At 40.9% G+C, this 144,179-nt stretch overlaps 3 protein-coding genes across 5 annotated transcripts; all 3 read right to left on the bottom strand.

Annotated features, from left to right (window-relative positions):
• Positions 1-50,402: 50,402 nt before the first annotated feature.
• Positions 50,403-55,658, bottom strand: RPS15A (ribosomal protein S15a). Its single transcript, XM_064461803.1, has 5 exons — positions 55,517-55,658; positions 54,271-54,408; positions 54,005-54,084; positions 51,738-51,823; positions 50,403-50,538 (listed from the first exon to the last, which is right to left on the bottom strand). Exons 2-5 carry the CDS (start codon positions 54,401-54,403, stop codon positions 50,445-50,447), a joined length of 393 nt encoding a protein of 130 aa, XP_064317873.1. The 5' UTR covers positions 54,404-54,408; positions 55,517-55,658; the 3' UTR covers positions 50,403-50,444.
• A 994-nt stretch (positions 55,659-56,652) lies between these two features.
• ARL6IP1 (ADP ribosylation factor like GTPase 6 interacting protein 1) lies at positions 56,653-64,011 on the bottom strand. The gene is made up of 6 exons (XM_064461802.1): positions 63,865-64,011; positions 61,535-61,668; positions 59,682-59,801; positions 58,655-58,772; positions 57,914-57,998; positions 56,653-57,715 (listed from the first exon to the last, which is right to left on the bottom strand). The coding sequence occupies exons 1-6, from the start codon at positions 63,898-63,900 to the stop codon at positions 57,597-57,599; spliced, it is 612 nt and encodes a 203-aa protein (XP_064317872.1). The 5' UTR covers positions 63,901-64,011; the 3' UTR covers positions 56,653-57,596.
• Positions 64,012-69,959: 5,948 nt separating this feature from the next.
• SMG1 (SMG1 nonsense mediated mRNA decay associated PI3K related kinase) lies at positions 69,960-136,213 on the bottom strand. Of its 3 annotated transcripts, none has more exons than XM_064461798.1 (63): positions 135,917-136,213; positions 126,361-126,524; positions 122,239-122,394; positions 117,099-117,235; positions 115,202-115,260; positions 114,240-114,453; positions 113,325-113,450; positions 113,158-113,230; positions 112,385-112,482; positions 110,610-110,783; positions 109,317-109,541; positions 108,576-108,677; positions 107,861-108,130; positions 107,186-107,316; positions 106,336-106,497; positions 105,740-105,858; positions 104,911-104,998; positions 104,726-104,827; positions 104,117-104,257; positions 103,603-103,802; positions 103,138-103,334; positions 102,282-102,449; positions 101,300-101,454; positions 100,075-100,220; positions 99,226-99,427; positions 98,298-98,407; positions 97,791-97,938; positions 97,270-97,429; positions 96,478-96,598; positions 95,561-95,809; positions 94,970-95,254; positions 93,822-93,966; positions 93,399-93,537; positions 92,869-93,099; positions 92,593-92,770; positions 91,610-91,771; positions 91,069-91,286; positions 90,712-90,866; positions 89,559-89,781; positions 88,358-88,604; positions 87,546-87,775; positions 86,745-86,993; positions 86,197-86,335; positions 86,000-86,109; positions 85,167-85,385; positions 84,568-84,758; positions 83,220-83,392; positions 82,558-82,837; positions 81,563-81,835; positions 81,193-81,427; positions 79,470-79,696; positions 78,104-78,254; positions 77,822-78,011; positions 77,118-77,587; positions 76,102-76,239; positions 75,043-75,195; positions 74,526-74,705; positions 74,079-74,306; positions 73,412-73,623; positions 73,107-73,213; positions 72,131-72,310; positions 71,891-71,997; positions 69,960-71,212 (listed from the first exon to the last, which is right to left on the bottom strand). In XM_064461798.1, the coding sequence occupies exons 1-63, from the start codon at positions 136,003-136,005 to the stop codon at positions 71,135-71,137; spliced, it is 10,989 nt and encodes a 3,662-aa protein (XP_064317868.1). In that variant the 5' UTR covers positions 136,006-136,213; the 3' UTR covers positions 69,960-71,134. The 3 variants fall into 3 exon arrangements, with proteins under 3 accessions (XP_064317868.1, XP_064317869.1, XP_064317870.1); XM_064461799.1 differs by lacking the exon at positions 135,917-136,213 and adding an exon at positions 131,051-131,079; XM_064461800.1 differs by lacking the exon at positions 126,361-126,524.
• Between the last annotated feature and the right edge of the window lie 7,966 nt (positions 136,214-144,179).

Genomic DNA, 144,179 nt, shown 5'->3' with positions numbered 1-144,179 from the left:
GAATTAGCAATATTTTGCATCATCTCTTCTCTCTGAGTATCACTAAAGAATGGTTATTACTGCCTTTGCAGACCAATTTTAAATGGTTCAATTCTACCGGTTTTGTACACAGAACATTGCATTTTGAATTATAAATTACACCAAGATCAATAAAGAACTATTTCTTGAAGTTTAGGTTTCATTTTTTCACTTGCATACCTGAAGACACTTTAAGGCAGGGAATATCTTCATATCATATGTGAGGACCTCAGTCACTGCTTCAAGGCAGTGAAAAAGACTCCAGTATGCGTCTATGGCTTGAAGACAGCATCTCTGCCAGTGATGCAGGGCCTTAAGATGGGTCTTTTTATGCACAAGAAGTGGTGGCTGTGGCTGAATGAGAATCAGGCCTATTAATTTTTGTCATTGAAACAAAGCTGCAAAGTTGTTGATGTATTTAAGCCTGAAAATCTTGTATTATTACCTTCCCAGTACACATCTACAGGGTATTTCCTCTGTTGAAGCTCCTTTCCTGGTCTGGTTGCCATAGTACCTGAGCACCTCTGAAAGCAGTTATCCTCCTGGCCCTTGGTGAGCAAGAAGTGCTATTACCTGCACTTTATACCTGGGAAACAGGGTACAGGGAGGCTCAATGACTTGTTCAAAGTCATGCAGGACATGTTTGAGTTCCAGATCACTAACATCAGCCTGGACAATCCCTCCTTCATGTTAGCTGCTCTTTATATAGTATCATCCAGCCATTCTCAGCTAAGTGAGTCTTATAAAGACACAGAGCAAGGCATGCATGAAAAGAAAACGACTGTGCAATAGAGGTAGGGGGTTGACACTAACGGATATTTGAACTACAAAACCAAAAGCAAATTAAAATTAAAGCTCCCTTATTAAATTTCTAATTGTCGTGTGACATTGTGCAGTCATTTTTAAACCACTGGCATCTTCCCTTTATGTGAGACAAGTGGAGGAAAAAATGGGTCGAATCCAAGTCTTTGTTTGGCTTTATTATGTGCAATTCCTTTTTAGCATTCTGAGCATTTAACCTTGAAAAATAGTGTTGTTTTGCTGCTGTGTTTTCTGATTGTTAGTCTCAAGGCATCTCAGTGGCATCTTTATAAATCTGCTGTAGCTGGTAAATATTTCTTGTGGTCCAGTGCTGAAGACGGAAAAACTCAGATCACTTTTAGCTGTCAGGCAATTAATGTAATCCAAAGGAAATGAAAGGTCTGTGCAACTGGGACTGCTTTTAATAACAGAGGGTTCCTGACTCATGCTTCTAAGGGGAACGCAGGGAAAAAGAAATCAATGAAATAAAGCACAGAGAGGGTGCTGGAAAAATCTTGCGTCTCTGAATGCCATTTCATTGCAGATTATGTGACAACTAATATTTGGAGAGAAAACATGATAAATGTGTTTATTGATCACCTGTTTCAAATGACAGCCATAGTGTAGTTCCACAGGGCTGCATCATCTCACATCATCAGTCTCTAATTTTCCTCTTTCAGGTCGCTCCTGTGTTTTAGGTAAAGTCAAATACAGGAAAGAGGTATTTGTGTTTAGGGATGCAATGTCAGTATTGATGGCTGTGTTCTTAGCCAAAATACAAGGGGACAGAATGATCTAAGCCAGTGAGATACCAAGGTAGTAAGGCACAGGATCAGTAAACTGTGTTTAAGAGCCAAGATCTGAAACAAGTTCCATCTCTTCATGGGCATGGGGATGCTTCTGCAAACAGAGGGCAGGAGCAGGGATTTTAGCTTTTACCCAAGTGGTGCTGCTATCAGTGGCAGCAACCACGTGCCGGGTACCACTAAAGGCCACGGGAGCAGCCAAGTGTTCAGCACTTCAAAAATCAGACCTAAGTGTGCCATAGGGATTTGGGAATGTACTGCAGGTCCCACCTGTTTAGTAGCCTTTTTATTTGGTCAACAGCCATTTCCAGTGCCACAAAAGACAAGCAAAAGGAGTGAGCTCAAAAGCCTGTTTGGCATGGGATGGTCCAACATGCCAGCAGTTTGTAGGTGAGTAAAGTGAGGGGACAAGTTTTGTCCACTTCACCAAGGTCCCCCAGCCCAGCTGGGGATATTACTGCTCTGGCAAAAGAAGGACAAAACCTGGGAGGACACAAAAGTGAATCTTCCAACCTCAACAGTCCCTCCGAACAGAACTGGGAGAGCATCAGTGCCTGTGTTAACAGGACACAGAACCTCATCTATGGATTTTCCACACACCTTCACACCCCCAAGCCTGGTGAGTGTTTCTCTGCCCAGTTCTGCCATGACCCCTATTTAAATGGTCCTCTGTGCCATCAGCAGAGTTTCTATGTGCACCTCTACAAGCCCAGAGCCACAGCATTCCCATTTGCGTCTCCTGACCAGTTCAGCTTGTATCTAATCTTTCTTCCTCTGGAGTCAAAAAGAGCTCTGTCTGTATTAAGATGGCAGGATCAGGCCCTTTTATGATACAGCCAATATAGAATAATTAAAGCAAACTAAATGAATAATTCCAGCAGATGAAAATTAACTCAGCCACATCGGCAGATAAAAGCGTCTCCTGTTATTTGAAGTGTCTGTGGAGCTGCACCTTTAAACACCATGGCAACCAATGCCATTACTGAGTTCTTTTTTAGATCTCATTTAAAATGTAGGAAAATTGATGTTTTATTCACTCAGGGTTAGGTTTTCTATTTCTTTTATATGAAAAAAATTCTGAATCGGGTTCAGCCCTGCTTTTAACAACTAAATGCCTTTTTCTGTAACAGCTTTTCTCATCCTTCCTCATACAGCTTTTCCTTCTCCAGCTCCCTGCAGGTTGACCATTTAACCAGCACCAAACATTCCTCCCTAAGAACCACTTATTGATCTGTTTTCTACTCTTTAACATACCCTTTTCCAGTTCCAAGGGCCATGTCTCCACTCAGGGCTAAAAGCAGTGGCTTAGTACGTTTTCTTCTCGGCACCTGATTCCCTCAACAGTCCACAAATGCTATATGTTTTTCACCAACAAAACAATCATTCATTAATCCTGTTTACTGACTTGGAGCCAAGTATTCCCATGGCTATAAAATAGCTGTGCTATATCCCCTTTCATATGCTGCAGGTGCCGGGAAGTGGCTTCCTTGGCATGATATCACACAGCTTATTTGTTGATTTGCTCTCCCTGGTTTGTATGTGCAAGTAATGCTTAGCCTTTTCAAACACCAGTGCAGGCATTAGCAAATATACAGAAAACTAAATTCTTCTCCCAGAATGATCAAGCTTTAAGCAGGGTAAGGCTGAAAACTGTATAGGAATTCCTGTATGGGATCAGCCAGCCGAGTCAAGCATCTAGTGGCCAGTCCCAGGTGCCTTGGGAAAAACTAATAATTAACAACTTGCCATGGGAATAGGCAAGTAGCTTCTCCATCATACTCTATTATACATGTCTTCACTATGACTGTGCTGGAAGTGTCTATAAGATGTAAAAGATGCATGAGAGCTGCCAAAATGGATTGCATAGGCCCTGCTACAGGACATCAGACAACCTAAGATCCATCAGAGAGTCTGCAGCAGGGACACAGGAGATCATTTTCTCGTTCCAGAAAAGTCTCATCCCCACCACTACTAAAGTTTACTTTACAATCTGAAGGATGACATACTAATTCCCTTCCAAAATTTGCTAACGTCACCCTTCAGGATGTTTTTGCTAGTTCAGTTACAAGTCCAATCCCCTTTTTAATCTTGCTGTATCTTAGCCACGGTGATGTTCCTCCAAGACTTCACTCCACAGTTTCCATTCTGCTTGCTGTCACTATCTAACTGTTCACATCCTGTTGGAAAGGCCAGAAACCTGCCATAGCACTAAAATACACAGGAGGCTGTTTATATCCAAGTAAAACATACAGGCCCCTTAGGTCCAGCTACGAGCTGCAAGAGGTGCTGTACTCTTGAGTCAAACTGTTCATTAAATAAATGACTTGTTCAATAAATTTAGCCCTTCTTCAGCTCATTAACTGTCTCTCCAAAAAACATTAATTTTTACAAGTTTGTTCATTACTCACAGCTGCTTAACATATTCAAGAGTGCAAACTGCTCACAAGCTGGCCATAAAGAGAACTTAAGCTGTTGGTGGCTATTTTGTACACTGCGTTTAGTTCTGTGTCTCAGTGGCTATTGGGTTTTGATTCTCTCAGCTGAATTAAACATTTCTGATTATTCCTAAAATAAATTTTGGATGTTCCTTATACATATTCTGTTTCATCAGACACACAGAAAGAATTTGCCTTTTCTTGAAAAATTACCTAATTTAAACTTCAGCCATATAACTGTCCATGAACAGAAAATAGAGAAGGAACAAGCCCCTAGATGCATCTGGTGACTACTGGACCAACCTTAACACTGCCACTGACTTTCTGGGTGACATGAGGCGTATCATTTTACTGTTCTGCTTCAAGGTTAGAATGTATAAAAGATCTTGACTGTGGCATAAATCAGCTAGGATGACAATTTGACCCTGTAAAACACTAAGTAAATAGCAGGTACAATTAATGGTGTTGAACATATTAAATCCATAATTCTATCCACCAACAAGTTTTACTCTAAGCCACCCTTCCACTGAACTGCTTATTGCAAATGTGCCAGCACAGGAACCTCAGTTAGATCCCTTAGAGGAGTTTAAATGAACAAATAATTTCTGCAAGCTGTTTTTTTTTTTTATGAAATGTGACATCACCAGCAAATACATTACAGCAAAGCTTACATAGATCTATTTTGTCCTCAAGAGAGTTAAAAAACTGCTGCATATTCTGTGATTTTCATGTTTTCTCTCACTTAACATAAAAGTAATGACATTTTTTACTCCATTCTACACACTTTGAGTTAAAGCAGCAATGGCCAGCTCTGAGCTTTCAGCTCAAAAGACTGATGTCACTCTTTGCCACCCTGGAGACAGCAACAGGAATTTTCAGGGATGCAGTTTATACTTGCTGGGTTGCCTATATTACTGCCTACTAGCAGAGACTATATGGTTCTTATACAAGTGGGAGTGTCGACACAGGTGTCCAATCTAAGATGAGGTATAGATAGACAATTTTCCCACCATTGCGAATGATGTTTGTTTTTCAGTAAACACAACACTTGTGTCATGCATACTGTATCAGCCAGGATCTACATATTTGACAGAAAATTAAATCAACAACATTTAAGAATTTCTCTTGTCTCCAGCTTCCAGGAAATCTGGTTATAAGACATAGCTGGATTAAGAGCCCAGTACATAATGCAGCCCCACGAATGGTACAGCAAACTATAAGATCAAGAGAGAGTGCTGAATGAGAGCTAGGGATTTCCTTTGAATGGTTGATTTCTGGAGATTTATTACCAGTTATCCAACAGGATATTGGATTCGTATGGGCTATGTTAAATATAGGGACAGGAAAAACAACTTTAACTTTGCTGTTGTAACAGATATGTACAGGCTGACTGGGGTTATCTCAAAGTCATCTGCCTGCTGATGGCACTGGTGACATGGAGCCGAACTAACATTTTCAGATGCCATAATTGTCATACACAGTAGCACTAACTTTTTTTTCAGTAACAGCTTGTTTACCAGATGAGCTATTGCACCCACCTACAAGCAGCATTTTAAATTCGTTGTTAGCACTTTTTTTTAAATGTCACTTGACTGAGTGACCTAAAATATGTTTATGAAATGTACACACAGATGTATTATTAGAAACGATTCTAAAGAACTAAGAAAAATGAAATATTGTACAATAAGCCAAAATGTAATCTTCACAGACACCATCTTATTAAAATCCGAGAAGCAGCCTTTTTAGTACTATTCCTTCTATTGATATATGGAGGAGTGCCTAGGATATCATATTAGCTCTCAGGTTCATCCACTTTGTTGTTTTTATGCCAGGAGCAGCACTCCTTCTCCCACGGCCAAACAATATATACTGCATTTACATCTGCTATATTGCGTGCACTTATAAACAGTTGGCCAGGTTTAGCCCTGGAATAAATATGTCATTACAATTGTGAATCATCAAACCTGCCTCCTCCAGGAAAGAATCTGTCCTTTTGTCCTTAAAACTGGGTATTTTGTGTTAGAAAGTGACATGTTTTCATAGAGCTGCCTTGGACCCCTTGACAGGGGAAACAGAAAAAAACAAAACTCTTGCTGACCTCTGTATACAGCTGGTCAAAAATTAAGATGTCTGATAAATTGATATTTGTTATCATCCCAAAGTGAATGAAAGAAAGGGATATGCCTTAAAAGAAAAATTCAGAAGACTCCACTTTAATAAAATACTGACATATCTGATTGTAAACCACCCGTGGCTGTGCCCATACAGCTGCATACCTCCTGCTCTCAGTCTCCTCTTCAGCCTGGCCTCTGCTACTGACCTGCATCACTGGCACAGAAATCCCCCAGCTCCATGAGAAGAGAAATGTCCCACTACCAGGGGAGCTATAAACGAGCTGGAAACCTGGTCAATGGAAGAGAAGGGACACACTCATCACTAAAAATACACCACCTCTGGCAGCTCACGTTAATATAGAAACAAACCATGATATCGCCTGGGTTTTTTGTGAAAAGAAAATAATTTTTACAAAAAATCAGAATTTTTTTCTGAAAGTATTTTGATTTTGCGGAAATGGAAGAAAGGAGTTGCTTGGGGATTTTGCATTTTAAATTTACAAGTCCCATTACAAAGGCAGCACAAGTGGATAAACAAAAGCCACAAAATACAGCTTGACATCCTTCAGTAAGATGGTTCAATATAACTTACTATAAAACCCACACACTATCTTATCTAGGTAAAAAAACCTCAGTTTAAATGGTAAGTCAGCTTTATTACAACTTGCTGACAGCTCTGATATGATGTCCATATGTTTCTGTAGCACAGAAACTCAAAGGCATTACTGATGTGTCCGCCCTTTTCCATGTAGTACATTAACATGCAAGTCAATAATTCAGAATTACTTTTGCTATCATGAACACAAATCAGATGAAGTTTCATTACAAAGAGATTTCTATAATAAATAATTGACACACGCAAAATGGAAAATATTTCATCCTTTAAATGTAGACCTAAGCTACATAGCTGCTCTTAATGAACTCCACAACTACACTTAAACTAAATAGAAAAGTTTCCGTAATCAATTAAGACTCATATGGCCATAACAACAAAACCTATATCAAGCAAGGTAAGACAGTGCTGAGATTTTACAGGGACACAGTGGGATACATAAAAGGTTCTCCACTCTTCCCCAGTCCATGCTAATATCTACCTCCATAGTAACTCCTAACTGTCTTCCAATACTTTGCAAAATAAATGTGGTCTATGGAATTTCCAAGATATAAATTGCAATAGGAAGTCTTGGACACACTAATAAAGCAGTATTTGGCCCTGCTGGTTCCATTATTTCTCCAGAAGGCAGCATATCTATCAATAAAACACCTTATTGCCAAGGTGCCTTACCCAGGATGTTCTTTCTAGGATGCTGGTGATACAATGGCATGGGAATGTGACCTGATGACATCAGCAATGACAGAAAAAAATTATTCACCAACCATCTTTTGGGCTCCAAAATAAACAGGTTTGGTTGTCAGAAATATTGCATTAGACAGCTACCAGTCTTTGCATTCACATGCTGAAAGTGTGTAAGAAGGCAGAGACAGGCTTGTGGATGTAATCAGGATACAAGTCACCAGCATCTCCCAGGCTCAGTGGAGAAGGAAGGGACCAGCTCATTTGGGAAAGGGAAGCCTCTGAAGGCAAAATGGCTACTGTGCAGAGCAGGATGAGGGGCTGAGACAAGCTCCTCACCTCCAGAAAGGAGTCACCACCTCAATTCCAGAAAGAAGTCTGATTCTGCCCAGTTCTGCAGCCATTTGCACCAGGTAGTCCAACACGTTGGTGCCTAACAGCATGTCGGATAATTTACCTGCCTATTGCCCTGTCTGCCTTTTTTTCTTTTAAATCATTCACTTAGCTTTCTGCTGCACCATCCTCACAAACAGCCCTGAGGAAAAAGTCCCTTCGCAATGGGATGTTTTGCCCTCACATCTCACTCTGAAGTTCCTCATCAGCCTGGCTCCATCGCATCTGTGCCACTTCACATCAAGGTTTAAACAATAGAAATAAATCAAGTAAATGAAAATATGCGTCCTGAAGGCCTAATGCAAGCGATTTAATCCATTTTAAGAGCCACCAGCTCTGATTTACCTTAGAACCTTGCTTCTGCCTTGCGGGTGCCTCTGAAGTACCCTGTGACTAATGTCCCTATTTTTAGTTTTGTAGCAGAAGCCAAGGAGAAATTAAAGAAATAAAATGGAAAAAAATAATGAGAGCTCATTTTAGCTTATAATGGTATTTTCTCAGGTGACTAAACATTCATTTGACTTTTGGTAGTGTTGAATTTGTTCTCCATTAGGGCAAATATGATTTGGAGGCTAGCTTGACCTCTGAAGTGTAGAACTTTCCTTTATCTTTATTGCCGGCTTCAGTTATTTATCAGGTCAGTGTGTGTGTGTGTGTTCAGATTCCAGGAAAACTGAGCAAAGAAATGAAATTAGCACTGAAGACAAACACAATTGGAGAAATTGGCTGTTGACTCAGATGAGCAATTTCTTTCAGACTGTCACCAGCCTCAGTACAAGATGAGATGCCTGTCACAGTCCAGTATCTGTCATCTAAAGATTCATTTCACTGTATGACAGGAATAAGAAAAAGCATTTAAAAAAAAAAAGAAAAAGAAAAAAAAAGTCAGTCTAGTCTGGAAGAATTTGCAATACTAATAAATTTCATGTAGAAGAAACAAACGTTCTTCCTGATAGGCAAAGTCAACTCATTCTCTGCAGGTGGAGAATTTATTCTGTCTGTTTGTCTATGAGAGAAAAAGAGGGACCAGTTTCAGATTCTCTGTGAGAAAATGACAGATTCTTCTGATTCAGGTCAAAATATTTCTTTATCTCCCTGGCACATCTGAGTACGCATGTTTGGTATTGACTCCATTAAGGTTTAAAGGTGACACAACTCGTCTCTTGGCATTTCTCATGTTATCTTTGCCACAGCCCTGCTGTAGTGTACCAGTAAGTTGAACGCATCCACAGGGAATAAGAGATTTTGCTAAGTAGAGCATTGCTAACTTATTTAGCAAAAAGTCATCCAGGACAAAGACCTTGCTCAAGTCTGTTTTGCTGAGAGTTGCGTTATGAAGAGAGAGACTAAAGTGGGTTGGAAAGCTATTAGCAACCCTTCCTCCATCCCTTGAGAAACACTAGGCTAGATTCAACAGGGCTGAGAAGCTCTATGATACAAGTAAAAATGGCTTCCAGCTGGAAAAAAAAAAAATTAAAAAAAGCACAGCACAACTCCAGCTCTGTCAGCGGGAAGTGCTCCATTTAGCAAATTCAATTCTTAGAAACGCAAAGTGCAAACTGTAATGCTCCCTGTTGAATAAATGGTACAGTTGGCTACGTTCAGCTGGCCTATGTGAGAGGTAATATTTTGCCTATGAATATTTCTTAGAAAATGAAGGATTTTTGGTGGTTATTTTTTCACTGATCACAATGGGAATTTCTGCACTAGTGAAAGGGGCCAAAAGCAGCTGCAGATAGTCAAATCCCATTTATTCCTTAGCATGAACAGTGAGCAGCAATGCAAGCCTCTGCAAATATGCCTTGAAAATACCCTTGAAAGGGCCATTTCTAGAGGTGAGCAGGGAGTTGCACATCCCAGCTCCATGAACGTCTGCCTTTCAGAGGGGTTTGCCAACAAGGGTGCCAAATACAGCCTCTGTAGGACACAGACATACTCACATGGGAACAGGGTGACATAACAGCAGATTTCACCTAAAGGGAAACAAAGAAAAGGTGTTTTTCATGCACTCTCCAAATCCACATGAGAAGGTCTCATGCAAGTCAGGTGCCACTGGTGGACCAAGGTCCTGAGCTGCTACCAGGGCAGCAGGTTGACAGATTGCTTCTTGCTCCCTGCCACACTCACTCACCCCAGGGAGAATAAAAAAGGAGGCTTTGAGTGTGAAAGGAAGAAAAACAGTCTTCTTCATTAATTGAAAATTAACTGTGTAAGGAATGATTTCTGGATAGCTGTGCTTCTCTCAGTACACATTACTTACCTCCTGGCCCTGCTGTTAGAGCTCAGTGGCTCATTTAGACATAGTGTTTTCCTCATCTTTTTGAGAAGATACCTTCCTATCAAACTACTAACTCCATTCTACCAAGAAATTTCTGAATCCCAGACCCTTCTTTTGTTCTAGTACCACTAGGAGTAAAGAAACAATGACAATTTTTACACCATGGTGTGTTCCTATGCATCAAATATACCCAGCTGTGCTGCTGATTAATAGGTGACATACAGCCGCCTTCAGCAAAGTGCTGCTCATAGGAGCAGAGGTGTTTTGTAATTAATGCTGCAAGGATAAGGTGGATCATCTTGACTGCTGCAACAAGGGCCAGTACATGACAGAGCTTTTCTGAGTTTCCCAATTAGATAGAAGAGAAATTAATTTGCTTGACATCCTCTTTAGGATGACAGGAATGACCGTAATGGCTATTCCAGCACCTTGTCCCCACAAAGCACAGTAGTCTGCAGAGCAGTAGGTGAGAGGTAGAGGGTAAGATTCCCTACTCCAAGGGTAGACTCAAAAAGATCAGAAGGGGAACAGAAATGCAGCAAATCCTGCAACTGGAACATCTGTGTTTTTAATCCCTTTCACGGAACTGAAGATCCCTCACATCAGGAATTCCTTTCTATGAAAACACTAATTTCTCATGTCTTTTTAAAAATTAATCTGTGAAAGCAGCTATTCTGCTTTGGGTAGGATTTCCAGCTTTTGATAGCTGCTCCTTCCAGTTGTTTAACAATGTAAATTATAGTCACAGTGCCACGTCTTCATTCCACCAGTCAAAGGATTTTGCCTCCCACAATGAGTTAGAAAATGCACATTAGGAAAAAGCTGGCAGACAGATTATTGTGATTATCTTAGCAGCAGGTATTTAAAGCTCATTGTCACTAAAGCTTCTTGCCAATGCCCAAATTCTTTGTCACAGTCGTAAGGTCTGTGCTGCTGGGATGTTGCCTTGACAGACATCATCTCCACTGGTGATGCTTCATGTTTGGACTTTGTGAGTGCAGCTCAGCATGCGCTGAAGCAGTGCCACAGTGACATAGGCTATTCATGGGAAGGAGACGTGACCTGCCATCTGCTCATCCTGTATTTTATGGTCTTTAAATTACACTGCAATAATTTCCTGGCTGTCATCCTGGAAGGAGATGCAAGCAGTGTGAGTTCAGTCAGCCAGCAAGGCAGAGGTGAGCAGAGCTTTCAGGCATTAAAGAGGAGAATTATTCAAGCATTAGGTGCTGGAAAGATGATTCCATAGTATACATGGCTAAGATGAGAGGAAAGGAATTTTCTTCCAGTCTCCAGCTCTCTCTTCAATATTTGTTCATTTTGTAACATGTTATAAATCAAGGTGTTTCTGAAGGGGAAGACTCAGTGGACAGAGGTTGGTCTGGACCTCACTCAGGAGAAGTACAGTGACAGAGTGAAATTACTTGAAAAGGATTGAAGAACCAAATTCCCATCACTCAAATATCCGGAGTTTAGAAGTATATTCACTCTGAAATTGCAAGGAATACAAGAAAGTACAGGGTAGTTTAGGGCCAGCTTTGATCACAGGACCATCGTCTTGCATTGACTGAGTCTGAGGTTTTGAGTAATAAAGCTACACCCCAGGCACAGCTCCAGGGAACGCATGACACCGAGAGGCCTCTTGGGCACTGAAGGTTGAGCTGGAGGATGACTGCGGCTACTGAATACAAATAGTGGGTCAAAAAGGCAGTGGGAAGGGCAGGACACCAAGGCCTAATTAGAAATAAGAGGAAGCTTGTTTGTCTCTACACAAGGCTGCGGTGGATGCATGCAGGAGGAGCCATGTGCTCTCAGCAGCCGTCCTCCAGGCAGGGGTCAGCATTCCCAAGGGTGGAGGGAGACATTTCTAAATGAAAAAATACTAAGGTCAAAGACTGAAGTCAGACAGACCAGATTATAATTTTTGCCCTTTCTATAATTTTTCCTTATTGAACAGATTAATAGCAATTATGAGAGCTCAAAAGCTAAAGGTCACATTTTCTAAGAGGCAAGAATATAAAAGTAGCTAACTTCCAGGGGAGAACACAGCGTTATTAGCAGTACAGACAACGAAAGCACTGGAGCAAAGCCTAAGGAAACATAGGATGCTGGCAAGAGAGTCAAATTGTTTGGGTTTTCTTTAATTTTTTCATTTCCTCTCCTCTCCGTGAAGGCAAATTGTCAGCTGTTAAGGATGAGAAAGTATTTTGCTTATCAAGCCAGAGAGAAAGAAGGCTTCACAAGGCATTTGTCCAGCAGTGGTTTAAGCTCAACTCTCTGCATGGTCCATCATTGACTTGCTTACATGTAGATCTGTCCCTCATTAACTCTTGCATTGGTGTAGCCCAGCACACAAGCGCGTGTGCACAGACTTAGTCAGTACCTGCCCCCAGTAGCTTTCAAGTGCTGACAAGATCATAGGGACTACAGAATTGGTGACCCTCATCTTCTGGCCTCTCAGTTATTCAAAGTTGCTGCCTTACTAAGGATTTTTGCCAAATTATCTACCAGTAGCAATGACACTTTCCTTGGCCTTTGGTTTTGCACAAGGCAGAAATCAATTATTCAGAGTGCCTTCATGAGTGGAGTTGACAGCACAGCTGGGGTGATGACAGAAGAAAAGATCTGCCCTTTTTTTAAAGTAATATTTTGGGGATGAAGCAGCAGGAGCAGCAAATGTCCTGCACTCAGCAGAAACCTTGACATGACAGTCATTCCCCTGGAGAGCAATCAGTACGGTAAGAGCAAGTAATAACACCAACTCATCTGCACACAGGGGAGTGCCAGCAGACACTGACAGAAATTAGCTTTTTAAGAGACCGTGGGGCGACAGGGAACATTTAAGCCATTGTACAACCCAAAGAACCACCACACACAGGGTAGTGACCAGAACTGACCCACTCAAATGAAAATCAGCTGCAATACAACTTACAGAGAGCCTCACTCAAGGGAGTAGGACCACATAGGTCCATCCACAGAAAGCGAAAGTCTCACTGGTGTCTCCCACTTGCACTGTTTGAAGGAAGACATTGCTTCAGAGGTCTCAATCACCGTGGTGTCCCCTGTGGACTTTCTCACCAGAGCCGGTTAGCCACAGGCTGGTTGGGTCAGGAGTCAAGAGCCAAGAATGGAAAAGTGCTCCCAGGTAAAGTCTTCAGACCATGCTCCCTGCCAGCCCAGCTCCACTATCTGAGATAACATTAGGCAAACACAGAATCTGCCCCCTCCTCTGTTACTTATCACGGTCCCATGCCACAGCCAACCGGCATAATCAAAAATACTCCCTCATTACAGCAGGCTTTGGATCATATCCAGTGCCTGTCCTAAACATCAGTTGACACCTGAAAAGAGCTGGAGATGCATATTCTCATTATTTACACTCACCTCTGTGTTCTGGCATGTCCGAGGCCTGCTTACAACTGCAATGAGAACAGCATTGGTTTTTTCTCAGTGTAGACGTTTTTCTGCCTCTCAGAAATTTGGGTTGCAAGTCCATCACTTCAGCATCACAGCTTCCCACACAGTCAGCATTAAGAGATGTTTCTTCTCCTTTACAACTAAAATGCTAACGCCAAATCAGAAAATGTTTTTGACAAAGGCGCCAAGCAGCACCACATGAAGATGTGAAGGCTTTCTAACATGTTTTAGAAGCCATACAACCTGATTCACTAGATTTCACAGCAGAACTACTAATACTTAAACCAAGTCTGACAATTTACTGCTTTGGAGGGACTCAGAGATACAAATAACAAAATACTTTAAACAAAGACATCTAAACCCACTTATCAATAACTCACATACCTCCAGGGACCCTGCCACTGAACACTAAATATTGATTCAAATTGAAGTTTACCTCTTATACAATGAGAAAAGACCCTCTCCAGACCTTAACAGTGCTCTGGAGAACTTCTTTTCAGACAAGTAGTGCCTTAATATTTAATAACTTTTGCAATTAACTCCTGTGTTGAATCTAATCCCAAAAAAACTTGGCTAATTGGAGGAAAATCAACAAGAACTGTTTTGGTAGGGGAGATGGAGAAAGGCACAGGGAAAGTGACTTTTAAACTATATGCATTTATTTAGCTGGTCCTGTCAATAAATTTTCAGGAAGACTTGCCATCCCCACACATCTGCCTGTACAGAAGGCTAAAAAGGCCAAAGAGTTAAGAGGGACCTTTCGTCCCCAGAGCCTTGGTCCTTTTGTTGCAGTGGTTCAAGTATCAGCTCTGACTCAGTCATAGTTTTATCACCACTTTTTAAGCACTACTTTTTTCTTCTTGCTGACTTTTAACTGTGGACTCTTTAACTAGCGCTATCATGGACTTACTAGAGCACATGTGTGAGAGCAAGTTTACTGTCCAACAACCTCTACGTGTTCAAGACTGTAGGAAGAAAAGGTATCCTTTCCTTTCTTGGGGTGGGGAAAATGGAAGAGGAGAATTAAAGGTCAAATATGCTCCTGTCACCTCTCAGTAAGAGTTGCCAGGGGTTTTCAGAACCTGGGCAGAGACTGAGAAGTATTTTAAAAAGGAAGTTGAAGACATCAGACATCCCTGCTAGGGCTCTCAGTATTCCCTTTGGAGTAAAAAGGAGGATAATTAGGATATGGAAGTTTACAAGAAAAACTTAACTGGGAGACAGAATCTAGTTCACGTAATGGCTGATGAACTGAACCAAGCAGCAGTGTAACAGCAAGAGACAACCTGGAGCCTGCCTGTGATTGCCAATGCTCAGTCATGCCCTTGCTCTCTCTGGCTTCCCTTCTGGTCCCCGGATGGCCTGGTTTTTTTGGTTGAAATGAGGCTTATATGTAAATATACTTTCTCATCTAAGGAAGTCTGGGCTTGGGAGTAGAGAAAAGATTCTTCTGGACACACAATATATCATGTCTTCTTAGCCGTCATCTACAGCACTGTATTTGTCTCCTTTCCAAAGGTACAACCGGTGTTCACCAAATTGTATCATAACTGAAAAAAGAGGAAAATACCATAAGAAAACCATCCCTTGTATTTATTTTTCTGTCTACATACATCACAGAGATCCCTAGCAAGAGGAGAATGTGAACTGGCAGAGCATGCCACCACTGCCTTTTCTCAGGGTGTGTATATCATCTTATCAGAAAGAAAAAGGATTTCTTACTGCTATTTGGCCCATAGATTTGATCCATAAATAAGATTCCAGTTAAGTCTATTAAAGAACATCAGATAATGACAGAACTACTTGACATATTCCACCTAAACTACAGCAGCAATTAAAAGGGCAAAGTATTTAATCAGAAATACGTTCAGCAAAATTTAGATTACTAAAATAGCAGGGTTTTTTCTGTCATCTATTTCAATTGAAATAAAATGTTCTTCAGACATCAGCACTGGGTTTTTTTTATGATTATTTAAACCACCAGTCCAGTATCCCACATACGCTCTAGTTTTAATAAGTCTTCTTGTGCTAAGACAAAATCCCATGCCATTATATCCTATGACCAAAGACCATGGCAATGAAAGTAAAGATGCCCAACAACTCCAACCAATTTTGTATCAAGCATGACTTATATTTCCACTGTATTTCAGAAGGCCTGTCACAGAATCACAGAATGGTAGAGGTTGGAAGGGACCTTTGGAGATCATCTTGTCCATCCCCCCTGCTTGAGCAGGGACACCCAGAGCAGGGGCACAGGAACGCGTACAGGCGGGGTTTGAATGTCTCCAGGGAAGGGACTCCACAGCCTCTCTGGGCAGCCTGTGCCACTGCTCTGGCACCCGCACAGGAAAGAACATTTTTTCTCATATTGAGGTGGAACTTCCTGCGTTCCAGCTTGTGTCAATTGCCCCATGTCCTGCCATTGGGCACTAATGAAAAGAGCCCAGTCCCATCCTCATGACACCCACCCTTTAGATATTTATAGGTATTGATGAAATCCCCCCTCAGTCTTCTCTTCTCCAGGCTGAACAAACCCAAGTCTCTCAACTTTTCCTCATAAGGGAGATGCTCCAGTCCCCTGATCATCTCGGTAGCTCTCCGCTGGACTTGCTCAAGCAGTTCCATGTCCTTCTTAAACTGGGGGGCCCAAAGCTGGACACGGTACTCCAAATGTGGTCTCACTAGGGCAGAGTAGACGGGCAGATAACCTCTCTCGACCTGCTGGCCATGCTCCTTTTAATGGAGCCCAGCATACCATTGGCCTTCTTGGCCACAAGGGCATATTGCTGGCTCAGGGTCAGCTTGTTGTCCACCAGCACTCCCAGGTCCTTCTCAACAGAGCCGCTTTCCAGTAGTTCAGCCCCAGCCTGTACTGGTGCGTGGGGTTGTTCCTCCCCAGGGGCAGGACCTTGCACTTGCTCTTGTTGAATTTCATGAGGTTCCCCCTCAGCCCAGCTCCCCAGCCTGTCCAGGTCTCGCTGGATGGCAGCACAGCCTTCTGGTGTATCAGCCACTCCTCCCAGCTTGGTATCATCAGCGAGCTTGCTGAGGTTACACTCTATCCCATCGTCCAGGTCATTGATGAATATGCTGAACAGGACTGACCCCAGCACAGACCCCTGGGGAACACCACTAGTGACAGGCCTCCATCCAGACTCTGCTCCATTGATCACAACCCTCTGAGTTCTGTTGTTGAGCCAGTTCTCTATCCACCTCACTGTCTACTCATCCAACCCAAGCTTTCTTAGCTTGCCTGTGAGGAGGCTAAGGGAGACAATGTCGAATGCCTGACTGAAGTCAAGACAGACAACATCCACTGCTCTCCCTTCATCGATTCAGCCAGTCACGCCATCATAGAAAGCTATCAGGTTGGTCAAGCATGACCTTCCCTTGGTGAATCCATGCTGACTGTTTCTGATAACGTTCTTGTCCTCTGCATGCCTGGAGATGACCTCCAGGATGAACTGCTCCATCACCTTTCCAGGGACAGAGGTGAGGCTGACTGGCCTATAGTTTTCCAGGTCCTCCTTCTTGCCCTTTTTGAAGATTGGAGTGACATTTGCTCTCCTCCAGTCCTCAGGACCTCTCCTGTCCTCCATGACCTTTCAAAGATGATGGAGAGTGACTCAGCAAGCACATCCGCCAGTTCCCTCAGCACTCGTGGGTGCATCCCTTTGGGGTCCATGGATTTGCGAGGATCCAGTTTGCATAAGTGACCTCTGACCCAGTCCTTCTCAACTGATGGTAAGTCTTCCTGTCTCCAGAATTGTCTTCTCTCTCTGGGGGCTGGGATGCCTGAGGGCCAGCCTTAGCAGTAAAGACTGAGGCAAAGAAGGCATTCGGTAACTCCACCTTCTCTGCATCCTGCGTTACCAGGGGCCCTTCCTTGTTCAGCTGTGGTCCCACTGTATCCCCAGTCTTCCTTTTACTGCTGATGTACTTAAAGAAGCCCTGCTTGTTATCTTGTCAGCGCCAGCTGCTTCTTAAGGGTGTTTTTACACAGCCTTTGCCCATCAGCAACATCTCAAATGCTTGGGCAGGAATTCAGGTAAAGCTTCTCTCTGTTATCTAGCAGTTAACACCAAACAAGTGAAAAACAATCCCAACAGACTCCAAATTGCAAACAGCATAAATATAGCATGGTGTGAGCAGTATGGGGAGGGTGACCTAGCCAAGGGAGCACAGAGCCCCACTGCTAAAACAGCAAGTCCCCGTACAAGGACATGGTCAAGATACTCTCTTCAGGAGCTCCTGGATCTGCCTCTCCAGCAACACAGCAGGGCTCTGCCTGCTGCTCATCTGAGGGCTGCAGCACCTCGTGCCAGCTCTGTGCTACGTTTGGAGGGAGCCAAGTTAAAACAAAGTCAGGTTTTAAGAGGGAGGAAAGGAAGGTGTAAGCTGTGAGGCTACTGGTGCACAACTATGGAGCTGGGTCTGGATCGCTACAGGTGCCATCTCCCACAGCATCCTCCCACTGCAGGTCCCCCAGCCAGTAGTAAAAATTGGAAATGCTGGCATGTGAATTGCTCCTGCTGAGCAAGACTTTAATTTCAGGCAAATTAAGAGAAATGCAAAGCGAGACCTCACAAGTTATTGCAGCTGGGATAACTCTTTACCTTTCCTTGCAAGAAATGTCAACACAAATAGCGTAAGCTACGAACTCAGGAGAGTCGCTGGTATTTGCCAGCTGGCTACATCAAACTTTGTACAAGATGTGATTACAGACACACCACACTGCCTCCCACCAGCCAGCTTCTCTCTTCTATCAGCCTCATCACAAGTGAAAATTAATACTGTTTTCTAAAAAGTATGTATTTACTTAATTGTTTCTTCCTTTTTGGAAATCTGTCCAAAGAAACTGAAATTCTCCCCATTCCCACCCTCCAGATACAAAGAAAGAAAAAGTGAAGAATCCTATATGAGAGGGATTTAGACACTACAATGTAGGAATCACCTGTCTTGTGCCTGACACGCATTAAAAACCTGAGGTCAAGGGGTGGTAGCCAGTGATAGAGTCAGGTTAGTCTTTCCTTTAAGGTGCAGAAGTGATTCAGAGAGGGTAGTCTACAGCACAGAAACTGAGGCAGCCCCTTTCTTCAGTCTCTCCAGGACCAACCACCTCCAGCAGACTCAAGGGGGTCAGGCCGTACCCTAAGTGACATGTTGCTTTGTCCCATGTCACCATCATCTGATGTCCTATATCCTTGTCAGGGCAGCCAAATGTACCCCCATCTTAATGACCAAGTAGCTTGTCGTAGAATCTATTGTTTTAATTAATCCATTATTGCTGCATTTATTAATTTAGACACTTTAGCAGTAAAAGAAATTTACAGCAAGATGTAGCATGATTTGTGTGTGCTTATATTTACAGAACATTCTACGGCGCATTGTTGTCTTCCCTATAAATCACGCAAACTACTGCTGTGTCTCATGTACTCCAATATATTAAATGCAACAGTCCCTTTTATATTCTTCAGCACAGAAGAGTATCTCACATTGGCCATGGAGGTTGCTCCAAATGTCATTGAAAGTCAGCAGTCAAAAATCCCCAAAGTACTGAATGTCGCTGACAATGTTACGGTGCATGGACAGATGAACACGATGTCAAGCCTGGTGTCTGCTCCAGAAGCTGGAAGAAAGGCACTGCTCAGAGAACAGAAGCCTGTGCAGGATGGTGACTGCAGCAGAGGGATTCCTGGAGCGGCTCCCATGATAACTATTAAATCACAAATCCTCATTTTACAGCAATGCTAGTTAATTTTCTAGGAACCATCCCTTAGGAAATGAGGCTATCTCATCAGCAGTGCAAAATTGGCTAGTCTTTGTAAGGTCATATTGCAATTTTGAAGTATTAGGGAGCTACTGCCATACAGAAAGAGCCCGGCTTGCACAGAAAACCACGGTGCTGACCTCCACAGCATGCTGCCCCTGTGCCAGTTCCCCCAGCAGCCATGGCTCTCCCTGCCCCTTAGAAATGCCCTGGTGACTTTCACAGAAATCAGAACTGAAACATCACCCCCTATCCTCACAAAGCTCAGCTGGGCACTTTCACTGGTTATCTTGCATGGAGGAAGATGTCTGTGGTGCTAACGCCAACTGCCTTGTCTGTCGGTGCCTGAGCAGAGGTGGCAAAACACCTTCAGAGGCTGGACCTTGCTAGCAGGAACGCCTGTCAAACCACTAGTGATGCATTCCCCCAACCTGACAACCGGACCCTGGCAGAAGATATTAAGGGGACAAAAGGTCCACCTGCCACTTACAACAAATTTGCACAGGAAAGAGGCCAAGTCCAAACACTAGAACACCTTTCAGAGCTGTACCCGCACTGTTCACCTGCCCCATAACCTCCCCAGCAGGGTCTAACAGTGCCATCTACTGACTCCTGCTTCAACAGTTTTCACTCCGCCACCCAAGCAGCAAAGGACAATTCTTTAATTTTAATGCTCCACAAGAGAGATGGTAGAGATATAAGCTGCCACTGAGCCAAAGACAGCTGAGGAGCAAGAAAGCTTTTGGGTTCCACTAATTGTTGTTCCTGTTTCACTGCAGATTTAGCAACCATTACACAGACAAAACATGAATCAGTCAACAAAGATCAGCCATGGGAACAGGCTCATAGGCACAAGCATGCTCGTATGCTTTTAAAAGCCACAATAACATGTGATACCCTTAGCTTATTTTAATTAACAAAGGCAGAATGAAGTAACTGATGATGCCAGTGCAGTTGGTCTGGGAGCTGCACTAATCTAGAAGGATAGCCAACATTTTGACAAAGTGAACATTGTGGCATATGCTACCGAGTTGGTTTAATGGGGGGGGGGGGGCAAAGATACTGAGACCAGAGACTAGCAAATCAGCAGTAGTCTGAATGCCAACACTTCCATCTTCATTAACCAGTGCTTGCTTTTGTGTTAACGGACAATCGTGAGCCAGCACAGGCAGACTTTAGCAGAGCCACATGCAACTCTTTGTAACGAGAGGAAGAATGGTATAAAAACAAGATTTAGAGTACAGCAGAGAAAATGCTCCAACCAGCTTTTATACCAAGTCAGGCAACAAAACCATCAAAGGCAGAAAGCAAAAGAATGCAATATAGCAAAAATTGGCATCTCTTTTTTTGCATCCTGTGCTGTTTCCAAATACCAAGAGCAGAGGAATGCAGATTGAGATATCTGACAGCTGTCTGCAAGGAGCACTGAGGAGCTGTGGCTGCAGCAGTGACAGAAAGGGGCTGCCAGTGTCACACCACTGAGTCCAGCCCTTTTCAGTTGCTGGCACAGTTGGTGACATGCTATGCTCTTATTCATTTTTTCAGCTCCTGTAATATTTACTAGCTGGACAGGCTGTGTGATGATTTGGCAGTCAAGTGCTCTGCCACACAACCCTCCACCAGTGCTACCAGACACAAGCTACGTGCCTAGTCTGTCCCGGCTTCCCGTCCTCATATCTAGCTCCTCATCTTTAGGCTGCCTCATACCTCAGATCCCAGCCACACAGCACTTTTTGTTTGCTCTTCTCTCCCTCCTCCACCAAGGAATTGTCCACATTTTTTATCCTCCCACTTATAATATTTGGGAGTTTTAAAATAATCTAATTACAGTGGCTAAGTGCACCCTCCCAAAATCCCAGTACCCGGCACCTCCTCGCAGACAGCCACCTCCCCTTTCAAATATCCACCTGCAAGCAAGGTTTAATCCACCCACCCCCTATTCTTTGGGCTCAGTCCCTCATGATAATGAAAACTCAGGTCACAACCCAACATCTTAGTATTAAAGCGCAGATCAAAAGCAGGTTTTGAGTCATGTCTTGTGCTACCTGCAGTTCACAGTGAATGGGGAACTTCTCTCCATGTATTAGCCACTCACAAAACTAAGAAATTATTAATTCCACTCACACATTGTGAACTGTTTGTTCTGATCAGACCAGAAATTATTTAGGGAAGAAACTCACAATTTGTTGTAATGAATTGTTTGAGAATTTAGCAATCTGCTCACAGGCCATTTTCAGACAGAACAAAGAAGGAATTAATCCAATAACTTAATTGCAAATTTTTTTCTCATGTGTAACAGAAGGACTTTCCACTGAACTCTACCTCCTATACAAAGCTTTCAGAACACTTTGCACACAGTAATGCAGCAGCACAACTATGCTGTCAGAAAGGAGAAGCTTGCTCTTTTATAGAAACTGAGAACAATGAATCAAAATAGGCACTAAAAAAGTGACTAAAACAGCCAAAGTGATGAGTGACTGGAAATTGTGACTTTCGGATAATGAGGGCTCAAAAGATTTGTACGGAAAACCTTTTTTGCCTTGGGAGAAAAATAAAATGAAAAAGAAAAAAAGATATTTGCTCTTCCCCAGTTAAACCCAAGTAGTCAGGTCAAGGGTTCAACATTTCCACAAACAAACAGCAACAATAACAAGAAGCTTTGGGGAGTTTCATCTGTTATCCTGAATGTTCTACTGCAGAATCATGCAGATTTGCCAAACACATTTTAAAATGGAAACTCAGAATCCTGTTTCTGCAGTTTCAGATGGTCCCCAACAAAATCCAGTTTGGGACACTTGCAGAAACCACCACTTCCCTGTGACCCTCCCTTTCTGCAAAACATTGAGCTCTCAATCTCTGATCCCAGAGAAACTGTAAAGCAATCAGACACCATCCAGCTGGTAGAACCGATACAAGGATATGCAAGCCTGAGCACAGCCACAGCTACGTCTCCCTCTAAGGGCAGCAGTGACAGTGAGAGAGGCACAGGTGAGCTTTGAGGAGCAGGAGGAACCCCAGGTGTGTTCAGAGCACAGCCTGCCTAGCTTTCTTCCTGCCTCCTTGCAGAAGATGTAGAGACTGCAGTTAGCTGTGCAGGCCATCTACAGCCCCCAGCTGTGCTGAGCAAGTGCTTGCCATAGTCAGGAGAGTCCTACACATGCAGCATCCAGCCAAAGATATTTCAGCTGAGCAATTAACCCTGGGAAGGGCTTTGCTCTTTTCAGTGGAGTCAAGGTTAAATGTCAGCAGATGTGCATCTTGTTTTCTGGGGTAGCCAGAGCTGACAGTTGCACTTTACTGTGATCCAGGCAGCACTGTGTGAAAGTGCAGGTTACAGCTGTCAGTTATAACAACCAAAAATAGCCATTTACAACTTCAGCAAAGTCTCAGACATAGTGAGGCCTTAAAAATAAAGTTACAGCTGAATCCCCTTTCCAGGAGAGGCCTGTACAAGGCAGGTACATAACAGCTGTGCTCACTCCTACATGAAAGGGATGTCCCAGGTCTCTGCTACATGCTAAGCTCTCTGCGGAGCAAGTTGCCAGTCACTGGTAGCAATGCAAACCCAATACAGTTTGGTTTCTAGCTTCAGGTTTGGATGTGCTTATTTTGCTTCCTTGGGGAAAGAAGTTTGTCTTTGTGTTACCAAGGTCTACTCACTTTCTACTGTGAGAATGCCAGTTTGGTGCCGAGTAGCTTTACATGCAGCGGTGACACGTAACACATAATGAACGCAGCTGGTAGGTTTTTTTTCACCCCTCTGAAGTAAGATTACCAGACAGTTCAACTTTATTTGGGAAACTTTGAGCAATAAGGCCCAAAACATATATTAGTATCTCCTGCCTAGTCCAATCAAAACTCTTTCAAGATCTCCAGTGACAGGCACAAAATAGAGCTTGTAAGGTAAAGTATTATCCAAAATTCATCCTTACATTTAACTTACTTTCAAAAATGCTCAACTAGAATATCATGTCAAAGGATCATTATGCTTTTAGCAAAGTTAAAATTTCAGAAGAGTCTGTTCAGTTGTTTTAATCACCTACTCTAGTTGTAAGTTCCTATTGTATAAATAAAATGTTTTTTAATTGTGTCACATAAATTAACTCCACATACAAAAGTGAAATCAAATACTTCAATTCAGGTTTGTGTAGTATAAATATCTTCACCTAGATGAACTCAAAAGAAAGCACTCTCAAGGCTTGGAAAATCATTTTCATTCTTTATCTCAGCACAGAAAGAACAGCTCTGAGATGAGTAAGGGTGGAAACGTGCTGGTCTAGCAGTTCAGGATGTGCCCTGAACTTTGCAGAAGCGGTGAGCCTTCTGGTCTCGGTTCCCCTTGGCTCCTCTGCACCTGGATGCCTGCCCTGCTCAGCCTCCAGCCCTCCTCCTCCACAGCCGCTTAGATGCCAAGGCCAGCCCTCCGCACTTGCCCCACATCCTGCTGCGCTGAAATGCTGTTATGTCAGGCTCTCCCTCCTACCACTGCTTCATGCCCAAAGCACTGTTCACGAACACCACAGAGAAAGCCCAATTTCTTTAATCTCCTCGCTGGGTCCAGGCATGACCCTGGCATGGCTCACTGAGATTTGAACCATCTCCCATGGGGCATGCTGCACATTTTCCTACAGATGCTGCAGCTGCCTTCATTCATACCCAGCTCTTCTCTCTGCCCTGCACACGTGCCAGAATATATCATCTGTAAAGACCACAAAGGAGCTTGTTTATCACTTTGTGATTAATCCTACAGAATTAGGCCTTGTCTCAGCAAAACTCCCACACCATCTTAAGCCTTGGCCTAAGCATATATTGAAGATCCTATACCAATATCACCTCAATATTCCCAGCTCAGAGAGAAACCCAATGATTTTCCAAAGAGCTACCACAGGATTTTCTTGGAAGCAAAGCATAGTTGACATCAGTAGTCCAAGAAATTCCACAGATTGACAAAAAAAGAAAAAAAAAAAAGAACAACAAAACAAAACCCCAACCCTCACAATTCAGCCTAGTTCTGGCTCTCAGAACATATGCTTTAGAAAGGTGATTTTAGTGGCTACTTAAAAGCAGAGCAAACTTCAGTTGTCACACAATCAGCACAGCTGATTGAATTAGAGAAGCATATTTATGTGCCTAACAAGTTTGAATCTGCAGAAAAACCTGCTGGGAGCGATTTGAAAACACTAATGAGACTTTTCCCATCACCAGCCGGGTATATTCTCCTTTAAAGGTTTATGAGCATGTCGTTTAGTTTCACTACAGCTTTTGCAAAGTCATTAATGAACTTGTGAAAACAATTAGAGAGATAAAAGGGCAAGAAATGTATGTGTTAGCCTGAAACCTGTGATAATACAGAGTAGGCAAAGCAGAGGAGAATGCACTGCTTTGAAGGCATCAGACACAAGATCCTGATGTTTTATGCCTGTTAAAATTATCATTCCTAGCTTTGCTCCTGCTAATCCTAAACTGGAAAAATATCTTTGTAGAATATGATCCTGGAGACTCTGTTGCTTATTAAAACAAGAGGGACAGCAGAACAATCTCGTTAGGGTAAACAGAAGACATGAATGTCAGGCCATATAAAACTCACCTCATTAATAGCTGCATAAACTGAATGGCAGAGGCATGAGTGCTATAAAGACTGGATCTGACTTTGATCTTTTGAAGCTACCTTTGAATAACTCCCAGTCAACGACATATTGCAGAAGAAAAGCAAATGTTCAAAGGGAGAAAGGACCTAGAATCACAGAGTCAGTGCCACAAAAGTCTTTTCTTACTTTGAGTGCACATAGGTTATTTTGGCAAATAAACCCACTGAACACCGTGGCCAGTGAATACACTGACTTCTTTCCCTTGAAAAGGCATTTTCTCCTTTTGTGCCAAGCTTGCAGGAACAGGAATGGACATGGAGAAAGCCCTGTTCTTCTTTAGAATAGCATGTTCCCACCCGACGAGTGACCCCAGCAGCACAAACACCCTTTGCCTTCAGGGACCATAGTCTGTGTGTTTCACAGCTCTGAGCACCAGCATATCAGAGGCTTCCTGATGTGGACCAAGGCTTGGGACGGAACAGCATACTAGTCCTGTCACTAGTGCAGCACAGGACTGAGCTGCAGATGGGCAGCCAACCTCACTCCAGCTATCAAATGGCTTCTCTACTTCCCCAGCGACTTCCAGCTGTTTGGCAGATGTCAGACTGTCTGCTGCAGCAGAGACAGTACCTGCTCTTCAGTTCAGTGCCTGTGCTCCTTCTGAAAGCATAAACCTCTTTATATCTATTTGCATTACAAAGGAGTAACCAATTAATTTCAGAGAGACTGCTCTGAGAGCAAAAGAGAAAGTTATGACCAGCTTCCTAAAATTACTACCTTGCTCATCTCATACCATTTTTCTCCTCTGCATATGAACACTACTGTATCCTCAGCCCCGTGCAACTGAGCCTGTGCCTCGGTGTTCACTATGCATTCATGCAAGTGGTTTCTCTTCTTCATTAGCTTCTCTGATCAGTATTCTGAAGCTCTCAGACATACAATCGCTAATTCAGAAAATAGAGACTGCAAGCTTTGCTTCTTCCTTTTTCCCTTGGAAACATGGAAAGTTTGGACAGCTATGAGGCAACAATACAGCTAAATATAGGTCAAAAAACAATATCAATTCTGGATGATTTGCAGGTTAAGTTTGAACATAAACTGCAACAGAAACTTGCTGTCTCTGGGAGAGTCTGAAAACTGAGTCCCCTTTTCCTCTGCAATGACCTGAAACCAGCAAATGGCATCACAGTAGTCTGTCCCATCATATCCTGATGGCTTAGGTAATGTCTGAAAAGCATTAGGACCTCAGGAAGGGAAACATTTTCAGTGTGGTTTCATTTCTTAGGTGACTAAGTCAGTTTCAGAAACAGAGCTTGGCTGCCTCAGCCATGCCATCATTTATAAGTGGCTTAACCTATGTGCTGGGCTCTCTTTTCCAGTAGCTATGGAGAGTTCCAGTTTGGGCCCACAGTCCCAAAGCCTGAGACAAGTACAGTGAACTCCTGGCTGTGAGTCAAGTCATCCTGAAGAAAAAGAAATGAGTACAAATGGCTCAGAATCAACACACACTGATAGAAAAAAAAATGTAGGACATCATACCATCCCCTACACCCACGCTAACTGGACTGGACTAAGCAGGATTGGTCCACAGCCCAGAAAAAGTACTGGAAATCTTGGCGATGACTTCTGCAAATTGAATCATACTCAAAGATTCACAGGCTTTGGTGGTGAGTGAGAAAGCTAGCTAGAGCCTTCTGCCTCTAGAATCCACTTCTAGGAAAAGCTGCATTGTGTCTTTTGCTGCAATGATGAGCATCTTGCATAGGCCACCCTTGTGCACACCAGCTGACACTGCAATCACTGGTGTCACTCCATAAATCTGCTCGCTCCAATATTTGCTCCACTGTATCATAATTTGGACCAGCCCCTGTGTCTGGCAGGGAAAATTGCATTGAAAGGTTCTACACACCAGCCGTTCCTCCTTTCCCCAACATGCTCCAGTCTTCTAATTGCCTTGTTTGGATTCTCCTCTCATCCCTCAAACCTTGCTGATGGGAATAAAATACACAGTAGATTACAACTTTCAAGTCATTTTCATGTCACACCTGATAGCTGTTGTAGGAAGGTTATTGATACTGTTATTAATTCTTTCATTTCAATTTTCCCTATACATTTCTGCCCCCAGCAAACCCTCAATATGAAATTATTTTCTGAACTGTTTCCAGCCTTCTCCTGATGTTGCTCTCAGAATGATCTGAAGACAGTTGATACAGCTGTTGTTTCTCAAGGCTCCCCTGCCACGCTTTCATCAAACCCAAATCGTGGTTTTGATGGTGCCAGATTTTACGAGCCTATTAAGCTGTCTCTGCCAAGTGATGGTTTTCCCTTTACAAGCTCTGGGCTGACACAGGGTTTCCATGCTCTGCGCAACGTTTAACATCCCATCTCCGCCCAACTGTCTGCCTTTTTTTTTTTAATCTGACTGCCATTATAGCAGCAGACTCAAATGAGGAAACCAGCATAGCCACAAGAAGCAATCACCTTATTTGTCTTTAAGCGGGGTGTCAAGGAGAAATATTTGCATTTAAACAGGAAAATATAAACTCTGTTAAAAAAAAAAGATACCCTGCCTTCTGGTTTGGATTTCTGTACTGGGTTTTTTTCTCACAAATGATGTCCATTCACCAAAGCATTTAACACACATACTTTAGTCCCTCCTAAATTTGAGAAATTAGAAACTAAGCACAAGCTCAAGCACCACATTGTAATCCCAGCAGCTTTAGTAAGACTCAGTCACTCCAGACAGTAGAGGCGCAGAAGAGGTAGGAAGAACAAGACCTGTTATTCATTTCAGCACTGTCAGACATTCACTATTCTGATGTGCAAACAGGGTCTTGCAGGTGATATCTGGCCTCCTCCGGTCCTTCTGGAATTTGCTCATGTGGATTATACTGACAAGGGGGAAGACACATTAATTTAACCTTTAATTAAACATCAACTCCCAGCAACGTTACCCACTTTCTGAGAGTTTTAAAGGGGTTAACAAATTCTTATGGTAAGTGGCCAAATAAGAGAGACTTTACAGTAAAGGAAAATATTCGTCATAAACAGAGATGGCTCTTCTGGACAGCAGCACAGCCTGCCCACAACAGATGGTTGCTTTGAACCACATTCCATAGCTCCTGTCTGCAACTGTCTATAAAAGCTCATGCACCTAAAACAAGCCCTCTCAACAGTACCCTAATACCTTCATGGTGAGTAGCAGACCCAGCTTCCCCTCCACATTCCCATCCCCACCCTTCCCTTGAGAGACAGCAAAACCCCAACAGAAGGTGTGAGAGCAGTTCCTGTTTCCCCACTTGCTGAAACGTAGCCAAGCCTGAACAAATTTTCTAGGTGGGAGTTTTCTAATGTTGACAAACACCAATTAAGTTGCAAAGCAAATTGTTGTGAAACGGAGGTCATAGGGAGAACTTTCCCATTTCCATGAGTACTAGTAACACACAGACAATGGACCTAGTAGAAAACAGCAATCTGGCAGGCTGTGCCAATACCAACCAGTCTCATGTACCCCCAGCTCCCAACCAGACCTGCTGTGCTGTCTGCAGAGGCAAGCACAGGCTCTGTTGGATTACTGCTGCAGAATACAATGCAAGGCTGTAGATTTGGGAACCAAAAAGGCAATGCTGTGTTTACAAGACAGAAAACAAGGCTTCAGAGAAGAAAGTAATGATCTCTGCAGTGCTGATGCCATTCTTGCATGACTGAAGAGCCAGGCAGCTTGAGAGAAACCTTAACTTTATACACAGACCCGAGGTGCCTAGAACTGAGTCCTGACCAAAGAGTCAGCTTTCAGAGAATAGGAAGACAGGGAAATTAGTTTAAATGAGAGCTGAAAGGAAACCAAGGCCTGGAGGATAATTCCTGCAGAGACAGATGTAAAGAATTTAATGTGTCTGAAAAAGACAAAGGGACAACTCAATTGATACTCATAGGTACTTGCACACGGAAGAGCTAGCCAAGAGTAAGCCTCATCAAAATAGCACCCAATGGGCAGAAATTGAAGTCAAACAAATTCAGCTTTGAAATAAAAGCTTGTTTCCCAGCACTGAGAGTAATTAAACCATTGGAATAGCTTTCCTGGGGAAGTGGCAGATTTCCCCATTGGGAAGTATATCACCGCTGGGTGATATAGTTTAATCTGCTTCATCTATCCCTACACATCCAAGCATGCCAAATAGACATATTGCAGTGGTCCCATCTCACAAGGCCTGCCTCAAGGCTAAGTGCCTTTGGCTTACACGTGCCCTGCTGTGAAACAAGAGCCTGAAGCCAAGGAGCTACTTCCCTAGCTAGGGCTTGGCTCTCACTCCCCTGGCAAGGCCTACAGGAAACTGGGGACCTCCAGATCACACCAGAATCAGAGTTTCTGAGTTCTTACATTCAGAAACAGACCCTGTTTATTTTTTTAGAGCAATGGAACTTGCTGAAGGGTATATTCAACCACTCACAAGTGAAGCACATGACAGTTAGTCATCCAGATTGCAGGTCCCTCCAGCCACTGCCACCATTCTCTCCTTTTCTTACGAACTTCTCCCTCGTTAGGTGCACTCCCTGGAAATGGCTGCAGTACCAGAGATGCTGGGCCTAACTATCTTTTGCTCGTAAAAGAGTCATCTCCCAAAGACCATATTCTAGTCAAAAAACCTCTAACATGGCAGCCCACCACAGAGAGGTTATCTCCCCCTCCAGTAGCACACAGCCAGTGAGCAGACATCAACTCCAAGTCTGCCTCACAGGGTTCTCCCAGCACTGCAATCACAGCAAAAGCCCAGTACTCTGAACTGGCATAAGGAGAGGACAGATTGATATAACCATCTGTGCCATCTATAGCTAGCCCACTTAGATCATCCCTAGACAGCACACTGTGCCTGTGTTGCGTAACCAGCGCGTTTTCCTAAACACTGTGGCAGTGTCTATCACTGGGACCACACTTCCCAAATGAACTGGTGGAGCACCAGACCTGAAGTCTATACTGTGAATAGCAAGACCATAGTTGCCTTCAATACAAGGGTCAGGCAACACAGTTCACTTTAAATTCTTCCCTCCCAAGCCTTTCAGACACCCAGAAGAGGCCATTTAAAAAGCCAGACAATATTGCTTGTTCTTTTGCTTTTCCATCCATTATACATACTGCCAACCAAGAGAATTTGCTCCAACTTGATAAGCAACTGAACCACATTTACACTTGCTCCCAAATCATTGACTCCCCAGTAACCACTTGAAGATGGCAAGAACACCAAGTTAAAAGTGGCAGTAATTTTCCAGCATGAAGAGATGAGGTCATATCTGCCTATTCTACTTTAGATTTTCCAGTGCAAGAGTGAGCCATTTCTTTTTATGCATTACAGGCGCCTTTCAAGCATACAGTAAGTTGTTTTCTAACGAGCTGGAACATCTTCCTTGATGAGATCTCTGCTCAGATTGTTATTTTCCTCCAGCTGGGTCAGGGCTTTCTGGCTTTGACACAATGAGAAAAGCACACACATTTGCCATGATTTATGTGTTGCAAAGACTCAAGTGTCCGTGCTGGCAGATGCAGAGCTCAGGCATCTATCCCTCTCCAGCAGGTTGCTTTCCCTTCCTACCAAACTCTGTCCATAAGGGGACATTCCTCTTTCTCCCCACAACTTCAAAAGGGCAGAATCAGTCATGGTCCTGGCACATGACTACATGTGTAATTTTCCTATGTTACCCACAAGACAACATGACAGAAACAGCCTGCATCTCACACCGACGAGGAGCAACACATGCACCAGGCATGCTGCACAAATGCGTCTCTCAAGAGCAACCACCAGCGTGTGACACTGCAATGCAGCCAGGGCTGCTGCCAGATGAGTTCACCTGTCACAACTCACGGATCCTCATTAAGCACTTGGCCAACTTGCAGTTATTCGCTTTTATAACACCTCCTGCTTCACAACAAACCTATCCATGCTGCTGCTTCAAAAGAAACGTTTCACAAATAGACGTGCAGGGGCTTTGTCTTCAAAGTAAATTCCCAGTGAGGCCACTGTTTCCACTCCACTACTCTCCCTCCACTGACACCAGGTGTCCACCCTCCCCAGCACACATGGAGCAGCAGATGTGTGGCAGACCACATTGCACAATTTGTTAGATCAAGGTTAGAGAAAAACAATAATAAGCCTGCCTGAACTCATGAATAAACAGAACGGTTTAATTACGGGTGTGCTTTGACAGAAAGAATTTCCATTCAAGCCTTTCACAGCACTCTCCCAAAAATAGATGAGGGCCCCAAGAATATCAACAAATATATCCTCACATCACCTCTGCTGGGGAATAACCTGAAACAGAAGGTTTGCCTACAGAAATCTATGGCACATGGTATCTACCAGCCCCAATGATGTGACAGCAATGGAGTCCCTCACTGGAAAGTGAGGCTTTCATTAATGGGTTGGCAGCACATTTCTCCCATGTGCCATGTTCTACCTAAAACGTCTCAGCGCTTTATTAAGTTTTGTGCTGCCGTGCTTGATTTATCAGCCTTCTTTCCATCCTCCTGGCCTGCCCTCAGATTATTCAGTAACTCGATTGCAGAAAGCAAAAGCCATCCTGTCTTTCCTAGCCGTTCTCCTTAGAGCCACCCATGACTGGTTGTTGTCATTCATCAGACATTTCACATCTACCATGCATACATGGTTCTTTCTTTACACTGTTTACACCAAAGACAGCAAAAACCCATCAGCTGCATGATAAAGACATGTCTACCTGACTCTGGTTTGGTTCTTGAACTGGCCAAGCCTACAGAGGCCACCAGGGTGTAAATGGCCTTTCCTTTACAGCAGGTATGTTTGGGCATGAGCCAGCTCCTCCAGGCCAGGAAGGCAGATTTCCTAGGATCACTGAGGCAATTCAGGCATACTGCCAAGGCCTACCAGGACTTCTAGACTTCTAGATGTTTTGTGATGTTGCAAATTCCTGTAGACATGCAGCACCAAGATTACTTGGTTTACTACAAAGCCTCAAGGTCAGCCATCTCTAAAACAAACTGCAGGAAAACTTCTCTGCCCCTTCAGACACAGAGACCTCCTCAGAAGGCAGTGGAGTCATCATCACTCAAGTGATTTAGCTTTTATCCATGCTGCAGTTCCCACTGTCCATCCCAGGTAGCCCAGGCATAGAAGAGCAAAATGCCAAAAACTGAATGTTTAGGAAAAGAAACAGAACCATCATTACACAAAACTCCCAAAATAATCCTGCAGGGAAGGTGCAGCCTAGGAGTGAGCCTTCCAGAGGCAGTAAGTGTCTGGAAGTGAGCACACTTTTTAAAGTAAAGTAAAGCAATGCAGAGTTCATCAAGAATTCGCTCATCTTTCACCCTGGCTTTACTGAGGTGCTCAAACAACATGAAATTGGAATGGAGAAATGGGAATTTGGGTCTACTTGAAAGTCAAAGGGCAAGTATCAGCTAGAGCAGTGCTTTGGCTGGCATTTAGGGGCTGGATTGTGCTCCTACCCTTACATCAGAGAGCAAATAACTGGACAAATGCACTACCTGGACTTTGTGCTTCTGGCCAGACATTACTTGGTGGCCACTGCCACCTCATAGCACTGTCACCCATGGAGAGGCCCAGAGACAAAGTAAGGACTCCTTCACCCCTGTTACTCTGCTATGAACACAACTTAAAACAAAGGAGCTCTCTGGACTGTGCAGCAGTGTAGAAGCAAAAAGAGACCAGACCATGTGGTTCTCCCTGGCTGGAACACTCTTGCAAAACATCCTCTGTCTAATTCCAAGCCAGTTAATTCAGCCTGGGGCTTTGACGCCTGTCCCTCTCAAGATGTTTTGGCTAGCACAACAGAACAAAGCAGGTTCTGCTGCATTCAGAGCACACTTGGAACTATAATCTTTTACATGTGGTACAACTGCCCTTTAAAAAAGGCAAATCTAACATTTAAGAGAAGAATAAGGCCTGGAGAGTCTTGGAAGTTTTCTGTTCCGATGGGTGGCTAAGAAAAAGCAACACTCCTACCACCAGAGAAGTTGTTCGGGGTTTATTGGAGAGTACTTTCCTGCAGGTAAGGTGTGGTCTACACTATCCCAGCAGCCCCTTTTTGTCTCAGAAGCTGGTCCAACAGAAATTTCCATCCATTACTACTACTCACTAAAAGATCAAACAGTAACAGCTCAGGCTTAATGATTTGGACGCTCCAGGTTCAATCTGCATCCACGGGCCCAGCTGAAGGCTCCAAACTGTTGTTATGCCCTGACAGTTTTCACATAAAGTCAAGGACAGGGTCTGCCCATGCCACCATACCGGGACACTACTGTGACTTTCATTGAGGCAAGCCCTGGTTCTCCTTGCAGATTGACACCACTCATCTCTCCTCAAGGCGGTACAACCTCTTGTCTGTTGAGGGTGACCTCCTACCACCACCACTGAATCTTCCAGGGCAACTTGATCACCAACCACCGTTACAATATGAACTTCTCCTGAGGACTGCCTTTAATGGCAGGTCTTAAATCTCAGGGTTTGCTTTTTTTCTTTTGTTTAAGATCTCTGTGCATATAAACAGAGTGAAGCCTAAATCAATGCACACAATTGAACTACAGATGAAATTATAAAAAATGTCTCTTTGAAAGACCAGTTCCTCCCTCTAGGGGAAAGAGAACAGCTGGGGTTACATTCTCAACTACCCTGAGCTTCCCTTTGCCATTGCTGGAAGATCACTTGACATGTATTTGGTAGGGCCTGATGGAGAGCCATTGTTTTCATTGTCTGCACACAGTGCTTTGGGCAAGGGTCACCACAGGTTAATCCAGGCAGCACAACAGCGGAAATCATTTCTTCTTGGGACAAGTAAAGCCTTCTCCAAACTTCCCCTTTGTAACTCCAAGACATAGCAAAATTGTTGTAAAACTGTGGGTGAAACACACAAGTTATACCCCTGAAGGTGTAACACCCACTTTCAGATGCCTGTCAGAAGACAGATTTTTTTTTTCTTTTTCCCCACCAGCTTATGCCAAAGCAGGTCTGGGAGCACACACAGAGAACAGGCACCCCTGCATGAGTTCACCTATAATTATAACTTCAAACTGCCTTACCCCGACTCTCTGGTGGAAGTGTTAGCAGGAACCCTCCCTTTCACTGCTGTGTGACCTCTGCCTATTGTCTGTAGAGATATTTACTGTCATCGTAGTCTCCCTCACTCTGTAGGCTGACTCCCAAAGTCTTTTTGTATTTGGAATGTGTCAAATAAATGGAAACACTGACAGGGAGAGTAATTTAAGCAGCCAGGAACCAAACTACCATTAAAAGACTAGCACACACAGGAACACATACTAATATCCTAAGGAACAATAGCCAATCTGAAAAACAATAGGTAATTTTCTTCTGTCTCCTGCTCTTTTTACGGCTCATACTACCTGTCATAAGTAGCTATTAAAAAGCCCATACCACAGCATGGAAAACGAAGGGGGGGAACCCAAAATACACTATAAAACATTCTCCCTCAAATTCTGCCCATCAAAGGGAATTTAATCTCCAGCTGTCTACCATTTAAGAAATATCAAGTAAAATGGTGAGAATAGACTGCAAAATGCCTTCTTTTGCCATTATACTCACTACTGAGGGAAAACATTTTTTGATGGGGTGACCTTTGCATCGAGCTGTGTTCATACTGAAATGCATTTTGCAGACCATGAAAAAAAGTGGCTCCTTTTGACAGCTGAACTCAATACATAAGAACTATTTAAGAGAAGCTGCTTTACAAACAGTGGGTGGCAGATGACAATTAGTTTTATTCCTCTATTATGGTACTGATGGGGGGGGGGGGGGAATTATGGCCATTAGTCACAGTATGCTTGATATGACAACAAAGAGGGACCAGACTCTCTCTGCCTTCTTTCCTATATTTTATTTTCCCTGTGTATCTGCAGGCATCGCCTTTATTCCTTCATACACACACACTTATTCTTCTGTCTGTTCCAAATTTTGTCTCCCTTTGCTTTAATTCAGCTCTAAATATGTTAAATATTTGAATATGTTAAATGCAAATCTGGGCAGCTTATCAAGCTGTGGAAGCATTTTGCCTTCGTCCTTGAAAATCAGGATAAAAAGCTGAACCCAAGAAAGATGGGGATTAAAGAGGAGGAGGGGAAGAAAAGCAGCACAGGGAAGAGAGGGGACACAGAACAAATCCTCCACAAGAGCAAGTTGTTCCCTCTGGTGCTTGAATTACACAAGATTATTTTCTTTCAAACATCATCTGTGCCCCACCTCGATGCCTGGACTTTGCTGGAGCCCAGGCAAGAGCCGTTCACTGCCCTCCTGGGATGCTGGCAGCACTGTTCCCACTCAGGGCCAGTGATTTTGGGCCGGACCAGCCCTCATAGCTGGGCAGAAAGGACACACAAGGGGGTGAGAGACCACTGGTCTGGAGGGGGCAGCTAAATAGCAAGGGGAGACTTAATGCCTGCAAAGCAACAGGAGCTTGGGACAGCTAAAAACCCCGGCAGCCACCCTCCACATCAGCTTTCCCCGGCCCATCGGGACAGGCTGGCCCAAGCAGGCACAGCTGCGGGCCCGCACCAGCTGGGGCAGGGCCAGCAACCATGTGGGGAGCAGGGCCACTGCCACCCTGCCTGGCCAGGCCCTGGCAAAAGGGGGGATGCCCAGCACCATCCCCCACAGTGCTGCCCTCCCCAGAGCAGCTCCATCTCTGGAGAGGCCCTACACACCAGGAGCTGGCACAGGTGGTGGCCATGTGGCTTTTAAAGGGCTCAGCAGGCCAGGAGCTGAGCTGCACCAGCAGCCCAACCTCTTTCAGGAGACCCAAGATCCTGAAACTTGGAGTCCAATGGCAATTGCTGAGCTGAAAAAGGAAGGAAAGGGGCAACAAAAGCATACACATCAACGTGACACTTACTTGTGCCTGTGCCACATGTACCACAGGAGGCCGCTCCCTGCCCATGCCATTACATCGCAGAAAACTACAGCTGACTGCTTTTGAAAGGGAACTGAGGGATGGGCAGAGAGTCTGTCCACATCCAAGTGACACCCAGGAAAGCACACACACACCTGGCCCATCTCTGAGACCACAGGCTAGTACAGGGCACCAGGAGAGCAGCTTGACAAGGGGAGAGATCCCAAAATGCCTGTGAGAGTGGCCCAGTGCCCCCCCAGCCTGGTTCCCCTGCACCAGGCCAAGATGGCCCAGGAGGGCACCAGCCTTTGCCTTTGGGAACAGCAAACACAGGCATTGATTTGCCACCAAAAGGCCTGGCCTTGGAAGCACCTACATGGGGATCCCCAAAACCCCACCCACCTCTGCAGAGAGATAACCCCGGCCTGCCCCAGCTGACAGCCCTCATCAGCTGCATGCGCAGCACCCTGGGTCTAGAAACACCAGCAAAGCCCAGCTGGGTCTTCCCATCTTCTCCCCTTCATTCCCAATGAACCCCACCAGCAAGGAACCTGTTCCAAGCCAGGGTCCTCACCAGCACTCAGTAAACCAGGAAAAGCTGTGGCAATCACTTGTTGTATTCCTTGTTCCTATAAGCACCTGGTGAGTTTATTCTATGATGGACTGAATTTGGGAATGCTTCTTCAGCATCAGATGATGGGCTGGGCTGAGTATGCAGCATCTCTTTACTAAGAAAAGGACTAATTGCACCATGCCATCTGCAGAAAAGTTACTGTTTTCCTCAGCTTAGCAGACACCACGTAAAACCAACAGGGCAGAGGCCACCAGGGCTGCAGACCCACATTCAGCATAGGCCCAAGGGTGCTGTGTGAGACACCAGACAGTGACCTGTGAAGAGACACATTTACTGAGCACATTCCTATCCAGGCAAGTAAGTAAACAAAAGGGCAAGCAAAACTAATAAAAAAATCATATAGAGAAGTTATTTGGCCATAACTGAACATCAGGATGGCAGCATTAGATATGATGGTTCCCAGATTTTTTTTATTTTCCCTGAAGGTCAGGCAGCTCTTTGACTAATAACATTTGAGAACCACAGCTGTAAAGCCTATTCCTGCTTCTGTTCTTTGCCTGCAGAGAGAATATATGTGCACAAGTCTGTATTTCAGATAGCTGGGGCCGAGGACCCAAAAAAATCTTCAAAAAGGATAAACACATCTTTTTTTGTACAGAAGCTCTCAAACCAAGATTTTGGTAGAAAACAGGCACAGTTACATGAAAAGCTACACACAGCATACAAAAGGCAATAAATAAAAGTATGTGAATTCAGGCATCAGTTGCATCATTTTAGTATCAGCTGAAGCTTTGAAAATGTGATTAGCATATAGTTAAGAGACACTTCTTTGCATCAAAAATACCATGCCAGCTCTGGAAGAGAGCAGCCACCAGCAGAACAGGAGAGTTGCATAAGCCTCTGTGCCCCATTGTCTACAAGGAGCAAAAGGGCCCCAGGTGTTTTCTTGGTGTTGTGGGAAATAGCATATAGTTCACCGAGCAGTTTGATTTTTATGACAGCATAACAAATCCGTCAAGGTCAGCCTGAAATAGTCACAAGACATAAGTATTCACACCATACATTGGCATCCTTTGATAAAAGGCTGTGCATCTTTTGTAGCACTTAAAGAGTGATACCTATTTTTAAATTAAGGTCTCCAAATGACTGTTCAAAACCTGAAGTGGGAAACAACATTTAGAGCCTAGTTTTGTGGCTCTGATTTGCATGAGACCATGCTCCTACATAGCAGGGACAATAAGGAACTCTATGAGCTGCTCTCAAGTCGGTTCAGCTGGCAGCACTGCCTCTCTGAGCCTTCACAGCCTGATGGGGTTTGGATCTGTGCCAGTGGAAATCTTCCCTTCTGTTGTTCAAGCTTTGGATGAGGTTTGACTTGCACAGACCTTTAAATGTGAACTTCAGCGAGATTCGCTGAGGAAGGCCAGTTCAGCACATACTGTCCATTAAAGGTCAGCAGTTTGGGGATGAGCTTCACTAGACAGGATCGGGTGCTGGCCAGGATCAGCCATTATCCTCCAGACAGACAATAAATTACTTTATTCTTCAGACTGGGTGCTAAAAGCAAGGACCTGAATGTCTCCTAGACAGCAAGGGACACCTGAAAGCTGGATCTTTCTCAAGTCTAGGCAGGGGCTTTTTCCCCCCATTCCCTCATGGCTGAGCATTGGCACAGCACCAGCCCTGCTGCAGCCCCAGGCTCAGCCCGGTTCCCCACACCCCCATGTGCTTCCCATATAATCTCAGTAGTTGTTCTAGGCAAACGGCTCTGTTTTCACTTAAGACACTTCTATGCCTTTCATTGTGTTTTTAATTTTCATTTCACCAATATTCACTCCCACGGACATGCTTTCTGGCTTCTTCCAGCTTTTGTCCTTTATTTTTACTGCTGGAGTCAGAGATGATTATCTCTATGAAAGAGGTTTCAGCTGCATTATGATGATGGTAAGTGCTGTTTTTCCTGCCCTGTCTGATTTTCCATGCAAGATGCTTTTCGTATAGCTTTAAGTGTTTTATTATTTGCAAATTGGTTGCCATGTCTCCAAGTTTCCCTTTCCCTGCTGAGGAAAGTGCCAGCATTGCTGTAAGGAGAGGATTGCAGTCTCTGGCAGGCCCAAAGAAGCATTCAGTTGAACCTTGGAGAGGGCCACAGAAACCTCTCACAATTACAGGCGGCTCTGGGGCACGATGACGTCCCCCAGGTGGTACCCATGGTGTCTTCAAGCACCTCTGTCTGCATGCCCGAGGCAGCAGGGACCTCCCTGTGCCAGGGCACAGCTCACTGAGAGACAGCAATGGGATCACAGGCTTCCCAGCAGCCAGCACATTCGGGTGCTGGTACACAAGCTGTGACACTTCCATCCTTGACAGTACATTCTCCAGCATGACGTGGAGATCCTTAAACTATCACTTTTGCTGCTGGCACTGGGAGATGCCAAGGCAGCAGGGAAGCACTGCTGAAGTCTGGGACTAAAGACAGATCCTGATGCCACCCAAAGTCGGCATGAGCTAGACCTGGCCAAGACTGTCCTCCTAGCGCATCATCTTCTCCATGACAAGAGGCTTCTGAAGATGCCACAAGAATCTCCAACCATGACTAAGGTCTCCAGAGAAGCACCTTCCTCCTCCTTTCTGGCAGAGGAGATATGCCTTCCCCAGCCTCTCCAGCAGCGCTCTGTGTTAGCCTTCCCCACATTTCCTTCCCAGCACCATTGCTGCCTGCTCATGCTTTGGATCACCAGTTCTCAGCTGCTTCTTCAGCCACCTTTCACAGGTCCACTGTGGTCTCCCACAGGCATACTACACAGGGCCTGGCAATGCCAGAAGCTCCCTCACATCACTTATTGCACTAGCACCCAAAGCTAGAGCAGCTGACAACCCTGTAAGAGAAGGCAAGAGCATTAAAACAGTTTCCCCACATTGTCACAGGTGACCAGCAGCCACAAAAGCTCCAACAAGGTCCTTGTTCCCTCAGCTGGCCATGCTGCCCATGCCCTACAGGGGACACTTGTCTGACTTCAGCCAAGTCAGTGCTGTAACCTCAGCATCCGAGTTTTTTCCCCACTGCCTACTCGTCAGGTCCCTCTACTGACAAACTACCTTCTCATCTCTCAGCTCTGCAATTCCTCCTAGCATGCTGCAAACCAGCAGGACCCTGCCCATACAAGACCCTCACACCATACAACATCCCATAGGCTTGTGAAATAACATATAGTCAAAGACCATGCAATAAAGCAAGCATGACTGAAAGCCACTGCTGGCTCAGCATTTTTATTTTCAATCAAAGCAGCATTTATTTTTTGTAATAGTTTTTCCCCCTTTGGCATTTTCATTAGAAGACCAAAAGGAAAAAAACCCCAACAATCCCTGAGTGAAAGTATATAAGCAGCCTGACACCTGGTAATGAGATACTTCAAGCTATAGCCTGGCACTTTTATGGTATTTCTAAACCGAGCATTCAGTCAAGCAAACTTAGAAAGAATGGAAAGTTTGTTACTCCCAGGCATACATCTTAACGTTTTTCATCCTGCAATGGAAGAACACCGTACAAATAAGGCACGCAAATACCTGGCAAGTAAATACTTTTGCCACAGTATAATTATTCCCCTCAACAAAAAGGCTTCCAAGATGGGTCCTGAGACAGTACTCAGCATTCACAGCCAACCTGAGAAGCTCTTGGCTCCTCATTTGAAATGCTTCATGATTTTTCTTATGGAAACAGAGCTCAGACAGTCCCTTTGTCTGTCAACCCCATTGTCTTCCCTCCCCTTCACCAAGCAGCTCTGCAATTCACCAGCCAGTGTCACTCAGAGTTTAAACAGGACAGTAAAGGTCCAAGACTGTCCATTTTCACATGTTCTTACATTAAAATGTATGCAGAAGAGATGAGAAATCTTACTGCTGTTGCAAAGCAACAACTCATAGATGACACCTGCTCAATACAGAGCTTTCTCAATACTCAAATACTCAATACTCAAATACTCAAATACAGAGATTTCTCTGGAAGCTGTTGCAAGGGGGCCCTTCGCCCCACACTGGCTGGCAGCCAGCATCTACTGAACACACAGACCTTCTACAAGGCTTTCCCTCGCTCCAGAAACTTGGGGAAGAAATGGCAACCATAGTGGTAAGTCCTCATTGAACTGGTCAATGCTTTTAAAATTACTGCAGGCTCTTGCTCTCGAAGGGCAAGAAACCCCGAACCCCATGAAATAAGAAGGGGCAGGGCAGCAGCAGGGCTGCTAGACCCTGACACAGATAGCAGGATCGAGCAGGCTCTCAGCAAGCGAGCAACAAGCACCTCCCTGCAGAGCCTCCAATACCACTCCCAGCTAAGAGCACCTGGTATGGGGGCACCTGAAAGCACCCAGCACACAAGCACAGAAAAGCAAGACAAGAATAAGATGAGCAGGTTCCCATCAGCAGAAAGGCAGGTAGCCTGCACATTCAAGCAACCAACCTTATCTCCATCACCTGTCTCCGCTTGGAGCACTCAACTTCTCAGAAGAAAATAAAGCTTTCACCTAGCCACCCACATGTCTCCTATTAAATTCCTGTGAGATAATTGGGGTATTTCCGCTTCCCTCCCCCTCCAGCCACAGCCCAGGTTAAGGCTGTTGGCTGCAGCCAGGCTGCCAGGAGTCCCAGCAGGGCTGGCAAGGGGTGTCTCTGCCTCATAGGACCCTGCAGCAACCAAAAGCAGAGCAGAGCCACTGTCAGGCATGGAGACAGGGGAGAAAAGCTGGCCTCTTGCACTGTTGTCTCACTTGTTTCCTGTTTGACGCATGGAAAGGAAGGCTTTCTCAAAGCACAGCCATGCTTAGGCCACTCGCTCATCTCCCACAAATGATGCCATCCAAACATGGGCGGTAATTGCAGAGACAGGAAAATCATCTGCATTCTGCCCATAACAATCCATTGTTATTTTTATGCACGCACACACAGACATGAGTAAAGAACCCTTCTCATATCAAGCTGTGCTATTATGCTAACTACAGAGGAATAAATATGCCACACTGTAGCTAATAAGTGCCATTCACATCAGTATTTATTCCAAACATGTTTTCCCCATCACGTCTGCTCTGCCTGGAACTGCTCATCACTAAAGAGCAGACCCTTATTTCTAGTGATTTAAGCAGACAGGAGAGAGTTAGCAATTAAAGCACACTTTTGTACTGTTTAATTCTTTTTATTTCAGCTATCAGGCAGTGTTATCTGCTATCACTGTATCTTTCTATTTCTGGAGCTGCCATCTACCAGCACTGGGTTCGTATTTTGCCAATTTGCAAGACGAGTTCTCCCACCTGGGCTTGGGAACAGGGCTGACTCCTGATGTGCAATAGGCTTGTGGTTCTCAGCCCCATGCCCTACATTGTAGGGCTGGGTGTCTATCAGGAAAATGGGCTCAGAGTCATTTTTACTCAAGCTCTGACACACTTCTGTATTGCCAACTCCAGCTCCCTGCCGCCCTCGAGCATTTTGCTCTCGCCCGGTGCCTGCTGTTAGGTGATGCCTGCTGCTCCTGGAGCTGCTCCAGTGCTCCCATGGCCACGTTAGGGGATGCCTGCTGCTCCTGGAGCTGCTCCAGTGCTCCTATGGCCACGTTAGGGGATGCCTGCTGCTCCTGGAGCTGCTCCAGTGCTCCCATGGCCACAATGGGAGCTGCCAACAGCTGAGCACAGATTCAGGCACCTCTGGTTTTTCCCTTGCGGGATTATTTTTCTGCTCATCAAAGGCTGGCGAGGACTGAATGCCATTCAAGAAAAGTATTTCAGAGCTAAAAATAGTCTGATTTTTGATTCCCTCCCAGAGCAAATATCTGCCCAGCAGGTAGTAGATGAATTTTGTGGTCCTACCATGCACATCTCATCTTTCACCTGACAATACTTCACAAAGACAGTAAACAAGGCATCACACCAAACTCAAACTCCCACTACCTGGGCTGAACTATAACTATTTTTCACATTAAACTAAAAATAGAAACAAGTCAGAAATCCTCCACTGGTCATGGAAAACAAGCAAGGCTTTGACTTCTGCCCAAGAGGGACAGATGCACCTGCCCATCCACACCAGAGCAAACACAGGTCTCCGCACAAATACAAGCGATGTGTGCAGTCAGCTCCAGGACACACAGCCTGCCTGAGTGAGGTAAAAATTATTTCAAATCTGAGAAGCGCAGATGCTTAACTGAGTGGCTAATGTTGCTGCCCTAAGGAATGAACCTCGAGGACTGAATAAGGGCCAGCGCTAATTACCAGCCCACACAGACTTGTGGATTATATGTCGAGGATCCAGTTATGCAAGAATACAGCTGGACATGTTATTACAAGTGAGGAGACAAGCATCCATGTGAAAAAAAAATCCTTTCATTTTCCCCCTTCTTTCATTCTTACGGTTAAAGGCCTGTTTTGTAAAGATACTTAAAAGCTAAAGCTCTCATGCTGACGTTCCTGGACTTTTTTTTTTTTTAAACTGCACAAAACAGTGGACCAAACACCAATTAGGCATCCTTCAATGAGCTGGGAAAGTAACTCAGAGGTGGGTTTCAGCAGCAGCTTTTTTTTTTTTTAACCTGACTCATCACCTGCTTTTCTCTCCTGCTCCCAGATATAATCCTGGCTTCTTCCTGCTAACAGCCTGATCCAGCTGAAAGCACAATTTACTTGCATCCGTGGAACACAACAATGGTTATGCCAGGTTTCTTCCCCACAACAGAAGGGGCAAATCCCACTCTAATCTAGCTGGGAAGTGAAGGCAGAAGGGTGTTGCACATACACATTTCTATCCAAGATCACATACCAAGTGTTTTGCTACTCCCGACTTTTTCGTATTTTCTTGTATTAGGGCAAGGGAGACATCTAGAGATCACAGGCAGGGGATTGCAAGCTTCTGTAAAAACAGTTTTCTGTAGAATGGGTGGCAGGATGTGTTTACAGAGTGGGAACAATAAATAAAATCAATGAAATATGAAACAAATCAACTCCTGCTTATAAATGATGAAGACCCAAGACAGGATGGCAATGGATTATAGAGTAGCAGGAATGCTCTCCATTTCCATGGCTTGCCCTCACACAACACTACCCCCAAACTGTGAAGAAAAGCACTTCCTTGGCAGACAGAAAGTTTGGGGGCATCACCTTGAATACTGAGTTCAGTTTTGGGCCCCTCAGAACAAGAAGGACATTGAGTTGGTGGAGCGTGTCCAGAGAAGGGCAACAGAGCTGGTGAAGGGTCTAGAGAACAAGTCCCATGGGGAGAGGTTGAGGGAGCTGGGGGTGTTTAGCCTGGAGAAGAGGAGGCTGAGGGGAGACCTTATCGCTCTCTGGAACTACCTGAAAGGAGGTTGTGGCGAGGTGGGGGTTGGTCTCTTCTCCCAGGTCACTAGTGATAGAACAAGAGGAAACAGCTTCAAGCTGTATCAGGGGAGGTTTAGGTTGGATAACAGGAAAACTTTCTTTACTGAAAGAGCAGTCAGGCATTGGAACAGTCTGCCCAGAGAGGTGGTGGAGTTGCCATCCCTGGTGTAGATGTGGCACTTCAGGGCATGGTTTAGGAGACATGGTAGTGTTGGGTTGACAGTTGGACTTGATGAGCCTAGAGGTCTTTTCCAACCTTAATGATTCTATGATTCTACATACATTGCTAGGGCACCCTGTCTAAAAGCAGAGAATACTACAGGAATGCATACGCAATGGCCAAGTGTAGCACTAGCAGATAAAAACCTCAGTAAAATGTAACTAAGCTACACTTAGAACTTGAATCCTGCCCTTTTAATCCCAAAGCAAAGTCCACGTCCATCCCACCAGCACAACTGCACCAACAGCATCTCTATTCTCAACTCAGTCACAGGACTGATGAGATGGGGTGTCCTGAGGATCAGCAAAATTACATCCCAGGACAGGCAGAGCAAGCTACCCGATTCATTACAATATGCACCTGACCCATTTACCTTTATAGACCATTCGGTGTCCACTTTAACAGTGTTTTATGTCACTATAAAAAGCATAAGTGGCAGCTGCTGGGTGTTTTCAGCTGGCTGATCTCAAGAACCCTGCTGCATTATGCTGTTGCGTAGCACTAAAATTTGATCAACTACAACTGCGGAATGACTATTGCCCTGATGCCAACCCAAGAACAAAATACATGTCCCCAGAGATTTTGCTTAAACAGTTGAGCATCACAAACGGTGTGTGAAGGAGCGGGGGACAGGGTTGTGGGACGCGTCAGGCAGTTGGTGCAGTCAGCTACATTTAGTCTATGGAAGAAAGCAGACATGAATTTGATTACCTTGTTAGACTGAGGCTTGTCACCGGCACATCAGAGATTTTGCAAAAGGGGGTTTAACTTGCTTGCTGCTTGCTTGGGGTAATCGTTGTAGCTTTGCTCCGCTTGTAAAGGCAGCTTCACCAGTAGCATACTCTCCTGTTCTTGTTTGCTCCCTCGCACCCAGAAAGAACTAAATGGAGAGAAATTCAACAGAAATGAGATCTGGGGCCTTTGTTATACAAAGGTCAGGGAAGATAACCGAGTGTCTCTTCTGGATTTACTTCCCAACTCAGATTTTAGAAAGTAGAACAATTGTCTTAGTGACACAAGTATTATTTTCCCCACTTCTACTTTGAGTATATTTTTTGGTCTGCAGTTTTTCTTCCCCCACCTTCACTCGGTGAAACTCCTGCTAGAACACACATCAGCTGACTAGGATATCCATTCCTCTGTTTAAGGAAAACCAGCTCACAAAGGAGACTCAGCACACTGAAGCATCAGCACCCAGCTGAAACCTGTGCTACACAGACCAAGCATGATTAAAATACTGTCAGATCACAAGTATCACATTTGACCAGGTTGTAATTTAGTAGTTAATCAATGTCTGCCCATCTTTTCATTCTGGGTACTGCGTGAGAAAAGACCAGTCGGTACAGCCTGTCCTGGTAGAGTTGTAACCCTTTTGGAGATGGTGAAATTCCTAGCAGCAGCCACCTCTGCTTGGCTGAGCACACGCTCCCCCCACAATGCAATGCACTTGCCCTGCACATCACAGCACCCCAATAGGCTTCCCACAGATTTTAATTTGTGCTCCCTATATAAATAAATATAGATTCAAATTAGCAGCCATACCCTGAGTAGGAATCACTTGGTGGCTGATAAACCTAGCGCAGTCGGATCAAGAATGCCAGGACAGCTTTCAAACCCATGGGTAACCGTCAGGTAAAGGTGGATCCAGGACTACCTGATTACATTAAGAGTGGTCCTAGCAAAGGTCAAAACTCTCATTACCTTCACCAAAACCACGATATTTCTTTGTACATGTTCCTCTCTGTTTCTAGTGCTTTTCTGAGACTATTCTTATGTATCTCATATAATAAACCAGACTGGATCAACTTAAAACTAAGTGGAAAGTTTTATGCCTTCAGACATCCTCATTTGCTTCATCTAAGAGCAGGAGAAGGTCAATGGAATTTAATTTTTTTTCCCCAGCAGAAGATGCACCTTTGCATATCAAGCAATAAAGTTTACCCAGTTATTCTTGTCACTTGCTATGTCAGCACTTCTCTCTTTGTAAAAATATTTGTAAACAAAACCAAATTAATCAAGGTCATGAGCTGGTAGCCAAAATACAATGTACCAGAGCAAGAAGATGGCGAACAGCAGGAGAATTAAAATAGATAATTCTCTTTTAAAAGAGAACTGCATGTGTAAAATGGCAACACTTGAGCAGAGAAAGCATCAGAGGCATGAGCAAGATCACAGGCCGCCAGCTTCTGAAACTCCTTGGCTCTACTAGAATAGTCCTCTGGACTAAACTGTGGTTAAATCCATCCAGATACTTACTGAGAGCCTGATATTTGCATTAATTGGCAGTAAGACACTGGACAGTGGATAGGCTTGTCTTAAATCTAAACTTAGCTAAACATCATCACACAAAACAAAAAAAAAATCTTGTCATTTGAAAGCATGTAATTATAATTAAAAATCCTAAAATAATAGCTTTGGCAGTCCCAGCTCCTTTAAAAATATATGATATCTCCTATCCTCTACCACCAGCCTCATCTGCACATCTTGACACACTCATCACAGTGCTCTCCGATCCCGCGCCTTGCAGTCAGGGCTCCCACACCAGCCACGAGCGACTTCACATTCTTTCACTGCTGTGAAATAACTACTGAGCACCAAATCTGCTGGGGCCAGTTCTAAAGCCTCTCTCACCAATTTGACCCATTTTCTTTCCCTGCTTTCTGCTGCACCGCCACACACATCCTTTTTTGTTGTTGCTTGCTTTGACCTACACTCCAGTAAGCGTGAGAGTCACTAAGGTAACTGTTCAGACATTGGAGATCGAGGTTTAATTACTGCTTACATTTCTGGTGCAAGTAATTGGCACATGAGTTTGAGAAACAAAACACACATGCCATTCAGGGGAACGAGGGTAATTTAATTACCTGTGGGAGACAACAAACAAAAGGACAAGGAAGAGAAAATGCATTTCCAGTGAAGCCACTGCCACGTACCAGGCTTTTTACCCTTTGTCATATCTTGAAGATCCATACTTACTCTCACCTCCCATATTATCTTAAATCAGGCTGTAGTGCATCAAAAAAAGAAAAAATTATCTTTGTGGACCAGAGTACAGGAGAAGTCAGGATATTTAGCTCTTCAGAAGGAGCAAGGAGGCCAGCAGCAATGCCAAAGCCCTCTTGGGACTCTTCTCACACAGCTTGCCCTCTCTCCAGCAGTTCAAAGTCGGATGCTGCCATCTGTTGACAACTTCCCACTGCAACAACAGGTATTTCAATGCATGGCAGGCAGTTTGAACCTGTTTTTAAAGAATGTTCTTAAAGAATGGCATGAGAAGCAATAAGCAGTCGGCATCTGGAAATACTGACCATGTATCTGACAGCAGAAGCGAGACCAGGCTGTACCCCGCAGATGGGTCACCAATGCTCTCCCAACTACTTCCAACTTAGTAATTTTCACAACTCTAAGTTCTGACCCCATTTTACTACCTTGACTAGGACTACTGATGCTTACCTTCTTGTCATCAGCCGAGCAGGTAAGAAGGGATTATAGGCAGTGCAGCTTCACCACACGCTATCCATACCACAACATGACTAGACCCTCCCCAGCACAACAGCCTGGCAAGCAGCCACGCACACACAGACCTCAGCGTTCAGATTTGGCTTCGCAAGTAGAAGCAGACCTCCAGCCAAAAGGCCAAGACTTCTCTCTGCATCTAGAAGGGCATAGAGGCGACACAATCACTTCCAGACTCGTTCAGTGTCAGACTGCACAGTATCCAGGAGAGCACGAGGGTAAAGCTTGGTGATTCAGTGGTTTGCAGCACAGACGCTTTTCCACAGGTGTCACCCGCCCTCCCAGTTTTCCCCACATGAACATCAGCCACCTGTCCCTTAGGAGACTCCTCCACCATTAACCTCCCTCTGCTCTACAGGTACCAAACACCTCTGAACTAACACTTTGCCTTGATTGCCAGTTGCATCCTGTACAGCTCTGTATCATTTTCCCTCTCACCTTTCCCTATTAATCTTTATTACCCAAAATGATAGTTAACTTTTACCTACAAACTGCTTTCCCAAAGCACATGCCTTCAGCTCACAAAACATCAATTAAGCTTAAAATAATACCACTTTCAGATTTTAAGCATGTCTGAGGATAAGAATTTCTGCAAACCCATTTAAAGCAGTTGTGTTGCAGGGCATGTCATAATCCTGTGCATCAGCTCCTGAGACCCACTTCAGAAGTTCCTTGGATCTCAGCTGACAGCGATTGCCCAGGAGTAAAGCTCTCATCAGTGAGGTACAAGCTCAGAGATCATCTTATGAACTCAGAACAGCCGCATCAGCTTCCACGTGTGGTAAGCCAGCGTGTAGTTAATTTGTTAGATATACTGTGGAGAAGGCACACCTGCTCCTGCATGCTTCCCTCGAAGTCATTCTTTTTACATTGGAGCTCTAATTTCCATTTAATAATTCTACAAAAGTCACTGGGCTGGCTTGTGAAATAAATTAACGCAGTCTACTCCCAACTTGTCCATCAGAGAATATCAGAAATTCTCTTACTTCAGGAGCCTCTGTGGTAGTGAAGGACATACACAGGCAAACTGGTTCAGAAAAAACTGATGAGCATCCTGTGTAAAGCTCGTTTAAAACATCAATGTCAAACCAGCAGGTAACCTGTAGTCACAGCAAATTAACCTAAAGAAAGCCCTGAGGTGTCACTGACCTTCTTCCATCAGGTATCAGAAATGTGTGTTCTATTCCAGACTGATAATAAGATTTTATAAAGGAACAGTTGAATCTTGATATGGTCTTCAGGGTTACTCTGAGCAAGAAATACAGAAGCTTGTGTTTGCATCAGTGCTTAGCACTGCAGAATTCTCTGTTAAGGATAGAGTAAAAAAACCCTGTAACAAAATAGCTTCATTTGACAATAAAAAAGGGGTCAAGACAGACTTCTTTTCACTTTGTAACTACTCTTTGTGATTCAGTGTACAGATCTTTATCTTCGGCTAAGCAAATCAAACTGAGAACCATTAAACGGAGAACTGCTCACATCTGAATGTTTGATGCCATCTGAACTCCATGCTTTGTGACCTTAACCGGCCGGTGACCGAGCCAAAACAGGTAAACTAGCCTTTTTTATTATTCCCCTGCTCTTGTCAGTCAAGCTGCAAGTTTGTTACAGGATGCTGCCGTACACCACCAGAACGCTCACTGTAAGCACCCTTTCACAGCCCCGTCTCTAGCTGCTTCTTCCTCAGAGAAGAGCCACCACATTAGGCAAGACTCTGCTGCCCATCTAAAAAGAGTTAAGACCAGTTTGCTTAGCAGTATGACCTTTTCCTTTCCTCCATAAAAAGTAACAGACTGAACAGCTTACATAAACTATAGAATTTCAAGACTTTGTGCCTGAGGACAGCCAATTCCATCCCGAGGCTCTCCGAAAAGCTTTGTGATGAATTATCACCTTCAAGGCGCAAAACAACTCACTCAAGCACTGTACGTATCAAGCATCAGGACATACACCAAGAAGGAAAATTGTTTCCAACTCTTTGTATCAGGAGAACCACATATTCAACAGCTGTTTTAAAGCATGTTGAAACAGGCTTGCTACATTTCAACAGGCTCCTTCCTAATAAAGATTCCAAACAAAGTGAAATAAGCCAACAAAGTGAAATAAGCAAACTGCTCTTGAAGGACAACACAGCCCAGCAGCTCACTTCCCATTCTCTACCATCTGCAAGTAGCTCTTCAGCTGTAGTCACCTGCTCTGTGCACTGCTTTGGAAGGAATTTTTCTTATCAAGTACATCATGCTGTCATGCACCAGATGTCTGAAACAAAGGCCAACAACTCGTTCAATACTAAATAGTCACTACCTGTAAGTTCAGATATCCTTATTTCCTCGCTCCAAAATCTTAAAAGAAATCCCAGTTACATCTTCGTGGCAATGTGCAAAGCAGCTGCACAGCAACCACCCTACCCAAAACTCTGCTGTTTCAAAGGGCTTTCAAAGTGGAAATTTGAAGAAAAAAACAATTATTCATCTCTATCTCGGTTACTCTTTACACTGTAAGATGTAGAATGAGTTTGTGATCTGAAATTTAACTTCAACCATCTTAATTATTCCACAATCCCACATCTCATAACTTTTTAAACCACAAACAGGAAATACCTTGTGGCGAGGCATCATCTATTATTTAGCCAGAAGGTGAAACTATAGTCACAGATACATGTGTCTCCATAGTTACATATAACACCTAAGAGGCAATCCACTGCAAGAGATCAGAGTTCTCCTCCTGAGGCTATTCTGTATAGCAACCTGTAACTGCCGTTCAAGTGGTAACTATTAAAAGTATATCATTAACAGAAATAAAAGCTGTGACCAGGGATGGTGCGGAACCCGAACATCATCTGAAGTCAGAACTTAAGCACTACTGAAGCGCTCTGTTACAACCACTGTCACAGGTGGCATTCAAAGCCATTAAAATACCGACTGGAAACACCAGAGTCCATTTGAACAATTTATTAGTATCCTCTTTTTTTACAAGTTTTAGAAAAAGAATCCCAGGATTTTGCCTCCTGTGTGTTTTCGCCTAGCCTCCTCATGGTCCATGATGCCAGCTGAGGTTGTCAGTACAATGTACCTGTTAAGAAAGAACAAATGTTCAGTTTATCGCTTTGGTCTATGCTCGTGCAGAATTGTCAGCACTAACTTCATTTCTGTATTACAATTTTAAGACCTGTTTCTGTATGACTGGGCCTAACGGAAGCGAGATCAGGCTGTCAGACAATGAAAAAGAAACTCCTTTCACAAGTACAACTCTGCAGCACACAAAGGACATTTCTTGCACATTCCTGCTGTCAAGTCAGTTCAGCTGTTGTAGCAGGAGCAACTCTATAGTTTCTAGACGAAGCCTACTTCTGTTTTAAGCAGACATTTTTCTTCAAAGCAGGTAGAGTTGCCATGGTGCCAGACAGCTCCTCAACTCTGAGCGCTTTGTCTCGCTGTGTTTTGAACACTGTGCACTGAGGCAGCTGAATATCTGGATCTGGACTGACAACTGAAGCAGCCTTAGTCATTGCTAATACCAACATTTGGATTATCACCCTACTTCATCCACACAGCTTCTCGGCTGAGAACCTCTTGTCCAACCACTCTATAAATACTCTTAAAATCCCAATACGAAAACACACACTCGCAAGCTATACAGGTGCAGCCAAAGCAAGCAGCTTGTCACTGGAGCTTTAAGAACAGGAATGACAAGGAACTGTTAATCCTGCCTTTGACAGGACAGACTGGCTGAGCCACTGAAGACTCTTCGAGCTCTGTCATCCTGGTACACTGATATTTATTACTCTGACTCAGTGAATTCTGGGAAGGAAAAAGGTACTGCATAATAGTAACATTTTCTGTGTTGTGGAGGTTTGTTTAACAGAGGCTCCGAGCCTCTTATTACTTGATATCTAATAAATTCACACACAATCAGGAAGTTTAAAGCAGTAAGACCTACTTCTGTTGACCTGGTAACTTATGTGACTCCTCCCCCATCTATACAGCCTTTAATAAAATTAAAACAAGAGTCCTATTTTCCCAGTAAACTTTAGAAATGGAGAAAACAAGATTTACCAAAGCCAAGCAAAAATAGGTCCTTGCTTAGCAGTGCCCCTTTAAACCAGTTAAAAAGAGCCTTTGTATGGAAGATGGATTTTTAGACTGGTATCTACCTCCAGACTGATCAGAGAGGAAATGTGTTAGGCAAGTCTAACTCAGGCAGGATGAAAGCATAATAGAAAACCCCACATTTTCACATATGACACTGATTTACCTCTTCTCCATACTCACCCAAACTGACGTGAAGGCAGTAGGTTGTTTTGCCACTTTTCCAAATCCTTCAGCTGAACATCAAATCTGGGACTGATTACACCACACTGTAAAACAGAATTCCATTGCAAACTGAGAACAACTTTATGAACTAGATTTGCACATTTGTCATTCCAATTCAATGGATGAAGAAAATTAACAACTGCAATTAAAATATTTTTGGCAGAAAAAGATTAGAGTACTAAGAAGCACACTCCACTTCCCATAATATGAAACGGCACTTCCTCTCAGGTAAGTGGAGACTCTCACACAGCTCTTCCGCTGCTATATCCTCCGCTCTGCCTCCTCCTCCTCGATTTAGGGTGACTTACACTGCTGCTGAAGCTGAACTAACAAATTAATGGCTAGACCTGGGAGTGCACAAAACTGACTATAAATCACTGAAGATTATTAAGCATCCTGTATCATAAGAAATCCTGCGATTACTCAGGGGTATTCTACTTCTAATCATAACGCTTAGTTAGCGACACTACCTATAGATTTTAAACAGGGAGAAGTTAGCACACATAAAATATATCAAAGTTTAAATTAATCATATTACTTGCTGACCATGATTCACTACTACCACCTCACTGGCTCCAATCATCTTAATAAATATGCAAACAGAAGCACACCTTCTCCTTTGAGAAGGACCTGGGAGTGCTGGTGGACAAGCAGCTGACCATGAGCCAGCAATATGCCCTTGTGGCCAAGAAGGCCAATGGTATGCTGGGCTCCATTAAAAAGAGTGTGTCCAGCAGGTCGAGGGAGGTTATCCTCCCCCTCTACTATCCCCTAGTGAGACCACATTTGGAGTACTGTGTCCAGTTTTGGGCCCCCCAGTTTAAGAAGGACGTGGAACTGCTTGAGCAAGTCCAGCGGAGAGCTACCGAGATGATCAGGGGGCTGGAGCATCTCCCTCATGAGGAAAAGTTGAGAGACTTGGGTTTGTTCAGCCTGGAGAAGACTGAGGGGGGATTTCATCAATACCTATAAATATCTAAAGGGTGGGTGTCAGGATGATGGGACTGGGCTCTTTTCATTAGTGCCCAATGACAGGACATGGGGCAATTGACACAAGCTGGAACACAGGATGTTCCACCTCAATATGAGAAAAAAAAATCTTCTTTCCAGTGAGGGTGCCAGAGCAGGGGCACAGGCTGCCCAGAGAGGCTGTGGAGTCCCTCCCCTGGAGACATTCAAACCTGCCTGGATGTGTTCCTGTGCCCCTGCTCTGGGTGTGCCTGCTCAAGCAGAGGGGATGGACACAATGATCTCCAAAGGTCCCTTCCAACCTCTACCATTCTGTGATTCTTGCTGCAGTGATGGACATTTTTCTCAACCGAACAGCTGTTCCCATATTGCAACTATTCAGAGAAACATTATATCCAGCTGCACCCCAGAAGATCAGTTACAAAATCATCCCAAAAGAGTTCAAGGAACACTACACTCAAACCTGACATACATAATCTTTATTACAGATATAAAACACTAGTAGTTTGGGTGGTGTCAGAATTCTCTGCCTACTACACTCAAGCAGTTTTCAGCTGCAAAATTTGTTCATCGTAGGGATAGCCCCCAACACACTTTGACCAAGTAATATTTTTATTTAAAGAGCCAGCTCTCACTCATACAGCTTAAGTGCAAACAATGATGCACTGCAACTCATCACGGAACTAAACAGCTCAATATTTTGAGACAAAAGCATTTTTAAAATTTCCAAAGCACACATGAATACTTCATATGCCCCAGAAACTTAAAAAAGCACTAATTAACATAGCATTCAACTTTCCCTCAACTGCAAGCAAAGCTCATCCAGTGGCAGGAGAAAGGTTTGTCTTCGACATTTACAGGTATTAAACATCACCTGGAAAGCAACTCAGTTCCTATCTCTTAAGACAAGTCTTCCAGATCACTTAAATAGCAAAGAAACCAAGAAATCACTAGGTAGCCAGAAAGCTTTTAAAGAGAGAGAAACACAGAGCACTTGCAGCAGACTTCCCTGAAGAACTGCCTTACATATTCAGAGTTTAGAAGAGATGTAATTAGTCAACCATAACATCATGAATTCAGAAAAATTACAAAGCATTTGGTAACCACTGATAATACCCATATTACTCTCACTTACATGGATTCAATAAGTACCACCTTCTTTACAAGTAATTCTCTCAGAACTGGAGCAGACAAACATGAAAATAGAAAGTCTCATTTAAACACCACAGAAACGACTTCAGGAAAGCAAATCCTACCTTGTTGAGTCTGCCTGTGAGATTGACAACAATCTTCCCAGCTCTGTGATCATCAATTATCTCAAATTCACCAATGTAACCTACAAAAAATTAGCAAACACAAAAACACTTAATACTTAGCAACATGAATAAAACTCAAGTAACTATGCTGTACAAAACTAGTTCAAGCATCTTGATTTACTTTTAGTCAAAAAGCACCTTAACACAACAGCATCCACAGAAACATGAATGAGAAAAAAAGCCAGCGCTACACACTCTAGACTTACCATGCTTCATCATCACAGTTAAAAACCGGACGATTACTTTGGAGCACGGCCTAATGAGAACTTGGCGTTTCCCACGTTTCTCTGCATTGTTGATGCTTTTGAGAGCATCGGCTAGAACATTCATGCGCACCATGGTGCCTGCAGGCAAGAGGAGAGGCAGTTAAGTACACCAGCTCTTCAGCACAGAAATACTGAGCAGGGCACTTCTTAAAAGGCTAATTTTAAACCTAAAAGATCTAAGGCTGGCAGAAAATTATGTTAAACCTTAAAAAGCATTGTTAGGCTAAAAAACAGATCAAATCACATACCCAGGTGTGCTCAAGAGGAGTCACAACTACCATGACAAGTTAGGAAATCTGACACACTTTTTTAAACTTGGCTTTATCAACAGGCACACAGGAAGATTTAAAAACTGCCATCTAAATAACGTTTAATCAGTATGACACCTTTCCCAAGAGCATCGTTTTGGACTTAACAACCCAGTTCTGCAGTATTAGCCCTGTTAAAAAACTAGGTCGTACACGGCATTAAATATAACAGGTGCTTCTCGGCTTGCTTATCTGCAAAAGAAAATCGCAGGATGCAAGCGCAACACAGCACTCTGAAAAGGAAACCAAGCATCAACCCTTGCATTCTCGTGATCAAGAAAGACGCACCCGGACGGCCACACGGCATGACATGCCCCGCTAATGACAGAGCCAGCGCACGGACAGACCGAACCAGGGAGGCTCCTGGCCCGGCCGCAGTGCCGTTCCCGCGGCGGCCAGGTCCTGCGGCATACCGAGAGCTTCTACTGCTAAGCCGGCACCCCCAGACGAGCAGGCCCGCCTAGCTCCTGCCCCCCTCCCTGGGCCTAGCCCTCCCACTCCCAGGGCCCCTCGCTACCTCCTCCTGGGCGCCGCCGCACGACCCTCGCTCCCCGACACCCACGGGCTCGGCAGCGCGGCTCCCAGGAGCCCTGCCCAGCCCAGCCTCTCACAGCACCGGCCAGCCGCCGGCCGCCGGCCCCGGCCCACGCCCCGCATCGCTGCCCAGAGCGGAGCCACGGGCGATAGGGCGCTTCCCCCCACCCTCCGCTCCGGGGGCTCTACGGAGCGCTAGGGGAGCCGCCGGCTATTCAAAGCGGGCCGGGCCAGCCGAGCGCACCCTCGCGGCGCCGGCAAGCCCGGGAGAGGCGGCCGTGGGGCCCGGATGGGGGCGGGAGGCGGCGGATGGTGGCCGGGGCCCAGCAGCGCCCCGCACTCACCGGTGCAGCAAGATGGCGGAAAAGGAAGAGGCCGGGCGCCCGCGCGGGGTTATGGGAGGGCCATAGGCGCGGGGTGCCGCGCGGCGTCTATCCAGACCTCGCGAGACTCGGCGTCCCAGTCGGCGGGCGCCGCGCGCCAGGCCTGGCCGTCCCCATTGGCCGAGAGCCTCATATCGCGCTTCCGGAGCGACAGCCGCGCCCCGGTTCCTATAGCAACCAGGACGCCTCGCGGCTGGCCAAGGTACGGCGGGGCGGGAAGGACAAAAAGCCTTGGCCGCAGGCTGGGCGGCGCGACGGGGCGCACTCCCGGCCTTCCCAGGAGGGGGAACCCAGCCACACAAAACCACCGAGCAAACAAACCCCTAACCAACAAAAAGGAGGACATGGATGGTGCCACTACTGCAGTTCTGCGGGGGCTTTTTTTTTCCTCCTGTTTTTTCTACAAGGCATAACACAATAGAGAGATTAACCCAATATACTTGATTTCCACTGAAGCTTCAATAGGGCCCTGTACAGTGGAGAACCACATAGCTACTCAGTGTGGTGAGGAGTTACACGACACAGCTGAAGGTCTGGGGTAAGCAAAGCTGCACAGTGGATGGGTTGTGTTTCTATGAATTTTCACTGAAAAGGAGAAAGCTTTCAGTGCTGTAACATCCAGCGTAGAGCACCCTAAACTCATGCTAACATGGGTGTAGAGGGGCTGCCACCAGCCCTCCCCCAGACAGCGCCGCAACACTGCACAGCATCACTGCTTGCTCTTGGACACCCAGCCTTTCCCCAGCAACAGCCCGGGCCAGTCAAGCAGAGCACTCTCACCATTGCATTACAGATCCAAACTGTGGGGAGATGCCACCACAGGTTTTAGTGATTGGGTCCGATTTGGCCTCAGTCTCTTTCCCCAGTGTTCATCAACCACAGATAACATGGCAGCCTTTCCCCTCTGCAGCAGGCACTGTCAGTGTACTGCCATGGCTGACAAAAGTTTTACTATTTACAATTTCAAACAAAAGTGTTTTTCTGTCAGAACACTGCACACAGATTGCCACATGGCACTAAACCACCACTCCCAGCTCCAGTTCTTGACTGAAAGGCATTTACACAATTCTGAGTGTTCACAAAGAACAAGTCTCAAAGAAGTTTCTCTTTAGTCTGTATTTACCTAATCGACAGTTACAATAGACACTGAAGAGTTCATTTCAAACGAGTAAACTTTTAAAATGCAGTAACACAGGTTATAGCTTTTTAAAGAAAAAAGTTCAATTTTAAAAAAAGGAGGGAGAGGTCATAGAAAAGCACAAACAATTCAGGCTTATTTACAGGAGACAAACGTAGCATATTCAAGGTGATTTTGTATACAGACAACATTCATAAAACCAAATGTGCTACACAGCTTCGTGACAACAGCAGTTTTTAGAACAATCAGCTGTTCAGGTAACACACACCTTAACTCATTTTCTACAGTCTCAGTGCAATGAGTCGAAGTTTACACTACAGCTAAATAATGAACTACAAATTTATATATTCCAGACCCCTATTCAACAGATAATCTGGTATATGCAGCCAAAAAAAGCAAACAGACTCAGACGATGGGATCACCTTCGGCAGCCATTTTGGGTATGTATCTCAGCTATGACCATCCTTACTCAGCTACCTGTCCTCCTTCCACAAGGATCAGCAGTAACAGGCCTCTAAGAAATGTAAGCTTTCAGAACTGCCTTTCATGCTTGCTGTAGCCACAAATTAAAGATCAGTGAAACTTGCAGTTACAGAGATACTATCACACATTACAATTCTGCTGTTTCTCGAGTTGAGTTTTGAGTCTGGTGAAGACACTTAATAAGCTCCATACATCAAAGGTCAGGATCTTCCATTCAAGATCAGCTGCAGGCTGCAGAGCCCTAGTCAGCGCAGCAGGAGACACACAAACCCACAGCAGTTGCTAGTGACACACTCACTTCATCAGGGAGCCAATAAAAAAAGCCAGTGAGCAATACAACTTCTATTGTCTTAATTATACATTAACTCTCAAAACTGTTCCCAAGTAAACCTATTACAAGAGTGAACAGCAGTTAAGTCTTCATTCATTTTTCTTTTCCTTGTGCTTGAGAAGTTTGTTTATCTCCCTTTTTGCCATTCCAACATACTTTGTAATGATCCCATGCTGGTTTAGTCCAGGAAACAGCAACAAGAAACTTACTAGAGAGGGGAGGAAAAGAAGGAATTATTTAGTACTCCTTTAACAAGTTTTCATCCCCTTGCAATTCCTTACTTCCCTTAAGGCCCATTAACAACAAAAATCACCACACATATAATGAAAAATTACTTCTACCAGCCTCATACCATTTCAGGCAGCTAACAAGGAAGTTACTTCTGGTTTGCATGCTGCACACTTACCAATAAGATAGGTCAGAAAGAGATTGTGAACTTGCTGTCCAATCCAGGCAACCACAGCAAGAGAAAAAAGCATCGTCATGAAGTACTAAAAGATGAAGAGGGAAGAGTTATCACAGATCTGCTGGGAATTCTCCCCCTTCCCTTCAGTATCCAACAACACTTCAACATTTAAAACTAACTTGAAGTTTGCTGGCTCCCCCACATGCCATACTTACACATAGGCTTGTTAAAATTGAGATTAGAGTCTACAACTGTATGTTCTCCTTTATTTTCAGACCATTGGTTTTACAGGACACCGGTTCTTTTCTGTCCAGATATCCCCTACAGTCAGACTACGCCATCCCCATTGACACAACTTCAGCCTCACGCAGTTCCTGAAGCTGTTTCAGTGAACTCAGTAGTTCATGTACCTAAGCTGACACATTGCCAAGATCTAGATTTTTGGACAGTTCATGCACACTGGAAACAAATTGTGTTTCCAAAAATTGACCTATCCAAAGAAGCCCGGTTTAGCTTTATTTTAATATCAAGGGTATGCTCCTACGTGCACAGTACTGCAAGTTGGGAGTCATGTAACTTGCCACTCCAGGCTTGAGTAAGATATGTGACTGGCATTAAGTCACAGCCAGAACTGCTGGCTCTTGGTTTGGAATACCAGTTAATTCAGACATGTGCCTTGCTAAAATACTTAAGACAAACAAAATCTTAAGACAATAGAGATGAACTCCTAGAACTCAATACCATTTTAGGCTTCTCTTCCTTCAGTGTGAAGAGACGTTTCCACCAGCCAACAATTCGGCGACGAGATTTTACCAAATTTCTGCAAATCTCATGAAATCTTTGCTGCTGTTCCGTAGTCCTTTATTTAAAAAAAATCACAACATACAAAAATTGAAGATCTCATCTGAAATTTTAAAAGTCTCCCATGGTATTTTTCCAGCCATAAAAATTTATCCAGTACTTATCCTAGCATTTGCTTCACTTAGTTTTACACCTTATCTTTATTAAGCATTGTAATGCAATTGCCCATGTAATTTTTCTGTCCACTGACTCTCTTAAATTGACTCCCAAAGAGCAACCACATGCAAACCAGATGACCACTGATTCTAATCTGACGCCAGTGTGATACACACAAGTAATACACGCCTGATACCGCTGTGTATTACTTTGGCTTTTATGCTGGGTCATTATTAGACAATAGCATTTATCCATTAGTCATCTTAAAGCAGATACACTAAAATTTGCTTTTAACTCAAAATTTACTTCAAATAAGGTTCTGCTCCAGCTTACTGTTTTTATATAAGCCTTGCCCTTCTTCAAATCTGTTTCAATCACAATCACATTCATACTCTCTGCATTACTCTCTTCCTTCATTGTATTTACTACTGACACTCTTTCCAAACATATAACCCAATACCCTTCCTCATAATTTTAGTTCTTAATATCTATTATCCATGAATTTTTAAAAACTAGTTTCACAGAACTAACTAGCGTCCTTAACAGAAAGCAAAGAATGTGCCTACTCCTTCAGAAAAAAAATTATTTTTCTAGAAGAGGAAGAACAATGAAGATATGTTAGAGTAGTCATCTTTCAGAAAAAAAGATGAAGGGCATCTTACTAGTGTCCTCACTTCATACGGTATAGAGTTTATAGTCATTATAAGATCTGCAAAGTAATCACTTGATATTTGCAAGTCAGATATCCATTTTGATAAAGTTCATAATTTATTTACACTCAGTAAACTGTTTTAATTCAAGTTTTCCTCACCATTTATTAGAGCCAAAGATTCTAGGTGCAAGAGCAGGAACAAGATAATCAGCCAAACAGAGGAACATCACGAAACAGGAGACACCTGAAAGAACTGATGGGTCCAAGTAGTAGATCATCCTGCAGAAAGAAGATAACAGAAATGTTTTCTGGGTGCTCAGACTGCTAAATACTAGACATATTCAGTCACTTCTTCAGATTGGCTCAAGACTTCAAACAGTAGACCTACCCCCTTGCCCAACACCTCAAAGAAATCTTCAAATTTGCTCCTATTACTAATAAAAGGATATTTAAGTACTTCAACACTATTACAAAAAAACACAGATAAAAATGAAGTTTTCTTAATGTACTAGTTAAGAAAATGCTACAATACAGCAATCATAGTATGAAGTTCAGCAGAAGTAGAAAATCATGATCGTTGCTCTCTCAGAAGTTGACATCTAGTGAACTTCACACTGACTGGGGATGAGGATGAGTGAGTGAACATGTGAAATAACCAGGTAGAGTGAAAGCTCTAATCTTGTTGGTTCTTGAGTAAGTCACAGAACTCAGATCCACTATGGATTGTCATTTATCTCACCCCTGAGAGCTAACCAAGCCTGTTCTGGACAAGGAGCCATAAAACTCCAAACAGGACAATGTGCTCTTACATATGAAGAGTGCCATCACTCAAATACAGCAGCATGGGTACTGGGCAAGTACTAGCTCATCTCAAATGTCTGTTAGTACTCAGCTGTGCCCCATGCTACTGAATTGCACGTAACAACTTCCTGAACACTGAAGTAATAAAGAAGTGACACAGTCCATTGCAGGGCCAGTCTTTCTATACATCTTGCACAGTGCTACTGCGCTGAATGTTCAAGTTCATTTTTTATAAAGTACAAATTCAGAATCTGAAGTAGTTCTATTTCCTCAAAGTATTATTCAACACAAGATCTTTCCTGCTATAATCACAAAATTTATAACAAATAGCCTTATGTTCATGTAATTAACTCCTCAAAGTTACTTTTCAGTTTCATTTGACTTCCATCTTCCTCACCTCCCTTAAAGACCATGAAATTTATGTTAGCCAGAAGACTGATTATCACTGTCTCAACATTTCTGTAACTCCCCTCTTCTGTTTACTCCAAAAACATGTGCAACTGGCAAACTCCACAACTGGCATGGAGTATCATGCTGTACAAGGAAGGTTGGGGTCATCTTGACTACTACTATGTTACATAAAAGCATGTACAAGTGCCTCACACCTGCCACTTCTGTATCTCCAACCCAGAGACCGGCAACATCCTCCCATCCTGTTAACTGGAAGTTACCTGCAGTCTTTCCTTTTCTTCCTTTCTCAAAGGACAGGACAGAGAACATAAAAGAAACAAGTTGTGCAAAACCAATTAAACTCATCCTAAACACCACACCAAAGATGCAGAATAGGAAAGTTTGCCCTATGGAAACAAGTCTTCTATAATGATATTACTGTTGGTTTTGGGAAAAAAGCCGAAGAACATAACAAAATTGACTGAGAAACAGGATACAAAGGATGAGGGCAGAATATAAACACATCAATGAAGAACATACAGCTGAGCAGGGTAAAAAAACTACAGCAACCATTGGTGGCAAATAGCTTTTGCAGAAAGCCCTGCTCCCCAGCCCCCCTGAGCAGGATGTGACTCATGTTACTTCCTGTTGTCAAAACTTAGTTTTTCTTTTCAACAAAGTTCACACACATCCAGAAACAGAACCTGGAGTAAAAGCATTCCTATTAGATTTTTAGAGATGTCCTACTAATTTACTTAATAGGTTTGCTACCGACCATGAAAGGGCAGTGGTGTTCCAGGCTCCCTCCACAAGCTACTTACAGAAAAGAAAACGAAACAACACTCATCAGTGCCAGAGGAAACCAGGCTCTCTCCCAGCGAAGAACTTTATCAGTCATCAAAATCACTTCTCCCCATCCTTGCAACTGCTCTTCCAAGCTAGCAGTTTCTGCAGTCTACATAAAAGCAGAAGAAAACACTTATTACTAACCAGAGTATCAAATTAAATTCCCACACTCAAATTAGCTAAAAGAAGTGTCATAATTAAAGACCCTCCTCACAAACCTTTCTGAGACATTGAATTGCTAATAAAATTGTCAGTTTTATAGTAAGTTATGACATTGTAGCAGTGATAATTTAAAATAGTCAAGATCCTAACAAAGTTGCAGCATGTTATTAGACCAAATGATGCCTCCTCCCAGATTTTGCCAGGGTATTTTCCCCAAATCCCCTATTTACAGTACTCCCTCCCCCCAGATTAGTAGAGAGTATGTTTTCGCTAAAAGCTCTCAAGTTGCCAACATCTGGAAAATTGCAACATGAGAACTATTTAAAATATAAGTATTTTCAAAGATAACTCTACCACATTAAACTGAAGTTTCTAGTTGCTGTCCAATACCAATTTTTTATGTGGAAGATGGATAAAAACCTCAGAATCCACAGTAAAGGAGAGTTACCCAATTGATCACATTTGGACTACAAAGAAAGTTTTTCCACAGGTCACCCCAGGCAGTGATCAGGCAGCCTTTAAATTCCTCTTCCTGTATTATTCTTACATTCCTCCCTATACATCATCTACAAGGAGGCCCCACCTGCTCTGGCATCAGCTCCCTAAGCAGTTCACTTCAGGTGCTCCACATTTAACAGAGCTTAATAGTTTCCCTTCCATGGGACAAGGTATCTCAAAGATTACAAAACTCTGGTAACCATGAACAGAACAGACCACTGGCCAAGCAGTAAGAGATGAAAAAGTCATCAAGACCTGCACACGTGCTGTGGAGAGATAGCAAAGCAGGTTTCATTCTCAGCTGTGCGCTACACTTACCTCAGACAAGAAGCCTAGCACCACTAGAATAACAATGACTGTGAGTGCAGCTACCATGGCAAAGCAGTTTTCTTGTGTGATAGCATTGGAAATTATTTGAAAGCTACAGTTCAGGGGGAAAAAAAAGATTAGAAAACTATCTGATATGCTGCTGAACACTTTCCAATTATCATATCTATTTTGTGTTATAAACACAACTGTCACATGGAGGAAATAAAAAACCAGCTGCATTTCTCAGGAAGACATTTTATGGCAAACTTTTGCTTTATTACCTCTGGCTGTTTGCATTCAACATCACAACTAAAAGAAAATTTAATGGGCAACAGACTGGAACATAGCAGTGTTATTAATAGCACCCTGCCCCTCTCAGCCTAGAAGACAGCTCTTGTAAGTTGTTCCCCACTGGGCCAGGTAGAGAAAACTTAAATAAGCTTTTGTCAACACCATCTTCATCCCAGAGCCCATCCCTCAAAAGTGTTTTTCATTAAGCAAACAACAAAAGTTTCCATAAATATGAAATTCTGCTCCAAAAGGGCATCCCTCCCGAACATCACGCATGTTCTTGGCAATATAGTTCCCTGCACTTTTTCTGCAGAAATTCGAGCCTCCCTTCCACCTCTGCACTAGTGACAGTTCTCCCTGCATCTCCCAGGCTGCACAGCTTCCTGCTGCAAGAAACAGCGCCCATCAAGAATGCACTCAAAAGCTTCCCTTTTTCAACCCCTTCACATGTTTTCACAGTGATTTTCCCATTTCCCATGGCGGCCGTTTACTATTACAGAGATAAATATACATATCCTTGTATTTAAGTTTTCAAGTATTCGGGCCCACCCTTGACATTATTAAGCTAATCATCCAGCTCCTGCCGGTCTCCTGCATCGTTGAACCATTCAATAACACAAAGGATTGTGAATGAAGACGAAACACGAAGACATGAATATTCCACGCCAGCCCTCCACCTAAGGTAAAGCCAGGTACTATTACGAGCTCCGGCCTGCGAGCAGCCGCCGTGCCCGCTCCCAGGGACGGGGCAGAGCGGCCTCGCCAAGGCCAGCCAGGCCCTGAGGCGCACGCCGGGCCCTGCACAGGAGCCTTTTAGAAGCAAACGCGAGTAGCAAGTCATTCCCCCGCGCTTCATAAGCTCGGGGGCCGAGGCACCCCTTACCGGCCACCGCAGCCACCATGGGCAGGCCGGGCTCCCCTGACTCCCCCAGCGCCGGTAGGGCCGAGCGGCCGCCAGCCCCTCCCCAGGCACCGGGAGACAGAGTACAGCACCTCCCCGCCCGCCTCAGAAGGGGCGACAGGCCCCGGCGCCGCCCGCCCTCACCAGCTGGTAGACGCTGTTGTTGTCACCCTCCGCCATCTTACACCGCCCCCACAGCACCGGCCGCGGCCGCCCGCGAGGCGCCACCGCCCCTTATACCCTCCGCGGCCCCTCTCGGAACTCTGATTGGCCTTCTCGAAACTCAGCGCAGGCCAATCCCAGAGCTTCTGGCGTGCCCCATCGACAGTCGGTTGGCTGGTGTGATTCGAATAGTGACAGCAGCCCAATCAGCGTGGGGCCTCCGCGCCTCCGCCCCCTCCCTCCGTCGCAATGCGACTGCGATCCGGGGGGGGGCCCTGGCGCTTGGCTGCGGCGGGCGGGGGGGGCTGGCGGTGCCCGCCCGCGGCGGGTGTGCGGTCGGCGCTGGGGCACTGCGTTCAGTCCGGGGAGCCGGGCCGGTGGGGTGGGCCAGAGGCGAGCGTTGTTGTTTCGCCGGCTGTAGCCCCTGAGACGGTGAGGAAGCCTGCCGGCCGACCGCCTGGGCTGAGGGAGGCGAGGTAGCAGCCCAGCCGTCGGCACAGGAGTGGAAAGGGTCACCGCACCACCAGGGCTTCCAAGGATAAGGCTTTAATTTTAAAAAGCCTGAGCCATATAACCTGAAGGTGTCATTATTAGGAGGCAAATAAGTAAAAGACCATGTGCTCTCTAAAGAAGTTACCTTTTATTGGCATATGTCATATATAGGAATAGTGTGGCCAGCGGGAGCAGGGCAGTGATCGTGCCCCTGTACTCGGCGCTGGCGAGGCCGCACCTCGAGTACTGTGTGCAGTTTGGGGTCCCTCACTACAAGGAGGACATGGAGGTGCTGGAGCGTGTCCAGAGAAGGGCAACAGAGCCGGTGAAGGGTCTGGAGAGCAAGTCTCATGGGGAGAGGTTAAGGGAACAGGATGTTTAACCCAGGGAAGAGGAGACCTTATCGCTCTCTGAAACTACCTGAAAGGAGGTTGTGGCGAGGTGGGGGTTGGTCTCTTCTCTCAGGTCACTAGTGATAGAACAAGAGGAAACGGCTTCAAGCTGCATTAGGGGAGGTTTAGGTTGGATAACAGGAAAACTTTCTTTACTGAAAGAGCAGTCAGGCATTGGAACAGGCTGCCCAGAGAGGTGGTGGAGTCGTCATCCCTGCAGTCGTTTAAAAGAGGTGTAGACGTGGCACTTCAGGGCATGGTTTAGGAGACATGGTAGTGTTGGGTTGACGGTTGGACTTGATGGTCCTAGAGGTCTTTTCCAACCTTAATGATTCTGTGATTCTATATGTGTATGTGTCCTACGAACTAGACAGAGCCTCCTGATCGAGAATGTTTAGGGCTAATAAATAGCCTGTTATTGCTGAAATAACATGGCACCACAGGTGCTCACCAACGACTTTCTTTGACATAAAGTTTTGCTGTTTTTACAGTGCAGGTATTTATTTATTGCATGTGACCAACGTGAAGAAGCCAGCGTGTTGGCTGTAGACAGCAGATTCCACGGGTACGGGATTTGCAGATTACCACACAGGAAAATGATGAAACAACTCTGAATTTAACAGGAAGGTTCCCCACCTCCAACCACCACTGCCGCCTGACCTATCTAGGATAATTACCATCTGTCCGACTACTTGCTTTATTTTTTCAGAAGCTATAGCAGCATTGGAATAAACACAGGAGAAAAGTATTAGGATAAAAATATTTTTTCTGACTCAATTTCCTAAATGTTTGTCACATGTTAATGAGCTTAATCACAATCCCTAGGATGTAATGCAATTCCAAAATGAGGGCAAAGGAAACATATTCTCATTTCTGGCACCAACACTGCAATACTTTTCCAGCCCATCTCACCAGCTTGATGGAGAGTAAAAGAACACTAAAGATGATGCTGTAAAAGCAAGAACATGTCTGTACTGAATTGTTTGATCTTTTACAGGGTGCTTTTCAGACTCATTCAAGTTTGTAGGTAAAGAATAGATACTTTGCTGAACACTTTTCAAGTTAATTTACATATTGCTAGAAGCTGAGTATGTACCCCTTTGCACTTAAAAATTATGGAGTCCACCCTCAAAATCCATAATTGGACTGCAGCAAGGGTCAAACAAAAGCTAACTTCATAAGGAAATGATGGCAGCAATAGCTCTGATTAGTCTTGTGAGGAAGTATGGACACAGGCAGAAGCATGATGCACTGCTGTTCCCAGGAGTATTTGTAGCATCCTGCAGAAGCCACCTCACTGGCTATTTGACACAATCAGCCAGCTCCTGGTTTCATCCCTTTGTATGGTTCTCACCACAAAACCACAAGCATTTACCAATGAAAAAAACCAGGTATTTCCATCATCTCCAAACGCTGTCAGATTCAGTATCTTCCAGCTAATCCTTCAAATGCCAGCTCCCAAATCAGTCTACCGTCACAGCTTTTCTGCCATCCTAGAGGGCCCACAGAGGTGTGGTTCCCTCGTGTTGTTTCTCCGTAACTCGGAGGGGCAGAGGGAAGAGCGAGCCGTGCAGGCTGCCCTCGCTGCCCAGAATCGCCAAGGGAGATGCGCCATCGCACTGCAGAGAACGGGACAGCCTGGGGCCCTGCCACGCTACTCAGCAACCCCTCCCTGGGCAGCCAGCCCTTTTGAAGCACAATGTAAAAAGAAAAAAACGTGTGTGTATACATACACGTACATGTGTATATATCTATAAATTTGGTTGTTAAAAATATAATCCTAATGTAGAAGGCAGAGAATGGTAATAGCAGTAGCTCAGAGCGTGGAAAACCATCGATCACCTCCCATACCGTTACCGGAGCTCTAGAAAGCCAGTTGTTGTCTGTACACTTCAATGTGCGACACGGATCATGCTGTGATGTGATGCATTCTTCCTACACTGAGATTCTCTCTTAGTAGATACACACAAAATTAAATGCCCAAACTAACTTCAAAGCACCTTTACAAGGAGCGGGTTAATTGCTCTGCACAACATTGAGACGAAGAGTTTACATGTTAAGCCTCCACCCATTCATCATACCCAATATAATAAATGCATCTCAAAGTTTTTTCTTATGCTATTAATAAAAACTTAGTCTGATGGATGGCAAAATTGCTCTAATCAGCTATGCATTGAAGTACATGCAGTAGTAGTTTTATGTAATATATATTTTTTCAATTGAATTCTTTAACTAAAACATTAACAGTATACTCATGAATAACTGTTTTCCACTGAAGAAAAACCAACACATATGCATGTGATAATTGGGTACTGAGTTAAGAAAGCAAGAGATGGATGGTAGGTGTCATCTTAAACTTTTTTTCTAATGCAATTCTTTAATGCATAAAGGGGTGCATCTGCTAATTTTAGGGAAAGCTTGCAAAAAAAAGAAAGGGGGGGAAAAAGCAAAGAAACCTTTGAAGTACTTGAGTGTGCTAAAACAGGATGGCCAAATGTACTAGGCACGCAGCACACTGACAAATAATTGAAGCAAACTAACCTTATGGACTACAGCATTTAGAAAAATTGAACTTTAACCTCTCCAATCCCCCACTGTATTTCTGAAGTAATATTTTTATATGGTGCTTTTCATTCAGGCATAACAAAGCAGTTAGCAGGATAAATACTATGTGATCTGTTGAGTTTATCAGAGGGTGGACAGCACTACATGGTGCCACAGGGCCAGAGTGATGGCTGCTGCAGTTCCCACAAGGGAGTTCATGCAGTGAAACACCCTCCTTTCCCACGGGAGATAACCTTGCACAGGCATCACCTGTCACCAACGCTTTTATCAAGGTCTCGTTCACTTTTCCTGGGAAAACTCCCTCCCTCCAATTTTTATGGGACACTTTAGTCTTTTACAGATTTTGAAAAATTACAGACAAAATAAATTACTATTTAAGTAGACTGATCACTGAAGGCAAAACTTATTGTTCCAAAGGAAAAATGGACGATGAAATCCCTGCAAAATACCAAAATAATTTAACTTAAGCATCTGTTATAATTTCAATTTGCGTTATATTAACTGACACCACTAACAACTCCAGTTTGTTTAATGCATCCCACTAACCTGTTTGGTAGGGCAGTGCTCACATGCTGGCTTTATACAAACTTTATGGAGGGGAGCAGGAAGAGAGGCAAACTAGTTACTGGATTTTTCAAAGGGTTACAAGCATCTCAACCACAAGCCTGTGTAATTGAGAGGGGGTAACAAAAACTGATGAGCATACTTTCAATTTGAGAAATTAGTTTATAGTGTGATCCCTTGGTTAACACTTACTGCAGATGCCACCAGCAGAACAGTTTGACTTCTATAGCTTCAGCTGATTTGCATGTATTTACAAAGATTTGATTCTAGGTTTGCATTATTTTAGGTCTTACTGCAGGAAAAAAAGGAAATGTCTCACTTTTACTGAAATAAAATGAAGTAATAATGTGTTTTTTATAAAGACACATTATCTTTTAACAGATAATGTAACTAATGCGATCTTATTTAATATGTAAGATGCACACAGAGGAATCTGCATTTTGGGTTTAACCAAGCCTGTACCCATTTGCCACGTTGTCCACATTTACCAAGGAAAAAGCATCAGCACACAAACGCTGACAGTCCCACTAACTCCTAAGCATATGAACTGTCTCCTCGACCTCAGTTATGCAAATTTAAGTCTCTCTAGCCTCTGCTCTAATTTGGGATTTTTTTGTATTTGTTTTATTTGGCATTTTATTCCCCGCATAATTTTCACAGCCACAAGTAGTCTGGCATACAAGAAAATTATGAATACATAAAGGAAATTAATATTTTTTTCAAACTTTATTAAATTACGCAGTAAGAACCCATCTCCACACAAGTGTTTCATTTCTGGATAGCAGAGGTATAATACATGAGCCACAGGTGAGTGCATTACCCCCCCCCTTCCCTCCAGCTTCCAAGAAATAAAACAGCATGTATAATACACTCTTGTTACTCCAAACAGATTGTTCATAAGGTTTTTTAACTGGATTAAAAAAAAAAAGGAGCGACAGAGTCAAGTGTCCTGTTCTGCATATGCATGTTTCTTCACTGCAACACCCGCCTTCTTTCTTGCAATGCTGGCAGAGGGCTCCGGAAGCAATGGCAGTGGAATGCATTTGCACGGGTATTGTTCCATATAAAGCCTGCGACTTCCCTAGAGTTAATCAGGCAATCAGGATGCAAAAAAGGCCATGTGTCTGTTGAAAATTCTGACACTTCAAAGTGCATGTCCACAAAAAATTGGCAACAGAGGAGAAAGTGAATTCTAAGACCTACTGAGGAGGCAGAGCAGTTAAGCATAGTGCAAATACTGAAAACAATACAAGTTTGCCTATTACATATGGCTGGTGTTAATTTTTGTTATCCAAAAATGACTAGCCAAGCTTTCTACTCAGATGAACTACTGCAAATCCATTCAATTAAATGAATTTTATGCCAGTAGTGGGCTTGGCTCAAATCCTTTAATACTTAGATTTTGATTGAAAAAAAATGCTGTATTTAAAAAGTGTGGTTTTACTCTCAAAAGTGACTAAAGCAGCATAAAGGATCTTCCCACATCTATTATTTTTCAGCAACTGTGCGCAATGAACACATCAAGTCTACGAAAGAGAAACTTTTTATACGTAGCTACGCAAATCTACCTGGGTTTGGAACACCAGTGTGCGTTTCTGCTTTAGCTATCAGCACCTCCGAGATTCTGTAGTTGTAACAACTGTTATGTTTGTTTGCTCTAAGAAAAGGAAGTTGCCTTTTCTTAAAGATGTCCCACTTTAAAAAGGAAGCAAGAAGTCCTTTAGACAGCTGGCAGACAAGCAGGACATAGATCCAAGGAAGAAGATGCCATTTTTAGACAGAGTCTTCTGACCATAATCACACTTTGAGTGCAGAACTGATTAAAAAAAACCCTAAAAACGGTGGTGGAAGATTCACTATGGAGGCATTATTGAACAACCATCTATAGAAGTAATATGGCAAAGGAAAATTGCTTTGCAGAAACCTTTACAGATCTAGTTGAACAAAAATTGGAGAGTCCTTCATTTCTTGGATGATATGTATACTGCTGTGAACTGAAGCACTATAGTTTACAAGTGTAAACTAAAAGTATTAGGAAAGTGAAGTAAAAAGCATGTCACTACCTCCACCAGAACATCACTTTATTGTTTATCTGTCATCAACAATGTAAAACTCTACTAGATACTCTATCCTGTTTTTTAAAAAGGTAAAGATTACATTGGATTAGCTACGTCATACGAAAGAAACTACAGCAATCACAGTAGAATGAGATTGGAGGGACAATTTGAATTACAAAAAAAGTGTACACTGCAAGCAGAGGGAAGTGCACATTAAATCAAATGCCTGTAGGATTCATTACTTTTAAATGCACAGTGACAATTTTGAGAAACTGTACATAATAGAATCACAGAAATGACTTTAAAATAACCAAAATTACATTTTGCATTTGACCATCCAACTCATAAATAATCATTGATGTTCTATATTTTCAGTGCTTTTGGAAAATTTGTTTACCAAACAAAATTTAAGTTGTTAATTTGACTAGACTGTGAAGTAGAAGGATTGAAATAAAAAGTATATTGGAAGTACGCCTAACCTACAAGAATAAGCCAAGAGGGGTGTATGCAAGGAGGGGCTGGGAGGGAAGAGAGAAAGGAAAGAGGAAAGGGAGAAGAGAACAAAGGCTTTTTCTTCTATCTCAGAAGTTCTTCCAATGCAGCGTATATCTGATGTACAGCTCTTTGCTTTCAGTCCATTTCTGAAGTTTACATTTTGTAGCCTTTTCCGTACTAACTGGTCGACTCAACCAGCACTGTTGCCACGCAACAAGAGTCAACAAGAATCTGAATGCATCAAATCTCCCCTTGCTGTGATTTCTTCATGGCCCCATTTTTTCTGTTTTTCCTTGAACAGGGTTCGGTGTTTCCTGAATTGTTCACAGGGTCAGGTGGAATTGAGTTCCAAATCACTCTGCGGTTTGTAGCATCCCGATTTCTTTCTGCAGCTAACCCCCAGACACGTTTGCAGTTCTTCCGTAGCAGAAAGACAAACCATGTTGTTCAAGCGGTGAGCTTTCACCCTTGACTGTGGGGGTTGCAGACCATTGTGTTTAGCGTATCCCTGAGTGCAGCTATCCTGCAGGATTCACTTCCCAGTGCACCGAGATTTCCTAGGTTTCCTCAGATTAAGCCCCAGTATGCATCACCACCGACTGTGGTGCGGCTATGGATGCCTGAGGCCGAGTTGATTCTGGTGGATGTCTGACCTCGCTGAACCAGACTGATCTGCTTTCTCCCTACTCATACCCAGGCAGTCCAACCTTCATACAGCTGAGCCAAGTTATCTAGATTAGTTGCTTCCTTAATCACAAAGTCAACCTATTAAAAAGGTCAAACAAGTAATTAAAAATAAGCTAGATTTTTTTAAAAGTGTTTAAGTGATCTTAAAATTTACTCTTGAATGTCACCTGCAAATACAAAATTTCAGTGACAAAATCTATAGTAACTGTAAGCTTAAATCATACATAACTTTGTAGTTCATATAAGAAATAGGAATTTGTACTGGAGGGAAAAAACCAAATAGATCATGCATCATCCCATTCATTACCCCTATTTTGAAAGTAGTCACAACATTCTCAAATTTACATGGACAGCTGGGTCCACTGACTCAATTTCCCAGAGACAGGAGCTTGGTTGCGTTACACTAGTCAACACAGGTAAGTTCTGTTCCTTATACAGTTGTACAGCTCATGTTCTCCCTGGACATCAACAGCTGTGTAACAAATGTTAGCTTGCTGATATACAAAAGGCAATTCTATCCAATTCATGAGTTTATATAAATCTACGATATAGAAAACAAAAGCATTTGATTAAAAAAAGAATGCAGCAATACAAAGCAGCAGCATACCTTGATTTGCATTGGATTATAAATCACACATCTCAAAAGGGAATCCCCATTCCCAATAGGATTTTAGTCTTTAAGGCACGCACACGTGCTTACTACCAAATATTTAAAAAGCAAGGACCAGCACTGGAACTTTACTATTTTCAACTCACCTGTTCAGCAACAGACATTCTCCTGTTGGGATCCACATCTCGGCCCTCTAACTTGGCTTTGACTCGCTTCCACACGCTAACTGCATATGAATTCCTTTCCTGCACGGCTAAAGGAACAAAACAAAATTTTATGTTCCTGCACAGAAGCCCACTGAGGTGTTTTGGTGTTTTTGGCTTTTTTTTTGGTTTGGTTTTGTGTTTGTTTGTGTGTGGTTTTTTTTTTTAAAGCCCTGTGTTTACCTTTTCCTGTTTTAGGGTCCCTGGCTGTCTTTTTGGGACTACAGGCAACACTTTTGCCAGTTCCTGGGACTGTACTTGGAGGAGTATCTGCTGACGTGGCAAGATTTTTCTGAATTAGCTTTCTTGCGTTCTGCGACATCACCTCTGGCTGAGTTTTCTGCCCTGTATTGCTACGTACAGCTGTAAAGAAAGTTTAAAAGTGCTTGAAGTATTCGAATTAATGTATTATAGACACATTAAAGAAAAAGCACACATACTTTTTCTTTCATGCACAAGGAAAAAGCAAAAGATACACATTTAATTGTGCCTTTTCTTGTTTGTATCAAATGCAGCTGTACTTCAGTACAAATGCATTTTAAACTTGTATTTTAAACACTGCACCAGTTGTTCTCGTCAATGATTTAATTTTCTAATTTCTTTCACTTCATAAACAAGAGGTTTTGCTCCATTGCAAAACATTTATTTACATTAAGCAAATTTTTAGGGACTCAACCTCTAATTCTATCATTTTATATGGCAGTTAAAAAATGCAATTCTTGTTCTTGATAGAAATCAGGAACCTGTGATTAAGTCCAAATATTGAGAGTAGAATAATCCTTTAAATCGGAAGAAATCCATGCTCATGAGAAACTTTATTCATGTTTTTAACTGTAAAGCAATGAAAATTTTGCAAACATGAATGCATTTGTAGATTTCAGGATTAATTCCAAAGTCATGATAAATTAATGCCAATTTCAACAGAAGTTACAGTTCAGTTGATATATGTGACAATGCGTTCTTGTGTTCTGGGCTTTGTGGAGTGAATCCAGATCTCAAAGGCTATTCAGAGGCTATGATCAAGCAGTCGTTCTGTATTGTATGTATGTTGAATTTTACAATCTTACAGAGATTGTATTTCAAAGTTTAGTAGAAGTTATGATCCCCTCTCTAACATCAATTCCTGATGTTCTGATGCTTATACTTTTTCAAGGATTACCTGCAGCAAAGGTTGGCTGATACGTAGCAGCTGATGTTGGGCTTGAGCATTCATTTGATGTATCCGTGACTAAGGGTGATGCAAAACCCACTAGATTATTGTAGACACTAGGGAACATAATGGAGTTGATAAATATTCATAAACTATTTGACTTACTGAAAACTCAAAATGAAAGTTAAGTCAAACTTTGCAAAAATATTTTTGCATTCTAAGACAACCACCAAGGAGGCACCCCATGCCATGCTTCTGCTATATACAAGAAGATAAACAAAATGCCTTCACCTGAGAGCAGGCGACTCTCTTACCTTTGGCTCTGTGTTTTTAGTTCTTTCAAAGGGGAAGTTATTTCCTGCAGCATTTCAACATGTTCCTGACTGCGGACTTGACCCATAACCTGAACTAATGTAAACAAAACTGTCTGAATATTATCGTGCCATGATTTATATTCGCCCAAGAACTGCCTAACACTATTCTCATAGGGAACATCTTCACCATCTGCCAAAGCTGCTTCTTCATCCTGTATCAAAGATATGCAAAAAGGTTAACTATGTGCCATATTTTGGCTGAGAATAAAGTTGAGCTAAGAACTAGCTTTTTCAGGCCCTCAGTTTGTCATTTGTCGTTTACAAATAACCATAATTTTCAGTAGTTATGTTTCAAGAAAACAGGTTTGAAAAGGATCAAATGTTTTACTGATTAAAAACCAAGAGGGTTTGTAAACACAAAGAAAGTGTTTCAACTGCCAAATGAGAAAAAAGGTTTAATTCAACCGAAGTCTGATTAGCCTAACTCTAGAAATAAAGCTTTATGAATGCTTAGAAGTGAAATTACTTTTGTGTCTTGAACTCCTTATACATGAACACATTTCACTGTTTCTAGATACTTTAAAAAGCACATCGTTACAAGCGTTACTTTTCTTAATCTATACTGACATGGGCATGAGAAGTAAATGTAATGAAGTTTTAGACATACCTTTGCCATAGCTTTCAGTAGATGTTTGACATCTCCAAGTTGTCTGTTATGACCCGTGAGCACAGTTTTAATACTATCCACCAGATTCTGAATTGTTTCACAAACTGTTTCTATTTGCTGTTCTCTTTCTGTTTGTACTGTTCTCTGTGTAGATATCTCCTGGGTCAACTGCTTGTGAGCTGCGTGAAGCCATTCAGAGCTGCCAATAGGATGTTCAAGACCAGTGCCCTAAAAATAACAGAAACATTTTTGTATCTGCATCCAAAGATAAAATTCAATTACTGTGTAGATGCTTCTGCCAAGAGTTTAACAGCTGATGGAATAAATTCTGTAATCTACAACCCATTAGAAGGTATACATAACATTAATTTAGAATGAAAGAAAATTGAGAACTCGAGATTACAGCAACTCTGTAATGTTACATATTTTGCTTTGACCTTTACTTACCACTCTCTGAAGTAGGCGAAGCTCCAGTTCAGAGACTGAACTGTTGAACTGCGACGCAAATGAGCACATTTGTTGACAGCGTTTGAGAAGTTCAAATAACGCAGCATCAAGATTTAAGGCTTCTGCTGTTCTAGTACGTAAACTTTCAAAATGAATGATATTACTGCAGAGGAAAGTGACCTTAAAAATCAAAGCAAGAGTGAGAAAAATTATTCCAATTAAACTGTCTATTATACAAACTGCATTTGTTCCACGTCCTTAGAAGTGAGAATTTTAAATATAGCAGTAAAGCCACTCTGTTACAGTAGCAGTACCATTTCAGCATCACCTAACCCTGCAGCAATCCTCCCAGAGATTATTCATATTGCTTTTAAAGCGGGATTCCCAGAAGTATTTTGTTATCTATGTTTGCTCTTTAGATGCTGAGGAGGAAAAATATCTTCTACATAAATCTTAAGTAGGAAATAGAGAGTGAACACACTTATCAAGTCAACAGTACTATACTTATGTATAGTACCTGACTTGCTCTTTGACTTTCTTTCAGTACAAGGTTTCTTCTTTCAGCAATAGTGGCATCAAAATCTTGCAAGACTGGTGCCAGGGCAGGATTAGCACCTCCTGCCCATTTTAAACGCTGCTCAATACTTGCTTCAAGTGCTGCTAGTTTCTCCTGCATCAGGGAAGGAAAAAAAGAAAACTAACATAGATACAGATAATCCATACTGATATATATCATCTTAAGCCTAAATGCCTAACTTTAAAAAGAATTACACATGCAGACACATTCTTATAACCAAATATATCTAAAAAGAATGTCATGTTCATGATTGATAAATGTTAGCTTACGCTGTTTAAAGGTTTATTTTCAGTCCAAAACACAACTGGATTTGGTAGCTACAGAAATAAAGTTGCCTGTCTAGATTTTAACCCACCAGAAAAAAAAAGCCAAACACCAAAAGCAAGTTAAATGTAATCACATTTCTGGACTAAAAACTGTATAAAGTCACAGGAGCCCTGAACTGTTTTACAAATAATCTTAAAAAAATTACAAACAGTACCTTCACAAATATAAAGGACACTAAAATTCAAGAAGCTAAGCATTATTTCAAACAATTAAGCATTCTGTATTACTGATACCCAAAAGTCTAAAAAGCTGAGCCAGGCCACAGCACACAGAAACCTTAACATACAGAATAACTGATTTGCCCAGATCTACAATGGAAGCTTCTGACATTTAGCTAGTAAAACGATAGTAAGGATGATCTAAGTCAGACAAACTTAAAGAAGAGGAGCACGATCAGCCTTCAGAAGGAAAGGTAGTTTCACGTATTTCTATTTTCTCTCATGAAACAGACTTACTGATATTCCAGAGAGAATATTTTGTATGAGACAGCAAAACAAAACAATGTAACAGTATACATCAGACACACTGAAAGATATCAATGAAAATACCACTAAATCTGTGCTTCAATAGCAAGAGAGATAATATAATCTGGAAGTGGCAGGTAATTTTGCAGTTTGTGTTAGAGTCACATTCCAATATGCTGCTGAACAAACTCCCCAGAAATAGTAGTACCTGGACTGTTGCAATTGAAGCTTCAATCTGACTGAGCGTGTGAAGTTTCTTTTTCATGCTGGCTAAAATTGCAGAACGAGGTGGAGGAGTAACAGAAATAGCTTGTGGGCGACTGATGAGGAGATCTTCATGCTGCCACTTTAAGGAAGTAATGGGAACACTTGATTGCTCAGCACAAAGTACTTTGCAATACGAACTGCAATTCTAGTACTCTGGTACACTTTTTATAAGCAAGGGCATTTTAAAAGGACTAGGTGTCAGACGATACCAGCAAGCTTAAAAGTTCTAAATCATTACAGAGTGTTAAATTATAAAAGTAGCAGTAAACTATGATTTGCTGGCTTCAATATTTATACCATTAATCAGTCATCAACTTACTAGAATTGATTTGCAAGCATTTCCTTGATCTAAAGGAAGATCTATTAATTTTCAGAAATAATTCACTTGCAGTGCATTAAAACGAAGCCAGTTTTGCTTACCAGTCTATGAAATGGTTTATTAACTGACATGGTGAAAGCCTTTACCCTTAACCTACAAATCGCTACAAAATGAAGATCAATGATGCAACAATAGAGCCGTGTGCTGGTATCCAGTTGAAGGTACACAACAGCATTTATCTAAAGCCTCAGAAGAACATTTTCAGAAGGGATACTGCTGCTATTTATATTTTTTCATGAGGCAGAGAGAAGAGCAAGGAGACAGTTAATGCATTAAAACTTTGAAGGAAAAGTACAGGAGGACATTCAGCAATGCCGATCCTCTGTTTTACATGTATTGACTTAAAAAAGAATTTATGCATTGCCACATTTGCATCTTATACAGCAGTTAGTCTTCAAAAAAATCTAATACTTTATACATTTACAGAATAATTTAAAACCAAAATACTTTGTCAAGTCTGTTAATGTACTCTAAAGCTCATTCAGCAAAATACAAAGTTCTTGTACTCAGACACAGTAACTAAAGCTCACTTCCCACAGACACAATTTGGAAAGAAATAACCTGCGTTGTGGTCTTACCTGGAACATGGCAATATGCAACTGTACTCTCTGAAGACTGGTCTTGCAAGATGAAATACTGGTTTCCAGTCTGCGCACTAGATCATGCTTCTTCCACGCTGTATCATATGAACTGGCTAATACTGTTGCCCTGTTCATGACCAACTGCGAGAACTTGCCAATTTGAATATTGTGCTCCACAGCTTTCTTGCACAGGTCATCCACAGAAACTTTGCTTTCTGCTCCAAAGTCTTTAGCCTCTACCTGAGCAATAATATCAACACCCAAAGCGCTGATGAAACTGCACAAAGTCAGCCCCAAAGCTTGATTTGGAAGGCCAATTAAAAGCTGTCTCACAAAGTCAGCTGTAAAAGCCTTGATCGGTTTGGCCATTTGGTCTTCACTAAAACAAGAGTTTCTGTAAAGGGCTTTCACATTGACAATTTGAACAGGTCCGTTTACTGCATTCTGGTCATCAAGTGAACTGATTCCTTTTAAAGGAAAGAAATAGTATTTTTTGTTATAAACAAAACATTTGATGCATCTAGAAAAATACTATCTGACTTAAATACAGCAAGATCACTGGAATTGACTTTTAATTTCTGCATACTTGCCATATATGAAAGGCAAGTTACAGCAAAAGCAACCATTTTACATTCTTCTCAAAAGGACATGGGATGAGAAGCGGACAGAGCAATGCTGAATGTTCAATAACATTTATTTACCTGACAATGTTTTAGAAAAGGTACCACAGAGCCTGAAAAATTCTTTAATTGTTTGCAGTCTCTTCAGAAAGAAAATTTCCTCTAGAACTTGCCGATTATTGTCATCATCAAAGAAGTTAACTTGGGTGCTGCGGGCCTCCCTAATTATGTCAATCTTACGCCAGGCGACAGGTATTTCCATCTTGTTTAGCTAAGCAACATAAAGGAAATAAATTAGTTCTGGTTTTATAAGACTTTATTATTCCTGACTCAAAGAGTACTCTGAAAAGAACAAATTCATACCTTTTCAATCAATAAACCAAATGCAGTTTCCACTTGAGCAAACATTCCATCAAAGGCTACCAAAAGCATCTGACCAGCTGACATTTTGGGAGTTTCATCAACTGAACCATTTCTTGGCTGAATTAGCTCACCATACTGAGCATGAAGTACTCTTAAAAAGAAAACAGACATGGTTTTGCTTAGTCTACAAGAAATAAATAAGATTTTCTCAAACTGATTGGTCCCACAGCTACACCAGATTGGAATTAATTTGCATCTGAACAAGGTGAAATTTTTGCAGGCTCTTCCCACCCTCCCTGCCCCACTTCGCACATGAATCCTAACGCTGGTCTCATAAGAACAGGTAAGGATACCATATAAGACAGGATTGTATTAAAGGACCAGCTACAAAGCTAAATTAAAGTACAGGTAGAGGACATAGACTGTACTTCCTATGAGCACGGTAAAAAAGTTATGATAGTAAGCAATGTCAATATCACCTCTCCTTTCTTGAAAACCAAGTACTGGCTTTATAACATACACAGATGACTGACTGAATGGAGCATGTGGTAAAAAGGTGGAGGATGAGGCCTCAGGTTATGGCCAAGATGGTTTAACAGCTTGCTGCTCCTGACAGGATGGTGTTATCCTCTCTCTCCCTTCCATCACTTTTGACCCCCAACCAAGAGCTGAGCAGGCTTGCCAATGGGCAAACCAGGAAGAAAATTAACCAAAGAGGAAAAAAAAGTAAGTTGTTATCAACTGGTGTAGCAGCTTTCAGCATACCACTGATGGAGCCACCATAACTGGCTCAAGGGAAGCAGAAAGACCACTACTTGTACTCAGCAGGAAGCTTTTGAATTGGCCTAGTTGTCTACCAAGCACTTCCCCAGAAAGGTTCTTTCCCATGTTACAAGATGCATAAGTCTTTTTGTTTGGTTGGGGTTTTGTTTGTCTGTTTCAGGTTTTTTTTTAATCAAGTCACAAATTCATTATGCAAAAGCTGCTCATCAACCTCCTGACAAAAGGAGTGCCATGGTTACAAGCTCTCCCTTTCACAGGTTCCTCCCACAAACTAACGGAGGAGTTGCTATTTTTAGCACCCCTTAACTTCAAACATAAAATCACAAGCATGTATTTTAGAAAAAGTTGACTACCAAAAGTCAACCTTAAGCAAATGTAAGTGTAAATTGCCATAGCTCTGTATTTCTACGCATACACGTGTATAAACGCACAGGGAGGAAATGTGTGCATTTTAGACACTGCACGCTTACTTCTTGAACGAGAAAAGCCTGTACATCAAATAAATATAATTTAGTCAAACTAATGTTCTGCAGTCTTCATTCTCTCATACCTGAACTAAAAAAAAAAACCAAACGTGATTTACCTTGCAACATCGATGTAATGAGTATGTGTTTCTTCCTCTAGTCCCATAGCAGCATTTCGTAAGTAGGCTTGAAGAGATTCAACCAATGTTTGCAAAGGGACTCCATCAGTTGTTTGTTCAATAAGATTATCTAATTCATGGAGCATACTTTCTAAAGTATACTCTCCTTTCATTAAGCACCTAAGTGCTTCAGGAAAAATGATCTGTCGGAAGTTAGAGTTCAATTCCTGTTGGGAAGTAATTATGAAAACATAAGAAATTTTCCCTCTCAAAAAGTATCATATGCAACATATTTCTCATTTGAGTATTACATCACCCTAGGGTAGACATTATCTAAAAGATAACATGATGGTGGTCAGGCAAGGGTCAAAATCTATTTTTATTTTTTTTTAAATTAAAGAAATCAGGAACACATTATACCGTGTACAAACCGAAAGGTTTGATATTTGCAAAATGTAGCAGCGACTGTCTCAATAACATCAGCAGCAATACCTTACAGCAATCCTCAGCTGAGGATTAGTGGTGCAGAGATCACACTTTGCCTATCAAGCTTGCCAAATTATGTAGCTTTTCTTTTCCATTACATAGCTACAAACGCATGAGTTAAATTTACTGAATTTATGATTTGCTAAACTGATTCGACTAGGCAAGGAAAAAGAATCAAAAACTTGCCAGATAGTGATTATTTTGCCAGAGTCCTATTCATGCCACAGAAATCAATGCAGGTAAGAAAAACAGTACCTTATGTGGCATAAAGCAATTTTCTCCAAGCAGAATGCATCAGAGGGCTAAAGGCAGCTACAGAAAGAACCAACCAATGCCCTGTCTCCAAAATGAGACAAGACACACCAAAACGATTAGTTTTCTTGACTGCCCAGTGAGCTACACATCTTAAGAGCTCACAGGGAGGAAAACAATGTATATGTGTGACAGATCTCAGTTGCGATGTAATGAAACTGCATGTTTGTTTCTGAAAAATTTATTAAATGTTAATACTTTGAAGAGCGAAGAAATAAAGTGATGGAAATCTCAGTGGGCTTACACAAATCGGTAGGAAAATTTTTCAAATACAGTACAGTGGAACCAAAGCCCACAAAAGTGCTATTTATGCCAGCCACAGTTTATAAACCAGCATCTGCAGCAGATATTCTACTCAAGCTGCACCTAATTTTTTTCACTTCATTAAAGTGGAAACATTTCTAAGACAAAATTATAAATGTGTTTTCCTCCTTCCCAACCTTGGGGATACAGGCCTGTAAAACAGGTTTTCAGAGTTTGTTTCAAACTACTTGTTTCAGGTGAAAATAAGTAAGGCTTAGCAGGAGCAGAAAACAGAAAGAGCACAAATTAAACAATTTGGAAGTTGTTCTGGACTGCCAGCAACAGAAAAAAAGAATGAAAGCAAGACATGAAGCTGGCATGTCTATATATCTGACACTAACTTTTCTTATGGTTACTTACTTGACAGCAGTTTTTACAATTTGTCATCTATAGATCAAAATTGTTTCTTTCAACCAATAAAAATCTAAGTGGCAGTAACAAATGCCTGTTCAGCTCAGCCAAGTACAGCAATCAAGACTAAGGTCCAATAAAAAAAGATCTCAGCAGCATCATAAACAAACTTTTAGCTGTTTAAGGAAGAAGTTGTTAAGAATGGCTTAGCTGGAGTCTTATAGAAGGCTGGGGATGAGGAAAGAAAAATTAACATAAAAGTAAGTGTCACCTGAAGTGAGATGTATACTCCATTCGCTAAATGAACAGCTTCTGATGCTTCAATTGGGTTAGGAATATCCAAGTCCTGGGGTACAAGATGACACTGCTTCAGCAACTGCACAAGGCAGGTAACATTCCCACTCATGCTGCAAAGCTCCTCCAAGAACCAGGCTCCATCTCTTGAAGTCAAATCAACCAGTTGCTCTCCAGCACTAGATGCTGCACCTTCCATCATCAGATTTCGCCTAGATGAATTATGACACTTAGTTAGACAACCTGTGTGCTGCTGCATTCTCCACAAAATTACATTGCTTGAATATTCCTTTTATGTCATCTCAAACATGAACACATACAAAAAAATGTCACACAAGGCAACTCACCTTGTCAGCGCACAAAGAGCAGAGATGATAACACTTGCTAAGCTCAGTGAGCCCTCCTCTCCATTTTCATGAAGGAAAACTTTTATGCAACGTTCAATTTCTTTCAGCTGCTCTTCACAAACAGGTACAGTAACTGCCTCCTGTTTCAAGCGCTCCACCTGCCTGATAAGTCTGTTATTTATATCTGCTGCATAGCGCTGTAGAGTCATTTCTGTAGCGGTTATGAACTGACACATACTTGGAGGTGGTTGAGGAGCATATTGCATTTCATACCTGGTAAAGCAAAAGTACAATGACAAAATTCTTCCTTCTCAAGTGCTAGCAAACTGCATTCTGCTCTGCGGGTAGGAAAAATACTCTGCATTTGGACAGTTCCCACATCGCCTGCTCCATATCAACTCTCAGTATCACAGCCATTGATGGCTACCCTAATGACACTTTCATAAAGCCTTAGAACACACCATGTTTCATACCTATTTGCAAGGACAGAAGACAGTAGTCCTTGAGGTAAAGGATGAATAGAAGATAAGAAATAGGAAGGAAGCAGGTTCCAGTGTAAATGCTTGAATATAATCTAGATCTTGTAAGCCAAGCAGTAATAACACTGAAATGGCCTGACTTTAGAAGAAAAAAAATTGCTGGAAAATCTGCTTTAATAAAAAAAATCTTTAGTAGACTGAAGTGATTTTTAAATACTATGTTTCTAAAACCCCTAAATACCACTGCCCTAAAGCCACAAACATAGTTCTTCATTTGTTCATTACAGGGCAACTTTACTTGGTTTTCTTTTTGCAGTACAAAGATTAAACTCTGGAACAGTATTTTTAAAACAGATTTTCATCTTTTCTCCAAACTTCTGCAATTACAACTTAATCTTGTCTTGTTTTATAATTAGGTCAGTCCTTGCAAAAGTATTGATTTTAATTAGAAAATTAAAATCCTGAACTAGCTTGAAAATTAAGTTCTTCAAACAATCCATTACTCTGTCAACTTACTTCCTAAAGATATCCTGACAACGCTCTATTGTCATGTTACAGATGAGTTCTTCCATCCAGGTTTTCCATTGCTCTATTCGGTGCTTCTGAAACACAGCTTTTGGATACTGAAGAGCTACCGTTGCATAGTTGTGCAATTGTTCAAGACAACCACGTAACACAGATCTTCTCTGCTGAAGAAAAGCACCAACTTCCCCTTCCAGTTGTTCACACTGACTGATGAGATGTGCCTGGCCTGCGTTTTGCAGAAATGCTGTTGCTGGTACATAACTCGGAGGACCTTTTAAGAAAGATGGTTAAAAATTAAAACATATCTCTGAAGCACATTTTATAGCATACAAATCCTGAGTATTAACATATTTTCAAAAATATTCTTTACTTGTGATAAAGGAGGCATGGAGAATTCATATCGAGAATTCCGAGCACAAGTTAAGAGAATAATCTTATGCCCAGCTAGGGTAAGACAGACAAGTTCCTTCAGAGAGCTTGGCACAGAAACCTTGAAGTGCTCTAAATCACCCTTTGAAGAACCCCCTTTCTTTTAATTTATTATATACAGGTCTTTCCTTGCCTGTAAGGTAGGGGATACTCATAGTGCCTCCTGATACTAAACTCTAGTTATGTTCAAACCATAAATAAACCCCACAAATGCTATTTTATACCTAGGTCCATTTGTGTGCTAATTTCTTGAAGAAGACTTGCAAGTTGCGTTGCCTCTAAATTACTGAAAGCAGTTTGGTAATGTGTTATCCACTGCTCAAACTCATTCAGCTTCACCTGGATTGCTTCCTGGACAGCTCTTTGTTGAGACTGCAACTGTGTGTGCTCAGAATACCTGAATTATTGAAGCCAAAGAATCAAGTAAGTACTACACAGGAAAAAATACTTAACTATATTGAACACAAAACCATATTGAAAAATACAACTACCTTCTTGACCAGAAAATGAACACATTCTCACCAATTACATACAACTTGTATCAGGAATAGTGTGGCCAGCAGGAGCAGGGCAGTGATCGTGCCCCTGTACTCAGCGCTGGCGAGGCCGCACCTCAAGTACTGTGTGCAGTTTGGGGTCCCTCACTACAAGGAGGACATGGAGGTGCTGGAGCGTGTCCAGAGAAGGGCAACAGAGCCGGTGAAGGGTCTGGAGAGCAAGTCTCATGGGGAGAGGTTAAGGGAACAGGATGTTTAACCCAGGGAAGAGGAGACCTTATCGCTCTCTGAAACTACCTGAAAGGAGGTTGTGGCGAGGTGGGGGTTGGTCTCTTCTCTCAAGTCACTAGTGATAGAACAAGAGGAAACGGCTTCAAGCTGCATCAGGGGAGGTTTAGGTTGGATAACAGGAAAACTTTCTTTACTGAAAGAGCAGTCAGGCATTGGAACAGGCTGCCCAGAGAGGTGGTGGAGTCGTCATCCCTGCAGTCGTTTAAAAGAGGTGTAGACGTGGCACTTCAGGGCATGGTTTAGGAGACATGGTAGTGTTGGGTCGACGGTTGGACTTGATGGTCCTAGAGGTCTTTTCCAACCTTAATGATTCTGTGATTCTATAATTAATTGTTTTCCTACAAACTAATGAATGCATGTGCGTATTCATGCAATTCTGAAACCCTTGATCAATTTTAAATAAACTTGAAAAATAATGAATTAGAAACTTAGATGAAAGGATTTTTGTGCTATTTATCAGTAGCTGCATTTTGTGGATTAATTTGATGGGACATCACATTCCGCACATTCTGTCTCTTGCCTTGAGGGTCAAGTGTGGAACACTGACTAGCACAGGTCAAATTGATGGAGTTTGAGGCGTAGGGCATAGGTAAGATTATTCAGTAGGAAAATGGTTTCAATAGTTACTCTGTACAAGGAATTACTTGCTTATTCTAATAGCTTTTACCCAACTATTAATCGGTCTCATATATACATTTCTAACATTTAACTTGTAAGTACATTACTAAACCACCAAATGTGTTGAACTGCAAGATTCCCGACAGAATTCCTCGCTCCTCTGTACCTGTGTTGAAGTGTGTGAGAGGGATGATCCACTCCTTCTGCACCTTCCAGAAATTCTATCTCCTCCAGTAGTTTTCCTTGCAACTTTTCTACATCTGTCAGCTGCTCTTGCAGGTTCAGATACTCTTCTAAACTACTGTCCAATTTTGGCAGCACAGCAAGCATTTCATCTCTATTCTTAAACCAGTTAACCTATAACCAAGACGTAGATATTATAGAACTGGACTTAATTCAAACAGGTAAGAGAAAGTAACATACGGCAGCACTTAATCCTTCAGTGATGTTGTTCATCTAGGGCTACTTCCAGTGCTACAAATGCTAAAGCTTAACAGACATTATTTAGAATACTCTCTAAACCTCTATTTTTATTCCTCTAGCCCAGATTCAGGCAAAACATTCAAATGTGTTTTAGAATTCAACACACAAAACTAAATACTTGTAAGCACTTCCTCAATACAAACTCAGTTTAGCTCAATATAATTTGTGAACTATTTTTAATAAATGACCACCTCTTCCACCACCCTCACAATGCAAATAAATGAAGTGAAAGCATAGGGCCTACTTTGGTTATAAGCCAGAAAATTACTATAGTAAACTCACCTTTATCTCAGCCACTCTTGATGAAAAGAGACTACGTGTAATATCTCTTTCCATTTCTCTTTTGCTTTGTTTGTTTTCAGCCTGCTGGCCACCACCACCATAAACAGCTCCAGCAAATCCTGCTTCACCTCCTGCTGTCCAGTCCACCAGAGGATCATAAACAAAAGCTTCAAGCAACGTAAGCAGAGTCTCTCTCCCACGCCGCATAATATGAAGGACCTGCATCATATTTGAAACAGACTCATTCTGATCTTGCATTATCCTTGCAGAACAGTGGAATTTTAAATGCAAAATACTGCCTGTACTTAAGTACAGAAATTTGTAACTTATCCGTAACCACTATCAATACAGGAAGAACACCACAGCATATACAAATGCAGCTAGCCTGTAGTAACATCACTGAAAATGAAGATTGCATTCTAGCCTTCCAAACTGTAGCAACAGACACTTGAGGAAGAAAGCTCTCCTTTGTCCAGAGCTTATTTCTTTTTAAAAACATATCTGTCATGTTTATAAAGGTGCGGACCTGAAGAAAGAGGATAAGCAAAACTTCACAAAAGCGCTTCAGGAAAAACAAAACATTTTACATCTAGAGCTACAAGTCCCTCTCCCTGATGAACTGTAGTTGTATCACTACTTGCACATGTATTTATCTGACATTCTTATATTTCTTAAATACCTACTACAGGATGTAATCTAAAGTAAGTCCAACTGAAATCACAGCAGAAAATGTGAAGGCTTTATAAATTAACAGCAGAATGTTTAACAGAAAGGTTCTAAGACAGTATTTGGCAACTGATAGCCCTCAGTTTTCTGCAGGTTTCTTAACTTACCTGTTCACAAGAAAGCCTGAAAACCCCTTCTACTCCTGTCACTCCAAGTGCTGTTTCAATATTGTGCGTCATCCGGAATGGAACCTTCTCTGGTACCCTAAGGCTTTTCCCTTTAAGATAAAAATTTAAGTTGTTTCTTTTAATTACCAAGAAGGGAAACCTTCTATTTGAATATCATATAGCATTTTTTAAATTACCTTTTTCAAAGCAAACATTATAATCTATGTGGACAACTTCTCCTGTAGTCATATCTATAAGAACATTATCCAGATGTCTGTCTCCAAGACCAATGATGTAGCCAACCATGGACATAACTGCAGTGGATCTTGCATACGACTTTAAAGAGAGTTTCAGGAAAAAATTATTTGTGGGAATCCTATGCCAACACATTGGAGTGACTACCATCTTAAAACATTTTAAGTGTAAGACAAATCAAAACCAACTTATTCCAAGCTGTATTCTATTTGTTGTCTGATATCATCTTACAAGAGTTTTCATGTCTTAGGCTGATAATCCTAGTTCAATAATGTAGAGTTATCAGGTGCATACCCATTTTTTTATTCCATATGGTACAACTGCATCATTTCCTGCCAAATACTAACATTTCCTGTTACATGAAACTTCTTCAGTCCTAGCTCACCTAACTCAGGAGTACCATTGTTTGAACACATCCCAGGCATTTGTTGCCCCTCATCCCATTAAAAACACATCCTTTCAAAGGGAAAATATATTTGTTGTAACTCACCTGTGTAACTCTCCACCATTCATCCGGTGTAGTACATGATGACCAGAGCTCCTTAGCTAGGAGATTTGGGGGAGTTGCTTCCATCAGTTCTTCTAGAACAGCCCTCATAACATTCAAGGGCCAGTCACGACGTGACACATCAAGACTAAGCCCAACCGCCTTTAATGCAGGTCCAATTTTACTGTAGTAAAGTTCACTAGGTCTAGGCACTATTCCAGGATTCTGAGGAGTCTGGTAAGAGTCCTGAGCCTAGAAGTAAAAATGCTAGTTTATATATTGAAACTCATTACCACAGAAAAGTATCCCAAATTCAGTTTTGGTGAGAATAATACGACATCAACTTCTCTGTTGAGGATGACTTTTACAGTGCAGAGAATTCTTCAAAACTCGATGGGTAAGAAAACCTAAATAAACTGAAAATACATTGCTTTAGCCTAACTCTACTCTTACCAAGGTCAATTTCAAAAAACCCTGTATTTAAAATGAAATGAGAATGAGATGTGGAACTAAACTAATTTTAACCAAGGTTAACTCTATTTGTGCAAAAATAGTTCTCCTTGAATTACTATGCCAGAACAGCGTATTTGTTACATACTGTAATATATGTAATATATATAACTACATTATGCAATTTCATTGTCATTTGGTGAAATCCCAAGAGATATGAATACACAGAACCATTCTGCATGATTATGAACAAAACACAATATGTTTAAGACTACATTACTTAGAACTAGAACACAAATCAGAATAAGCGTTTCCCTTTGAATTGTCCTAGCTGACATAAACCATAGTTGTTACCTTTTGTGCTTGTAAAGCTGCTTCTCGCTGTTGCCACCGCTTGTAAAGACCAAACAAAGGTGTAGCTCCATCCACCCACTGGATCAAACCTGATCTTGTTCCCAGAGGCGTCACAGAGTAGTGCCTCGCATGGAACCTTGGTGTCTCTTGACGGTTAATGGTAGCAAACATTGTGTTCACAATTGATAAGAATTGCATGATTCTTTCATCTAGGTGCAAGTCTTCTAAACCTGTCATAAATTTTTGTTTAAAATTTAGTTTCTAGATAAATAATATTCTCTTAAAGCCCCAAAGTTAGTGGTTTTTTTTAAATCTTACTTCATTTCAGACTATGAATAGCTTTTTAAATTATGCAGAGTAAGGATGAGATGTTCAGCCTAAACCTAAAGTTTTACATAGCATTTACCTACTGAAATCACCAGTTTATGACAGCTCTGTTAGCGGTACACACAACAGTTACTAACATAAGACAGAGATCTTTCCCTTTAGAGACTCCATGCTTTCCCTGAAAGGTCTCTTCTGGGTGCTACCTTAAGCTTCTGGAAAAGTGGATCCAGCTAATCCTATCAGTATTCAAGCAGAACACTGTTTCTGATGCAACCCTTATAAAGAAGGGATCTGAAGCACCCCTGACTTACAGCTTCACAAAGCTAAAATCCTCAAAAGTGTATGGTGAAGCATGAGGTGGGAAAGACTTTCTCTCCATATCATGCAGGCAGAGAAAGCAAAAGTTGCAATGATGCATCTTCCCAACTAATATTTTCTGATTTATAACAGACAGTAACTCATCGGAGAAAATTTCAATTTCTTACCTTTGAACAGGTAGGGATAGTTCTTCCCATCTGAACCCAGGAAAAGCAGCTTTTTAGGTTTGGTTTTGGTAGGCAGAATTGTGATGGTGCTGCCCACACTCTGAATTGTGACTGTGTCTCTGGTAGATACTTCTCCAGGAAGTGCTATTTCAGTGCTTATCATGGCAGCCAACCAAGGACTGATTTCTTCAAGCCGTAAAAGGTAACTAGCCCGTTTCTGTGCTCTCTGCTGCAAACTTAGCATAACCTATTGCAAAGAAATGTTTTGGTTTAGGTTAAAGTTCACCTTGACAGATAGCATAAAAAAATAAAATAAAAAACCAAACATCAAAACAGACTTAACGGTAGTCGTCATCTTAAACTACCTTTCATTCTTGCCACCCTACCAATCCATTTATAGCTTAGGATGAAGATGACAAGATCTAAAACACATCCTTTATGCAGCAAATATACCCTGCCTGGTGATACGCACCCAAGTCACAATAAATCAAACTCCTCAGGAGGTTTGCTCCTGCATTTAAAAATATTTGAGCTGTGGTCAAAAGCAGCAGCGTTCAGCAACCTCCTGTTTATGTATCTGCACGCTCGCTTGTTCTGCAAAGCAGAAGGGGAACTACAAAAAAGAAAATAGTCTATTTGTTTGTAAAACCTAGGTTCTGTCTATCACGACTTTTAAAAACCACCAGGTTGCTCTGGATATCCAAGTGAATACATATTTTGCTTTTCCTCAGACCTGTAAAAAACCTAATATGACAAGATCACATAATTGAATAACAGAGTATATTTGGGAAGGGTTGATCATTTGAAGGTTGCTGCACAGCCTAAGAACTACACTTAGACAACCAGAGTACCAGCTAGTTCAAATTTAAATCCACTAAACTTGGATGGCATAGTTTCAGAAAGACAGTTAAAGCCCTCTGCCCCCAAAACTGACAGATCTCAGACAGCAGAAGATTCAAGATTTGGAAAAAAAAAAAATTCATTGGGTAGAAATGCAATAATGCAGTCAATAAGACTTGTTACGGAGACAACAGTTAACTTTGCTTTAGTGTCTAGCATGCCTGTGGTGATTGCTGAAGATAGACTGCAATCTTGATATGCAAGAGAAGAGCAAGAGAATACTAAGGAGAGGGTCAAGCACATGGTGCAGCAAGAGCATCAAGAGTCTCTACATTGTACTCTTCGTCTGTGCATATAATACCTCTTTAAACGGGAGCCAGCTGCTTCCAGGTTTAGCAGGATTCAAAGGATTCTTAAGTTTCTCTAGTGCATTTTCAATTGCATCTCCATAGTTATCCTGAAACCACTTCTCATGAGGAGTTTCTGCAGGAGCTGCAGTGATGCTCCGTACATGTTCCAAAGCAAATACAATGGGCTTCATTAGAGCTGTATGCTTTTCACGCATGATTGCTATTTTCTCCTCTCTAGTAAAAAAAATAAATTTCCTCTTAACTCCATAAAACCAAATTACTTCATAAGCAGAGCATTAAAATAGGACTGCAAATGAGACATCTAACAATTCCCGAAAACAGTTACACATCTCTAAAATAAGGACTTCAAGGATGACTGTATTAAAAGGAAGAGTATTTCATGCCACATTGAATGCATGTTCTGCTGAATTTTTTTTTTGTTTGTTTTAGAAACTGAAACATTTGAACTTGGCTTTTCACCACTAGAAACACTGAGGAAAAGCTCAGAGAGCTCAAACCACCCTAAGCAACTATTTCCTTTAACAAAAGAGCTCCTAACCACTACTTCCTGAGGGTGTACCACACTATAAGGAAGGGGAAGAGCACAATTCAGATCGTGCTGTCCTCCCATTCCGTGTCAGCCCTGACTGTAGAATTCAAGAGGTGTTAAGCTTAGCCATGTTCACAGTGAATGGCTTTGCTCTTCCACAAATCTATTCACAGAGAACCCAGATATGAGAGAGGAAAAGACTTGCTGAACACTGAAAACCAAAAGCAGATTAAGATGTTCTGTTTACCCCAAATATCTGTATTTGCAATAAACTCCAAACAGATTACATCCTTCAACATCTTCAGACTTAAGAAAAACCTTGAAATGAAGAACTATAGAATCCTATAATCCACAACTTAATATGCGTTGGGTCCTAACACATCATTACTAAGGAAATCCCAACATGGACTCACACAGACTGTTGTTGTCTCATTTGATTAGAGTACTAGCTGCAGCATCAAAATGCTCTTGAAATAAGGTCACTGGCTTACAAAGCAGCGGCTAGGATAGTATGAATTCAGGAGCAACAACACTGTTAATCAGTTTGAGTCTATGCTTCCCCAAGAACAAACAATTGATATAATTATCACTTGAATTATTCAAAAAAGACATACTTCCGTAAAGTGTTGTTATTTTGGACCCTCTTGACTTCGTCTTCCAGTTGTTGAATCCTTCTGAGGACATACATGTGCTGCTGCAGTAAAACTCCCAACCAAAGTTCATCCCAAAGAACTGTAACTCTGCGCAGCTCAGCCACTAGCATCTGAACCTGTATAAAAGAAATTAAGATTCACTTTTAATTAAGAGTACTAGTATTAAAACTTCATGTAGATGAACAACTTGGAAAAAAAAAGGAAAAAAAAGCCTGACAGCAAAAGATGCACTAACTTTCAGAGGGTCTACCAACAAGATATATAAATTACTTTGTGGTTCAAATAAAAGCACAAGTAACATACATTTGGATTATTTACCTGCAATACCATCGTTGGATTTGCAGCAGATAGTTTCTCCACAATTTTGCTGTAACAATCTTGCATCATTGCTTGATCTTCATTTAATCCAACTTTTGTGTCATCTTTACTACTTTCTTGAGAAGCTGGGGGGCTCCCTCCATCACATTCACCACCCAACAGTTCTTCTCCTTGAATATTACCTAGCAAAGTAGGGATGGCAGAAGGCAGCTTGTTTCCTAAATTAAAAACAGATGTTAAAATATTAGCTACACTGTTCTGGCCTCAAAAGATACATCACTCAATACTTCATTTAGCACCTGGTCCCACGTTACATTACGTACTGGCAAAGTATATGATGATAAAATTGAGAAAACTAACTTATTTGCCAAACTGGTAAAGAAAGTATCAGAGTTGGGGGGGGGGTGGGGGGGTGGGGGGGGGTGGGGTGGGGGGGTGAAATGGGACACCAAACTCCAAACCCTCAGTATTATTTTACCCAGTATATAAAAAAAATATATAAGTTAAAGTGTATTTGAACATTCATTTTTTTTCTCCATACCTGAAGTCTGGGATTCACTGCTAAGTGAAATGGTACCCACTATTGCAGGATATAGTATGAGATGAGGAGAATCTTGAGCCACTCGACACAGTAAGTTGCAAATACTCTGACGAACATACACTTCTGGGTGATTAAGGCGGGAGAAAAGCTGAGGTATAATACCTTCATAAATGGGAAAAGAAAATGTGCCGGTTCATTTCATTTCACTTCAAAGGATGCAGAATTTTATTTTTAAAAGCATGCTGATTTTGCTCTGGGAGAATTGTAAATGTCTGTTTTCCTAATAAAAACTTCCTCTAAATAACTGCCTTTCACAGTACAGGCAATAGCTTATTTTCTTCTAGTATTCAAATACAGGTAACATCAGATACAATATATCAATCCTTTAATCAAGCACTAGGAACTGAGTTTTGCACGTTGCATCTGTTACATAATTTTTCAAAAATAAAGAGGAATCTCTTTAATAGTTCTTGAAGTAGTATATAACTGGATGTTTCACAAGAAAGTACAATTTTGCAATAGTCTGCCCCCTCTTCGGCTGCCTTCCACACTTCAACTCAATAACCTTTTGTGGGAAAGTCCCTGAGCAACCAGAACCAGCAGTGTAGTAACAAACAACTACTTCTGAGACATCTGGCTTTAGCCACACATCTTTCTCTCAACTGCATTTCAAACTGTAGCTAGGGAAAAAACCATCCCTTTTTTTAGGGTGGTAATATAATGTAATACCTCAAACTACACCTCCTTTCTCCTTTCAATGTGTTAAGGCAGGGGAGGGAAGGGATCTGAAGCTGTGCCACTCATCTATTCTAACGTCAGAATGCATGCCAGACTTGAACACCTTTAATGAAATTTAGTAAAATACAGGCTCTCTTTCTGCCATACTTAAAAATGTTATGAAAGTGCAATGAATATATTTTTTTCTAAATACAAGCAGAAAGGTATCAAAATGAAATTTTAACAACTAGATAACAACTATTTACCTCTCCAAGGAGCAGTAGGTGTAGTTTCTAAACCGTGTTCTAGATACTGTCTAAGTTCTCCAGCATGTTTCACAAGCAATCGTAACAGTCTTAGGGTTGCCATCACAATAACATCATCAGTGCTCTGCTCAGAAGTATTTCTTAAGTGCAGCCTGGGATCATCTTCATCAAGCAGAACCTTGAAAGAAAGAAATACTCCTCTAAGCTAAGTATATCATTCATATCATCGTTTAGAGAAGTTCGTAACTGGATTTCCTCAACAGAACAAACACTAACCTGACCAGCATTGAGTTTGAGAAAAGTAAAGTATGCACTGCAGGAGAGTTTATAGAGACTGAAGATTCTGTCTACAACTTTCCTCCACACTTTAATTAATCCTTCTGTTGCATTTTCATCAAGTTCTGAAAGCCAGGGACAACTTGTTAGTAATTGACGCCATATAACATCCACCATATCATCTTCTTCATTGTCTTCATTTTCGGTGATTTGTAGAGTCATATCTTCATCCTCAATGCAAATGAAGAGAAAAGAGATTTGATTAAGTCCTCCAACAATTTCTACAAGCAATGTCAGTTCCTAATTCAGCTTTTGTCTAGGCAACTCATACAACTGCATAACTTGAGCATATTATTATAGTCCACAGACAGATGTGTTACCATTTAGCTAACAGATGGTTTTTAGAGAACTCTTATATTGTCTGAATTTTAATTTAAAACATTTACAAGAATAATATGAATCACAAGTAGAGGAAAAATAAGGTTCACACTGAAGTTGAACACTTTTTAAGCAAGCAAATTTACACTTACTTGAATCCCAGCTGGACGACACACTGCCTGTCCAAGAATCCCATAGATTTTCTCTTTATCTTCCTCTGCAATGTTGTCTGGAAGCAAGTTCTGAACCTCAGATTTTTCCCGGGGCAGCAGACGAACACCTTCTCCCTGACTGTAACATTTAATGAATTATTGATCCCCAGTATATTAGCATTCGTAGAGCTACTGAACCCATTAAGACTGTATATACAAAACTTCTTGAAGGAAGAAATCTTCATCCTTATCTCAGAATTAAGCTTGCTTTTCTTACAGGAGGCAAGTGGTCAAGAGAACATTAAGTTCTCTGCTCACATGTAACATTGGACCACAAAGAACAGTAATCATAAGTACAAAGCCAGGGTTTACCTTAAGAAAACGAATTGTGAAGTATGAATTTAAACATTAGGATGAATTTACCTGGCATTATCAACTACTTTCCGGCCCCATCTATAAGCCCAACTAGCCAGGGCTGCCCAAGACTTTGCTACTTCAGGTGCCTGTACTGAAGACAAATGATACAGCTGTCCCAAGATGAAGTCAGGTTCTCCAACTCCAATATTTACTGTGATGGGAAAAAAATAGAGCAATATATGTTACGGTGTAAAACCTACTTCTAATTTCCTTAACATAGAAAATAATTCAAAACCATAAGTATGTAATATATTTTTTGGTCAAGTTAGTACCCAAGAGTGTAAAATTTTCTGAAATGCAATTGTTTTTCAGTTCCAACACTGGCTGCAAAACAAAGACCTGTTTTTCATTTGCTAACAACCACTGCCGATACTCTACAATTCCTTTCTCTTTCACAGAAAGATGGAACTGAAGCAAGAAACTCATGATCTCCAAAAGAGCAAGACGCTTCAGAGAGCAGACATCTGTAAAGTACCCAGGGCTGTGTGTGTGTGTGTATGTGTATATATTGATTTTCTTCACAATCAAGTCAGAAAGCACCTACTACTTAACATCCATTAACAGTTCTAAAGTAATTCTGACTCTGCAAGAGAGGAAATAAACCCATGCTTAAGCGGAGAAAGAACTTCATCTTGACATTTGAAGAAAAGTCTGCCAAAAATTGGGAATTAGAGTGCATTTTGTGGCAACAACAGAAGTGTTCAAGTTAAGTATAGATTAATCATGAGAAAACCTGGAGGTAACTGCTTTTCACACATATTAGGGCCTTCAAAATATAAACCCTGTCAATGCTTTATCTGAAAGATCTCATTCAAACCTTAGGAAATACAAGAGTTGAAAGCAGACAAAAGCGTGACAAAATTTTATTATTCTCCTCATAAAATAAATGCATCCCAGTTTCTTCTTCAGGCCACCATCACTTGAATGAGAAAAATGTGACAGAAATACAACATTATCAATATTAAGGTGTTTGGTTTTTTTTAACTGCGTATAGTTACCTTTTGCATAAAATACACACTGTTTATACATGTATTAGGAAAACAAATACATGAGTGATGGAGCATTTAGTCTTTGTCAATGTAACTGGTGCTATCCCTCAGTGGAATCATCAGTAACTAATTTAATAAAAAGAATAAGAAGGAGAACAAATCTACCTGTAGATTCACTTTCAATCCTAGGATATTCTTCTTCTAGTGTATTAACAGCTGGGAGATCAATCAAATTATATATGTTTTTAGACAAGGTAGACAGACCAGTGTGATTCTGCTGCTGTCGAGCTCTATATACTTGTTTCAACTGTCCTGAAATCTCTTTCCATTCTGCTTGAATCCATTTCGCCAGCGTGAGAATAGATTTAGCGACTGCATATTCAGCTTTGGCAGATTTGCAAAAGGATATGGCACAAGAACTCAGCATTTCCATGGCATGTGTTGATTGACCTGCGCATCATGAAAAGTGTATCTTCAGTAGAGCATTAACTTTATTCAAAACACTTATTATGAAATTCAGCATATTTAGATACACCTTGTAACAATATATTTTCACAAAGAAAATTCTCTTTTGAATTTAAAAATTACAAGTAAGTAGCGACTTGTGTGAAAACACTCCCAGACTGAAACAGTTAACAGGATGAAATCAGTTCCTAATGATACTGTCCTATGATGATTTCTTCAAGGTCAGGGGAATTAGCCTGGTTATCAGGACAAGTAGCTCAAGTATCTACAATGTAATCAGAAAATTCTCACCTGCTGTGTATAACAACTTTGTTTTCTCAATATCAAGTTCAGGACCCCATTTTTCATCTATCTGACCTGGTACAGACAATTTTTTAAAGTGCTGGACTAAGTCTTGTGCAGTGGTGGTTTTTCCTAGCTGAACTTCGCTGCACTGGGCAAGCAGTCGTGTAGCTAGAGCAATATTTCCTCGCTTCCGTGCAAATTTTGCTGCTGTTAAGCCCAGCTCCATTAGATGGCTTTTAATTGGGACTGTTGGTTCTGAAAAAGAAAGCAAGATATTGTAAACAAAGTATTAAACAAACAATAATTGCACCTGGGTTATACAGATAATTACTGCCCAATGTGTTCTGTTTATGGCCATGAGTCAAAAATTGCTCAGCTCTTTTGTATTTCCTAACACCTCCTTCAGAAATTTAGATGACTTCATTTCTGCCTAGAATATTTATATACCCCACCTGAAACAAAAAAAATATATATAACCATAAATTTTCTGCTGGGCAAGAGTAATTTTTTCCAATATAAACATTCTTCTTAACTAAAATCTACTTGTCCCCTGATACAACTTCCTTTTCTCCCATTACTTCTTATCATACTACACATCTAAATGGCTTTCATAACTGTTTCGTGAACCATTGTTAAGTGTTCAAAAGTGAAAGCATTTAAAGCATGACCAAATGAGCAAGTAAAGTGCTATTAAGAGAGTATAGAACTGCCAAGTATCTCCGAATAAAGTCTTTTTCTTTTTAACACTGTCTACACTGTAGTAGTAATTGAGACCCCTAGTCTTAACCTAAATAACCAAAACTTGGCCTTTAGAAAGTAATCAATCTAAATAATAGAAAAAGACACAGCTACTGCTTTCAGCCAAAGATTTAAGTTCAAATTCTGCATTTCTCTTCATAACACTAAAGTAAGAGCTTATATACCTTTAAGTTTTTCCATCAATTGATTCTGGTACACTGTGTACCTCAGTGCATGCATCCATGGCCTTACATCATGCTGTTTACATGACCTCAAAGCATCATTGAAGAGAGGTATAAGACAGTCCTGAAAGACACACAAGTTGCACGGTCGTCATGAAAGACATCTTTACTAAAATGTACTTTCATTTATTAAAACCAAAGACAATTTCAGTGCAGAGTATACATTCTTATTTGTATTAGTAGCCATCCTTTATCATGAAATATGTTTTATGCAACTCTAGAAAAATATGCTTGATTTTGAGAGGACAACACTAAGAATAACTCAAAATCAAGCAGAACTGTTTTCTGAACAAAATTATTAGAAATCAGAACTGTATCATTCATGCTGGTTGAAGTTTGACATTAAGTTTTTAACAGCTGAAGTGATTGGTTTTTGATAAATATTTTTTGAAGTTACTTTTAAAATAAACTGTGTGTTACATAGGAATAAGTGTTACAATGTATTTCCAGAATGTCACCACTTCTCTAAAAATCATCTACCAGTAAAACCTAACATACTGTAAATGTAATTGAAAGAGATGATGTATTTGTAACTATAGAAAGAATTCTCCAACAGACATGTAAATGTAAAAAAAACTGGGTAAAGGCATGTTAGGAAACAAAATGAGGTCTTTTTACAATATCATTAACCACATTAACCACAATCAAAACAATGTATGTTCTATATTCAATACATCATGACATGACATGGAGAAAGACATTGCTCCAATTTGCGTTTTAAACACACAGACATACCTCTGATGTAAGCCTGTTGGATACAGTGTTTTCCAAAGCAGAAGAACAATACAACTGAAGAGTGCTCAACACTGGTAAAGACTGAGACACAGTGAGTGTGGAAAGTCTTAAAGGTCCAATAGCGATTCGTGATGTTTGCTTTAAGTACTTAATAACATTTCTGAAATGAATCACAACATTCTTGTTAGCTAGACTTCAAGAGTAAACAGTGATATCAAAATTACTGAAGAAAAAGCAAATTCTACATCTTCAAAGAAACTGAAAAATTCTTGCAATATCATGTACGTTACAGTATGACACTTTAATAAAGTGACAAGAAGCAGTACTTTATCAAAGAACTACATAACCTCCAAGCTAAACATCATCTTATTTTTCCTCAGTAAGCTTATAACTCATAACAGCTAAAACTAGTAGTGAACTACCATAGATACATACAAAGCAGAGTATGCTTTTCAAAGTTACATTTAACAACTAGAACAGCTTTTCACAGTATATTACATTCACAGCATATTTCAACTTACTCAGATATTGACTGCCACTTTTGTTCCTGTTCTATGTGGTTTACAGCTGTTGCCAGACATACTGAACTTCTCAAAAGCTGTACTTCAACTGCTTTTTGAAGTTCTCTTGGATCAGGACTTAGCATATTAGGAAGGAGCTTCTTCATGTCTACATAGAGATTAAACAATTGAATCCAGTTAGAACTGCCAAATTTTATCAAGTGTCACCATCTGAGAATGCGTTTTTGAAAGCAAGCAAGTTTGAAAAAAACTTTTAATAAATATAGTATTCAATATATATTTGTATTCATATTAGAAATTCATGATAGGTTACTTATAAACAAATTACCTCTAGAAAACACACTTGTATCAACATTTAGAATGACAACTGCCATCATTTTGAAGTTCAGTTCATATAGGTTATGGTCAGTCCACTGAACACAAACTGCATTCAGAAGTTCCAGTGTCATTTATAGACAGATACATGAAGAAATATTTACTTTTGTATTTAAAGTAATGCATTTATACCTATTTTTTCTTTGGATCCCCCTGCAAGTAGGTTGATATTTTCTCCTGGTAATAATTCTAGTTGTTCAGTGCATTCAGTAAGTTGTCCAGACTCAAAGCTGCTCAAAGATCTGCAATTCAATGTTTATAGTTTTATTTTCACATTTCTTACTTCATTCCAGTTGTATAACTTATACAGCAAAAAAGACTAAAGCCTAACTCCAAATCTTACAGAGCACTTATGCTTAATTCTAAGCAAAAATCCCAATTTTCACATAGATCAATACAAGGCAATAGTACTGCACCAAATGGATAAATTCAAGCGAAAGGAAAACACCCCTCTCCAGCTATGAAGTTTTTCATATTATCACCACACTATATATAATACTCTTCTACCATAGCAAGAAAAAGGTAGACTTTGGAAAAGTTCAAAAACAAACAAAAAAACCCCAAAACTTTCCACGTCCTCCTCTAGGCACAGAAAAGCAAGTTTGGGGGCAGAATTTCATGAGGCCATGGTTTCAACTCTTCAGTTTACATGAAACCAAGACTTCAGAAATACTGGAACGTTGTGCAGATCATAGATTATATAAATTTATATTGCTTAAGAACCCAAAGCAGAAAATTAACTTTTCTTTTTTCCATTGTCCTATATTGGGAAATAATTTGGGCATTTTGCAGAACTACACAAAAAAGGCACTGAAAGGTTAAGAGACTTGATGGCTCAGAATACAGAAGACTGAAAGGTTCAATATTCTTGTTGCTATCCACTGAAGAAGGAATTATCTAAGTAACTGCAATAGAAGAAAAAAATTCAGCATGTGAAAACTCCCCTTTCTTATCATGCCTTTATTTCAATTACATCCAGTTTCTAAAATCCATAAGGAGTATTTCAGTTCTAAGATATTGAACTCTAAGGTACTGCTGAATAAATTAATTATATCCTTACTTTATGTAGTTAAAATCTGCTTTCAGATTGATTGAGGTATTGCTATTGCTTTTCTTCAAGTCATGGACCATATTTTGCCACTCTTGAACAGCAGACCAGTCAGCAATGGAAATATAACATTCACATGCTTTGTTACCCAAGTAGTTTATAACTTCAGGTGAAGAGTCACTTGGCTTAGTCAGAACAGTTTTTCTAGTTTCTCCTGTGAAATGAAAAAATAGTATATGCATTTAAATATATATTTTTAAATAGCAATTCTATTACTCAAATGTATTTTTCTAAGTCTTTTGTAAAGAAAAATATTTTAAAAATAAAATAGTTCTATAACATTCACAGTATTCTTCCACTTATATTTCTTTTTTTTTAAAAAAAGAACCTTTTCAAAGGAAGTTTTGGAAAAATTTAGTCCATATCTGTGTAAAGAAGCATCAAAACAGGAAAACAGAATAATGAAATTGAGAACAGAGAAGGTCCCTTTTCAAAGAGGAAATAGAATACTGCAACAAAGTCTCAGTAGTTAAAAAACAGTAACTAGTGCATTTATGATACAATTATGTCATAAATACTAAGCCTTAAGCTACAATGATCTAAAATAATTTAGAATTAAAATAGTAAATTACAAGATATTTTTGTTTCATTCAGCTAGACCTCAGTATTGCAAACCCTCGTATCTACACATTATATTGGTTTCAGTGGCATTAAGCAGTGCAGTTTAACTGCAGACAGAAACAGGTTTTGTTTTAAGAATTAGACACTATACTTACAATGGCTATATCACTGAATTTTCTCATTTTATGCACATACAGTTAAAATTGTATATCTCTTAAAAAGAAAACAATAAATACTGACCATTCAAGGAATGCTTTGGGCTTGCATTATTCACACTGTTTGAATTGGCCAACTTCAGAACAGTTTTGTCAAAGCCTGTTATGCAGCAATCCACTCCTGTCATGGAGCACAGGTGCTCCTGGTATTCCGCAGTTGCTTTTTCAAACCTTAAATAGTTTAATATCTTAGTCAACATTTTACAGAACCAGTTTTCTTTTTTGGTAGACTATATTTTAAACATTTCTTTACCACAATACTCAAAAAAGTTCACGTGCCACCTTCAGCAGAAGAAAGGGATTAACACAGAATACAAGTTTACTGGCTGAATTTCCAGGTCATGGCATAGCATAAAAGCTTTTCCAACCAGGTTTTAATGGAAACTTCAAACCAAGTACAGACTGAAGGAGACAAATTAGTTTTATTTTTGACTGTCACACTTTTTACCTGAATGAGTAAAGCCAAATACTGATTAACTACATATCATCGAATACACGATTGTAAAGCTGGGTCTAGGGCAACAATTCGCACCTCAAACTTGACATTTCTAAGCTTCTCGCATATTACAAAGCTGCACATTATTTTAAGAAATCTTACAAAAATGGGAAAAAGTTATAAATATAAAACCCCTTTTTAGCTTATTTTGTTTGGGGATTTTTACATGGCAGGTAAACAATGAAAGGTGTCCCTTTTTCATTTCATACAGAAGAAGGGATGTATTCCTTTAAGGAGATGAAAACACCAAAATGAAGGCATACCCTATCTGGAACATTGACCCACTTATTTGTATCTGCAGCCAAAGATTCTACTTCAATAGACGTAGAAGCCACTTTTTCAAAGCTGAACTAAAACTGCAAAGCATCTCCCTCGGAGTCCCTCTCTTGGCAAACTGTAGCAGGTAATCAGATCACACCATTGGTCAGAAACTTCATTAGAAAATAATTAATAATATTTTGCAACGGAAAATTAAATACAATATGAAAATAATAATGCTGCATATGAAAAACTTCAAAAACAGCTTAGGAACACCATTTATATTCAAATCCTGGTAATTTAGTTAAAACTAGAAGTTAAAATACCTAATCCATCCAGCATCTTTAGATATCTCTGAAAGATACATTGACTTTAATTGACATGGAAATTAGATCTGTAGCCTTGGTTCATGCCACAGTTTAAAAGATTCAGAACTATGGCTAAGAAGGATAAAAATATCCAAGTCTGTAACACCCAGTTATCTGAGAAAACTTACCGTCCTTCTGCTTGTTGAGCTACAGAATTGATCCAGGCAAGACTCTTCCCAACTACAGCAGAAGACCAGACAGCGATACCCTGAATAGCTTCAGGACAGTGAAGCTCACACAGTGCCTCTACCAGCATCATAATTGTCACTTCCAATTCATTTCCCTAAAACCAAACCAAAAGCTTTATTTAACAAATCTCATATAAAATAAGAGCTGTATACATGGTTAAATACTTGGAAATGATAAAGCAATGTTCCATTATACGCATCTACAAGAGAAGTGCTCTGCATACCTATCCGTTGCACTGCTTTTGGAAAAGCAGGGGAGCTAAGGGAGAAGCGTATGCTGTGAATCCACATCAATAGTTAGCAATCACTATGTGATAGTCTATACCTATGTAAGTGTGAGAATTCATAAATAAGCAGGAAGTAATAAATATCTACCAAACATCCTTTCTTAAAATATTTAAGCATATCAAGTCATGTACTGAAGAAACCATTCAACCTTTTAAGAAGGCTTAACCACTTCATCCACGCATCCCACCCCTGCACTTCTGCCAGTTACCTACAGAGGAAGGATACACACCCTCATGATACAACCCCCTCCTGCTCATAGCCCCAGGTAAGCAAAGACACTACATTACCAGAAGCTTGGGAAGGCCTCACACTAATACAACAGAAGTTTCATAAGGTTTAAGCAGAAAGTTCTGCTTAAAAAGAAATTGCTCAATTCAAACCGTGAACAAACTATAGCATTCGTTTATGTATAGTATTTGACCACATGTATGCAGTACATCTTTATCTCCAACCTACAGTATCACTTAACCACAAAAGTCTGTCAATATAGAATATGAATTTAAAATGTGGCTTTAAATAATGCTATCTTTTACAGACCAGTTGGTTTAATAACTACTGATTGCCTTAGCTTAGTTCTTTTAGAATATTATGGGAAGATTTTTGCAATAGTCTACACAGTTTGAAAAGAAAGTACCTGAGAGATACTAGTATTAGTTTTCATTTCTGTAAGTAAATCAAAACCATGCCTGACTGTCACAGCAGGCTGGCCAGCCAGCAATCCAACTCTCATGATGGAAAGCCTAATCCGCGTTAGCCAATCTTGGCACGTTTGACGGTTAGTATAAAAGAACGTCCTGATAACCTTTAAAGACAGAAAAGAGAAGTTTTACAATACCATTCATATGAATCAAAGTAGTTACATTAAGTACTTTATAACAATCAGAGTCAGGATAGGTTTCTTTTCTCCAGCTGAGTTTTCAATTGAGAGATGAAGAAACGGGCAAAATTCTGCATCTTTAATTTTATTAATGCAGATGGTCTGAAATCATGCACAGCACGCAACTAGCCAGGCACACTGGCAAGCTAAAAATCTTGAAATGAACTGACTGTAAATCATATATTACTGTCATGTCAAAGTCTAGTAATTAAACAACTTATTTCAACAGTGAAGAATGTTTTGCAGTTAGGAGTACACAAAAGGGTATGTTTATAAACTACAGTATTCCTCAAAAAGCAATTTAAAGCCTCAAATAATTGTGTTACTTTATAACAGGACTGCTGTCAACCTACACATAAGTAACTGCTAAAAATCAGAGGTACTACAGACTTGCTTGATTTGTACCACTATACAAGCTGGAACTCCAGAAATAAATCCTGTTTTCATGTGTTCTCTAGGAATAAGTCAAAGTCGAAGCCAGACAAATTAGGAGTCTCAAACTTTGCTTGAGTTCTTCTTCTTAAGTTCCATGGTTAAGATCTGAACAACCCTGGAAACACTGTTCATTCAGCAGACTGTTTCAAGTATCATCAGCACCGTAAGACAGACAAACCTTGGGTGGAGAGGTAAGGGCATTGGCACATCCTTCATAAGCATTGTACATCAATTTTTCCAAGTTCTCCAGATACTGTAGAAGGAGAACAAGCCTAAGCTGGTTGCTACTGTGTCCTTCATCATTGTCTGCAGTAGTCCACTGGCTAACATCTTGGTCAGGATTTAATGTATGGGCTGCAAGACTCCTAATAATACCTATACATTTTACCAAAACATAGAAAAAAGGTTAACAGACAGTATTTTATTCAAATATCAAGGGATAGCAAAATCTCTCAATAGTTAACAGTAGTTATGCAACCACTTTTCTGCCATTGCAATTCTTGATGCATCAGTCAAAAACATGCTAAAATCTACAATTACTGAAAAATAAAGCCATTGTGCTTCTTGCCTTGGACATGAAGCTCTTTGCTGCACAGTCTTACCAAAAAAACTCCATGAAAATAAACTATATTTTTTATATTACCTTCAATTGTTTGAAAAGTGTCTTGGGCTCTACCCAGAGGAGTTCGTAACTTCGAAAGAACAGTAAACTGAGCTGCTTCCCAAACAGCCCATTGCCAAAGAACAGCATCAGTCTTCAACAGATTACGAGGGATGGTTGGCTGATCTCGCTTATCTAGTCTTTGACAGCTATAGAATAATCTTTCTAACCAATTATCCTTCCTGAAAGAAAACATCAGTAGATTAACACAAGGTCATGTGCTAACAAGTTTATACTGCACACACTTTGGTTCCCTATTGCTCTCAAACACATCTCCCATAGGACTGTCTCCAGCAGCAATGTACATAGGCAAATATGCAAAAAAGGTGCATATTTGAAGATATTTATAAATACTTAAAAAGCAGTATAAAAAATAATTGAAGGTAAAACAATGTAATTTGTAAAGATAATTACAGATTTTAAACTAAATATAGCTTGGAGTTGTTTACTATAAATTCAACATCTACGTATTTCAGTATTAAAAGGAAGTTCTTACCCAGTTCGGTGAGAGTTCCCGTACAAAATAAAACTAATGACATCAGAGAAATCCTGCGGGTGGAATGTATTACTTGGAGCTTTGCTCATATGACTTCTTATAGCCAAAGAAATTTCTTGTATTTCTGTGTGGGTACGGTTACTGCGGGAAAAGGGGACGGGGGAAACAACCCATGCTATAATATACTTGAATAAATCAAAAGAAGTTGTGCAGAAAAAGTTACACACACACAAAAATATATATATAAATGTATGTATGTAATGACTGGAAGTATACTCCTTGGTATTAAGACAAAGTGCTTTAAGAGTTCAGGTCTTTGAGACAAATTGCAAGACAATACTGCTAGAGTTCTGGGCAACACGGATCTTTACAAGTATTCATATTTGCTGCAAAAAGTGCTGCATAGTTTATAAGATTTTTTAATAACTGTGTACTGCCTACTGTTCTTAAACCTGTAACGAAGTAGGAGACATAGCAAGACACTTCATGCTTTTTGATTTTAAATTAAGACAGTATGATGACATCCGACTGGCATTATTTTTCAGATAAATGTAATTCAAAAAAGAAACTAAACTCCTCTCTATATGGTAGTTAATCTCAATAACTTACCTCAACACGACATCTAAAGGAATTGATTTCAGAAGTTTTCCAAAAGTTTGTCTTACACGTGCACCACTATGTACCAGTTGAACACGACACACATCAACACACCTGCATCACCAAAAAGGAAAAAAGGTGGTAACATTTCCATCCACAGCATAATTCAAATGATATACAGAATTCTGTGCAAGTACCTTTGTAAGAGGTCATCTGGGAGGGAGGAAGATAGGGCATGAAGGCTACTACATGCTTGAAGACAAATGTTCACATCTTCTAGAAGGGCTGAATTAAGGAGTTGAAAGGAAAAGAAGTTATTCTTGCTAGAATTAGATAACTTATGCATTACTCTGGTTGTGGTAAAACATCTAAAGACACTTTTACAGCATAGCTGGTAGGAGATGACTGGTTTTAAGCAATACTTTTCTTTTGATTTCATTGACTGGTTTTAATATAACACGTAAATGTTTAGTAACAAAAAGCCACTTGTGCTACATGTTACTTATGGGCCTTTTCTGACAGCTGACAGACTAATCCATACACTGGCATTACACACAATATTTCAGTAAGAAAACGAATGTAAACCTAGTAGCTCCTGGCCTTGGGAAGTTATTGCTCTTGCTAGTATTATGCTACTGAAAATATTTGTTCCCATATTTCTATTTCCATGCTTTGAAATCCAAAACAATACATCATGTTATGGAATGGTCGCACTGCTTTTGATAAAATAAAATGCAACCTTACAAGCAAGATTTAGCACATCACTGACATTTTTGGTAGATCAATTTCACAATCACAAATTATTTTAAGAAAATTAATTGTTTGCAAAAGTAGTAGGCAGGGATCCATTTAAGAAAAATTATAGAAAGAGAGTGTAAGTCTTTCTGCACTACAAACTGGAAGCATCCCTAAAAGTGAATGAAACAAGCACAGTTGCAGCTACCAGTGGTATATGACAAGGTCACTTATGTACTTAATTATGCCATATAAAAAGAACTTAATAAGTAAAAATACGCGATATCTTACTGTTTGCTAAAAGTCCTTTACAAAACTTATGAAAAGATGGGAGAGAAAATAACGGTGCATATGTTTCTGATTTTTTCATCAGAACAGCCACTTCCAAAGCCCATGTCATAAGTAGTTTCCTTCAAAAAACAGAAGTATGTCATTCTATACAGTTACAGAAACGTATCTTTCAACATTAAACTACTTCACATTCAGATGAGTGTTATACCATAACTCATTTTTTAAACAAAAGGTTTTGTAACATTAAAAATGACCCCAGTTTTCACAGCATTTTGGTAATACAGGATTGTAACTATTGTAAAAAGGCACATTCAGTGAGAAAAAAGAAAAACACGACTTTTTCTGTGAAGTTTGATAGCTTTGCTTTGACTGTATAGATCTCACGATGGTTTCAATTTTTCTAGTTTTCATGCATAAAAATGAGCAGCTACTTCTTCCACATGTATTTCATTACTGTTTAAAAAAAAAACCCCAAAAACCAAATACTTGACTGCTTAAATTTACCTCAAGTTTTACAGATTAAAATTACCCTGGTTTCAGAATTAAGGCATTCTAAAGAAAAAAGAAAGTCTCCTCATAAAGATGATGTTAGTTACCTGGTATCTTGAGTAAGGTTATCCTTCTTAAGCAGTAGCCCCAAAAGGTTTAGTATGATTGAGAAGTGTTTTTTTGTTGCTGTGGTAACAGTACTTATAACTGCTCCATCAAACAGAGAAGGGGAGGAAGAACTGAGGCTACTGGATATGAAATGGTCATGCCTGAAAAGGCAAGGAAAAACATCTAATATAAAACCACTCCAAGATTAAGAATACTTCCTTAAAGTATACAGAAGGGGGAAAAACAACAAGAAAAAACCTCTAACCAAAAAAACCCAGCAGCAAAAGTCACACAGTAACCACATTATGTCAAAAGCCAAATATTTTTATCCCTGGCCTAAAACAAAGTGACAATTTTACATCAGTCCCTGCAGCCCAGTAACCTGGTTTCAACTCTAGCTGGTATCAAATGCTTAGTAAGAAAAAAAAAAAAAAATCACCAAAACCAAGAAATGTACAGAGTAACAGTTAAACTAGTATACTCCCCTACTTTGACAACCTTTTGCAGTAATAAGATCCAAACAGTGTTTAAATCTGTTGTTTACATTTCGTTACCTCTCCTAGATCTCACAATAAGCAAAAATAATCTTTCCTTATTTACTCTCAGTTATCTCTATTCAAAGACTTCTAATCTGTCTTTGAATAAAATGCCAAATTTTAAGCCAGGATATCCTTTCTTGGCTGAGATACAGACTCCCTGCAATTAACAAAAGTAAACACTGATTAGGGAAGTTTGGGCAAGAGCTTAATTGTAACAGCCTATTTAAATGAATCCCTCCCACAATATATTCTGTTCAGATCATTCCATCCTAATGCTCTTACAATACTGATGAATTATTCATCCTCATACCTGGAACAGTGTGAATATAATGTATAGAGTACTGCATACTGGACAGCAGGAAAATGAACTGCTATGTCACCGTGAACAATCATCAGATTTTTACTCAGTAGTGCAAACACAGTCGGCGAAAGGGCCCACATCTATAAAACAATTGCAACATAAGCAAAGAAACATAATAAAGAGGATCTATTTTTAAGTGTAGTTTCCATACCATTATTTTTGTTTTGCTTCTCTCCAAGGAAAATAATTTAACTCTATTAATTTTCTGACTTTAATTGTAACTATTTTCTTTCCCCTTTTTAAATAACCTATTAAAAGCAGTTTGTTTTTACTTGGAAAGATCTGGAACAAGTGTTTTCACACAGCTGATATACTACCAGAGGACACAATAAATCTTTATTTTCAAAAAGAATTACTATGACAATCTTAGAATCAATCCATGAATAACCCAGATAAGATGCTCCCTAGAAACTGCTTTTCATTATGCCCTAACTAGAGATACAATCCAGCCATTTTGCTTCCCTGAGTTTTAATACTGGAAGTTTTACTATAACATAAGTTATGAAACAAATATGATAATTTTATTATACATATGTGCGCTACTGGTGAAAGTCTTTACGGTATATTTTAAGAGAAAGTGTTTTTACACTTATCACACAAACTTTATCTGTTCTTTTTACTCACCCCAATTAATGAGTTTTTAGCATTTCCAATAGTACTTAGAGCACTGAGGTCAAATATAACAACAAACTTTGCATTATCCACATTGAGTATATGCTTCTTGAATGAATCATGCTGGATTTCAGAACAGGCCTCAGGAAGATGTAAACTATAGAGAAGACTGTTTAGAGCACAGGTCATTTCTCCTAGAATCAACCTGTAAGCAGTCTCCAAAACAGGAATGTTCTTCAGGCTCAATACCGCTTGGTATACAGCATGGGCTGCTGCAACAACCTTGAGAGTATAAAATAATTACAGTAATAATTGATTAGCATGGAATAATAATGTTAAGTCACCAACACAGAATTTAAAATTATGCTTCTTTATCTATGATTAGCCTAGTCTGATACACATTACCTATCTCCAGTTTTCTGTAATTAAGTACTACTTACAGAATCTATTGATTACTTTCTGGATCATCCACTAAACACATCGAGTGTGAAAAGCCACATCAACTAAGGACTTCTCTACCTGGTATGATGGCCAACTTCCTAATTCCTTATTAAATCTAAATGCCAAAACCAAGAACTAGCTACACCTGCCTTTTCAGAATTTTCATAGATATATAATCAAATATTTAAAATATATATTTAAGATGAATGAAATTTTACAGCTTAATACATACATTCTAGGAAATGCATGAAGGATGTTGTAATACACCTGTAGAAGGCACTCTTACCTCTTTCTCCTTATGATAACGAAGAACAAGTAGTTTAGACTCTGGTATAAATAATTTCTCTACAAATGACGATGGTAGTTTTGTATTTATTTGTTCAACAATCTGGGATAAAAACCAAAATTATAAATATCTTTACCTGAATTAATTTTTATTAGAGTAATTATTAAACATTAGTATTTTAATTTTTCTAGCTTGTATTCACTATAACTAGAAAAAACACCTTCCCATCAAAGCAAGTATTTTGCATTTGCTTTTCCAAATCCACATTCAGAAAATTAATTATTTTTCAGACTTTAACAGCACAGCTGAGAGACAGTTTGTGTGATTACTTTAAATTGATGTGAGTTTAAGAGTTGGTGGCCTACACAATAAGAGGTATATTTTGAAGAAGTCTGATTTCCCAGGTCATGGCATAAGTAGATAAATAGACTATATTAAGTACTAAGATTCTGAAATTCATCAGGTGGTGTTATCAACTGCAGAGGCCAGAGAATGGCACTGTCCAGTCAAGCCAGACAGGGAGGGAAAGCAAACCCAAAGAACCCCCCAAAAACCCAACGCAAACACTCAGGCTAAAACTAAATGCCACTTTATCGACAAGCCAAATGCATAAACAAGCTAGCAGAATAAGCTTTATAGAAGAGTTTTAAATATTTATCTAACACACACACACACAAAAAGCAAGGTTAGAAAATAGTATTCTCCAATGACAAAACCGCAGTAATAATAATATGTACAAACCAGTGTCAACAGATTCAGGACTGAAATGATATAATCAGTGCCACAGGTCTGACAATTTTCCATTTGATCTAATCCATATGTGATGACCATGTCACAGTGTACGGTCATACTTGGATCCAGGCTGCCAAGTAAAACACCAACACACTCATTGGCAGCTGTAAGTACGGCTTCAGAAAAGAACACTTGATTTGCTGCAGTCACACATCTCATTACTCTGTACAGAACCTGGAAAATTAAAAACACACGTAAATTATACTCCATTAAAAAGAGACAACAACCTATGCTATTTAATTATATACACATCGGTTTGATATCCTGTCCCATCACCTACTCTACAGCTTGGTAAATTCTGTCAATAGAATTTTCTGAATAATGCAGATCATGGCATTACACTTCAGAAGTGTAAGAGAAAACAAGTCTTCAGTTGCCTTGTTTCCTACTCAGTTAAAGACCTGGAAAGATGCAGAAAACCTAAATTCATTATTCAGAATTCTGTTCAGTTCCAACTGATGTCAACAGAAGTCCTGTTGTAAAAGACACACTAGTTTTCTTTTTTTGAGCTTTTGTCACAAGAATCCTCTGAAGATTAAGACAAGTTACATAACTGTCTTGGCTTTAATTGGGAAATCCATACACTTATTTATGCAAGAAATTGTACCTTACAGAGCTCTGCAAGGCTGAAATTCCAGTTGTGCAGCCCATGCAGCAACAAGGTTTTGACTGCAGGTGTTTTTATCTTAGGTTTTTTGTTTGGGTTTTTGATTTTTAATCATTCACTCCATCTACAATTCCCCTTACAGAATTATAGCAGCTACTTAGCATATTATATAATATTTACTCTGAGCTTACAACATCCTATATTACAGAACTTTGCTATCAGATTGCTAGATACAATTTCAGCAGGACAAAAAAACCCCTACATTTTATAAAAATCAACCTCATAATTTGAATTTAATTTTTACAGCATAATAGCTATCTGAATAAATGGTAACATCATGGTTACAGAGAAAGATAACGCAAGCATAAGCCTACCTGCATGAAGGTAAAATGACTAAAAGTTGGTTTCTGCTATATATGACTCCCACGTGCCACTATCACAATCTATACCTTAATATTTAATAAAATTCTTGTAGCATACTTCAAGAAAATACATTTCCTCAAAGCTGAGCATATACATATTCATATTCATGTAAAATTCACAAAACCTAAACAAAATCAGTGAATACCATCATTATATGGTGATAAATCACGTCAGCAACACAGAAATATGAGAAGAAAAACTTGAATTCTTACATCAGTTACATATGCTTCTGTAATTGGTGGTCCTCTAATTGGGCTGAAGCGTTCCCCAATACTCCTCACCACAGTACTGAAAACCCGAAGAAGTGCAGCCAGTTTAGGCAGTGATACTGAAGGAGGAGGAATATCTTCATCTACTGATTCCCCAGAAGCCACATGGCTGAGGTCCTACAGCACAGAAGTTTTATATATCAGTACACGTCATTAATAGTTATAATACATGGATAAAAGATTAAAATATGACATTAAAAATACTTCATCTATTTTTCCAGACAGATTACAGATACTATCCCATTATAGATATATTTATCCAATATCTCTAACTTCACATACATATGAAGATGGGATATAGGCACACAATGACACTGAGCAAGACAGAGCAGAAATGAGATGCTGCTCATTAGTTTAGCCACTGAAACAGAGTACTCAGACTGTATCTTGTAAATTAAGAGAAGCGTACGATATACCTGGCCCCTGGAACATCATCATCCATATTGCTGCACTGTTACAAGTCACCTGCACACTTTCACCACTCTCCCAAACAACTCCCGTTCACAAATGGGAGTCAGGATGTTTGAGTGGCCATTCCCATCACATTGCTTACATGCAGCTACCTTGATGTGGAGACCATGAGTTTACTAGCAGGCTGCTTCATGCCAGCTGGCATCAGTGCCCAGGAACATTCCCAGAAGCACTGATCTCATTAGTATAGACATAGCCTTGGTCTACTCCATTGTGAGATAAAAAACACACTAGCTGGAACCACCTCCTCCATGACTTAAGTTAACACACGTTATCTTAAAACTATTCCTTGACTAATACGCATGTTGTCCAGTTCAGCAGACAAGCTGATAAGGAGCAACTCATTGCACTGACTAATCACTTTCAGCTGTGTGCCTACAGTCACAGCAGCACAGGCTTCTGTGGGCTTGACACTGCCAAAGAGGTCTGTGAATCCTAACTCTTAAAAGTCGTACCATCAGAAGCTTTGGTGTACATATAACTACACTAATAAAATCAAATTATTTATTCTCCTTTGAGTGAAACAGATTATGCTGGAAGTACAATTTCACCCATAGGATCTGCGCGTTAACATACATAATAGAACATAATCTAGTTATGAGCATATATACATAGGAGCACATACACCTTAAGAAAAAGGCAGCACTCCTCTCCCCCCCAAAAAAATCCAAAACACTTCCTTTAATGACAGCATCAGATAAACTCTGTGGCCTGTTAAGTAAGCAAAGGTTACAAAGTCAAAACAAAGTATGTTAATATACTTTCATTTTCTATTTCTCTTTTCTCCACAATATAATCTGTTACTTTATTAAAAAAAGACACATCTGCCATTATTCTATGGAAGCATTAAGAATTCTTCTCCTACCAATAGTCACTACTTCTGAAAAACTCTGAAGTTGGACAATTACAGAAAATACCAAGGAAAGACCATGAAATGTCTTCACTGCAACTTTTTGAAAATTAAGGTATTCTTGTTTGGTTAATTGTTTATTTATTAAAACATTATATTCTCAATGAACAACAGCTGAAAGCCTGGCTATGGTACTACTTAAGTAGTTCATGAGGATTCATATAGATTGTCATCACACATGCCTTAAGTGTACTCCATAATTCGATCCTCTTTTCCCCAGGAAAATCATAACATTTTGTTTTCTACAAATGTAATGCATCCATAAGAATCACAGCTATGAATTTATTAAGAAATCCACAACTGTTAACTCTGGCATATACCATAAATTCGTATTTACCTCAGCATACGCTTCCATATCTTCTAAAAACTGACCCAAAAGTGTGGTAGAAAAAGTAAGATCAGCCACCCAAAAGGGCTCCAAACTCTGCAGCCATCCTGTATAAAAATACCACAGCAGTTAAAACAGGGCAACAAGGTAACATATGAAAATTTCATTTTAGTTGCATATGCCTGAGGTAAAAGTTGCTAAGGTAAGATAAGGTCATCTGCATGAAAATCTTAACTTTTTTTTTTATAAATATAAATTCTATTTTCCTGCTTTGTCCCTTTGACAAATTCTTTTTAATGTTCACTCCTGCCCTACTGCAGTTGAACATTAAGGACAGAATCTAGGACTATGACACAGGAAACATAACGGACTTGCTGTGAATAACTCCAAGACAACCGCTATAACTATAGGAAGAAGTTTCACTATTTCCTAAATGCCAGTACAGTATCTTTACCACATAAATCTTCCAGAATTACATAGGTGAAAATACATTCTTTCACAGAGAATATATTAAGACCTATAAGCTTAAAAATTTTTAACAAGTTACACAAAACAATAGATGTTTAAGTGTAGCCTGAATAAAGTATCCAATTTTTCCAGATATTGCATAAAATGGCAAATACAAATTTACTAAAAAGATCAGAACAAAGTATCTTGTTGTGTAGCCAGAAACTCATTTTGGTTCTATGTTAAGTTCCGTGTCAGTAGGACCAGACATGTAAGTAAACCCACATCATCTGCAAGCCAGAGTGGACTACATTAGCGACTCTTGCCAAACTTACCAGACACCTGTTGAGTCAACGAAGGTTTCTGAGTGTGGTCTATATGCCACCCAACCAGTATGTCCACTGTGTCCTGGAAAGCAATTTTGAAAAAAGATTAATCACCCAATTTGCTGCACCAACATTTCTATGCAAGAAAGAAAACACAGAGGACAAAGCATGCTTACCCTAAAATTGGTGCTGAAAATGTGTGGGTAGCATCGGGACACCAGAAGGATGCACTTGACACATTTGCACAGTAACTCTGGTGTATCCACATTTTCTAGAATGGACTGCAGGCTGGTCATTACAAGCTAAAAAGTAAAGCAAAGCCACTAAACATTTCACTTCATCAAAACAATGTGAAAAGATTACAATATTAGGTACACACAGATTTATTCAGCGTTGAACACCTTTTAGCAAACTATTTTGATTCAAACACACCTCAATACGCTTTCTGCAAGAAGGAAAAACAAAAATCATCATATCTACTGCATGAAAATATTAATTTGAAGTGGGTGTTTGCTTGAAATATGGCAGACCCAGGTCAAGGCTTGGGGACACTGTTTTCTTTAATTCTTTGGCCACAGAACAACTAGTTGTTTTAAGTTCCTGTTTCTCCTGCTGAAGCTTTATGGCTATGTAAAGTAAATATTAAATTGGAGCACAAACCTGGACATAGTTGTTCTACACCCAAAATTACAAGAGCCTAGAACTTGAACCAGGGGACCAGATTTGTCTGCACACATCCTACTTCCTCTCAGATCTAATTACACTTAAAGTTTGAAACTGTAAATAGGAGGTAGCACAAAGCTCCTAACAGGTTGGGTTTTGTATACCATTCCACTTGAGTTCTCCTTTTGGATCTGCAATATATACTAAAAAGTTACCTCAAAATATATATCATCCTACAAAGAGCTGACATTCCTTTCTAATGTAATCAGAATCAGAGAATCCCATTCGGAAAGCTCCCTCCCAGTTGTAATTATATTTACTTATTATGTCAACATAGCATTACTTACTGTTCGTTCCAATTTAAAAAGTTGATTCAAGCACTGCACTAGAAAAAACATTAATAATCCTGTTTTAACTCGTAGACTTACCTGCATTAAAGATGAAAAGGCTTTCTTTTCTCCTACAGTCTCTAGTGCTTTGTAGGTTGCACACAAATAAAGAAGTTTAACTTCATCTTTTGTGGATGAGCTGAATTTGCTAAAAATCCATTTAAAGATTTTCTCGGCCTCATAGCTCAGAGAAGCACAAAGAAGGCCAAGACAGCAAGCTCCTTCCTGTCTCAGTTCTTGAAGCAATTTGCTACTGTATTTTTGGGGAGAAAAAAAAGAAATGTGGAATCTCCAGACATGACAGCAGAACAGAAGAAACCATGAACAAATTAAAACATTTTCTAAAGAAGAAAAATATCTGCATAAATGAAGCTGCTTCTCTCTTACTCAATGGCAGCACAGATGAATCTAAAATAAAAATTAATAATCTGAAAAATTCTATTAAGTATTATTTCTATGGAATAAATCAACTTGAATAAAAGTATGCAATAAATGGGCTGTTCTACTTGCAACGCACTATCCAAGCAAGAAAATTCTTAACATGCAGCTGACTTCGGGTAGTAACACTGAACTAAACACCAAAAAGCCCACACATACCTGAGCTCTTAGGTGGATGTAAATTGATTAGAAGTTGAAAAAAACTTAAGATCAATTTGCAAACTAGACAACCACAGCGCTGCACTACTATACCCAGGTCATTAAACACAGCTGAGACAGACTTCCTATTACCTACAACATAAAAGCCACACTTGTGCATCCAAGTTCTCTCCATACAAAGTGTACTCTACACAATCTAACAGTATTGTTGATACGCCTAAGAGAGTCTTAACTCTCCCCCAGTTCTGTCCTATTGCTGCAACATCACACCCATGCAAAATTAGAGCATTAACTGCTTTCAACCTTTCCCCCCTCTATTCAATTTCTATACTGAAATCCAAACCTAATGTTACCATTATTTTTCCTCTTTAAAGCCTTCAAACTGCTTAGTTTTTCCAGCTTACCTTTCATTGAGTACATCATGAATGGCAGTCAGGATATTATCCAGTTGTTTAACTAGTACCTATAAGATACACAAAAGGCATACGCATAATAATGGCACAATAATTTCTGCAAACTAGGTCCTGTTTACACCCACATTAAAAACACCACTGCCGATTCTGTTTCCTAATAGAATGCTTTTATGCTTTCCACGGCCACTGCAGACTGGCATGAACTATATTAAGCAATACTGCAATATTATCCTACATGTTATATTTCATAGTTATTTACAGTAGCTATAAAAATACACTGGCAGCCTGCTATCAAGGTTTGTTCTAAGTTTAGTTCTTGCTGATAACATTACATCACAAATATAAGACTCACCATACAGCTCACCAATAGCGTCTACTGAAGACCTAGTCTGCTAACTAATAATTATATCAGCAGAATATTTAAATGATCAAATAATACAATCTGAAGTATTAAAATTTCTCCTTAGGCAATCCTGACTTTCAGAGAAACAGGATACTATTTTGGAGAATGAAACATTATTGATGAACCAGTGCTTGTCAATAAACACATCCAGAAATACCTGTTTTCCCAATATGCACCAAAAAAAAAAAATCACATTAGTGAGTTGAGCTGCAAAATAATGACCTTGACTTGATCTTGTTCTCATTAGCAAGCTGGCAGAAGTTTAAAGAGAAATTTTTCAGTGACAAGCTTTTGACATTCTGACCACTAACAAGGACAAAGTTTGTCACCACTGAGTTAGATATTAGAATGGCAATTCCAGTATGTTCTGAGATACCAATAAGCATAAATAAAATGCAGTTCCAAAAAAAAACTGGGGAAAAAATGCATTGCAAATAATGGAAGTAATTAAAAACAAAACAAAAAAAACAAACAACCACGGAATAATCATGGAAAGCATTTACTCCCCAAACCCTTGTATTAACAAGGATTTTGTTTCAGAGGAAAGCAGAAGTATCAACTAGGCTTGGACACAGTCTGCTTACAGCTAGGTGCACAGAATAGAAAAATCTCAATGTTTAAGTGTCACACCTTTCGGAAAAGAGTGCAATTACCACTGGTTAATTAATATATAATGAGAGAATCAACCAACTTATTATAGATATGGATAGACACATAACCCACAACTGAAATATCATAGCACTGCCTGTAAATGAGTGGCAGGGTATTAAACCATCACTTCCTGCTTTTTCAATACTTGGAGAACTCCTAAGCTCTTCAAAACAGTGGGGGAGATGGGTCAGACAAAATACTCTTAATACTTAACTTCAAAATAAGTAATATTGAAATCGTATACTTACATGGGGATACTTCCCCCCAAATCCTTAAGGAACACTTGAGGATACTAGAGAGTTCAACAACCCATTAAAAAAACAGAGACTTAAAAAAACCAGAGACTTATTTTGTTCTCTTCCCATAAAAGGAATCCACAAAGGTATCTAGCTAGAAAGCTGAGTAACTCTAAGATAAACTATTCACAAGACTGTATAAATATCTGCATATTTTTAATTTATAATACAGAAACAGTTCTTGAATAAGACAAGAACACATTTTACTTCCTTTTTCCTCTATTTGCTTGCTGAAGGATCCAGAAGATATTGCTGAAGCCAGTCAAAAAATCCACATGCATGCCATAGTTATTCCTACAGCTCATGCATTCAGTAGTTTGTTTTAAGGCAATAAGTCATAAGTAATCCAGCAATAAAAAACTTCCTGAAAGCCAGAAAAAGGACTGGCAATCCAGGAATACACTTTCCTTTGTTATGGAAATAAATTCCTAGTATATAAGATATTCCTCACAGACACATCCCAATATTCAAGAGTTTTAAAAAGAGTTTTATAAAATGAGAAATACTCCAGTGTCATGGAAAAGTAAAAATCACTAACCAGTTTGTTTTCTGGTTGCTGAATGAATTCTTTCAATTGCTTTACAGTAGCCAGTCTTCGGTCTCTGTCGTCTTCCCGAGTAATCCTCCGAAGAAGATTTGACAGTCGAGACTCGTCAGAATAAGACAACGATCGCTCTGGAAAAAAAAAAGGCAATTATTTCTTCTCTAAGGCATTTGATCAATAATATCTGTATTGTCTGAAATGTGTATTTGTGAACTTAGTAAGTCGTGACAGTAATTTGAGAAAAAAGTAAAGAAATACTGATTTGTTTTAAAGCTAATATGAGGAAAATTAAATGTAAAATCTAATTTAGCTATCAAAATATTTCATTTCTTCCAGTGGACAGCCCAGCACCTGGATAGAACTCATTCAGAATTAAGCAGAACTGTTTTACTTCTACACAAAAGCCTGGATTTAGTTCCCTTCTACATAAATGGAACTGGGAAAAAAAAAGGTGTGGTATGGTTAAATCAGACTTCTGGCAATATATAAACAAAAACAATTCAACAAACAATATTTAAAGAAAACCTTGTGGAAATAACATGCTGTTTCTTCAAGCAAAGAACCAGATTTAAGGTCAAGCAACTCCCAAGAAAAAAGATTTTCTCTATCATTTTGGCACAAAAGAAAGATTATGAGTCGTCCTCTGATAGCTGGCAGGGCTCTGCTTTGAAAAGGAAAACAGGTCTACTCTTCCTTTATTGAGGAAGAAAATATACAGCGTGCAGGGGTGCTGTGGCCATTGATTTAAGTGGATCATAATACAGGAGAACTAGCATCTTCCTAAGAAAACATTTAATTTAAGTTGACCAATAACACTATTGATACTAGTGAAGGTCACAACTCAGTTTACCTGATTTAGGTACCAATTACAATGAATTCATGTGAACTATCCATTTCTCTCATTTGCAAAAAGGAAATGAAGTTTCTTTTGAAAAGTTTAACATTAGATGTTTCATAGTGATTAAAATTAGAGTATTCACAGAACATGATGAGGTTTTCTTAGTCACCATGACTCTTATGAGAACACCCAAGACAACTACGGACAGCTTTTTTCTCTGGTATGTAACACATCGGTCACCTGATGGGAGCAGCCATAAAGGCAACGTGGTTATAATGGGAAAGTTATAATGGAAAAATACTGACAGAAGATGATGGCTGCCAGCCTGGGAACTGCTAGCCTGAGAACCTGGCCTGGGAACCTGGAGCATCCTTGAAGGGCAGCTGGGTACCCAAGAACCTGAAGCATCCTGAGATACCCTCAATAAGCACAAAACCAAGAAACCACTACAATAAAACTTATTGACTGGGAAGGTGAAAAATAGACTGTAATGGTGGAAAACATCCTGGGAAAGCAGGAATCAGCAACTGCTATTGGCTGCTCCTGCTGGAAATACAGACTGTAAAAGCAAAGATTGGTCTGAGAAAACAGACAACAGCATCATCTATTGGCTGTTCCAGGTGAAAAACAGTAGTTAGTAAGCACTACTGGTGGCTCCAGGTGGTTGTACCCTACATTGTCTTATGTCTCTAACAATACAACAACAACAACTACTCACTTTCTACCCAAAATGTAGCTTCCCTCCAAGAGCTCCCCCTGCGAAGACTTCACTACGCAAGATCCCTTGGTCAGACCAGGACCTCACTGGGGACACCTGACTGACTCCAGGCTCATGATGCAGATCATTTCTGAAGTGAGACTTTGTCTGTCATCAATTGGTCCCACTCCTCGGAAAGTTTGGTGAGTGCTGTACCAGTAACACTTTGAATAATATAGTTGTATATATAAGTAATCAATCATAAGTATATACTTGCTTTACTAGTAGTAATTTGTAGTAACTTGTAATAAAGAAATTTAACAAAACCCTTTGTGTCCTTATGTATTACAGAATCCTGCCACATCCCACAGGCCAGTAACTCTTACAGGTCATGACATCATCTACAGGAGAGCACGTCTTCTATGTCATCATCATGAAGAATATTCTCAACCTTATTTTCGCATCTTTATTTTTTGAATTTTAAAAGAGTATGAATAAAATAGGCTTTGATAGTCGGTTTCTTCCCAGGCATCAGTTTAAGCAATTAATTTTGAAGACACCTGACATTCTGAAGGATTAGGCAGGCTTAGCAAACTCTAAAATAGCAATAAGAGTCTGGAGGATCAAATCTACATTTTGTTCCTAGCTAGAACTACTCAAGACATGTTGAGATGTTATCTGACAGGCATGAAGAGCACTTCTTTTAAGATGTTACTGATTTTACAGGAGACTAGGCATACATATCCATTTAGAAAGTATTAAGTTTCTTTTCCTTTACTTCATCTGGAAGCCACAGTCTTCAGTAGTGGACAAAAAGCCACATGTGTGGTGAGCAGGAATCATGATCAACAAAGACACCTTCTGAAGCAGTATTTGAGGTCTTCCTGAATGTTGGTGCCAGTCTAGTAACTACAGTCACTGCGAGATGACTACTTGCATCTGAAGATCTCCTTGTATTTCCGCCCAGAGTTGAGCTAGCTGCTATAGTCCAAGGCTTGCTTGCCAATGGTAAATACACAGACAAACTTCAGAAAGATGGACCTAGCACAGTTACCCACCCAGAAATTGGCTCAGCCCTGGAGGAGAAAGAAAAGGACTAACAGGAAGGATGCAGCTTGCTCAGGTGTGTACCATGTCTATAATTTTCTTTAAACCTGGGCAGTAGCAGAAAGTCACCAAATCAGGGAAAAAAAATAATTTTTTCAAAGTTCAAATGGAATAGTTCAGAAATAAAACATATGCAAACAAGAATGAAAATTCTTCCAAAGCTTTGTTACAATGGAAATCAACACAGACTATGGTACACAAAATAAAAAGTGCAACTGCTATTCATGAATAATTCCACTTAAACTTCTGCTTGGAAAGTACTGGGTTCTACATTACTGAATGTATCCTGAAAGCTTAGGCTGAACCAAACCTACACACACTTGTTTCACTGTTAGACTGTCTACATATGAAGCCTCTCAAAACAGAAATTTGGATCTGTCCTTGAATAATTCAATCCACTGGCGACCCCATAACACAGTCCTTTCCAAGACAACAGATATGCCTCATGAGAAAGATAAGCCTATTTTACAATATTCTTCCAGCTGCCCTCTACCAACACTAAACCTGGACCAGGAACATACAGTACACATCACTTCACTTCTGTCTCCCAGTTTGCACTGATTTCTGCCACTCAGCAAGCACAAGGGAAGTTGCACCAGCATAGCTGGGTTAGGTCACTAGATACTGCTCTTGAAGGGCAAACTAGGATATAGTGGTTTGGAAAACACTGAAAATTATTTTTACTAAACTTTTTATATTCTAGATCTTTGCAAGGTCCCTAAAAAAGCATCCTGTCCCCTCCCACCCCAGCCCCAACAATGATGACTGACTCTTCAGTGTTAGAAGAGAAGTCAACAGTAAGTACAAGACTTGAATTAATTAAATCCACAACTGCAACTTTTTAGTGTTGTCTTCTCTGTGTTTATCTTTTTGTTTGTAATCTCTTCATGGAAAACTTATTTATTTTGAAATATGGTTGTGATGTTCTACATTTAAAAAATCCTAAAAACGGAACTGTGTAAACAAAGCTACCACCATGAAGGTTACTGGTATGAGATACACATTTAACCACTGCTAGTACAAGACATACTGTTCAAAACTCTCTATTAAAGGCAGCTTTTTATTCAGTTAATATCTGATGAACATTGGCATTACCCCCTAAGGTTAGCTGTCTCTTGGGCCATAATGATAATCTAAAAATAAATTTAAAAAAATAAACTAACCAAGACCACAACTGAAACTATACTAATCAAAGCACTAGTTAATGAACACCCATATGACTTCAACTTTGTGAAAAATCAGCAAGGTCTCAGCCACATGCTAACTCACAGAAGACAACTACAGTTCCTAACATTTTAAGGATTAGAAGAAGTGCTTCTGTACCTAGGGGAACCGTGAATTTTCTGCTAGTACTAATAGTAAATTCATGCACAAGCCCACTAGCAGAAGTATTATTTACACAGCATTCTCTTAGACAATTCTCTATTTCCTCTACATGGACATAATTTAAGACACTAAAAGGACTAAATTTTTTTATCAAGACACCAGAATGGGATTATAAATTCTGAGTTTAACCCATTCCAAAGACCAGGCTTTTGCAACAGTCACATCACCACTTGCACCTCAGTTTTCCCACCCGCAAAGTACACTGAACACTCTTCTTTCACCTTTTGTCTCCTCTGAAATACATATCCCTGAGGAGAAACACTGTGTCCTTATGTTTATAATGTGTCCGGCATAAAGCAGTCAGTTTTTGTCAGTGGCACAACTACCACTTATACTAAATGATGCAATAACTGACAGTGCTTAGTCATAACAAAGTTTCTATTTTCATTCAAAAGTCCTTGGAATAACTTTCTTCTATTTTTAAAAATATACAATTGAAACCCCAGTAGCGGGAAGAGCAAAGCCCTCTTTCTCAAAAATGTGTGCCCAGCATTCTTGCACCCTCTTGCAACTCCAGATTTCCTCTTGCTGCATCTCCCAAGACCCTGCCCACAGTCTTATGATGCTTCCAGCTCCTCCCTGACCTCTAATCCTCAGCTGAGCAAGAGGGAGCTGGTTCAGGAGTACATATCTACTGACTAATCAGCTGGTATGATGTGATGACTAGTTGACCTGCAGGCCAGTCAGAACAGATAACGGTTGAGCTCACTGTTGCATGTTCTCCCGCACTTGGGACTCGTTAATTAACAACTTTTTACTCAGGCATCAATTTTCAACATATGTGAGAGCAAATTCTCTTTCCTGGAACCCTTGATCTCTTTGCCAAATTTCGCTAACCTGAATAAAGGCTCAAGGTATTTAAAGGAAATCAAAAGATTGAGAGCATAAGCCACACGGTCCAGAAATCTGCCCAACCTGTGGAGCAAGTCTCAATGCAGAGAACAGTAAATACAAGATGACAGTTTCCATCAACATCATCTAATCATATATCACAAAAAATAAAAACCATATAGATTGCCTAATTGTAGTGAACTTTTCATATTCTGAACACAAAAGAGGCTGCCAAAAGAGATCCTCTTTTCCTGAAAAATCTGTGGTATCCTTACCCTGTGATTTCCTCATGTCTTTTGTGGCTAAAGCACGATTCCCATGCGGAACACTGGTAAAATCAGGATTGGTCACATTGTTAACTCTCAGCTCTTGCCCCAACGACTTCCGACCATAAGTATTTTCCCCAGATCCTCCATTGACACTGTAGCCACCTGTGGAAAAACCAGCATGAGATTAAATCAGGCTATCAGACCATATATTTAGTAGGTTAGTATGTTATGAGTTATTCAATTCATATGCAAATTAGCAGCCCTATCCTCTACCACCTTTAGCTTCTTTTTTTACTTTCACATGCAAAAAAAATTGTTAGACCCTTCAAGTTTTCACGTATTCAGAACCTAATTGGTCTTTTTTTGAAGCATATGAAAAAGCCCTCTATTGCAATGAAATTTAACATAGATTTTGCTGCGTTTGGCGGTTTCTTATTATTACTTTTAACCCTGTATTTTACAAGGCCCTTCACATCAAACTGCTAGTACACATGCCTAGATACATTCACTTACTGGCTCCTTGATTATGCACACCAATTTTCCACTCTGTTTTTGTTATAAATCCACCAGACTCGGTAAAATGACAAAAAAAGCAGAAAGCTTTTAAAAAGCCACAGATTATTTATATGTACAGATTGAACAACTCTCCCTAAATATACAACATTCATTTTCACACACCAATACTGACACTATCTTAAATTAATTATTATCTTAATATAATAAAATATCTTAAATTAAAATCAATCCTACATTCTCCCACTTGAGATACATATGGTACCTCTTTCGTAACAATATAAAACAGAAATGAAAGTGTCATTGAGTAATTAAATTCTTTTTATTCTTAGATCCACAAGAATTTACGTATGAATATGTTGAAACCAAAGATTTCTTCCAGTCTGCTACACCATTTTGATGGACAGGTTCTTCCTCTGTAGTACTGTGGAGAAGTTAAACTGTTCCCTGAGCATGCCCAATACTTCACTCAACGTATTGGAGCTCACTTTCAAGGCAGCTTTCTACAGTTCCTTCTGTGCCGGAGACAGGGAACAATCAACTAATGAAATTAAACCCAGAACAGCAAAAAATACACATGACTTCTTTCAGAAAAAGTATTTCCACAATTCCACCTGCATCAGTGTATAAAAAACCCTGGGGAAAAAAGAGGTTGCTCTCCATAAAAAGAGGCAGCCTACCGAGACTACAGCACAGATAAAATAATTTGAAACATCAAGGTGAATCTGGACCTTAGCTGTGAGAATTGTCATCTTGAAGGCAAGGCTTTTGATAACACAGAAGCTATAAACTACCAATAGAAGTCTGTATTTCTATACACACAGGACTATGCTACCATTACAGAAAATCCTGTGCAAAGTCTCAGTTGTAATTAGTTAATTACAATTACAGTAAAGATAATTTGTGTATATTTGGATTTACAACATTAAACTCAATTTTTAAACATAAACTAACCTGTATGCGACCTTAACCTTATTTAGTCATAACAAATCAACACTCTCCTATGAAGTAAATTACTTCTAACAGCAATATTTATATTAATGACTGAACAGAAGTGTATCACTAAAATTCAAAGCAACAAAGAACTTAGTTTAACTGAAGAGGTCAGCTAATCATGTATTCAGACCACAAACATCAGCTACCCAAAACAGACATACTACCACATACTCAAAGTTATTTCATACATTCCCTCTAGCACACAAAATATCCCAGCTTTTTCAGTTGTCTGCAAAGGCATGTAGTATTTGCTACAGCACATTTGACATTATGTTAAATGAATTAAACACAGACCTATATTCTCCCACTTGACATACAGATGGTACATCTTTGGTAACAATATGAAACAAACTGTCATTTACAGTAATTAAAAAACAGCAGGGCAATCAGCTTTTTCAGTAACAAGGTTGTAAATATTACATTATAACTCTCTTCAGTTATCTCCTGGTCCACAATTTTTTAAAAAATTCTAATATTTAATAAGCCTATTAATTTCCCTTCAAATGTTAAATCTGAGGCCAAATAATATCAGCTATGTCATTGTTATTAATTTTAGCGTAAATATGCAGATAGCATGATATATGAGTACTACTGCAGTATCTTGTTAACAGTAAGGACTCTGAGCACATCATAGTTACAAATCAAAAGGGAAGAAAGTGTTGCAGGAGAGGAGAACATCTCATCTGTAAGTAAAAACCGGAGTGCCTTCTATTTAGTTTTGAAAACTATCTTCCAACTCTCCTGTCTTGTTTTATAAAGTAAAGGACAGGAGACAAAAGGGAGAGATCCAATTGCCATCTTCCACTAGTTAATGTGAAGGGTTATTTAAAAAACAAACAAAAAAACCCACCACAAACCAGCCAGACTAATCTTACAGCTGCAGAGCAAAAGGACAGTAGTCAACAGTCATAACTTGCAGCAAGCAAAATTCAAACTGGATATGGGAAAACAATTTTTTACTAGGAGAGTGATAAAGCACTAAACAGGCTGCTAAGGGAAGCTGCAGAACCTCCCATCCTTGGGGGTTTTTGAACCTGAACAACTTCCAAAAATTATCAAGTTAGAAGTCATTTTTATTACCAAAATCAGAAACCGGGGGAGGGGGATGGGTGGGAGTGGTGGTGTGTCTGTGTGGAATCTCTTCTCAAGGATTCTAGGTACTTATGACATATGGTTATCCTGGATAGAAAAGCTAGAAGTTCTTAAAATGAAAATGCCATGTGGGCAGCCTCCAACACACTAACTGAAAAATCTTAGTAAACAGAGAAACTATTCTGAATCTGTAAGCTTACAAATTTCTCCAAAAATAAAAATGAACTAGAGATACTTGGAATTTGGTTTTATAGTACAGAATATCCTAATCATCTCTTTCCAAGTCATACCTGAACAAAATAGCATACTTAAAGTGCTGAGCTAGCAGAGACATGCCCTGTAAGATACAGTACTTGAAGGAGAGGTAGGTACATTTTTCTTTTCAAATGGCACTTCTCAGCAACTTCACAAACTACCTTAATTTGTCCAAAACTTACTGTTTCACTATACTGACAGTATGTTCTTTAAATACTAGCACACTTCAAAGCGTAAGAATAACCTACCATGCCAGACTGTTGAACTCTCCGTCTTAGCAGACACACTGACAAATATACTTACTTTCTAAGCGGTTAATTTATCTGTTAAAATTAAGCAAATCTTAAGGTTCTCAAGGTATGCAGATAAACAAATACCTACTTCATGCTCCTGCCTCCTACTAACAGTAGCTACTACTTATAAAAAAAATAAATTTGCATCAGAACACCCAGCTGTAACCTCTCCTAAGATGTAGCAGTACTTTACAGATAGTTACAAGGCAGAGAAGTAGGGGGACTGCAAATGCTTTTTAGGTTCATGAACAAAAACTCCCACACTAATATTCCTGTGAGATTTTTTTTGAGTCTGGCCTGCCTGAAGAAAATTTACGTAGCCTAAAAAGTGATTCTGCATTAAAGAACCCTCCTATTTGATACATTTATTTGGAGATTAAAAAAAAAGAAATCAGAACACAGATTTCTTTTTCATAAATATGTAAAAAATTATTCTGAATTTTTAGCTATTTTCTAGAGAAAGCATTTCCATTCTCAAAAAAAACAAAAAAATTTGTATAATCCATACATCACACAATTTATATGAAGTCAGGCTGAGGCACACAGAAGTACAAATTCTCATTAATCACAAAATATAGATTTGGTTCCCAGAGATTCCAGTTCGCTTCAGTAGGTAATACACCAGATTAGTAGCCCATTTAATCAGGCAGTCAATTTTCAATACCAAAAGCATTAGACAATATTCAGGAAGAAATTACAACTTGCAGACCAGACACATCCAGAATACTATTCTTTAGGAAAAAGCGCTTACTCTGTTAATGCATTAAGTCTTCTCTCACATTCTTCTCCTAATGTAAGTGCATATTTTTCTCACTATTCATACTAACCACAAAGTTTCTTTGATCCCTGATAAATCTCTCAACACAGTGATACTGGGGTAATATCAGTTCACTGCCTTTTTTTTAAATCTCCACCATTTAGAGTTTACTGCCTTTGAATGTCCCCTCACAATTTATACATGAAACAGCGATCTGTATACCTTTTTCTTCATTCTGTATGTCAGTGTGGAGTCTGATATCATCATGTCTTTGTCGAGACACCACAGCTGAATTTGAGGGTTGTAATCCATAGGAGGCAGAACTGCCCCGATCTCTGGATGAGGAGTATTTTAAATTGTCCTGGTCAGCTGATGCACTGTCAGTTCTATAAAGAGAAAAATAATTTTTTATGTAGGGGTATAATAGGAGTGGGATTCACATTCACTTATAAATGCAACATATTTAAATGACAATCCCAAATGTATTTTCCTGTGTCAAGAAAAGCTATGTGTCTAATCTGCTTCTTAAAAAGTGACCTTAAATTCACACTGGGATTAGAATTGACTAATCATTACAGCAACATGCAAAGGAAATGCATTCGAGTGTGCCAGTGCCTTTTCTCAGGACATTCTCAAGTCTCTTTTCAGTTGGATGCCTATATGAGGAAAAATTACTTCCGGGAAGTGAAAAATAGAATACAACTAGGTATATACCACAGCTAGGCAATGCAGTGTCCACCATTTGTCAGAATCACTACTAATCCACACGTGAATATTTACATAATACACTACAGGCCTTATTGAGCAATGTAAAACCACTTATTAGATGGAGGTGTTACTAGTACGTAACTGATAATCAATATACAAATCACATATTAAGTTTTTGCAAAACAAAAATTGCAAAACAAGAAAACAGGCTTTACTGTGGAAAAACTGGAACATAAATTAAGAGCTGTTATCCCTTAGAGTAAACGTGGCAGATAAAGTGAGTTAAAAATCTGCGTTAAGTTTAAACCACTCTCATATCGCAAAACTGATTTATAGCCCAGAATAAACTTTTTCCTTAAAAGTTGAAAATTATGAAACCAGCTTTTCTCACTGGAAATACTAAGTTATTTCATTTTTAAAAATTCAGTAACTTTAATACACTAAACTTGTGCGCATGAGACTTCAGAACCTAAATTCAACCAATCACTTGAAACTCATTCTTGCAACCAATACTGGAGGTTTTGCAATAAGACCAGTAAAACAATGCCCATCCAAAACAAAAAATCAGCAGAATTTTGTCCAACTCAAGTATATTTGGCGTAACACTATTCAAATTATTTACAGAGAGCTTTTCCTAAGCAAACTCTAAAGATCTACTGCTTTTATTTTAAGGTTTTGATAGTTCATTTGACTATTTAACAAAAAGCAGGACCAATCAATCTTTTTCATTCCTGTAAATTAACCACAATTTCTGTAAGGACAAACACAACACGTTCTTGATGAAAAGTCTTTCATTTTTAGTTTTTAGGAGAACATTGTGATTAGAACTGGTAGGCAGATTCAGGGAAGAGGAATTCAATACATCAAGGCCAAAAGGGAAAAACACAGCTGAGATTTTTGAAAAGCAGTTATTTAAGCTGCCCTGAAGGCTTGCTATTTTCAAACATAGCTCATCCTCAGTACAACTGGAAGAGTAATACCATGAAGGTTGATACTTGCAAAAACAACCGGAATTAAAGAACACCCGCACACACACATTTTAGTCTCTTGAGAATATTAAAAGACAACATACTATCAAGTTGGAACAGGGTTCAAAAGAAGATTATGCTTTTGCCCTGTTCTCGTGGTGAAAGGTTGACACTACGTTTGCTTGGCAGGTATTGTTCCCTTTTGCTCTAAGCAATTTATCTTTAGATACACTCTTCTCATTCAGTATTCACTATGACATCACACCTACTGTTTTGTTGAGCACTTGCTTGGACTATTTCATAAAACAGGCTATGCTACTCATGAGGCAAAGCCTTAGTAAAAGTCCTGGCTCATGACAGTCAACTAGGACTGAAGAAATACTTATACAGTTGGACCTTCATCATTCACCTAAGTTATGTGGAACAGCAACAAACTTCTGCACTGTCCCTTCAAATGGTATGAACTTTAAGTGTGGCTATACCACGTGCAAGTTTTCCAGTCAGCTAGAGAGCCCCCAGATTTTCTCCCTGCCCTAAAACCTTGGGAGACTTCCAGCTCATTTTGAGCAGAGTTTATTATGGAGGATTCAAATTATTTTAGCCTTTCAATGAAACAGACTAGTAATTTTCAATTAGTAAATTGAAAGTACTGATGGGTTCTTAATAGAGTACCTCCCCAAACATTGGGGGTTTTTAAGGCAACGAGCCGTAGACTGTATCATCTCCAACCATCAAGCATTACGTCTGACATTCTTAAGTCTGATGGCAAGCTGATTAAGTGTACAATTTTTAAGACTGTTCTGTGTATCCCAGACAACTGAAGGACGACACATGTTCTCAGCTAACTTCACTTCCTGCAGTACAGGTTTGAATATTTTGTAAAATTTTCCATTGTGGTAAAATACATAAGCCTATTGTTTCCCTGGGAAAAACCACACACTCGCTTCATTCTGTGTTTGGGAACAGCTTTCTGCAAGCTGACCTGTTCATATACTTTATTACCCAACTAAAAGGTAAGCACAATTCTATTAAAAATATTTATTTGTTCTCTTATGTATCAGTTTAAGAGACAATAGTTCCCACTGAAAACATTGCTCCCACTACAATAAACATGTAGGTTAGATATCCAGCAATTTCTGCCCTTTCTTTATCAGGCAGAAAAAAACCACTTCATAGAAAGATACTGTTTCCAGAGAAACAGGTTCTCTGACCCAACTGGATGCCTTGGACCGAATTGCTTTGAAGGAGGATTTTGAACTGGAAGAAGCTTGCAGTAAAATTCACACCAGAAGCATAGCCCACCATCTCATGGGCCTGTGGATTCCTAGCTGTCCAGTGATGCACACCATTTCTCAGGTAGGAAGTGAATTTAAGAACTGTACTGTAGGCTTCTGCATCAGCACTCTGGGAGTTTGTGGCGTGGGCCCATTGAGACCTCAGGATGTGACCCCAGTACCTGTCACCTGCGCCTGTGCTCCCTTACCAAGGAACCCAGACACCTGCATGATGCAGGACACTGCTGTGCAAACTCACAGCAAAACACAGCCTGTCTGCACAGGAAGAGACATGTGCTTTTCAAATCTGCTTGTGAAAAACACCATTTTTCATGTCAGTAACACATTCATGACTTTCACAGACAACCACTTAGAACTCAAAACACAGCCACTCTACAGACAGGTACATGCCAAAGTCTTAAAACTAGTTACTTTTTCCACTTCCCTCCAGCCCTTTAAGATAGACTGCAGCCATTCCACCAGGCAATGGGAAGAACTGTACTCCCAGCTACCTCAACTCATGCCCACATTCCAGGAGGGCACTTTTCCTGTTCACATGGCAGTATCTTCACTTTAATTATATTGTGCCAAGCAGATGGTAGGTTACGTGGCAGACATAATGCTTAGCATCATCTTTCAAAAGAAGTCCATGTAACAACAAATTTATCAGTTACATACATTGACACTGTCACAGAGCTGAACAAACATTGTATACTAATAAAAACGCAATGTACAATGTTAGCAACAGATAAGCAGAGTACAAATACAAATTTGATATTAGACAAAGTTGGAATGGGAAATTGCAAGGATTACATGACTGATTACCTTACACTGTGGCTTCAAAAGCGTATTTGCCACCTCGTGAGACACTACTCTTATTTCCACCTGAAACACTCAATGATGGAGACTAAGCAAAGTACTTCACCAGCTCACATGACAGTTTTCATCTGTGCCTTGTTCTGGGTGGAAGGCTGCCTGATTACCACTAACACCAGCACCAGTTTCCTGCATACACTGTTTTAGCAATATCATTTATACAGAAGAGATTGCATTTAGTTTTCTGCAGGGTGTTTTTTTAACCTGCCTTTATCCATCAGAAAACAGTTCACCCACCTAAACAAGCAGAAACAGACACTAGTTCTCTCTTTAAAAGAAAGAAAAAGCTGATTTTTTTTCCCAGGGACATAGAAAAGGAAAGTTGGACTTTTCCAAAAGTAAGTGTATATCTCATTCCATCAAAAGTATCAGCATGATTTGACTAGCCAATTTGTACAACTGAATAAAGCATGGCTGAGAACAACTGGCTTTTAAAAAAGAAAAATCTTTTCATCTAGAAAAAGGAAAAAGAGACCAAAAATATATCATGTTTCTTTAATTATATGGAAGCCTTAAGAATTTTTGCCCAAGAAACCTGTTACAATCTGGTGTATACTGTTCATTATCTGTAGCTCTTTCAGAATGACCCTGCCATATGGACATTATTTTGAGACAAAAAAAACCACTTAATTATTCCATTTGATTTTATTTCCAAGTACAGGATCTACACGGAGGATTTATTCTGAGACAACTCTACTGTATGGGTTGTATTATTGTTCAAGTCAGTCAATTTTACTTGCTTATCTGCTCTATTTGCCAAGATTATTTGCTATAATGCAGACAAATTCTTCATTACTTAAAGTCTTTATCAAAAAAAACATTTTAAAAACTTAGAGTCACTGTATCCACTCAAATTAACAGCTTCCCAACAAGTTTCCACCCTTTCTTCCACTGGCATGCAGAGCAATGACAGCCTTCTGCCATGCTCTTTTATCACCACTTGGTCCATTTTGCCAAGCCCAAGCCTGGCTGACCCCACCCCAAAATCTACATTCATTTCTACTCCTGTGTTGAGAGAGCACAACAAGAGTGCGAGTGGCCACATTTTCTACTAGTAAGATAATAACTAATTAACTATTTTCCTACCGCAATTCTGCCATCTCCACTGCTGGACAACTACCTGCAGTCACAGTAGTTTTTCAAATCACTTCTTGATTCTGCATCACTCCCTTCTTACACAGCAGCTCACCAATTTCCTTCTGTCCTGTGACGGACATTAGGAGGGAATGTCAGGGAAATGTACCACATACATGCATGCTGTTCTGATTTTTCAATAGGCATCTTCCAATAGCCACTTCTGGATACTGGGTATTTTGCTAGCTAAATCCTTGGTCTGACCCACTATGGCTATTCTTGTATGGAAGACTACCTGCTCTCCAAGTTCCTTTTGCTTCACACTGACATACTTTCATCATCTTTCACACATCTTTCTCTTCTGTCTTCTCATTAAAAACAAAGGCTTTCGCATTACAAACCTACACTCCCCCTTTTTACAAAAAAAACCTCTTTAATCTCATACCTTCCCAACCTTATCAGCATATTCAACACACTCAGATGTGAGAGGAGATCAAGAATTACTTGTTGACTCTCTTCCCAAGGTGTCCACGGACCTCTTCACAACAGCACCTCACAAGTGATATGGCATCTTGTTCTCTAAGTGCCTTCAACACCACAGACTATTCTTCTCTCTCCCTGCCATGTACATATATATCTCTTTGCACTCTCTCTCAACTATCCCTGAAGAGATGGAGAAGGCTTACCAACTTCCATCTTAACACGACTCTACACCCACTCTGAGGGAATTTCAGCAACATCCTCAAACATCTTTATGTAATCCACTTTCAGGTCTCTCAGTTACAGACCTGTCCAAACTAAGATTTCAGCCTATTTCTAAAAAAAATTTTCTACATACCTTGTTGTACATGCAAACAGAGAAGAAACAGAGTCTGTCTCAACTTTCCTTACATACATCACCCACTATCACCTTGCTTGTCATTCAATGTATTAATCCAGCATTATGAACAGACAATATCCACAACTAGTGCTTGCTTTTTGTGAAGGACATGCCTCTGCCCTTCACAGCCACACAAAAAGCGCTGCTCTAACCACCACCTTCTTAGCCCATTTGCTCTGATGAGTTTCTTTGTTCCCTGCCAATACCCCCTATTCTGTCTCTAATTAAACACAGAGTACTTGTCCTCAGTTATGAAGTGCCAACTAATACTGCTCTCCTGCTTAGGTTATAAGCTACCTGGAATGAGAGCTGTATTTTAAAACTGTCTTGTCTCATCAGGTCCAGACCCATAGGAACCTAGGTGGTTTGGCAGGCACCATGCTAACAGAAATTAGTAATTTGTAACACTGACTTACATTGCATGAGAAGGATACACTTCATTTTCAAGAACGAACTTCAGTATGGAACCTAATAAGACACTTCTGGAACTTTTTTCAGATGAGAGAGATTCTTTTTTGCTTTGCTGTATACTCCCTTGCTAACCTACATTTATGACATGAGAGACAGAGAGGTCCTGTTAATTAGAATCTTTACTTCTTTTTCACACGTTCGCTTAAGAATAAGAAAGCCATGGTGCACCCCACACTCGCTAACCTACTACCCTGCACTCACACTCCTGCTTAGTACCACCACAAGCACATGCAACTTGCTTTGCCACCCAGGGCATTTCCTATCAAGGGGAAGTATGGCCTGTTTCAGTATATAATTAGCCTTCAGCACTCTACTGGACTGACACTGCTCACACGCAAGATCTGCACACTGACATGACTTCAGTTTTTCCCCCAGAAAAAATATTTGGAGAAATACAGTGAGATCTGTCAAACAAAAAGAAAAGAAAAAAGTAGTCAAAGCCTAGAAAGCTATAAATATTAGAAGAAGGGGGAACAAGATCTTATCAAACTTTCTCAGAAACACCTCACCATTCTCCGTCACATACATCCAACATTTATCTAAAAAGTTTTTGTGTTGCTATTAATTTACAGTCTGGTACACCTTAGTACACAAACTAATATGCCTGTATATATTAGGACAACTTCTTCCTCTGTAATACACAACTCTATCAATACACACGCTGTACGAAAGCCAGTCCACATGTATCTGACAGATATGACTGCATTCATGCGGGCACAAAAAAAATCAAGTTCTAATTAAAAATGACTCTCCCTTAAAAAAGGATGTGGGCTTCAACTTTCAATTTCACACTGTTTTCACCTCAAGTCCCAATGTTGATTAGTATTACTAAAAATTGAGAGGCGTGTGGACCTAGTAGTGAGAATCGATCTAGTAATTTTTACTCACACAAAAATGTGTGTTTGAAAACACAATCCATCTGATAATACACCTGTGCATTAGCAGTTCCTTTTTCCCCTTTAGGAACTTGAAGCAACTACAATTACTGCAGTTTTCATTACTTCAGCCACATGCATTCCCTCTTCCACACCCTGCAAGAAAGCATTTACCAGCAACATCACATAAGCTAAACGAAACTAACAGTCAATAGAAAAGAAAGGGGAAGGAAAGAATACGTGGGTATATTTTGTGTTGTAGGGTTTGTCCAAGAGCATATATGAAACAATCAATGAAAAAGAAACACTCATTCCCAGTTTTATATAACAGATCTTCCTTCAACCATGCACGTGAATCACTTTTAAAAATTAGTTAACACCAAAACAAAGACTGATTTAATCTCTGTGTCGTTCTTTAAACTCTTAGTGTAGACTCACAGGTTCTATATCACCAAAACTATCTTTCTGAGATTTAAAAAACTTCAGCATAACATCCAGAGAAAAATATGCTCTGTGTTTGGGACTGTGAGAACATTTCTGGTTCCTGGGCACTCTCACTAGATTAAAAAATAATATTTAAAGGAAAGGATAAAGTTAATTTCTTACAAGTGACAGGATCAGTGAAGACATGTTACCTATTTCTTAGCAGGAGCTCTAATCACACAGTGGGATGGAAAGAGAACTAGGCCCTAGCCACACTATGAAGCTCCCCTAGTCTGCCACGCCTTCTCTCATGCTTTCAGATTTTCATTTCTGCTGTGGCTTTTGGGATAACTATTTTAGCAGCCCAGTTTACAGCAGCTGTACTTGAGAGCTAAGGAGGCACCAAACTACAGCATGAGGAACAGGCCAGAGTCAGACACTGAGGTAACAGTCTAACTTCTTAAACTAGCCCTATCACCAGGCAAAGCATTTCTGCAGCTACACTCTTACTTTCACCCCTAACACAACTGAACATTGCAGACGAAGCTATATTGGAAAAAGTCAGCTTCCTAGCCCCTGTAGACCTATCTTTTTAGGCTAAATTGTGACAAATTAACATATCCAACCAGAAAGCATTTATAGAAGCCATCCACTGCAAAGACACAAGATGTACATCGATTTTCTTCGAGGTGAGAAGGGCAAGAGTTAGGGTCCAGAATTCCAGACTGCAGCCCAGAAATCTGAAGCAAGGTAACAGGTAAGGTGTAAAAGAGAGACCAGACTTCTTAGTTCCTCCCCCTAAAAAATCTAGATGCTATATGAAGATGTTGCCAATGAGGTTTGCAAGTTTTTAAGTGAAGAAAAACCAGTAAGTTATTTGACCAAGTAGTTCAATAACAGAAGAAATTAGAACTTAAATAACCATGTCCCACACACCATTAAGAATTGAATGGCCTCTAGCGTTAGCCCTAGGGGCTGCGCTGCTAGCTGTTCAAGCAAAAGGAAAGCTTCCTTCACAGTAAATACTGACGTTACATCTATGTTTCATAAGATCTACCTTCACGTCCACCCCATTTTCCTAGTCCAAATGACATGTGACTAGCACTACCATCTGTACATACATTCCCAAGTACATGCTACTTTGTTCTTTGCTGGAAAGTTTAAAAGTAGGGTCCCACATTGTGTTAACATTCAAAACCACTAAAAGAGTCCCAAATCTTCCACATTAAAAAAAAATTAAGAAACAGCAAGTTTATTAACAAGTTCTACACAACAATTGGCCAAAGCTGAGCGGCACAGAAAATACACTGGCACCAGATATAAGTAATCAAGACCTGAAACACACTGTCTATGCTTGACTAAAGTAGCCAACAGACTTTGAATTCCACTTACTAAGAAGTACCAGGTATAAACCCACCTTAAAACCTAACACATCGTACAAGCTCTCACCTCAGCCTACTCAAGAGATCAACTATTTTCCCCAGATTAAAAGAAAAAAAAGCTATCCTGTACTATTTTGTTAACCCTCAAAAGACTAAGAGTACTTCTGCAGCCTCTGTTATTCTCTGATTAACTGCCAGCTGAAAACGAGAGTGAAAAAACGCAGGTATGAAGCCGGCCGCAGCCCCCCGCTCCCCGGCAGGCCCCCAGCGCTCCTGCCTTCCAGCCAGGCCTCCCCCAGCGCGCGGCGTGGGCGGCCACTGCCCGCGGACACGCACCAGGGACCGGCCAGGTACGTTACGGCCACCCCGAGCCGCGGAGACCGAGGAAGGAGGGACATCAAGGGGGGAGGGACACCGGGAGAACCGGGGGAGGAAGGAGCCCTCTCACCCGCCAGCTCAGGACCCGGGCCGGGGTCCCACCGAGTCCCGCGCGGTGACAGACCGCCCCCTGTCCCGTCTCCGGCCGCCCGCAGACAGGGATCCGAAATTCCCTCCGTGCCCGGGCACGGCGGCGGCCAGCCCCTTCCCTGACGCCTAGGCCCGGCGGCCGGCCCGCCGCCACCCTCCCCGCGCTAGGCCCGGCGGCTGCCGCCCGCCCGCCCCTAGGCCCAACAGCCAGGAAGTGGCTCCGCCGCCGCTCCGAGCCGCCGCGGCCCGCGCCACCCCGCTCCGCTCCCCCAGGCCCGGCGGCCGGGCCGGGCCGAGCCGCCAGCCGCAGCGCCCCGCTACCCCGGCCCCCGCGCCCCGCAGGCGGCCAGGCCGCGCCCCCTGCCCCAGCCCTGCCCACCTGGGTTGCCAGTCATTCCAGCCCCGCGGGTGGTAGTGCTGCCTGCTGCCGGTGCCGCTCAGCCGAGACCCCGGGGCTCTGCGGCTCATTACCTTGCCCGAGACGGCATGGCCGGCCGGGCAGCGGCGCGGGACAGGGGCGGCGGAGGCGGAGGAGAAGGAGGAAGGAGGGGGAGAGGCGCGGGCGGCGGCTCCTCACTGGCGCTCGGCAGGCAGCTGCTGTCTCACACCGGAGGGAGGGGACGCGGCCGCCGCGGCTGCTCCGGCTACTGCCCGGCCGCGCGGCATGCCGGGATCGCGGACATGGGCCGCCCGCCCCCTCCGCGGGGCACGCCGGGAGGGCGGGGAGCGGGCGGCAGGGGCGGGCCGTCTCCGCCAGCCACGGGATGGGCTTTTCCACCTGCGGGGCGCTGGGGTGTCCCGGGTGCTGCCCGCCCCGCGGGGCCGCGGGCGGTCCCCCTTGTGAGTGGGCGTGGGGGAGCGGGCGGCCGTCGTTGCCACCCCGCCCTAGGGCGGGAGGGCAACGGGGGATCCCACCCCCCGGGTGATGAGAGGAGCCGGCGGTCTCTGGGCTGTCAGGCTCGGCGGCAGCTGGCGGGCGCGCAGCCCCTCAGCTGTGAGGGGAACCTAGGGCCCCTGGGCGTAAGGGCAGCCAGGGGATCCCAGCCTGACCGGCGTGAAGGGATCTGGGGTGTCCCGGGCCCTGAGGGGATCCAGGCGCCCCAGCACTCTGAGGGGACCGGGGTCCCCGGGGCATGAGGGAGGCGGAGGCTCCCAGTCCCCCAAGTGGGAGGGGAACCAGAGGATCCCAGAGATCGGGTCCTGAGTGGAGCCCGGGGCCCTTGAGCTCTGAGAGGTGGCGGGGCTCCCAGGCCCTGAGCAGAGCTGGAGGACCCCTGCCCTGCTCCCATGTCCCTTTGTTAAGAGGCTGCGGATATCCTCCCCCCTTCCCTCTGCAGGGGTCTGTGCTTCCCCAAGCCTTGCTGGAGTGTCTGCGGGGAGATGCGTCCCTCTGAATAGATCAGATCCTCATCCGCACGTTTCTCCCCAATAGGACATGTCACCCATATATGACTGCCAGGGAGGAGTCTGATGTTTGGCAGTGGTCAGCAAAAAGCTGACTAATCCCCCACACTAACTAAACCCCTAAGGTTTCTCCTTCTTCCTCCATTTTTCCTCAGAGCTGCTAAAATGCATTTCAAAAGCAGACTAGCAAAATAGTGTCTTTCTAAGCCCGGATGACTTTTCTATGTAAAACAGTCACCACATTTGCTAGAAGGGCATTTGATGCCCATTGGGGGAAAAGCCTATCTGTAAACAGGAAGGCAGGCAGAGCTGAGGGGAGAAAAAGTGTCTCCTCAGTTTGGGAGATATTCTAAGTACATTTCCCAAAAAAGATATGAAGACTGTCTCAGGCTTATTTTTATTTCTCCTGCAAGACCTAGAAACTTACATTAGCTGATTTGATAAACCCGATTCCTGTCTGCAGCATAATTCCTTAGTTATGAAAAATTATAATAGTTTGGTTAGATACTCAGCAAAGAGAACCAGGTAGATCAAACTGCTTTTTAAATTACAATATCCTAGATTTGAGGCCGCTGAAAGACCCGAGGAGACTTTTAAAATTCCCCTGTGCATAAAATGCCACGGTTCTTTCAGTGACTTAGCTAAGACAGATGGCATACTGTCACCTCCCCTGGATTCTGCTGGGCAGCCATCATCCTGCTGACATGGTCTTGTTGGCTTACAGTCCATAAGCAACGTGTGCAAGACATGTACAGCTTTCAAAATCAATTTCAGGACAAAAAAAAAAAAGAAATTGTATCACAAGGCTTCATTGCAACGTAATGCCATAATGCAATATGATCCAGTGTTCATCAGACTCTTTCAACTGACATGCACTTACGTATCTTCAGCGAACTAGTTTTGCAAAAACCACCAATTCCGTGAGCCATGATAGATCTTTTTTCCCCTTGTTTATAATCAAGAAGGACATCCAGAATTACACAATATGTGGTAAAATTAGTTTTTTATAAATGTAGCAGCAATATTTGCTGCAAATTTGCTCACCCTTTCCAACATAGTCTAGGAGATTCTCTGCCCGTGGTGATGCATCAGGTGATGATCTTTCTTTTTATTTCATGACTGAGTAGCATCCCAAGGGTAACAACTTGATTCACTTGAGAGGCAAAGTAATGCTAGGAATGTATTTTTAACTACCCTTCAAATTAATTTAGCAAGGGGAGGCAAGAAGGAAAGCTTGCATACTATGGCCAACAACTGGCTGCGTATATCAAGAGTTTAAGAACCACTGATTTAGTGTCTGGTAAATTTTGTATCAGAAATCCTGTATTCTAGTGGTGAATTTGCTGCACTCTGTGCAGTCTAATGCAGATCCCTCTTCCGAGTGCAGTTGTCTCCATTTGTGAAATAGATCAGTGATATCTAGCTTTCTAATCTGCCGTTGTATACAGCCTTAAAACTGTAAAATGTTATATAGTTGCCAAATGAAGATATACTTGATCTGTTTCTACAAGATTATGTTGTGAAACTTGAACGGTATTACGGATAATAGTTAAAGTACTCATCAAGATTTGTGAGATAGAGCAATAATTATTTCTATAGCACTTTCTCAGTTGCAGATTTCAGCCACTTGGCAAAGATGGATAAGGCCATTCAGACACCACTCTCTGAATGAAGAAGCCCAGGGAAGCTGAGGCCAGGATGTTAAAAATTGCCTTCTAATTTTCTTTCCTCAAGTTTGGGACTTCAGTTTTGTATACTTAGTGGCCAGCACTTACATCAGTTGAAAGCATAGATTCTTGAGTCTTGTTAAAAAATAAGGTGTTTAAATCTGGACCCTCTCAAAACAGAGATATACAGACTTAAAAGAACTGTCTTAAATCTCAGAATGAGTCAATGACATTTGCAGCAATATGTCTCCTGTCTCACTCCTGGGTGTATGCTCAATCCACTCCATCAAATTGTCCACGTCCCTCCTAATGCAGAACTCTGGAGTAACAGACACTGTGAACCACACTTTTCCTGCTTTATAATTCATGGTAAGGATTTCTCTATTTAATATATAAAAGAAAGCTGTATTAATCTGAGTGTTATTTTTAGTTGGAATAAAGTCCAGATTGTATGTATTTAATGTGCTGAAATAGGGAGCGGTAAGCACCGTATTGCATCATTTACCCCTTATTAGCTTATTTCCTTACTAAGCAGTATGTCTAGAAAAAACAGCATGTGCTGAGGATTACAAGTCACTTTTGGCCCTTGGCTCCCTCTGATCCATAACAAAGCTACAGATTGAGAGAAAAACAATCACCAACCATGAGAGGGAAAGAGAGGCTATTTCCTCTTCTGGAAATAGGACAGAAGCCAAGGAGCAACACAGTATCTAACTAGAGCAGAGAAGTACCAGACGCCAAGATCCTGTAGCCTGTATATTGCAGATGGATGCTTCTTTAAAATTATAAATTATTCCTAGAATAGTTATTCCCTATACCTGCCAATTCTACTGCTTTGATGGCAGAATCCTGTTTTTATCAGTAACCTACCAGATTTTCAGTCGAATGGCCCCACACACTATTTTCTGGACATAGCAGGCTCAAAGCACATGTGATGTATGGCCAATCTGTGCAGGCGTAGAGAGCCCAGGGTGTCCAGAACATATTGTACTTGTGGCGCAGGCACAGCCCGTCAGCGCATGCACAGTAGGTCCCCCAGGAGTCCTACTGTTTTCTTCATTAAAAATGCCGGCAGGTATGATGATCTATGGAGATTGTACTGCCGAGCAGCGATACTGTCCATCATGAACAAATGGTGCACTCTGCATTGGGGCCTACCTTGTTTCATCTCAAACTGGAATTTTTCCTTATCCTTTGGTGTGTATCAATACAGAAATCCAATGTAAAAATAGTCCTAATAGCAAGGCATATTGAACCATTCTAGGGTCTTGCGTCGAAAATCTTTTTAGTGCAAAAAAAGTCAATCTTACATTTTAGAATTCCATAATAAATGCACTGTCATTTGAATACTAGGAAAAATCATCTTTTACCTTCTTTTCTTACATAAAATACTAAGAGAAATATTATTGCACCGTTTCTGAGTATTTATAAAACCACTTTGAATGTAAGTGGGGTATCACATGGAACCATCTGCTCCATTTCCTCAAGGTCTTTTAGAGGATAACTTTTACTGAACAGTATTCCTCTAAATCAGTACAACAAATACAATATTTTCACTTTCTCAGAACTTGCAGTTTTGCTCTACTGAATTTCTTTAAGGCTATCACATTTTTAAGGCATTTTACATCTCTGAGGTAAGGTAGCATTATGTACAGTATATCAGTAAATATTTGCATTCCTGTCACATATGTTCATTTTAGATTCATTACATCATGGACTATAGAAGTCCTTCGTTGTGCATATAAGTTGTTTCTCATTTTCTGTTTCTTAACAGTATGTCTTTCTGTTTATTAACTATATGCTTTCATAAATGTTCTAGACACCATTTACATATTACCAGCAACAGTCTTATATAATATATAAACTGAGCACTTCCCTTTAAGAGACTGGCTCCTGAACAGGTCGTTGTTGCAGTTACTTTAGCCTGAAAAATACATGGCCTAAAACAGTTGTAGGTCTTGAAATGTACCAGGAAAAATGGTAGAAAAGTAAAATTTTTGTCAATAAAATCAGCCACATTACATCTCTTAAATTTCAACCAGGGTTAAAATGGCAAGATAGCCAAAGGCAGTAGTTTCCATGCTGGTCTTCAGGAGAGCAGAAACTGCAGCAATCTTTTTGTGAGTTTTGGAAGTCACACAGAATGCTTCAGGAAAGTCATAGTCTGCACGCAGCGTATTACGTAGTTAAATTGACAGCATCATAGCAACTCAGTTAAAAAACTCTCTCAACATCTCTGAAGATCAAACTCGTTGTGGAACAGCCACATGTCTGATTGGTAGGCAACGCTGGCCGAGAATCAAATGTGCTTTTACTCATACGGAATAAAATGTGTGTCACAAGCAGCAGTTCGCTCTTCTGTTCAATGAGATGGTGCCATACCCAAGGTCCTGGCCAAGACGTTCTGTTATCTGCAAGCCAAACAGCGTGGCTGCAGATTAGTTCATGTTGCTGCAAGAGTTGGCTGTTTTGACTGGCAGGTGTTGGGAGATTTGTGCTGCTTGCATTATTTCTGGAGAGCCCAGGCAGAAGCTTAATGAGAAACACTGCATCCTGCAAGAATGAAAAGCTGAATCAGGACTTACAAGCAATTGCATATTATGAAATGCTGCACAATGCTGGAACAGAGCTGGCGTTCACTGTACTGCACTGCAGAAAAAGACAGTTGGAGCGAGAAGCAGTTATCTTTTACCGTGGATGCCAACAGTACAAGACTATTATACTGTGAAGTCCTTTTGAGAAATTAATAGTGTACTCGATGCTTCACCTTTCTGGTGAATCTGAGAATTTCCATCTGTTAAAATAACTGATCTCTCACATAAATTTTCATGCTCTACAGACCAGAGTTTATGTCATGTTTGTTGAAGGGATAATTTGAGAGAGGCTGCCAGGAAAGTATCAAGCCCTTAAGGCATAATAAGCCCAGGGAAATTTGTTTGGATGGTGTAATGAATCCAACTTGTTAATTTAGCTCAGTTTGGTGCTTACTGCTGATAGTAGAGTGCTATGAAAAATAAAAGAAAAATTGGTCTAAGACATGCAGTACAATTAAATGTAAAACATTCAGTAAACTCCCCCAAGGTATTTATCCTTTAATCTTCTCTAATTTTAACTGCTTTTTCTTGGCTTATTTTCTTACCTGCTTGTTAACGTGTTCCAGGTTTCAATGTTACCAAGTCCGTGTCTCCCCATCTTTCCTTGAAGCCCCTGGAAAAGACTTTGATAATATCACTAGAGATGTCACTTGGGTCATACTTTGAGTGACAACTCGATAACCAGCCTTTATGAGAAAAAAGCATGGTATCAGCACACAAAAGGGTGGAGCCATGGGGTCAGACTCAGAGATTTAAGCAGCAGGTCCTTATCCACCAGAGTTCACTGCTCCAACCCAGGCGGTCTTCCATGGGACTGATTTTATACGTGAAGTACAAGATAACCTGTAAATTCTGCACACATTTCTCAAGTCCCACATAAGTTTTTTCACAGTCCTGAAGGGTGTTTTTGTGGAAACTCACAAGTTGAAGTGTTTGAGCACAGAGCTGGCAATGGGACCGACAGTTATTACTAGAGGACCCACAGCCCACCTGGTGATCATGTAGCTTCTGCTTCCATAAGAAACCAGCTAAAAAGACAAAGTCTTTCACACCTCGGGATATTTGCATGATAACATGCTACCAGGGTGGAGAAACACTCCTCAGCATAAAATAAATGGAGTTGGACTCCTTCGCTTGTGGTGTGTGGATAAAGCTGTGGTAAACTCAGGGTCAGCAGCAGCAGAAGTTGCTCTGCTCCAGCTCAGCCACAGCTCTTCTGCTTGGCACTGCAGAGGACAGGCATCCCTGTGGCCACAGTCACCTGGCACTATCTAGAGCAAACCCAGGAGGGTTCAAAGTCTCTACAGGAGAAATTGAGGCCCCAGGCACTAGTTGGTTGAAATTTCACCTGCATAGTTGTTACTGCACGTTATTTTTGTGAGAAAGGCTGTGTCCATGTCTAAATAATGACTCAATTCAAGCTGAATCAGATGAGAATAAATTGCCTTCTACTGCCAGATACATTCAGTACAAAGGCTTGGTACTTGAGCCTGTGAAAATCTAGGTGTGGGAGAGCTGTCTAGCATTATGTAAGAGAGAATCTGATTTCCCAAATTACATACGTGCATTATAACCACCAGATCATCTTCCTGTAGTGCCCTATCTAAATCACTACAATTTCCAGCTTCTCTAACAACAGCCTTACAAACCACAGCTTCCTTCAATACACAGCTTTGACTCATCTCCAGGCCAGGATGAAAAAATAATATGCATTCTTGTGCATAAAAAGCGTACGTTATTCCCAGTCAACCTGAATTCTGACTTTTTCCCAAGTTGCAAGCTTTGCTTTTGCAGCCTTCAGAAAGTTCTCTTAATTCAGTTTCTGTGTGTTTGCCGAGAAAAATCCAGGAATTAAATCAGAAATAAATAGAAGACAGACAGCAGATCTCATAATGCAGTATTGACATGTTCTTTCAACTTTTTTTTTTTGGTGATTTACATGTAACTGATACTCCTTAGTCCCCAATACTTGTGATTTCTCCTGTAAAAAACATATTATTCTATAAAACTCTGTATATTGAAAAGCTTCCCAGGCAGGAATTATATCTTTCCTTATGTTAAGCACAGTAAGACCTTGATCTAGTTGGGATCTTGGAGCACAACATAACATTAAGTCTAATAATTCTGCTATTGAAGAGTCCAAGAGCCTGAAGTCAGCAGGAGCTTCATAATCTGAAGCAGAATGAGCCTTTAAACAGAGCACGTATCTCTCCTAATCTTTCTCTCTTCCATTGTTGTTCTAGACCATAGTTTATGCTATGCTTTTGCCCTGTTCCTTGTAGCACAGCTGTCCTCCTTGGACCACCGCTTGTACAACCAATGTACACAGTGGCATTACAGTCCGTTAACGCAGAGGCCTTATAACAAACACGATCAGCCTTTCATTCAGCTAGAAAGTAATCGATAAGTGACATATATTTATTGTTGTCTTTCACATAAGTTCCTTTAAATTCTTATTTAAGATATTAACTGGATTGTTTTCAACCTATGGTTTGTAATGACTTAATTCTCTCGCTTCCTTGAACTTGTTGTTCCTCAGTCTTGCAGATACAGTGATCATTCAGAATGAATAAAATCAACCTTGAAATAATCAGTAATGTACACGGATAGTGCTTCGTCATGGTGCTTTTTCTTGTTATTTCTGTTCACTGAATATAAAACCAGAATGTTTTGCTCTCTCAGCCATTCATTCAGATGTTTTTGTAAAACACTGACACTAGAAGCTGCCCTGCATTTATTCCATGTCTGATGTGTCCATTAGTTAAACACCTACTCTCCAGATAAATGGAATTCAGCTCCAAGCATGCAGACCCAGTCCCCCAACCCCATAATGACGTGTTCACGAATCCATAGATCCTGGCTGTATGCTTTCACTAACACACAGCCAAAGAACAAGCTAAGCATTTAAACACTGAGAAGAAAACCCATGATGAGACAAAAAAGTGACACTGAGAAATGTAGTGGTACAAACCAGAGC

This window comes from Phalacrocorax carbo, chromosome 10 (genome assembly GCF_963921805.1).
Source record: "Phalacrocorax carbo chromosome 10, bPhaCar2.1, whole genome shotgun sequence".
Taxonomy (NCBI): domain Eukaryota; kingdom Metazoa; phylum Chordata; class Aves; order Suliformes; family Phalacrocoracidae; genus Phalacrocorax; species Phalacrocorax carbo.
Note: the sequence above shows the minus strand (reverse complement) of the source record. Positions and strands in the feature narration are given on the sequence as shown.

Excerpts from the sequence above, each read along its gene's own strand:
- RPS15A (XM_064461803.1), bottom strand. The coding sequence starts at position 54,403 with ATGGTGCGCATGAATGTTCTAGCCGATGCTCTCAAAAGCATCAACAAT. Across the intron at positions 54,085-54,270 it reads AACTGTGATGATGAAGCATG|GTTACATTGGTGAATTTGAG; the intron begins GTAAGTCTAGAG and ends AATTTTTTGTAG. Across the intron at positions 51,824-54,004 it reads TCACAGGCAGACTCAACAAG|TGTGGTGTAATCAGTCCCAG; the intron begins GTAGGATTTGCT and ends TCTGTTTTACAG.
- ARL6IP1 (XM_064461802.1), bottom strand. The coding sequence starts at position 63,900 with ATGGCGGAGGGTGACAACAACAGCGTCTACCAGCTG. Across the intron at positions 58,773-59,681 it reads ATCTTTGGCTCTAATAAATG|GACTACGGAACAGCAGCAAA; the intron begins GTGAGGAAAACT and ends TTTTAAATAAAG. Across the intron at positions 57,999-58,654 it reads AGGAAGAGAAGCCTAAAATG|TACTTCATGACGATGCTTTT; the intron begins GTATTGAGTTCT and ends TTCATCTTTTAG.
- SMG1 (XM_064461798.1), bottom strand. The coding sequence starts at position 136,005 with ATGAGCCGCAGAGCCCCGGGGTCTCGGCTGAGCGGCACCGGCAGCAGG. Across the intron at positions 91,287-91,609 it reads CAGTGAATCCCAGACTTCAG|GAAACAAGCTGCCTTCTGCC; the intron begins GTATGGAGAAAA and ends TTTTTAATTTAG. Across the intron at positions 84,759-85,166 it reads CAAGAGTGGCTGAGATAAAG|GTTAACTGGTTTAAGAATAG; the intron begins GTGAGTTTACTA and ends TCTTGGTTATAG.